This window comes from Chrysemys picta, chromosome 1, assembly GCF_011386835.1.
Source record: "Chrysemys picta bellii isolate R12L10 chromosome 1, ASM1138683v2, whole genome shotgun sequence".
Lineage (NCBI taxonomy): Eukaryota > Metazoa > Chordata > Testudines > Emydidae > Chrysemys > Chrysemys picta.
The window spans coordinates 264,250,800-264,394,978 of NC_088791.1; the positions used below are offsets into that span (position 1 = coordinate 264,250,800).

The 144,179-nt window shown below is 41.8% G+C and overlaps 1 protein-coding gene across 1 annotated transcript; it reads left to right on the forward strand.

Moving 5' to 3' along the window:
* The first annotated feature begins 23,478 nt into the window (after positions 1-23,478).
* LOC135980834 (uncharacterized) lies at positions 23,479-26,033 on the forward strand. The gene is made up of 2 exons (XM_065581065.1): positions 23,479-24,469; positions 25,464-26,033. The coding sequence occupies exons 1-2, from the start codon at positions 23,893-23,895 to the stop codon at positions 25,937-25,939; spliced, it is 1,053 nt and encodes a 350-aa protein (XP_065437137.1). The 5' UTR covers positions 23,479-23,892; the 3' UTR covers positions 25,940-26,033.
* The last annotated feature ends 118,146 nt before the right edge of the window (positions 26,034-144,179 follow it).

Consider the following 144,179-nt stretch of genomic DNA (forward strand, 5'->3'; position numbering starts at 1 on the left):
ATGTATAACAAAAGCTTATAAACAGACCTTGCACAACTAGATGATGCCCATTGAGCATAGATTATTGGGAAGAAATCTTTATATAATATGGAGCAGTGCTATGGTGTCATGACAGGGTTATTCATTGCCACATATTCCAATTAATGAGCCTTGTTATGAGGGATTCTGCACAGTTCCCAGGTTATATAAGGGAGACACTGAGCAGTGTGTTACAGCGAATGCCATCAGTTTCTCAAGTTAACAGCCAGAAAGTTATAAAAATGAACTGAAATAAATTCTCTCTGTTTTTTTTTTTGTAATAATAACATTTTGCTCTGCGATAATTTTTGACAACCCTCTCAAGAAAAATGAACTTTGAGGTAGGAATAATTTGTGATAATGTGTGTGATGTTCCCCTCTGGTGTTATCTGGACTGGTGATCTACTAGGTCACTCCAATCCTTGACTCTGGGAGCCAGCCTTACCCTGATCTGCTGTGAGAACCCCAACTCCTGGGATGTTCATGCACAGCCTCTAGCATGTAAGCTGTTCCTTGGATTGTGCAACTGAATGCACTAGCCAATATCTCTAGTTCCAGACACAATCCTAGGAACCTCCATCTTGAAAGCTCCAGTTATGCCTGCTGGATGCTGAAAGCTTATATGAGTCCGTCAATTTAACAAAGAAATTGATATGTACCAGGCTTGTTATCCCAAGGGGAGTCTCTGACATGCTTCAAACCAAACACACTGCTTCAGGTAGAATAAACAAACACATTTATTAACTACAAAGATAAATTTTAAGTGATTATAAGTCAAAACATAACAAGTCAGATCTGGTCAAATGAAATAAAAGCAAAACACATTCTAAGCTGCTCTTAACCCTTTCAGTGCCCTTACAAACTTAGATGCTTTTTACCACAAGCTGGCTGGTTGCCCTTCAGCCAGGGTCTCCCCTTTGATCAGTGCTTCAGTCGCTTGGTGGTGATGTCTGTAGATTGAGATAGAAGAGAGAGGAAGATCATGGCAAATGCCTCTCCCTTTTATCATGTCCTTTCTTCCCTCTTGATTTTGCCCACCTCCCTTCAAAGTCAGGTGAGCATTACCTCATCCCAGTTCCAGACTGACCAAAGGAAGGGAGATGACTCACTCGAGAGTCAAACATCCTTTTGTTGTTGCCTAGGCCGGTGTCCTTTGTTCCTGTGAGGCTGGGCTGGGTTGTCCCATACATTCCCTGATGCGGTGTGAACTGCCCCTCTGCTTCTGGAGAATTTTTGCCTGGGCTTGCTTTATTCCATGAGGACACATTTTCAGCCTCATAACTATATACATGAAATTACAACCTATAACATTACTATAACAATGATTACTATCACATTACCACAACAACAATCCTCAGTACATCATAAGCTTTCTGAAGACACCCAACATGACAAACTTTGCATTAGATACCTGTAGTGGGGCAGCTGCCTCGCTCCTGCAGAACAGGGATTAAAAGCAGCCCTGGAGAGAGCTGCGGCTGGGAAAAGGAGTGAAAGCAGCTGAGGGAGTGGCTGACCACACGTGTGGCCAGCTCAATCAGGGCCCAGCTGGCCCTGATAGGAGGGCTGGGGGCCAGAAGCTGAAGTAGTCTCTCTCTAGCTGTGGAGAGAGAAGGACCTAGCTGCCTGGGAATAGGGTACCTGGAGAAGAGCAGTGCTGGGGAAGGGCAAGAGGAGCTGGGGAGCTCCAGCCTGGCAACTCCCCAGACTGAGGCCTTGATAAAGGCCTATGTGGGTACTGGGGCTGGGAGGTGCAGCCCAGGGTTAGGCAGAGGCAGCTGGTCCAACCCCCTTGCCAATGATGAGTGGTCATTACAAACTGCAGTCTGCCGCAGTGAGCGGGGGCTAGATGACGACTGGCAGTAGCCACTGAGGCAAAGTGGGTGTAGAGGGTTGGGGTATCCTCTGGGAGGGGAGACCCAGAGTGAGGGGATACTGCTAGGGCAGAACATTGAGGAAAGGGGCACTGGGGTCCGGGAGAGACACGGGACCTGAAACAGGCAAGACACCAACCAGTAGGAGCACTCTGAGTGCTGGAAAAGAGCTTATTTCCAGATGACCAGCAAGAGGTGCTGCGGCGGTGAGTGCTCGACCTTACTACAATACCACACAATCATATTATAAGGATGAACATGAGGGTGCTGGATGTTCCCCTCAGGTACAGAATGTCACAATGTGTACAACACCTAGCACAATGGTTGGGCCTTTGGGCACATCTACAATTGAAAATAAATAAGAATAACAATAACCATAGTCTGTCTCTAGTTTTAATTATGAGATTGCTTTGAATTACAGTGACCCTTTTGAACACTGTATGTAGGCTGTGCTTTTAATTACAATAAATATCACATAACCATTTGGACTTTTGTACTACATGTATATACTTTGGAGTTTAATAGTGTTACTTAAGTAATACATGAGGAAATATTAACAATGTCATTGGCTAAGGAAAACAGATTTTTTTTTAAATTATCCTTACTGTACTAGAACATCTTAACCTAGGGACCGCTTCAACTCTTTAATTTTCTACCTGGAAAAGGGCTCTGCCAGACTAGACAAAAAAAGCACTAAAACACCAAAGAAAGAGCAGCTCCTAAAAAATCTTGAGCCCACTTGTTGCAGTGTGGAGGAGGGAAGAATGGAGAAGTTTTTAGCTAGTCCCCATAAAAATCCCCAAGAATGTGGTTTACTAGGTATTCCTATGGAAGAAAGAGGATTCCTTGCTGGTATCAGTCTAAATGCTTCTCTAGTTTAAATATTTGATTTCAATAATTTGAATAATTCTATGCTATGGTAGATTTTTTTAATATAACAAAGTTCTACTACTTGTTTAAAACTTATAAAGTCTTTCAATAAATCTTAGAAAAGGCAAAATCATTGTGCCAGACAGCACATAAATGAAAATATTGTTCTTAATGAACCTTAGCAGCCCAGATACTGTAGTTCCTTACAGTAATTACCATTTGCATCTCTCACAGGCTTGCTAACACTTTTAGAGGGCTTGAGCCCAGCCTCGCCTGTGACAGATCATTGTCTCACAGTTGATCATGATCGGCCAAGGTTCAGAATCCCCTGTTTAATTAATAAATCCAGATGGGAAGGGATTGTTTCATTAGCAAAGACTGAAGCTGAATGCAGGTTAAGTTGAACAATTGGAACTTTATAAAACTCTGTGCACTGCTTTGTACATATGGCAGAGGTGCTTCCAGCCTAACTCCACTCATTCCCCTGGTGTTGCATCAATTACCAACCTCCAAGTAATATGGGCCATCTGATTCCATTCCCCGATCATAATACAGGGCTCATGAGATGCCAGCAAAGGGCTGTGAGAGCTCAGTTTGCGGAGAGGAGGCAGTTAGATGCTTTGGTAGACTGGTGTTACATGTTCAATTTAGGGCACCACTCAACCACACACAGAATACATATACCAAGCAAATCTCTTATGCTCATCACTCCCAATATACAGACAAATTTCACCCAATGGCCAGTCAGGATTCATTCATCTGGGGGTTCCTGGCGATTCCTCTGCACGTTACAGTTGTGCATAAGGGTCAGAGTTCCAGCAGCTTGATGTTGAACTGCAGTCCGGAAATGGTTCCCAAAAAGCATTATTTTTCATTTACATTATATAGGCAAAACTAGCCCCCTCCTTCAAATTTACTAAACCTATCACATTATCCCACACTCCTAAATAAAAATAAATAAATAAATAACCAATTACACACTGGTGCCTATGTGTCCTTCTTCCTTCAAGGTCTTTACATATTATCTTTCATGCCCACATTGTAACTTAATTGTGACCTCCTCTATTCGTGCAGATGGTCAGCATAAAATGCTTGTCAGAGCTTATTTTACCATTTGTTGAGTCTCTTTCTGTAACCTCCCTAATTTCCCACTGTCTTTACAACTTTGGTAGTTATAACTCTTGTTAGGGACATTCCTGAAGTGGGGGTGCTTTATCAGCAGCAGAACATTCCTTTTTTTCAATTGTAGTGGTGAACTCCCTGAGTTTCACTCAAGGTTGGTTTAATATGAGGTGGGGGCTCATCAGGTCTCAGGCTACACTGGGAAAGGGTAACTCTGAAGCAGATGACCTGGAGAAGAATTGAGGATGGCTGTAGAGGGCTGGCTGACTTGCTGGCTCACTCCTGTGACTATCTCTGGAACAAGTAAGACTCCAAAAGGGGAAAAGCAGCAAGAGTCACCGCTCTGCAGAAAAGCGACAAAAATAATCATTGATAGCTGAGTCCAGGAGGGGCAGAAGACCCTTTTGTTTATGTTGCACTTGGGGCTGTTGTCTAAGGTTGTTACATGTGCTTGGCTAAGTGGTGCTGAGAGAGACTACAGCTAAGGAGAGTTTCCCTCGAGGCAGGGCTAAAGTATGCGAGTAGTGCCACAAATGACCACAAGAGGGTAATGTGGAGGCCAACCCCGCCACTACATATACAATGGAAAATCAAAATTTGTCAGCAAAACTAAATTTTTCTCTTATTTTGAGAAAAGGCTTTTTTTTGTCAGATAATCATTCCCACAAAAAAATCATGATCTGTTTAGGAGACTAGCCCCATTGAATTTCAGTGAGTCATAAACTGTTTTGAGCACAGAGAGACAATGCAGATAACCGAGCACTGATATCATATGCTTATGGAGAAATACTCCACTTATCACAAGGTTTGTGATAATCTGCACCAGCTTCAGTTTTTTGATGGCTTTGAGACGGAGCCACATGTAGAAGTTGCAAAGCCAGGATGACTGCCACAATGCCCATTTCCAAAAGAGCAGTTAAAACCTCCTAGCCATAGGTGAATGATAAAGTTATCTTGGGCATTGCTGCTGCCTGATCTTCTAGTAGCAGCTGGGTCGAACCAGATCCTTACATTGAGAAATTGACCAGACATGGAAGATAAATCTCATGAACTAAAGGAGGCAGATATGGTGTGAATAATATGTTCCCGTTTCCTCTAATCAGGTTATCTCAGTCTCATCTGGATTGTGTGTCAGCCAGTTAGTTCATGTCCAGTCCCATTCTGACTAAACTTCAAGTAATGTTTCATTGAATTCAATGAAGCTAACTCTGACTGTGGTGTAAAAGGGATTGGATTTAATATATCTGATTTAGAAGGGGCTGTATGTGCAATGTTGAATTTTATTTCTCACACTAGAATGTTCACAAATTAATTTAAATAGCCTGTTTTTAAATTTTAGATTGTGAGGAAGAAGCAAATAAATTTCATGCTTCTCTAGGACACAGACAAATTAAAGGAAATAACAAAACTACATTCATAGGACAATAATTTCCTCCTTTTGAAGCATCTGGTAGAAAGAACAAGATGGAGAGAATAAGTAGGTTATGTCTATAAGGAAAAGCATGATAATTAATATATGCCCATAAGGATAAATATATCTCTTCTATTACTACAAAATCAATTGTAAAATAGCATCTGGCAGTTCGAGTAAATGAAAAAAGAGATAGGTATACTTGATAATTTTCTCTTCTAATTAGATTTGTCAATATTAAAAAGCCTTATCAAATGTTCTTATTTTATGATTACATGCTGTGACAGAATGCCTTGAAAAGATGATCAGACTGTAAAATATCTAAGTATATATGGATAATTCATGGATAAGCTCAGTCGTATAGTAACAGCTTGTACATCAGCTCTCTAAGTAAGAAACAGAGCTGCTACTGAATGAGCTATGAGATTATAGTTCTCTGAGACCACCAAAAAAATGTTGTGAGAACCCCTGTCCTAAACCACAGTGTTGTTTACCCCAGGGCATAAAGGTCAGCGTGTACGACTTAAAAACTACTGAACTGAATACAAGTGAACCCAAGGGCCCTGAGTTGTCCTTCTGCACTGGGGTGAAATTCACATCAAGTGAGGAGTTAGCATTAAATAATGCTTTATTCATATGGGCTGAAATATGCCCTATGCAGAAGGCCAACATGAGGTCTATGCAGCAGTCAATTACCACATCAATCTGAAGTTCTAAATGGTAAAGTAAGTGGTGCATAGGGCTTATGCTGGCCCACTTCACATATATGAACATCAGAGCTCTTGCTTAGGTTTAAAAGCAAGGCACTCTGTCACCCTTATAATGAACATGTAAGGGAGAATTTGACGGTTAGTTATTTATTACTCCTCCTCCTCCCAATTTCCTGTTCTTCTCTGTTCTATTCTAATTTTCTGAATCCATAAACAGGTACATATTTTATGGAAAACCTCTTCCAACAGCTCCTGAGGAAGCTCTGGTAGAGAAGATTTAAATAATCAAAATATGTACCATCTAACAAATTTCATTGTCTCACATTGTTAAAGAAATAGGGGTGTCTAAGTCTTTCTTTGTTTCCATCCCTTTCTTTCCTTCTATTACACCTATGGACAGAAGCCTGATTCTCCCCCTTAATGGGGTAAGTTGTGCATTTGTACAAACCTCAACAATGTGTGACATTTCCATAAGCAAGGCCATATTAGACTTGTGCATTGACTCCTACTCTTATTTTATTTCCAAGTGTACCTGTACTTCTTTGTCATTTATTCATTTGTGAGTAGTTAGGTGGGGAAGATTAAACCCAAAGAACTACCAGCTTCATAGTCCTTGAATTCAGTGCACATGAGGGCAGGTGAAGTGATAGTCCCTCCACATTAATGTCAAAGTGCAGAGCTATGTTCTTGTCTTTTTCTTTATAGCTGCCAGAGTGAAACTGGTGCATGTACGTGGCAGGATTGGAGTGGGGGAGAATGCATACTAAATTTCCAACAAGAGAAGCAGAAGGCAGCTTTTTGCAAAGTCCAACTCACCTCATTATGTCACCAGGAACATTCTATCTCCAAGTATGCTCTTCAGGCATAATACTCTGGAAACTACTGGTGTTTTGATGATTCTTTAACACCAACAACAATAGTGTTAGTACATTTCTTCTGTTATGTGCTCTTGTTGCCAAGAAGGCTAACGGCATTTTGGGCTGTATAAGTAGGGGCATTGCCAGCAGATCGAGGAACGTGATCGTTCCCCTTTATTCGACATTGCTGAGGCCTCATCTGGAATACTGTGTCCAGTTTTGGGCCCCACACTACAAGAAGGATGTGGAAAAATTGGAAAGAGTCCAGCGGAGGGCAACAAAAATGATTAGGGGTCTGGAGCATATGACTTATGAGGAGAGGCTGAGAGAACTGGGATTGTTTAGTCTCCAGAAGAGAAGAATGAGGGGGGATTTGATAGCAGCCTTCAACTACCTGAAGGGGGGTTCCAAAGAGGATGGAGCTCGGCTGTTCTCAGTGGTGGCAGATGACAGAACAAGGAGCAATGGTCTCAAGTTGCGGTGGGGGAAGTCCAGGTTGGATATCAGGAAAAACTATTTCACTAGGAGGGTGGTGAAACACTGGAATGCGTTACCTAGGGAGGTGGTGGAGTCTCCTTCCTTGGAGGTTTTTAAGGCCCGGCTTGACAAAGCCCTGGCTGGGATGATTTAGCTGGGAATTGGTCCTGCTTTGAGCAGGGGGTTGGACTAGATGACCTCTTGAGGTCCCTTCCAACTCTGATATTCTATGATTCTATGATTCTATGATAACGGAGGTGGCTGCTTCTGCATGCTACTAATCTTGGTCAGGTACATAGCAGGATCCCAAACTGAAACATTGCAGGAGTACATCTAATATTCTGGAAATGTAGAAGGAGAGGGTGGGCAGCCAGATGTCATATATAAACATCTTTATCATTTTAGATGACTGAAACACAGTGTTTGTCATATTTTTTTCATCAGTTAAGAAATAATCTTTGAAATGTAATATTTTGAAGCATCATTTTGGAACCCCAATAAAGGGAAGGAGAGCAGTTGTTTCTTATGCAGCTCAAAATTTTAACAATCTTGCAATGTTTGGTGAGTGACATCTTTCAAAAAGTTAAAGAGTACACAATAGACATACATTAGACCTGTTTCCAGCTGCATGAATCAATTCCTGACTACTATGCTTAATCACCTATGGAGCATGCCCATATTTCTAACACAAGTGAAAAGTTGGAACATGACCATATTTTCCACATGGAATTTCTGCTCTGGACTTCACATGTGACAATACTGGTTCCTTGGGACAATAGGGACAATAAAATGACATGTTGAAATTATAGGATATTCTACAACATAGGGACACAGGTGGCCTCTGATCAAAAACAACTCATTGAACATGGTCCTGGTCATGATGTTTGTATACAAACCATTTTGCAACACAGATGGAATAGGTATGTGGAAGTACTGTTACCAGCTCTCCCTACTGAGGTAAACAGCATCACGGGTACAGCTACTTCTGTGTGCAAACTGTAACTCAGTAAATCAAAATCATTAACTTTATTTTCTGTATTTAATCATTTCAATTTAACCATTTAACATTTCAACTCATGTTATTACCCCCCAGAGAAAAGATATTCAAGTTGATTTTCTTGACAATGAAACAATTTAAACTTTGTTTATCAGTTTTTCTCTCTAAAATGACGCATCAGACACAATTTGAACTCTTACAATACCTATTTAAAGTGATAGTTGTAAGAATAATTGAATATTCTAAAAGCCTAGCACTTTTTCATTCATAAATCTTCCAATGTAGCCCATAGGAACAGCATGCTCGTTTGCTATATCATATCCTGTCTTTATTCACTGGTTGGATTGATTTAATTATATTTGGCTTATATTTTTTTTATTGAATAACCTCAGTAGACATTACTTCATTATATTTGGCTGTAACAGACGGAATCTACAGGCCTGTATCCTGCATGGTTAACTAAAGCAAATTAGCATGAGTGTTTGTAACCTTTGGCATAGATAAATGGCCTACCGGACATCCTTTGGATTTTAGGGAACTAAATATGTTTAGCAAAATTTTGGGGCCTGCCAGTAACAACAAGGTACACTACAAGAAAACGGAAGTAATGGTTTCTAGCCAAAGGTAATGGGTTTTGAGAATGATAGAACTGGCATTAATATGTATAGACATGCTATTAATATGTATGAATACACTAGTCTGTAGAGTAAGTGTACCCTATGATTAGTGCCCTACCAAATTCATGGTCCATTTTGGTCAATGTCATGGTCATAGGATTTTAAAAATAGTAAATTTCATTAGTTCAGCTATTTAAATCTGAAATTTCACAGTGTTGTAATTGTAGGGGGTCCTGACCCAAAAAGGAGTTGGGCGTGTCGCAAGGTTATTGTAGGGGGTGTGTGGTACTGCTACCCTTACTGCGACAGGCAGCGACACTGCCTTCAGAAGTGGGAAACTGGAGAGCAGCAGCTGATGGCTGGGAGCCCAGCTCTGAAGGCAGAGCTGCCGCCATCAGCAGCACAGAGGTAAGGATGGCATGGTATGGTATTGCCACCCTTACTTGTACACTGCTGCCTGCAGAGCTGGGCCCTCAGTCAGCAGCCACCATTCTCCGACAATACCACTGTCCCTCTCTAAAATAACCTTGCAACCCCCCTGTAACTCCCTTTATGGTCAGGACCCTCAATTTGAGAAACGCTGTTCTCCCCTGTGAAATCGATATAGTATAGTTTAGTGTAAAAGCACACAAAAGACCAGATTTCACAGTTTGTGCACATTTTTCATAGACATGAATTTGGTAGGGACCTAACTATGATTATGTGGGTAAGGAAATTAAATTTGGGGATGGAAGGTTTGGCACTGACATAAATATTCAGGATAGTTCCAAGACCCTATAAGAGGGCAAACCACCATGTGGAGGTAATCTTTAGGTCTTTAGCTCTTTTAGTTCCCTTTTGTTCTTGTTGTTTTAGCTGTTAGCTTAGATTTTCAGTGTCACTAAGCTGCTCAACATTTGACCCTTCTCTCCAACCATCAATCTCAGATATTGAGGAACCTGAATCATTGGACTGGCATGCCAGAAACAAGGCTGGTCCTTTGTCTCTCACCACCAGGTCCCCAAGGCAAGGTATGAATATGCTAGTATAAGTAGCTTTTGTAAGGAATGATACCACAGGTACCCCCCGAACTGCATTATTTCTTTTTGATTCTGTGGTTTGGAGCTTTGGTAACTTTTTCCTTTATTTTAATAAAAATCTCTAAAACTTGGTTTTGTCCTCAGTCTGAGTGTTCTTTACAAAATATTGTAGGCTCCTTACAAAATATTGAACTCTCTACATTTATTCTGTAGCCTAATTTCAGGACAAGAACCTGATTATTTTCTGGTCAATCATTTGCGAGTCTATGATAATATACAACCCTCAAAAATCAGGTTAACACTAGTAGGGTAAATAAATGAGTGTAGAGCACTCACCTCTAGAAGAAATAGATGCAGCAACTTGTGAGTCACACTCAGTGGTGAATACAAAGTTGAACTGTATGTTTTTATTTTTTTAAAGCAAATAAAATATTTAATCTGGCCTTGTTTATTTTGGGAAAAGGAAGGATTTTTTTTACCATATCTACAATATTTATGCCATATTTATAATATCATGCTGCTGTTCTTGGCCACAATTCAAAAAGACTTCCCCCTTCAGATGTATGTAATAGCTTGGAAAGTTTTTTAGAAATTAATTTGAACTTCAGTGACGGCAAACAGACTGTGTCATGGGCTTAAAAAAATGGTTTACTGAGGCATCTCATTCATTCGAGTAAAGGAACTTTTTTACTGTTCATATTTCCACTAGGCATTCTAACAATATTCGTACACCCCTGCAACTATCCCTTAATATCTTAATGTAGTTACAACTCTGAAGATGTTGAATACTAAGAATTCGCTTCTCAAATACAGAAGGCTCAATGGAGAAGAATCTTGGGTTGCAAATATTCACCCCAAATTCTTCCTTAGAACACAACCTCATTGTCCCTATAAACAGTACGGAGGAAGTCTGATGTAAAGGACAGCAAAATTCTGGCACTGTTCATATGAAACATTCCCGCAGGTAATTAGTCTGCTGCAAAAAGTTTAGCTGTGTTTCACTGACTCACTGAAAGTGGTAGCTTATTGCACTTCTCTCAGGACTGCACCGATGGACTAGGCTTATTTTGATATGATTAGAATGTTCTTTTATGAACATAAGAACACAAGAACATCTATACTGGGTCAGACCAATGGTCCATCCAGCCCAGTATCCTGTCTGAGAGGGGCCAATGCCAGGTGCTTCAGAGGAAATGAAAAGAACAGGTGTAAATAAAGAAGTGTTATTTACTCCTTTTCATAACACAAGAACAAAGGGTCACCAAATTAAATTGATAGGCAACAGATTTAAAACAAACAAAAGGAAGTATTTCTTCACACAATCAACCTGTGGAACTCTTTGCCAGAGGATGTTTTGAAGGTCAATACTATAACAGCATTAAAAGAAGAACTACATATTAGTGGATCACAAGCAAAATATGAGTCAACAGTGTAACACTGTTGCAAAAAAAATAAAATAAAGCAAACATCATTCTGGGATGTATTAGCAGGAATATTGCAAGCAAGACATGAGAAGTAATTCTTCTGTTCTACTCCGCTCTGATTAAGCCTCAGCTAGAGTATTGTGTCCAGTTCTGGGTGCCACATTTCAGGAGAGATGTGGACAAGTTGGAGAAAGTCCAGACAAGAGCAACAAAAATGATTAAAGGTCTAGAAAACATGTCCTATGAGGGAGGATTGAAAACAATTGGTTTGTTTAGTCAGGAGGAGAGAAGACTGAGAGGGGACATGATAACAGTTTTCAAGTACATAAAAGGTTGTTACAAGTAGGAGGGAGAAAAATTATTCTTCTTAACCTCTGAGAATAGGACAAGAAGCAATGGGCTTAAATTGCAGCAAGGGTGGTTTAGGTTGGACATTAGGAAAAACTTCCTAACTGTCAGGGTGGTTAAGCACTCGAATAAATTGCCTAAGGAGGTTGTGGACTCTCCATCTTTGGGGATTTTTAAGAGCAGGTTGGACAAACATCTGTCAGGGATTGTGTAGTCCTGCCTTGAGTGCAGGGGACTGGACTAGATGACCTCTTGAGGTCCCTTCCAGTTCTATGATTCTATAAACTCATGGAGGATAGATCGATCAATGGCTATTAGACAGGATGGGTAAGGATGTTGTCCCTAGCCTCTGTTTGCAAGAAGCTAGGAATAGGTGACAGGGGATGGATCACTTGATGATTCTATTCTGTTCATTCCCTCTGAAGAACCTTGCATTGGCCACTGTCGGAAGACAGGATACTGGGCTAGATGGACCTTTGGTCTAGCCCAGTAGGGCCATTCTTATGTTCTTATATTTGTAAGAAATTATGGAGGAAAATGATTTTTTTGTGGGGGGAATGTGTTTTCCTTGTCATGTCCCAAAGTAAAGGGAAAAAGGAACCTTCCTACAGAAATGAATTATAAGGGATCAGTTTTAATGGTTATGCTCATACCAGAGATTCCTCAATGCACTTGTATACTGAGCTGATAATGTTTAACAGGCCTTCATAATTGGTAAATAGATAAGAATTCTAAACAAGTACCAGTACTTGAGAGTAGTTCTGACAAGATAGATCATTTCAGTTATTCATGAATGCATAATCACTGTGGTTTTGCAAATTCTAATATGAGAAATTATGGCTTTTGCAAGGTTAAGCACACACACCCACTTCAATCTTAGACTTTTTTGTTAAAAAGGAGATAAATAATTCTCAAATTTAGTCTCAGTGATTTGTATTGTAGAAAAGGGCATGTTCTCCACTTCTCACTCACATTAATGGCTTCATACACATGCAGCACTCCCATTGAAATTATTCAAGGTATGTGCATAAATCCCACTCAACATAAGGGTTGCAGAATCATCCCAGAAAGTGTATACAAAACATCAATAATTTGCACTTCTTTAAACATTAGGTATAAAAACTCAACTTATTAATAAGACATAGGACCTGTTGCTCTACTTACATTGATGGCAACATTTCACTCCCACTGTGAACTCACCAAGCCAAATTCTCTGTTGCTATAATTTGGTGTTGCTCCATTGACTTCAGGGGAGCTGCTCCACTTTACATCAGCAAAGCATTTGGCCTGTGCCTAAGTAAGTGTAGAAACCTTATTTAGAAACATTTTACACTCAGGATTTGTCTAAACAAACACTTAGTTTGCAGCAAGCTGATGCTGTTGCACGTTAACTGTTCCCTACTGCCCTTTAATCTACTCACATTTTAAAATGGGGAAAATCAAAGCAGAGTGTGTGGAAACAAGGTCCGCGTGGACACCTAGCGCACAGCAGGTTAGTGTGGTGTAGAATTATACCTCAGCTTGCTACAGACTAAATATTCATTTAGACCAGTGCTCCAGTCCTAAAAAATTAGAAGTTCTGGAACACACTTCTGGCACTGCTGGTAAGTTTTAGGAGTGGAAGTACTAGAACACCATTATGCATTCCAAAAAACCCCTCATGGAATGGCATTCTGGAGTGTTCCAGCATGACTCGAGCCCTGGTTTAGACACGCCCTCACTCTGCACAGGTGTCAATTATTACACAAGTTACAAAGCAGGAAATCTCCTGGATGTGAGTATGTACATTCTACTAAATAGACTAATTGATTTAGGTATTTGTGTCTATACATAATTTATGGATATATAATTCAACAATTTCAATTGCAAATTAAAACTATTGATAGTAAGCAGGGAATAAGTTACAAAGTTGTAATAACCATCATATCTGGAAGACGTTTCTATAGAGATTCAACTGTAGTTCTGATTTTTCTAGACTGTCTTTCCTTTGGATAGTCAGAGAGAATTAGATGGTGTTCAAGAGTAGTCTTCAGTTTATATATGGTATTAATTATATTATTTATTTAAATGTCTTCAACCATCATTGGGAAATGCTCCTCATTAAGGAGTTCAGGACTTTATTTATAAATTCAGAATTTTTTTCCCTTAGGGAGACTGATATATAACATTGTGTTTGCTGAGGCAACACATCTGTCCCCATGCACTTCTGTGACATAGCTGTAGAAAGAGGTTCAGGAGAAAAAAAAAACCAAGGACAGTAATGAAACTGATGATCTGCTCATCAACGAACAATATCTTGGCAATAAAAGCAGAACAAAAACTGGTGATAATGACATGAGATGTAATAGCAGGAAATACAACAGAAAGAAAAATCACTCCAGGTGTTCTTGTGGTCACCTGCTTTGGAAGGAAATTGCCCATATTGTAAGGATGGGTAATGGGTCTGCTTTTCCCCGTCACCTGAAGAAGAGGCTGCAGAGTCCAACTCAAACTGGGGCAGAGATTTTTGGAGATCCACAGGAAACCAGAGTCAACCATATGGAGGCTCTGTGACACCACATTGTTTCTGGCAATATCCTTCCATCCCAGCTTCCTGGCTGTATGACTCCATTGGAGCTATGTTATCAGGGCCTCCCCCATGGTAGAATCAGCCCCCAGAGGCCCTGGTATTGGAGACACAACTCTGGCTCACATATGCCCAACCCACCGGTATACTGACTCCAGGCCTTCACTAGGATCAAAGCAGTGAGATGAAATGGTGCTGCAGGGATGTCAGAGCCTCCCTTGCATGCAAAAGGTGGAGCTATGTGTGCATAGTGTCCCTTAGTATATGGCTCTAAGGGCTTGATGTGGCCATTAATAGGGGGGTAGATAGTATGCCAGCTGCTTTTTCTTTTCCTCCCCCAACTAATTGATGGTGTCTGTGAGGAAAAAATATTTTTTGATAGTGGCCTTGCTAGCATAGAGTTCATCGGGTGATACACGCTGAACAAACCTGCCTGTGCCAATGCTGCCCTTCTAAATAGCTATAGGTGTTGTGGTAGGACACTAAAATCAGCTGAGTGAGGCGGTTAACCAATGTGTAGAGGTATACTGAAATTTTCACTGTCCATTTATTATTCACCTGATATGACTCTGAGTGCATTGGGTTGTGTTCCTAACATTTCAGTATATCAGTGTAATATACATAACACTATTTCCATAATATATTCACATCTGCAGATGAGTAATTGATTTTTTTCAAGTTTAAACTATAGGAAATTGGTTTCTGATCATTATGATGGTGTGTATAGCACACAAAGGCCCTGAATAGTTTAATGTGGACCTGAGATGCCAATTATGTTGTCTGAACACACTTGGAAAATGGGCCAGGTATAATGAATGATGAAGCCCAGCTGGCGAAGGAGCTGGAGATTAATATAAAGAAAAGGAGTTGGAGGAGCAGGGGAGGAGGGATGTGAGCAGGGAGAATGCTACAGTCACTCTCTAGAATGACAGTGGCCAGCAAGGTTAGGTTGAAAACCTCGAAAGAGAGTAAGCCCTGGGATCCTCTCCTGACCAAGAGATGAAGTAACTACTGGGAGTAGAGCAGGTGCCAGCAGTGAACCATAGTAGAAGGGAATGATCTGTGCTACAAGGAAGAGAGCCCTGGGAGCTGTTCAGTGGAGGAACAGAAAGGAAAACATAAGAGGTATGAAAGACTAAGTGTGAGGAGGGTGGAAGAGGGTTTATGTTTATATTTTATGGTTTGGAATTTATTAGCTGATTCCAGGAGGAATGCAAAGAGATACATTAGAGTTAAAACAACTATGCTTGTTACCCTTATAAAAATTTGTCTTCACCTGCGGGTGTCTAGTTCCCAGTGAAATGTAAGTCGGTTTTGTTTGCCTGTTGCTACTCTTTGTTAGTTTACTTTCTACCTTTCTGTAGATCACTGGTTATTTTGCTCCTGGAAACCATCACACACTATTGTTTGACAGTTTACGTGTGTCACATTTCTTTCCATTTGCAGAAAAGTCATTCTGTGTTGTGAACCCAGGTCTTAATCTGACAAAGATAATTAACATACAGAAAATAAAATAAAACAAAAACTAACTTTCTTCTTTATAGTTTGCAACATGTAATATAAACTAGAAGATCCAAGAATTATTATTATTTTTTTAAATATTGTTTCACAAGGCATTTTTTATTCCTAGTCCAGTTATTTGATGTAGGTCAGTTCAGTGAACTTGTTCATGTTTAATGGGTCACTTGTGACCATCACAGAAGTTACAATGAACGTTTTAAGCTACCTTAAAAAAATCACTATTTGATTATAGAATAGGCTAAAGAAAAAGAAGGCTAGTGTCTCCAATATTGCAAAACTGTCTTAAAGAGTTGCGGAAATTGTGCACCATTACAAACTGACAGAGATGAAACTGTCACATCTTTCTCAGAGCATATACTGTACCCATCTAAAGGGTTAGAAAAGGATTAAAAGGATACTGTGTGTACCTAGTTCTCTTAGCTTTCACTAAGATCCAAATGCTTCAGTCACCTCTTTTAACCCAAGTGACTGACCAAAATTCAAGGTATTGTGGAATATTTCTGTTAGGTGGAGAAAGAAGAATTAACCTAGAGAGGTTGTTGCGGAGAAAGCCTGAGGAAGACTGGGTAGGAAGAAGTCATGGGAGGCCTCAACAAGGAGTTGGATGGAGCAGACCTTGGCTGCTGGTAATAGGGTTCCTGGGCTGGACTTCAGTGTAGTGGGTGGTCCTGGCTTTCCCTACCAGCCACTGGCAAGGTAGCATACGTCCAGAGAAGGGGACAAGAATTACAGAACAAGGGGTCCCAGATTTGGGGCTGAAGTGCATTGAACTATATTTGTTGGACTGTCTGTTACCAGGGCAGGGGTGGGTTTACATTGTGACTTGGATGGAGGTCTGGGTCATGGGAAGAGACCACCGGAAGACCAAAATTGAGTGTGAACTGGGGATAGAGCTGCTATGGCACACCTGGCCACATGGAGGTGATCTAGTGGGTAGTCAACACATGTTATTGTCATTAAGTTATTTTAATATCCCCTGACTGCTTTGCCAGACAGTTTCCACCAAAGCCGAATATTTTCTGTCTTCAACTGTACTAAATTCTTAAGGACAAAAAGCTTAGTTTAGCATACTATATTTCATGTAAATTGCAGATTAGACACATAGTGCCAAATAATAACACCCTGCCTCACAGTAAGGTGGTCACATACAATAATGATACCTACTCTTACATAGGCTTTCCCCTCATTGGATCTCAAAGGAGGTCACTATTACTTCCATTTTACAGATGGGCAAACTGAGGTACATAACAGAACTGGGAATCGAATATAGGTCACCTGAGTTTGTGCTTTATCTATTTGGCCACACTGCCTCCCCAACAAATTCAAAACCACAACAGACCTTTATTTTGTCAGAGACATGACTTAACTTTCAGACTTTTTTTTTTTTATTAAAAGTTATAGGGCCAGAGTCCCAGAATATGTAAATGGGTAAGTAAAACATATTTTCTGGCACACTGGCCAATCCTTTACTGGCTCAATACGTTTTTACAGATTTGACTATATAATTACTGAATAAATTATAATATAAATAAATGGACATATCCTATCTCCTAGAACTGGAAGGGACCTTGAGAGGTCATCAAGTCCAGCCCCTTGCCTTCACTAACAGGACCAAGTACTGATTTTTGCCCCAGATCCTTAAGTAGCCCCCTCAAGGATTGAACTCACAACCCTGGGTATAGCAGGCTAATGCTCAAACCACTGAGCTATCCTTCCCCCAAATGGAATGTGGGTTTTTACTAGTTTAGGACTGTTGACTAAATATCATTGAATAGTATAATTTTTATTGTATCCGCTTCTTCATTGGAGCTGATGGGTGTAACAGTTATTCTTCATTCAGGATAAATGCAGAAATCAGTTAAGCCTTTTTATGAAATAGATAGCTGAAACAATCCATGAAAGCTTATGCTCAAATAAATTTGTTAGTCTCTAAGGTGCCACAAGTACTCCTGTTCTTTTCACCTGAAATAGAGGCCACATGGAAGGCCTTAGTTGGAGCTGAGTTATTAGGCCCAAAGGATTTCCTGGGGGGGGTTAATAATAAAGGAAGGTTTGTGGGATTCATTATAGTGTGTGTGAGTGTGTGAGTGAGTGAGAGAGAGAGAGGAGGAGGGGAGATGAAAACACACACACCCATACACCTCAGGGACAGCCATAGAAGGACATGTAGCTTGACTATAAGAAAAAGCTAAGAGAACTTTTAGGTAAAATGCTGGCTGGAAAGAGGCTTGGAACTGAGAGTACAAAAAAATAAGGTTCCTGCTGTTTGATTCCTAACATGTTTAGAGAATCAGTACTTCATGTTGCATGCTGTGTTTATCCTTTGTAAATAAACAAGATTTATCAAAATAATACCTGACTTTATCATCAATTTCTCCTCCTAACGGAAATAATTCACAAGACCCTGAATTTTGGTCTGTCTCTTGGGTTAAAAGGTGTAACTGAAGCATTTGGATCTTAGTGAAAGTTAAGAGAACTAGGTACACACAATATCCTTTTAATCCTTTTCTAACCCTTTAGATGGGTACAGTATATGCTCTGAGAAAGATATGACAGTTTCATCTCTGTCAGTTTGTAATGATGTGCAATTTTCTCAACCCTTTAAGATAGGGTTATGCAATAATGGAGACAATAGCCTTCTTTTCCTTTAGCCTATCCTACAATCAAATAGTGATATTTCTAAGATGTAATTCTGTGATAGTCACAAGTGACCCATTAAACATGAACGAGTTCATTGAACTGACCTACATCAAATAACTGGACTAGGAATAAAAAATGCCTTGTGAAACAACATTTTAAAAAGTTTTATTATTTCCTAGATCTTCTAGTTTATGTAACTTGTTGCAAACTGTAAAGAAGAAAGTTAGTTATTGTTTTATTTTATTTTGTGTTAGTTATCTTTGTCAGACTAAGATCTGGGTTCACAACACAGAATGACTTTTCTGCAAATGGAAAGATATGTGACACCTGTAAAGTGTCAAACAACATAAACTGTAATTAAAAGTGTGTAATGGTTTCCAGGAGCAAAATAACCAGTGATATTCAGAAAGGCAGCAAATAAACTAACAAAGAGTAGCAACAGGCAAACAAAACCGACTTACATTTCACTGGGAACTAGACACCCGCAGGGTGAAGGCAAACTTCTATAAAGGTAACAAGCATAGTTGTTTTCACTCTAATTTTTCTTCCTTCTGAAAAGGATTCTTGCCTCTCAGCCATAGCTTAGTTCCAATCTCTTTCCCTGGCTCTCAGTCCCTCACACTGTTTCTCTTCAGTAGATAGAAGTGCTCCTGGTGAGGATGTGCAACTCCAACAGGAGGGTAATGTGGACATCAGCCACTGCATAGCCTAAGGGTGAAGAGATCATTAGGGAAGGTTGTCTTAAACAACTAAGTGAGGGATTGATGCATATAACAGATTTCAAGTATTGCAAGGATGTAAACAATTTTTAAAAAAAGTACACATAGTAGCAACGGACAAATTTGAGAAAATAAATTAAGACGAATATCTGAGTGAGAGTTATCAGAGTATGGAGTAGTCTCCCAAAAGAAGCAATAGAAACCCCATTACTTACAATGCTTATATAGAATACAAATATATTTTGTACGGGTCTCTTTCACAGACAGGAATTGGACAGAAAGATCTAATGTGATTTATCCATCTTTAATATCTATAATTCTATCAAAATTGAACCAGGTAGATGGTTAAGATCATTTTAAGTCTGTTTTGCATCAACACATTTTACATAGCTGACTTAACAGGCCAGTGTATCTATCTATATCTATCTATCTATCTATCTATCTATATATATATATATAAAATTTTTTGTTTGTAATTAATGTTAAAAGAAAATTAAGTTTGCACATTCAAGCACTCATAATTTAAGAAATAGCAGGACCAAGGTTGATCTTGCAACCTTAATTTGCCCCCGTCTGTGCATCCATTATGATACAGTCTGAAATGACATGATCACATACTCTTTTTTCCAAAGGATCCCTCCCTCATTCATTGAGTAGAATAGAGCTCTACTGGGAATGAATCAGGCTTATATAGTGAAGGAGCTGTTGTCTGTAGGACTTCTGCTTCAGTTGTTGCAGAATCTGGAAGGTATGGACCTACATTAGGTACTGTGAAGACTGGGCCTAGGTCCACAAATATCTAATGTCCCACCCCTAAGTTGAGGTGGAGGAGCATCAACTGAGGTGGTATAGGAATTTCAACAGAGATCTTATCAGGAAGACAGGGGGTAAGCCCCTTCTCCCCCTTTGATCCCTCTCCTCCTGGCTTCTTGCTTAGATATGCTAAAGCTGTTGCAGAGGCCTGCTAAAACCTACTAATTTAGCTGCTTTTGGCAATAAGCATGATAATCAATATTCCAATTATTGGTAGTGGTGCAGATTTTCAGTGGTCCACCAAGATCTCCCCATACAGGGTGGTGAGCATCCTCCTGCAGGTCCCACTTGAGGTAAGTGAGAAAAGTGGAGGACAAGACTGCCCTCACCTCCTAGTCCCACCACAGGCAACACGCAGGATGGGCAGCTCCATACAATGGACAAGTACTGCCGGGTGTAGTCCGGGAGGTTTTAGAGTCTGACAACACATCCACGTCCATCCTGTGGTGAACCAAGGGGAACTCCACCGCCCACACATGAAGGCATGGGCTGTGTAGCAGTGGTTCTGCAAGGATATTCTCCCCCTCTGCAGCTTGTATGGACATGGTTGCTGAGAGTAGCTTCCTGATCCTGAGTAGGTTCTGGTGAAAGACCAGAAACTCAGAGAGCTATCAGGGAGACCACTCAGGTGAAGATAAAAGAGCTGCTGATCATATCAGTGACCTCAGAGGTGACAGGAAGGCATGCCTTAGCATGCTTCATGCCAGACTATGAGGACCATACAGAAGTCTCTGCAGGGCCTAAAGGCAGAGTATGTGGACCTGGCTGCACATACAGACCAGGACCTCTCTGCCCTCTCCCTGGGGAAGTTCAGGGCACCCACAGACACCTAGTGCCCCCTGAGCCGGAAAACATAAGAATAAGAATATAAAATGGGCATATTGGTTCAGAGTGTCTGACTCCAGGCAGCAAGTTCCTGTTCATGGATTACTGGCAGAGATAGATGCCTATCTCCAGTCTGCAGGGAGGTGCCTATTTCTGAGAGAGGGGTTGAGATTAGCATACTCCTCTTTCCTCAGAATCTTCCATTGGCTGGCTTAGGCAGCTCCTGCCTAGTGTGGTGGCTTTTGTGATGCACATTCTAAGGTGCCTCTTTCTCCCTGTACAATGAAAAGCCTAGGCAGCTAACTCTGTCTTTGTGAATCACAGTGTTGTTCCTGAGACTTTCTAGGTGCCTTAAAGTTTGGTGTTGCAGCACTGTGTCACAGTGCCTAAATCCTTCTATGGGCTGGGCCATAGTGCTTACTGACAATCAAGCACTTGGAAACAATAATGCCTTTAAGATATTGCAGATAATTCCATTACTAATAAAGAGCTAGGAGAATAACTAAAATAAAGCATTTGCTTTATTTTTAGTTGACTATGAGCGCTGATGAGAATAAGCCTCTGTAATGTAGTCATTTCAACAGCAACAAGTTAAGACTGTTATAATTGTCTGTCACAGGCAAGATACAGAAAGACTCTTCTGATTGTCCTAATGGAGGTAAAGGATATGCTAAGAATGTCCATATTTTTGTGACCTCAATTGTGCTGGGTAGATTCAAAATCTTTTTTACAAAAGAAGTATGGAAAACTCCATTTCAAAAGTTATGCTATGTCTGCAACTCCTTATTTCTAGCCCTTCGGTCTGATTCTCATTTACACTAAGGGCCCTTTGCTTTTTTGTGTCTTTTTGTAAATGAGGCCCAATCATTTTAAATAGGAAAGCAGCATCTTGTGGTTGACAGGGCACCTGTGAATGTGAAATGTGAAATCCATGTGTGTGGTTTTTCCTGTTTATGGCAAAGAACAGTTAATCCATCACCATAACATGACCATATGTGCCATATCCCATATTGAATCCTACTTGGAAGCGGACCAGGATAGCCACTCAGATGATTCAGAGTTGGGCCCTGTGTAAAGGCACCTATATAGATAGGTGCTTTCATACCTTGGCCACTACTTCATTCTCAATGCCTTTATGTAGATATCCCTCAATGTGTTTGACTGAATACTATTATCTCCCTCGTAGCTCCATGACCATAAATCACAGATCTGAGATTCCCTGTAATCAGATTATTTCTTCATTATTAAAGAAAAATATTGGTGTATATATTTAGGTTATCAAGAACATGTTAATAGACTGTCAACCCTAGTTGAGGCAAATGAGGTCACTCTTGAATAGTTCTGCTCTCCTCTTAGGGAAACCCCAGAGGGAGATATCTAACAATTGTTCATCAGCCCAGAGGGCTCTCTTGTTCAGAATTCTGCTGAGATCTGTTCTGTCACTCTTCCTGCTCAACATTTATGTCAGGCCTCTGGGTAAGAGTGAGATGATTTGGGTTGAAATACTATCAGTATGTGCATATCATGCTAATCAAATTTTTTTAAATGTAATAATAACAACCCCCCCCCCCCAATAAAATACAATAGAAGCCTAAAGAAGGATCTCCTCTTAACCATGAACTAGCACATTTAAAAAATGCAGCTACATTTTGTATTTACCTCTTCTTCTACATTCTGTATAAAGTGTAAATAAAACACTGAAGAACACAAATTATGAAATCCTTTATAAAATTCAATGCTTTGCAAGAAGATAGTTACTGAAATCCACTGTACATAGTGTCTAGTTGCACCAGATTGGTGCAAAGCAGCTGCAGCATACGGATGTGTCTGACCCTCTTAGGTGTGTTGTTTGAAGTGGCACAAGGATCTGACTTTAGGGAGACATGATGTCCTTACTGTTCAGTTTTAGATTTACTTAGTTTAGGTCAGACCATTTACTTCCCTTTAACTTTTTAATTTTGGATGGAATTTTTTAAAAGCTAGCTCCTTGGACTGAAGATTTAAAAAAAACTAGAATTCCAAATCTGCAATTTGTTGCTATTTATCCATAAATGACTACTGATGTTTAGAAATGTTTCTGAATGGTTTTCAAATTCTGTATCAAAGAAAAAATATGGAAGGTGCATTTGAATAGTTAAATGTATTTGTATGTTGTCATGTTGATTGATTGAACGGTCATTCTCCAGAAATAACTTCATATGGTTTAAATGAAACTTTGTAGCAGTAACAGACTGTACAAGCCCTTTAGGCAATTTTGAAAATGTTATGTTATTTTGGATTAGAAATTCAGCTGCAATTGATTTCCTATTTATTCAAGACTGAAGGAAGGTGTGTATGGGGAAAAATGGGGAAATTGTGTGGTTATATATATGAATAAAATAATTAATAATTTATGCCAGAAGCAATGCTGTAAGCTTAACAAGCATAAATCAAGTATTAATCATGTTACATCTTTGGGGTCAACTATATAATCAAATAAATGTAAAGGTACTTGAATGTAAAAGTTGGCACTTGAAACATGAACGTTCCAAACAATGGAATCACCTATTTATAATCCTGGCCTCTCTATCTCCTGCTGTGCTAATAGAGAGTAAAAAGGAAAGATGACTGCCTGTGCGGTGGGGGATGAACCAACCCACCAGCTGAAAGAACAAAATAATCTCTCTAAGGCCTGGTCTACACTAGGCGTTTATGTCGAAGTTAGCGCCGTTACATCGAATTAACCCTGCACCCGTCCACACTGCGATGCTATTTAGTTCGACATAGAGGTCTCTTTAATTCGACTTCTGTACTCCTCCCCGACGAGGGGAGTAGCGCCAAATTCGACATGGCCATGTCGAATTAGGCTAGGTGTGGATGGAAATCGACGCTAATAGCTCCGGGAGCTATCCCACAATGCACCACTCTGTTGACGCTCTGGACAGCAGTGCGAGCTCGTATGCTCTGACCAGCCACACAGGAAAAGCCCCGGGAAAATTTGAATTGGAATTCCTTTTCCTGTCTGGCCAGTTTGAATCTCATTTCCTGTCTGGACATCGTGGCGAGCACAGCAGTACTGGCAACGATGCAGAGCTCTCCAGCAGTGATGGCCGTGCAGTCTGTGAATAGAAAGAGGGCCCCAGCATGGACTGATCGGGAAGTCTTGGATCTCATCGCTGTGTGGGGCGATGAGTCCGTGCTTTCCGAGCTGCGATCCAAAAGACGGAATGCAAAGATCTACGAGAAGATCTCTAAAGACATGGCAGAGAGAGGATACAGCCGGGATGCAACGCAGTGCCGCGTGAAAATCAAGGAGCTGAGACAAGGCTACCAGAAGACCAAAGAGGCAAATGGAGGCTCCGGATCTCATCCCCAGACATCCCGTTTCTACGAGGCACTGCATTCCATCCTCGGTGCGTCCGCCACCACTACCCCACCAGTGACCGTGGACTCTGAGGATGGGGTAGTGTCCACGGCCGGTTCCTCAGACATATTAGGGGACGTGGAAGATGAGAAAGGAGATGAGGAGGGCGAGGCAGTCGGCAGCGCTCACAACGCTGATTTCCCCGACAGCCAGGATCTCTTCATCACCCTTACAGAGATCCCCTACGAAGCGTCCCCAGCCGTTACCCCGGACACAGAATCTGGTGAAGGATCAGCCAGTAAGTGTTGTAAACATCTAAACATTTATTTTTAACAAAACAGGAATATTAACAATTAAAAGAATGGGTTGTTCATGATTAGTGTGCCCTAGGCTCTTAACGGTTTAGTCATGGGCAGTGCAAGTTTTGAAAAAAAATCTAGCAATGTCCGGTTTTCAGTGATTGTCCTGCACAAGCCGCTCTACTGTTTATTCCCTGCTACTGCAGCTACAGTAAAATGCGGTCTATATGTCCGGGGATAGAGCAGTAGTCCTCCTGGGATATCTCCACGAAGCTCTCCTGGAGGTAACTTGAAAGCCGTTCCATGAGGTTCCTGGGGAGAGCGGCCTTATTGGGTCCTCCGAAGTACGAGACGTTGCCGCGCCACGAGACTATCACGTACTCGGGAATCATTGCTCTGCATAGCAGGGCGGCATACGGCCCTGGTCTTTGGAGGCTTTCCCGGAGCATTCTCTGTCTGTCGCTCTCAGAGATCCTCATCAGGGTGATGTCGCCCATGGTGACCTGCTTTTAATTAGGTAGGGGAATGTTAGTGTTGGGACTGCTTTCCCGTTCCTTGACAGAACTGTAACCGCTGGTTTTTAGCCACGCGGTGGAGGCGGGAGAGGGGCAGCCAAAAGGGATCGTTCCCGGGGACAGCCGCGAGGGGGTGGGACAGGGGCAGAGTTCCCGCTTGCCGGATTGCTGGCTGCAGGAACTGACATAGCTTTAAATGTGAAACGAGGGCAGTGGTAATCTAAAAGTTTTAAACTGCCACAAGTGTACGGCTTACCATGTCTGCCTGCAACAGAAATTCCGTTGTGCTGCCCCGCTTCTCAAATGTGCTGTGCAAGACCCCAGGCACTGAATGCGAAGGCCGAAAATTCGACCTTGTGCTGAGTGCGCATGTGATAGGTGCTGTGCATGGTCTTGTTCACAGAGAAAGACTATGTTCTTTGTTCACAACTACATTTTTCTTTCTGAGGAATTCACTCCCTTTTTCCCATTTCCACAGCCCCATCTGCGACTGTCTCACAACCTAGCCTGGAATCACACTCCCAGAGGCTAGCGCGGATTAGGCGTAGGAAGAGGAGGACACGGGAGGACATGTTCTCTGAGCTTATGTCCTGTTCCCAAGCCCAGGCAGCACAGCAGACCCAGTGGCGGGAGAACTTGACCCGAATGCACCAAGCCAACATGGATCGGGAGGAGAGGTGGCGGCAGGAAGACCAGCAGGCGACTCAAACGCTGCTTGGACTACTGAGGGAGCAAACGGACACGCTCCGGCGCCTTGTGGATGTTCTGCAGGAACGGAGGCAGGAGGACAGAGCCCCGCTGCAGTCCATCTCTTACCGCCCTCCCCTGCCACCAAGTCCCATACCCACCTCACCCAAAGTGCAAAGAAGGAGAGGCGGCAGAGTCCCTGCTAAGTCTCACTCCACCCCTGCAGAGAGCTCTAGTAGCAGAAGGCTCTCATTTCCCAAAATTTGAAAAGTTCTTTCCTTCCCGCCTGACACAAGCCCCCGTCCAAGTTTCACCTCCCAATGCCATGTGTAGTTGATAATAAAAAATACGTTTCTGTAAACTACTGTTTCAATCATGTTCTTTTGGAGGAGGATGGGAAAGGGGGTTGGTAATTGGACAGGACAGTCACCTTTGGCAGGGTACATAGTCGGGGGCAGGCACAGCAGCAGGGCACATACACAGTGCAGTGATGCAGTGACTAGTTACCCTGGTTAGTCTGGGAGGTTGTTTTCATGTTATGTGGTGGGGGGTGGGTTGCTCTGTGACTTTGTGGCAGGGGAGGGCAGTTACAGATCTTAAGCGGCGGTCCTTAGGCAGGATCACAGAGCCACACAGCAGGGGATCTGTAACCGTCCTCCCCCTGCCACAAAGTCACATAGACCCCCCCATACACACAGTCCCGATCAGGAGGGGTGACAGGCTCCATTGAAACAACCATCCCACCGCAGCGGAGCCTGTCAATCCTTGAGTTTAGAAGCTGCATTCGCGTCACTACACTACACCCGCTCCGCACCACAGTCTGCGTCCCAGTTTTAAAAAAATCCCGCGAAAACAGTATTAAAGAAAACGGTGTGCTTTAACAAAGTTGAACTATTTTTATTTCGCAACGTGTGTTGGAAGGGGGGTGAAGGGGGTATGTAACTGGATAGGATAGTCAACATTACCTGGGTAAAGAAACGGTGGCAGGTTTAGCTTCTCAGTATACAAACTTTAAAGTCACAGGTTACCCTGCTCACTGAGGAACTTTGCTTTCAAAGCCTCCTGGATGCACAGCGCTTCCCGCTGGTCTCGTCTAATCGCCCGGCTGTCTGGCTGTGAGTAATCAGCAGCCAGGCTATTTTCCTCAACCTCCCACCCCGCCATAAAGGTCTCCCCCTTGCTCTCACAGAGATTGTGGAGCACACAGCAAGCTGCTATAACAATGGGGATATTGGTTTCGCTGAGATCACAGCGAGTCAGTAAGCTTCTCCATCTCCCCTTGAGACGGCCAAAAGCACACTCCACCACCATTCTGCACTTGCTCAGCCAGTAGTTGAAGAGTTCTTTTTCAGTGTCCAGGGCGCCAGTATAGGGCTTCATGAGCCAGGGCATTAGCGAGTAGGCTGGGTCCCCGAGGATGACTATAGGCATCTCCACATCCCCAACAGTTATTTTGTGGTCCGGGAAGTAAATACCTTGTTGCAGCCGTCTAAACAGACCAGAGTTCCTGAAAACACGAGCGTCATGAACCTTGCCCGGCCATCCCACGTAGATGTTGGTAAAACGTCCCCTGTGGTCCACCAGTGCTTGCAGCACCATGGAAAAGTAGCCCTTTCGGTTAATGTACTGGGTGGCCTGGTGGTCCGGTGCCAGGATAGGGATGTGAGTTCCATCTATGGCCCCACCGCAGTTTGGGAATCCCATCGCTGCGAAGCCATCTATGATCGCCTCCACGTTTCCCAGGGTCACTACATTTGGCAGCAGTACATCAACGATTGCCTTGGCTACTTGCATCACAACAACCCCCACGGTAGATTTGCCCACCCCAAACTGGTTCGCGACTGACCGGTAGCTGTCTGGCGTTGCAAGCTTCCACAGGGCTATGGCCACTCGCTTCTGTACACTCAGTGCAGCTCGCAACCGGGTGTCACTGCGCTTCAGGGCAGGGGACAGCAACTCACAAAGTTCAAGGAAAGTTCCCTTCCGCATGCGAAAGTTTCGCAGCCACTGGGATTCATCCCAGACCTGCAGCACTATGCGGTCCCACCACTCAGTGCTTGTTTCCCGTGCCCAGAATCGCCGTTCCACGGCATCAACATGACCCATTGCCACCGCGATGTCCTCGGCGCTGGGTCCCCTGCTTTCTGACAGGTCCGTGCTACTCTCAGACTTCAGGACATCACCGCGGTGCCGTAGCCTCCTCTCCTGACTTTTCTGCATCTGCCTCAGAGAAACCTGTATGATAAGCTGCGAGGCGTTGAGAGCGGCCACAACTGCAGCGATGGTCGCAGCGTGCTCCATGCTCGCAGTGCTGTGGCGTCCGCGCTGTCAATGACTGGAAAAGTGCGCGAAATGATTTCCCGCCGGCGCTTTCAGGGAGGGAGGGCAGGAGTGATGGACGGATGACGACAGTTACCCAAAAGCACCCTCGACACATTTTGTTACCCAGAAGGCATTGCCGGCTACACCCAGAATTCCAATGGGCAGAGGGGACTGCGGGAACTGTGGGATAGCTGACCACAGTGCACCGCTTCGAATGTCGACGCTTTCACCATTAGTGTGGACGCACAAAGTCGAATTACTGTCCTTAGTGTGGACACACACGTTCGAATTTGCAATATCGATTACAAAAATTCGATGCAAGTAAAATCGAAATACTCTCGTAGTGTAGACAAGGCCTAAAAATGACTGTCAAATCAGACCCATTATGAGCACCACAATGCTAAAGTGTGAGGATATGTGTAAAGCAAAAGCGGTGTTTGAAAATCTGTTATCATGTGTAACAAGCACAGACAAAGTTCTAAACATGGACCATGTTAATGGAAATCTGTAGTAAACCAGAAATCTCCACCTTAAACTCTTCGAGTCAGTAGAAGATAAAACTAACACCCATGCTTCCAAAAACATTTTGTAATTGATTATACACTGATATACTTGTGTAGAATTACACAAGATGCTTCTGAAACTGGTGTACAAACTGAAGCCCTGATGCTTTGAACCCTAATACATATATAAGGTTAAGCATGTGAGTGTTTGCAAGATTGAGGCAGAAGGCTCAGAGATAGTGTTCTCCTTCCTCTTGTTAACATAATGTGTTGTCTCAGGTATTTATATCTCTTCCACCACTTGTCAAACTTTCTTTTGGGACAAATGGTGTATATTGTCTTTGTGCTTAGCCATTTCCTGCCACCTTCCATTGACTCATTACTAGATCAGGCAGGAGAACTGTGACTATGGTATGTTTAGCTGTGATAAAGTTAAACAGAAGTCCATAGAAGTGAGAAGTGTCAGCATGTGGCTGAAGAGTCTGCCAGAATGTAGCTGGAATGTTGGATCACTCTTTTGTGCCACCTCTTCTCTAAAATCTGTTATGTTAAAGCATACAAACAAATAAATTAGAGTTTGTTTGTTTTTCTGGAAGATTGCAATCTAACATTACTTTGTTTCTTAGAATCCAGAACCATAACACATAAGAACAAAAGAAGAGAGAGAAGGCAGGCTGTTCCCTTAAGGCACAGAAGGACAACTCACCCCACCTTGCTGTAGGCTAGCTGCTGATAGATCGACTGCTGAAAGTCACAAATTGCATGTTTTCCTGCAGAGCCCCAAGCCTGCAAGCAGAACCAGGAAAACCCTTAGGATTTCAAGTGACAACCTGAAATTCTTAGAGTTTCAATATACCACAAAATCATGTTTTAATTTTACTGGAGGCTGTCATATCTTCTTCTTGATGACCACTTTAATTATAGCAGCCTTGACTCATCAGTAGGTCATGCATAGCTGATCTATATTTTGTGGAGCAAACAATTACTAGGAAGCCTGTCAGAACCTATTGCTAGTTGGAATTATATAATGTCTGGTATTATACTTCCATTTTGCCACATCTCTGAATAAGGTCATTAGGCTTCAGATAAGTTCCAAAGGACTAAAATGGTTTTAGTTTGTTTGCTCAGTTTAAGAAAAAGTAAACTATTTTCAGTTTCAACACTACATTTCTCTTTCCCATGTGTACCAGAAACTGCTTTTAATTCATGTTTGGCAAATCTAGAAATGTTCTGCTCTAATGTAAGTTTTTTGCATCTCTGTCACCAAAATTAATAGTACACACAAAAGTGCTAATAAGAGAACTATTTCAAGAATATATGCAAATTTTAAATTATATGTATATTACTCAGTAGACATGAACTTATTTTAATATAAATTGCATTTATTATTGTTTTAGTTTTTCTAGTGCTTTTGCAGATTTTTGACGTCTTCGATTTTAAAATAAGTCACTGCCTTTCACAGCAGTTTTGTGCAATAACATTGGAAATATAATTTTTTTTTGGCAATATCCTTGAAACTTAAAATTGTATTCTCTTGTATTCCAGCCTTAATAGATTTTTAAAATTATTATTGCTGCCCTTATTTTATGTTACCTAATAATCTTTCTGGCCTGCATTTTAAATATCCATCTCTATAACATGGGAACTACTCGTTTATTTTCTTTCACTGTTTCTCTGCTAGATTCTTGACTGCTCAGTGTCTGATTCTGATCTCAGTATAAATCTGAATAACACCCTTCAAGTCAATGAAATTACACCAGTGAAATAAAAGTGTAGAACAGGTTTAGAGAGCCCACATGTTTAATTTTTACTGCAATTAATGTTTCAGATGAGGATCCTGATCCAGCTGCATATTTCATTTGCAGCTCACTAATGGAAGCTAAACTTTATAAATTCAGATTAATCAGAAGCAGAAAGGGGGAAACTGTGGCAGTGATAATTCCTCAGAGCAGCAGATGAGACAAACCATTAAGTGAGATCCTCACTAACAACTGGAATTATTTGCAGAGGGGTGTTACTGAAGAAAGCAAAACTCAGGCGCTCTCATTTTACAAATGAGTTTGGGAGAGCCCGGCAAATTGAACTAATATTTTTAACAAAGCAACAGCTTATATCTTTTAAAAAACTGTTTAGGGAGGAAATCAGATAGCTATCAGTTTTAGAATCATATACCAAAACAAACTAGTGAGACAGATGTTTAAATATCCCTACTTGAAACCAAAACCTTGCATGTGACTTAAGACATATTGATCCAAATTATTGTGGTATCAGAAGAGCTTCATATTAATACTTTAGATGCATGAGCATATGCAAATGACAGTCTAAATTTTTAGTACACCTTCACTGAGTTGTCTTTTTTGGAGATTAGCAAGTTGCATTACAAATAATGGCAGATGCAAAATGGGAGGCCAGCTCTTGAAAGTGTCCCATAATCTCAAAAATCCACAGTGTGAAGTGAAGACCTCTCCAGGTGATGCTTCCAAGAAGACTTGCAGTAACAAGGGAAAAAGTAGGTCCTTTTATCTGTTACCCACTCAGACAACTTTCAGCTTCCTGGAGAAGCTAAATCCTAGCAGCTTTTCCCACTTCCCTACCATATGAATAGGCCAAATGATCAATAGGGCTACTTGTGGAGTAGGATATTTAGTTTGAGTAAATGTATCACAATCTCGCCCTTAGTTGATAAATTCAAACATACTAAAAACAGAACTAGATCTCTCAACTATGCACATGGAGCAAATCCAACCAATTACATAGTTTTGTTTGGTATTCTTTAGTTCTTTTTCCCCAGCCTCACCTCCTTTTTATCTGTTATCACTTTGTCTGAACTCATATGTTAAAGTCTGCAGGACAGAGTCCATCTATTATATCTGTAAAGTGCTTTCTGACACTTTATAAATAATGTACCTAAAATGAATGAACATTAGCTGCTAAAAATTCACATTTGATTAGAGTCTGAAGCATCACAGAGCATCACTACTGAAAAAGGAAGGTCAGCTTACTAAGGGATTATCTATACTGGTGTCTGAGCAGTGAGCACATATTCTTAGTGAACAGACAGCATACCATTTACACCGTACAAGTCACTGCCCAGAGGAAATTCCTCAATAGTCAACACTGCCATTGGCTATTAAGTTCTTGTGGATGCTAAATTAAATTGAAAAGATAAACAGAAAGGTCTCCTACACATCCTGCATTTGCAGCTGAACAAGGAATGTGCGTATAATACTGTCTTTTGATGCAGTGACTTTATGAAAAGGGATGGCTGGTATTGTCCTCATTAACAAGTCATGTGTTCAGGGCCTGCTATTTTGGGGTCTGCATAAGTAAATTGACAAGGTAAACATTTCAAAATTGATAAAATGATTTAGGGGTCTAAACCTCATTGATTTTTTTATGGAGATTAGGCCTTTACATCACTTTGGCATTTGGCATCTAATGGTAAACAGAATGGACTCAAATGCCTATAGTATATGTTAAAGTTACCCAATTACTCAGGCCCAACAGCAATCATCTACTGAAACAAAAAAAATCTGAGCACATCGTGGCCATGATTTTCAATATAATGTTTGAAAATAAGTATTGGAATAACAAAGTTATTAAGTCATTTACACAATTTGAGGGCAAATTTTCAAAGCAACCTCTAATCCTCATCATGGAGTTTTGTGGAGTTCTTAAAAAACCCAAAGCATTATAGTATGCAGTGTAGTTGTAGCTGTGTATTAAAGATACAAGGCGGATGAGGTAATACCTTTTATTGGACCATTTTCTGTTGGTGACACAGACAAGCTTTCGAGGCACACAGAGGCCTGAAGAAGAGCTCTGTGTGGCTGAAAAACTTGTCTCTCTCACCAACAGAAGCTGGTCCAACAAAAGATATTTCCTCACCCATCTTGTATCTTTAATATTTTGGGACTGACACAGCTACAACTACACTGCATACTATAATGTTTTGGGTTTTTTAAGCACTCCACAAAACTCCATGATGAGGATTAGAGGTTGTTTTGAAAATTTGCTCTCAAATTGTGTAAATGACTTAATAACTTTGTTATTCCAATACTTATTTTCAAATTTTATTTGTATATAGCAAATCGCCTGCAAATGGTGGGAGATAGGCAATTGCCTTATGTTAATCCATGTAGCTAATTACCAGTGATGTTTAGGAAATAGTAGGTTACTTCAAAGACACTATTGTTCACCAAAGTCTGCATGCTGTTAAGAGGCTGCTTGGAAAATGTATAAAGGCCTTTTGGAACTTGATCCTTTCATCTCAGATCTGCTTAAGCTTCATCAGGGGGAAGTTTGAGTCACAAGACTGAGGTCTCTATTCTCATCTGGATCTCCCTGATATTGGACATTGGACTGAACCTATGGACTAATTCTGAAAGAACTCTGTGCAACTCTAAAGCCCACCATTTCTACTGACCTAGAAACTGACCTAAGAGTTTATTCAAGTCTGTATGTATAATGATCTTTTAGCCAATACTTTCTCTTTTTTCTTTTTTAATAAATCTTAGTTTAGTTAATAAGAATTGGCTTTAAGCCTGTATTTGGGTAAGATCTGAAATATTCATTGACCCAGGGAGTAATGTGGAATGGTAGAACTTTGTATATGATGAACGAGGTTTCCAATTATCCTCATCATATTTGACTTGGCTGTCTGGGTGAGAGACCAAAGGTTGGGTTGATTTAGGGGATCTGTGTTTTTGGCTTCTGGGCAACCAGTAAGGTATTATAGAAGCTGTTTTGTTGCTAGCTTGGTGGATCTAAGTATTAGAATAACCACCAGTTTGAGGATTATCTGCCACATTCTTTACGGTTTTGCTTAATTGAGTAATCTCAGCATGCCCCCCCTGGACCGCTGGTCACACAAATCATTAAGGAAAGTTGAATCATCTACATTAAGGTTCCTATCCAGATCCTAGTGAAGTCGTCTCATGGGCTTTTTCCACAGCCTCTGTAAACTGAGCTTGGAGGTTTCAAACAAGTTCTTGTTGAACCGGTTTTGCACGATAGCTGAAACTAATTGACACTCTGGTTAGCAGCTCTCAGAAAAGAGAGACCAAAGATTAAATAGGCATGGGAAAATTAGATGATTTCTTATTTATGCTCCAATTCAATGTTGAGACACTTTGACAGACCACTATAGGGACTTCACACCAGTCTCCAAGCTTTTCAATCCTCTCACAGTGTAAGGAGGCTTTGACTTCAGTATCCACAGCTGTCAGTTCAATCCTTTCACAAGTACTTAATTTCATTGTTTTAGACACTAGCGGAACATATTTTCTGAAATGTTTATTTATAATGGTATAGTCATGAACTGAGCTTTGATAGTAAATATAAATAAGACTATCCTAAAGACCAGATAGTTTAAGGCAGGGATTGGCAACGTTTGGCACATGGCTCGCTAGGGTAAGCACCCTGGCAGGCCGGGCCGGTTTGTTTACCTGCCGCATCTGCAGGTTCGGCCAATTGCGGCTCCCACTGGCTGCAGTTCGCTATCCCAGGCCAATGAGGGTGGTGGGAAGCGGCAGCCAGCACATCCCTTGGCCCACGCCGCTTCCCGCCGCCCCCATTGGCCTGGAGCGGCGAACCGCGGCCAGTGGGAGCCGCAATCGGCTGAACCTGCGGATGTGACAGGTAAACAAACCAGCCCAGCCTGCCAGGGTGCTTACCCTAACGGGCTGTGTGCCAAACGTTGCTGATCCCTCGTTTAAGGTAACAAGACATGGCAAAAATAGAAACAGATTATAGGTAGGAAAGGAAGCCAGAGCTAGAGGAATACTAATATTTGGAAGACTTATTTATCTGTAGAGGAGAAATAGTGTTTGTTAACTATGTAGTAAGTTTCTTGTTAGTTTACTGAAACCATGGTTTAATTTATTTAATTGTTGCTGTATTTTTTGCATTTTATACACAAATAATTCACTCGCTTTGATGGCTCATCCTTAAAAGGCATAATAAAGAATTATGTTCTAAGAAGATTATTGAATAAAGACAATTTTGTTGACTAGATTAAGAAATAGAAGGAATATGTAAGAAAGGAAGAAGGCAAAAGACAAGAGTAGGAGAATATGCAGGGAGTGGCTTGGCAGACAGTTCGTGCAAGAAGGGGGGGGGGAGAAGATAGAAATAGAACAGCTATGTCTCCTAGGATCCTTAAATAAATTCCTTGTAAAATAATTGTATTTGCTTTTTTTTCCTTTCTGTTTTAGGGTCAGAAACCTTTTGAGTGTCTTACTACAGTGAAACCATTAAGATTAGGGATACTTTTTAAACAATCCGTTGGAATACCTCAGGATGTAGAACTATGCAATTCTCGTGATAACTGGTAAGTACATATGTAGGGAGGTGTCGCGGGATAGGTACACCCCATCATGGGGACTGGGTCCCATACAGGGTGAAGAAGGGGAAAAGAGCTGAATAGCAGTTTGTCAGGTCCTATATTTGCGACTACAAACGTGGTAGTACCACCTAGTGGCCGGAGTCTGTAAGCAGCTCTTTCACTCAGAGCAGCACAGTCCAATTGCCAGGTCTGTAAGTGTCTGTTTCACTCAGGGCCATGCAGCCCAAAGGCTAGATTTAGTAAGCGGCCATTCCCCTCAGGGTAGCATGGCCTAATGGCTAGAGTCAACAGGTGTGGCCCATTGAGGAAGTGGGGTGCCACTTATGGGGGTGTGGTGCCCAGAGGAGGGGGACTGAGTGTCGTCCCTGCTACTCCAAGTCTCAGCCCAGGGCCCTGGTGGTGGGGGGGGGTGCTCACCACCAAGTCAGCAGGAATCTTCCCAAAACACACTGACTGGTTTCCCCAGGAGCACCGCCAGCTTTTCTGCCGCCCTAGGTGGCGGAAGGTCCCGCCCCAAAATGCCATCCCCCACAGAGGCGGCAGAAGATCCCGCTGCTGAAATACCGCCGCGGTCGCCGCCCCCCAAATTGTAGCGCCCTAGGCAATCGCCTAATGGGTTGCGCCGGCCCTGGGTTTCCCCCTTTCACTCACCAGAGAAGCTTCTAAGTCCTCTGGGCTGCTTCCTCCCCTTTCTTCCTTGGCGAAGCTCCACGTTTCCCCTGAATCTCTGGGGTCCACCGATGGCCTAGCTCCCACTGGCATGGTCTCTTCCCAGGGCTTGTCAATCAGTCTGGAATCCGTCTGGGCCTCTCCATTGCTTGCTTCTGGGGCCGGGGCCTGCAGCCGCTCCCTAGAGAGAACCTGCCGTCTGTATCCTCTCCCTTCATCAACCTGCCTAGACTGAGCTGTGCTGCTTCCTTTTATACTCCATCTCCAGGCTGAGCATGCCCAGCAGAATATGAGGGGTGGGGCTTCCTCAGCCTGCAAAGCACAGTTAATCCTTTGGTACTGGGCAGACAACTCTCAAAGCAGCAGCTGCTGTTGCTCCTGATGCTGGGTCATGTGGAGCTGGTGTTGACTGGTGATCCGCTGCATGAGCTCAGCCTGCTGTTGCTGCTGCTGACTTTCCAGCATCCACTTCAGGAGCTTCTCAGTGTCCATTTCTGACTGGTGTGGGGATCTCACTCTCTAATTCCCTTCTTCTGGACCTCTCAGCAAGTCTCAGTCATTGCCCATATTCTCCACCAGGTTGTCACAGGGTAGGTACACCCCATCACGAGGACTGCCTATATTTAGCTATTGTACAAATTAATAATATAACAATTCATTCTATATAAGCTACATAGAAGGGTCAGCACTGGCTCTAGGTATGAGGCAGTGGGCTGCTTGGTGGCAGCTCTGAAGAGGGGTGCCAGATAGAACAACTGCACCCTGAGAGTGTGCCTAGGGCCCCAAGAGAGTGACCATTAATGTGCTCTGTTTAAACTCCAGAGGCTTAAAATACCCAGGATTAAAAGGCTGGATCCCCTCACAGCAGGTAGGTGAATAGCCAAGAGAGGGTGCTCGACTCCAGCTGCGACAAAGGTATCCTCTTATAATAGTTCCAGGCTCAGATCCTCAAAGATATTTAGGCCCCTAACTCCCAATCGGAGTGCCACGTGTGTTTGCTGGGGCAAGGCCTTGTCACATGAACAGCAGTCTAGATCTCATGCATCTATCATTAATTGAATTATCTTATAGATGGATTGGGGGCTATTTGAGTTAGGCTATATAATGTGCTGCAAACTTTCCCTGAACCATGTAATGCTGATTTGAATTAATGATGAGTCTGGTTGGCCCCTGTAGCTAAGTATGCTAAGTTTATGTTAACATTTATTCTCCTCTTTTTCTAACATGATCAGATCTTTGCTGACTTCGTTCTGTTCTCACTCTCTTTTGCCTAGGCAGTACATGGACACAAATGAGCACAAGTTCTATATGGCTGTTCTAACAAGCAGCACAGTGGCTTAACAGTTGTTGAGGCTGGCTGAAAGAAAGGAGAAGTTAATCACATCTGTATAGGCAAGACACTTGCACAAATAAGTCCCCAACTACAATCCCCATAAATCATCTTATGCATCTCCCTCACCCTATCTCTCCTAGGGAATTGGATGATGCAGGAGTTACCACAATAATCACCATTGGCAGCAGATAAGGTAGGGGGTCTGAATTTTTTCATGGTAATTTGTGAATTGTGTATATGTGAACTCCTTTTTTCTATCCTTCTCCTGTCTTCTCAATTGTTGTGGTTGCAATGTCTTCAGTCCAGTTATATTCTCTGTGTTATCCACTCAGAGCCCCATAACATTATTGCACAGAGTTCTTTCAGAATCAATTTAGTCCTAGAGAAAAAACAAACAAGCCACCCCACTCCCCAAAACAAAAGAAAACAATCTGGAGCAATTAGATGAACTCCATGTCCCTTGCCAGCAGATTATGTCTGTCCCTTTCCTCCTCGTCATGTGTCTTGGCAGAAGCTCATTCAGATGTTGACAACTAACAGATCCATAGCTCTTATGGTGCAGGATGTTCATCCTTGATTCAGCATCAGTGCCAGACATTTCCGTATGACAATAAACGTTTTTGTTCATAAAGAGTTCCAGGCTTGATTGAGACCTTCCCTATCTTACATGGTACAATTTTTAAAACGATGAAAGGCTTTTCCCCTCAGTAATCCCAGTATTTTGTGTATGGCTCTGAAAATCTATGCTGATGGTTATTTTATTGGTTATCTGGCTTATTAGATGAATGGTTGAACAACATTTATCTGAAAACAGTTAAGAAAGCAATCTACCCAAATATTTGGTTACATGAAAGGGGGGGAAAAAAGCCTTAATAAATATTCCCAAACTATTTTACATTGAATTGAATGGCTTCTTCTTAATAATACATATATTCATAAAACTAGTAGCACTTATCTGTATCAAAGTGAGAATGGAGCCCTAAAGTCTTTGGAGTATTTTAGAATGAAAAGCAAAAGCTGATATTTCCATCTTTTACTCTTTGGAAGGTTTTGACCTGACAAATTTGCAGCCACAGGTACTAATTATGAAGGTATTCTGAATCATTTTTAAAACAAAATAACATTTTTACTTTCTTTGCCCCATTCTCTTCCCGTCTGGACCAATAGATCCAGCTGGGGATTAAGTCAGGGCATGCCTGTCACCCACAAAAATCAGTGCAGGCATCACCGGGTGTAAAGTCCCCAAAACTTTCCATTTGTACATAGGAACTGTCACCAAGCTGGAGCCTAGGGGCAACATGAAAGCTGTATAGGGGCAAAAAACAGGGCACACCTGTCTCCACATCAACACTGGACCATTGTCACAGTCTTCCAGCCTCATGACATCACATTAGACACCCTCCTACAGAATATGTATCCCCATCCTGTAAGCATGACCTACATTCTTTGCTCTTAAAGATAACACCCGGCTTTTGGCTGTATTAAAACATGTCTTATTCAAGTAAGCCCAGTTTATCAAGCAATCCTGATCACCTTGTCAAATTGACTTATCCTTATTATTTGCCATTGCTCCAAATTTTGTGTCATCTGCAAACTTTACAAGGAATGATTTTATATTAAACATATTGAGTACCATTGTGCCAAGAACAAGATCTCTGTTGGAACCCACCAGAAATGCTCCCACTGGATGTTTGTTTCCCATTTACAATTACTTTTTGAGTTCTCCAAATCAGATATCCAGTTTTTAATCCATTTAATATGGGATATATTGATTTTGTATGACAATTTTTTTAAATCAGAATATCATGCACTACTACATTAAATGCATTACAAAAGTCAAAGTATATTATATCAACATTTACCTTTGTCAAGCAAACTTTTAATCTCATTGTCAGGACTGAGATCCCCACTTTGAACTTTAGGGTACAAATGTAGGGGCCTGCGTGAAAAACTTCTAAGCTTAACTACCAGCTTAGCTCTGGTTCGGCTGCCACCATCAATGGATTCCCTCCCTGGGAAGCCTTGAAAAACCCTCACCAAATCCCTGGTGAAAACAAATCCAAAACCCCTTGGATCTTAAAACAAGGAGAAATTAACCATTCCCCTCCTTCCTCCCACCAACTCCTGGTGAATCAGTTCCAACCCCCCCTGGGATCTACAACAGGGAGAAATTAACCATCCCCCCTCCTTCCTCCCACCAACTCCTGGTGAATCAAGATCCAAAACCCCTTTGGATCTAAAACAAGGAAAAATCAATCAGGTTCTTAAAAAGAAGGTTTTTAATTAAAGAAAAAGGTAAAAATCATCTCTGTAAAATCAGTATGGAAATTAACCTTACAGGGTAATCAAACTTAAAGAGCTCAGAGGACTCCCCTCTAGTCTCAGGTTCAAAGTACAGCAAACAAAGATAAACACTCTAGTAAAAGGTACATTTACAAGTTGAGAAAAACAAAGGAAAACTAACACGCCTTGCCTGGCTATTTACTTACAAGTTTGAAATAGGAGAGGCTTATTTAGAAAGATGTGGAGAACCTGGATTGATGTCTGGTCCCTCTCATTCCCAGAGAAGGAACACCATCCCAAAACAAAGAACACAAACAAAAGCCTTCCCCCCCCCAAGATTTGAAAGTATCTTGTCCCCTTATTGGTCCTTTAGGTCAGATGCCAGCCAGGTTACCTGAGCTTCTTAACCCTTTACAGGGAAAAGGATTTTGGAGTCTCTGGCCAGGAGGGATTTATAGTACTGTACACAGGACAGCTATTACCCTTCCCTTTATAGTTATGACACTCATCAAAAAACATCAAGTTTTTTGACAAGTTCTATTTTCCATGAAACCATTCTGACCAGCATTATTTATTTTATTACTCTCTGATTTTATAGTGATTGTACATCCTGCCTCAGCCTTTTAATGGTTTGTCTGGAATTGATGTGGCATGAACTAGCCTAAAAATACATAGGCCATCCCATTTATCTTTTTAAATATTGAAACATTAGCTTTTTCCCAGTCCTCAGTTATTTCTCCAGATATGCAAGAATTGCTTAATATCAGTTCTTGTGTGAATGTTTCATAATTATACGTTGAAAGCCTTTAAATACAGGTAGAACTTTGATTGGCACATTTTACATTAATATGATTTATATAAATCATAAAGGTTGATTTCATATTCCCTTTACCCTGGTTTTACGCTGCTTGTTCTAGCAATTTTATATCCCTTGTCTCCACCATGACTCTACTTCAATTTAGTGGTAAACTTTTTTTGAGGATTGTGCTTGGTTTTCCTTATCTCTATATTCTTTAGCCTTTGATTTTCACAGAGTGTCAAGAACTTCCTTTTTATGTAAAGCATGTAGCTTAGGCAAATAAAATCTCATTTCCCTGAACAAAAGAGGCAAGTAATGAACTAAGTAATAACTACGGTATGATGCTAAACATAACAAAGGCAAATAAACAAACAGATACCATACCATAATAAATGTCAAACTAATGAATCCATGAATCCATAACTAACTTTTAAAATGTGCTATCTTCAGGTAAATGTATATCTGTCAAAGAGGCAGACATCTTAAAATATTAAATTAGAAAATTCTGGGGGAAATGGAGCTATTGTAACTCTATATTCATCTGGATTCATCTCCATTCCTTAAAGTCACAGAATATACTCCCCTTCATCTGAATGACTTGCAACCTTTTACAGAAAGAGAGATTGCCTGTGACAGTTTCAGGTAAGTATTAAATGAAGTAATTTATATGTTGTTAAATATTCTCAGCTTTGTGCCTTCTGAATCCTGCTTCAGCTAAAGCATTTCACTGCATAGACTATGGGAGCTGTCTGCATAGACTAGATGCAATAAAAAGCCCTTTAAAGCCAGTTTGGTGCAGTAAATGCATCCTCTAAGTTGTATACTTAGAGAATGTGAAAAGTAATGAAGGCACCAAGGCTTAACGAATAGCCTCAAATAAATCTTTCAAGCTACAACCAGTCTAATTAATTATAAGCCTCAGAGAAAGGAGCATTAGTAGTCTGGAAACCATCCAAAAATGATGTTAACAATTATCCTCATCCTTCCAGTCTCTTCACATGCATTGCATTTCCCAGCAAAAGAATCAGAAAACAAGCAGGAGGATACTATTTGGAATGTCTTGGAGAGGGCTGAAATCATTCCCAGGAAATCAGAGGGGGTTGAAACAGTCAAATAGAAAAAAATATATATTTTGATTTTAAGATATTTTTATTCTTTCAATATTTTAATATTCAACATCTTGATTATTTCAATATCCAATGTCTTGTGAAACAGGTCAGGTAGTCTTTAATGCATACACATAGTCAGAACCTCAGTCTATTTTTCATTTATAAGATAGCACCTCAGACAACATATTGGGGCATTGATTCAATAGTGATGGAGAGTGTGCCACCAACTGAATTATCAACACCATATCCTATATTTGTAGCAGGACTTTCCAATAAACTAAATGCTGTTGATATTATTTAGTTTACAGCTGGGTAGGTGTGAACATTTACACCATTTTGTTATATATTACTGATATTTGTTTTTATTTTCAACGACTATCATGAAAATATCCTCTAATATTTACATTTGCATCTAGAGATACACCCCTACACTTTGTGCAGAAGTATATTTCTTTCATAGTAAAATTCAATACAGGAGATATACAATGCTGGTTTCAACAATGGATGCTGCTGCTCATATTCATGTTATTCCTGTTTGGCATGCTACAAATGCTTCTGTCTCTTTTTTCTTTCTCTCTGGGATTCTATCTTCCTGATATACTAAATGATGAATTATTCTTTCCCTCAATGGCCAGGCCTCTCTCTGCCTTTGCTGGAGGACACTATGCTGAGATCTGGAATAATGACAACCTTAAGAAGCTTAATGTTGAGATTCAGGCCTTGTCTGGTGCTATCGCTTATTGATTACAAGTAGAGCTAGGGCGATCATATTTCCCAAAGGGAAAATGGGACACCATGTGGGGCTGGCCTGAGGTTCCTTCCACCCCCGCAGGGCTGGCCCCAGTGGCTCACCAGAGCCCTGCCTGCCACCTGCATGAACCCTGCACCACCCCACGAGTGTGGCTGGCATCACTAATCTCCCCCATCAATGTTCCTCCACACCACACACCACTTTTTTCACAAAGTGGGCATTTGTCCTGTTTGTTCTTGCCAGTTGATCAAGTTGGCAAGAGCAAACGGGACAAATGCCAATTTTTTGCCAAAGAAGTCAGGATGGCAGGGACAGGGCTTAAAAAAAAGGACTGTCCCAGCCAAAACAGGATGTATGATAACCCTAAGTACAGCTTTTGTTTTGGTTGTTTGTGGAAGTGAGACAAAGGAGTGATATTTTTTCAGCATATGGAATCTTTGGATAAAAAGGCTTATTTTTAGGCAATTTTTACCTCAGACTTTCTGTGATGCACTCACAGTGGTTATTCTTGCATCAAATCTGGCTTAATTCCTTCTTTTCTTTGTTTCTTTATTCTTGTTTCTAATGTTATTTCTTTCTACTTTTTATTTCTATGTAGTTTGTTTTTCATATTTTCTTTAAATTCCCCTTTTCTGTAACTATTTTTTGTATTTGAATGACCTCATCTTGTGTTTCTTGAACTCTCCAATTTCCATTAAATCCAGTCGGAGTTTTGGATGGGCAAAGAATGGGGGATCAATACCAAAATGTAAAGATTAGAGGGGAGAATTTGCAAAAGTGCTCACCAATGGCATAACTTTCTCTCACTGAAGTCAATGGGAGTAGAAGGACGCCAACACCAAGAGCGTTTAGAAATCCTACCTTTAGTGTAAAAGACTTCTAATAGACTGAGCACAGAATGGGAAGCAGTACCTAGGAACTCCTAAATTCTAATCCTTGCTAATATACAGATTTACTGAATGGCAATAGGAAAGTCATTCCTCCTGTCTTTGTCTCAATTTTTCAGATGTAACATGGGAATAATACTATTAAATTACCATACCTACCTCACAAACATATTGTGAGAATTAGTGAGGAACTGATATTTAACCTAGACCTAAACTGAATAGTACTTTACTCCACATATAGTAAAATTTTGTTAGCACAAGAGAAGGAATCAGAGGCCTTGCCTACACTGGTGGTGTCATGTAGGGTACATGTAGCTACATGCCACTGTGAAAAGCAGGCTGTGTCCAAACTGAAGTATGCAGCTACACATGGAAGTGAAAGGCTTTGGAATGCGTGCTTTAGTGGCTTCAAACATGATCATTTGTATTTTATTCCAAAGTTCATTTGGGTTGTTCTGCTCTTTCACCTGTGACAGTGCTCCAAGCCCATTCTGGACAGAAAACATGTAGTTTTCATCTATTCTGGACTGACCCAAACACAGTGGACCTGCATCTCATCTTTTAAGTTTTAATTTGATGTTTGAAGCTATGAGTTACTGGTCTGACCCACAGTCTGCACTCAGGAAAGTCTTGTATGCTTAATCTCCAGCATTGGTGTATCATTGCATTTGGTTCTTTGCCATATTGTTGGGTGACCTCCATCTTATGTAACATTGAATCTGAGATGTGTCTTTTGGGATAAGTCTAATATTACTAAAGAAATAGAGATATTACAAAACCAGGAAAATGACTTAGCAATTTAACATACAGCAATACAGAAAATTACCATATGTAGAAGCAAATTACCAGTATTACCAGCCTGTCTTCTGCTTAAGAATATCATGACAACTGTGAATAATAATATGTAGTAAGCGGATGGATGAAACAGCAAAAAAGGCATGAATACTTCTGATGGATAGTGGTTGCTGTAAACTTACATGACTTTTTAAAAGTAAATTAGGAAACTACTGAACGTGGAGAAGGTCAAAAGATGGTTTCTCGGTAATTAGAATGAGAAATAGAGAAAGATGTTTGACATAATTATTCAGGATTGGGTTTCTACTTTTTTGAACATCAAATTCAATAAGAGTAAAAATTGAATGAACTCAGTGCATTGAATACATTCCTTGTAAAATCTCTCTCTTACTTGTGGGTATCAATGCTTATGGGGACAGGCCTTGTATCTGACATGGATGACATGAGCATATATATATATATATATAATTATATATATATATATATAATTCATTTAACATTGGGTGTCAATATTATTTGGTAACAAATATAACTATAATAAGTCAAAATCATGTCACAAAAGGGTAAACTGATTTTAATTCTCTATTCTAAAAAGGTGATTTTGATTTTGATATTAATTTGAGCTATGGATCCTTAATGAAGATCCTTTTTATTCCTATAGGTCTACATAAGAGCTAGGTGAATAATTGATTTTTTGGTTCGCTGGCCGTTCTGAAAAAATGAAAGAAAAGAAGTTTGGGTTGAATAATATTTAAACATGTGTTTAAAGTTAAGCATCTGCTTAAATATCCTTCCTGAATAGGAATGTTTTCCTTAACTGAATCCTCAGTCACTATAAAAAAAAAAGGCAAATCATTTAAAAATACCATTTAATAATTTATTTGAATAATATAGCTAAATATAGGCAAAATATTAAGAGTACATGCACAAATTTTTCAAAAGCACATTGACAAGAGAACCCAATTCCCATTTTCAGAAGCGACTTAGGCAATTGACAACATAAGTCTCATTGAAATTCAGTGTGATTTTGGTGCTTAAGAGTTAGATTTTCAAGTGTATTTAGATACCTAAATTTGCAAATAGGCATTTAGTAGAATTTTCAAAAGGCCCTAAAAAGTTTAGCTGTCTAATATCCATAGATTTCAATTAATTCAATTGAAAACAATGGGAGTTAGGTACCTAGTCTGTTTAGATTATTTTAAAAATTGCACCAGGTGCCTATCTCCTTCTATAGGTACCTAAATATATTTAAAAATATGGAACTTTAGGCACTTTTGAACATTTTATCCTTAGTCATTATCACTTCATTGAAAACAATTAACATTTTTTATTTGTTATAATTTTCTCTGATGTTCTAGTTTGATCTTTTTTTTTTTTTTTTTTCATTTTCTTGACTTTACTATATACAACACTTGGCAAAATATGAATTTCCCTGTCAAATTCTTTTCCTTTTGGCTGATAATATTGGTTGAAAGGAAACTTATGAAGAGTAGGATCAGAGGCACTTTTAAGAGTAAACAGATTAGATTGCTATATTTTTTAAAGTACCAATCATGTTATGCAAATCTAGCTTGTCCTTTTGTTCCTTTCAAGGAGAATTTCAATTTAACAACAACCTCATTGTTTCAAAAAAGTAAGACTCATGAAAAAGATCCAGTAGTATTTTATAATGACCCAATGGTAATTAATTGATTGCTTCATCAATAAAGTCTGTCTAAATAAACTGTTGTATGTCATGCCCAACCAGAGTTTTTTAGCATTAGCCTGTATAACATATTTGGGCTTTCAAAACTATATAAAATGATTTTCTGAATGGAATTGTTCATAAGCCCTGTTGTTCCATGTTCATCTTGTAAAGGTTACCACCTCATTTTTTTCAAAATATTGGTTATTATTCTTTGTATGAATGCTCCTTTTCCATTCTCATCTCTTTTCTGCACTGCCAGATCTTGTAGGCAATAGCTACAGGTTAATATAACTGATGTATCAGTCTTCAGCTCTAGTACTTCATAACTTCAGACATCTAGTCCTTGGGGTTACATGGTCATATACAGACTTATCTATTATTCTTTCATTTTCTTACTGCCTCAGCTCATCTTAGACTTTTAGAAATGACTGAGATGATGGTTTATAATTCTCTGGGTTTCTGGTTGTTTGCACCATAAATTCTCAGTTCTATTGGAAGACTGGCATTTCACATACGTTTTTGTGGACATTCTTCTAATTCTGCTTTGTGTTATTATAGCTGTACTGGTATTGCTTCAAGTACGTAATGTGTTTCTGTCACTGATATTTATTCTACATATTTGTTGTTCATAGTTCCTGGCACAGAAATTCACTGCACCTAAAAATCACAATGAACTTTTTAAAGATAACAGGAACAACATAATCTAAAGTATTTTTACAAAGCAAGAAATATTATTTAGCAATATGATTCTTAAAATGAAAGAAACCTGAAAAACACAGTAATATAATTCATAATTAAAAGGTTTACATAAAAATATGATTTATTCAAGTGAAATATTTTGTTTAGTCTGATACAAATTTAGCATTTTAAAAGTAAATGTAGTTTTTACTCTTTTAGGAAACTTCATATTTTATGATTTAATTAGGCCACAGATGAGTAGTATATTACTTTGCAAATAGCACCATTGACTTCAATGTAACTAATCAAGGAGAAAGGAAAAGTTCAACATAAGTAGCAGTATCATAACCTGGACAAACTATTGCTAAATAGGCCTAAAGCTCCCAACATTTCTCACAGTTATGTCACGGGAAACTAAAGAGGTATATTTGGCTTTGAGCATGACCCATTTTCATAACCTATTTTAACAGCTGCTTCAGGTTGTTTTAACAGCATATGTTCTTGTGAATGGCTAGCTACTTGAATAACAAGTTAGGAAGTGGTAACCAAAAGCGCAAGAAAAGAAATAAGTGGGAGGTGTACAGGGAACAAAATCTGTCTCCCAGGTGCATAGGAACAGTTGACCACAAATGTGACATTAACATCTGATTATATAATATAAACACAAACATTAACCAACCACAAAGGGCAATATGAAATGATTGGTTGAGAAGTGTTATGCAGCTAACCACATACCCTAGTATTGACTCTGTTATTAAATAAGGCCAAATTGTTATGTTGTTTTGTAAATATGTCAGGTTGGAAACTTTGAATGTATTGGAACCTATGACTTAATATGTAGCCGACTAGACCATTGACCACAAAGCTGACATTTGATAGTGATTGGACAGTTCTAGGTTTGTATCTAATGCCAACTGTAGAAAGAAGTAAATGAGTGAGGTATAAAAACTCATTATGGCCACTTTGCACCAGTGTGAGCTGCATGCCTTGACTCCAGATTGGTAAATGTTGCCTTTCTATGTTTGTGCTGATCTATCTTTTGTTAGACCAATCTGACTAAATAAAAACAGATGGGTTTGGCTATTTGATGTCTCACTAATTAATAATCTTAACTGAATTCATTCTAATGACTCTTTATTAAGTTATTTAAGTTCTAATTCGACAAGGTTCCAAAAAAGTTGACAAAAGGATGAATATTTTGTTGGTTTTGTATAGAATGCAGCCATTTGATTAGCACTTGTACTTCATTTAATGCTTTTCACTCCCTATTTATTATAATCATCTGATTGTTAACCTGGCTCATTTTCAGTGACATGGCAATATGATTGTTAATGAGCACCTTAACACCAAAGTATTAGGCAGCTGGCAAATGGATGAGCATGGCAATTTGGAAATAAAAGTTTAAATAAATCCAGTCCTGATTCAGGATAGCAAGATAGTCTATAAGTATGTGCTTTAATGCTGCCTTGAATATGAAGTGAATTCAGTGATTTCCTGAATCAGGGCCAGAATGTTTGATGGGAGACCATAATTCAGATTATTTGTGTGAAGGCTGTGAGTGTGGGGCTGGGAGAAAAAGGAATGTAGCCAGGTTGGGATAACTTTATTGTGAAAGATTTGTTTTACAAAAGCTCAGTGCATGTTTTCTACATAAATATTTCATTGTGTTTATATATTACAATTTATTATTTGACTAGTGCTTTAATGTTCATGGCTCTTTACAAATAAACACAGATGACTCCTTCCTAAAAAAGTTAAATTTAAACTGATCCACATAGACAGGGGCCTAGCTCTGTCAGGGAGCCCCACTGAAATCAATGAGGTTAAATACAGGTGTCTGATGGAGCAGATCAGCTGACTGCATAGCAAGAGGCAACAAAATGGTGTGGGGGGGGGGAAGGAGGGGACAATGAAAACAGTATGGTTATATAGTTTCTTCCTAGAGATCATTTTTAAACAGGAGTGGGGTGGGGTTTAGTATTAATGAGGCCCTATTATGACGGTCACAATGAGCCCTGTGTGATTCATACACATAAAGTGGACCCATTCAAAAGACATTAACATGTTATTCTTTTGCAAAAATCTGCCTCTCCTGCAGTCTACAGTGCACAGGTGATGTTAGGGAGCAGGGGATGTCTGAAACTAGTGCATCTGTGACAAACCAGATCCACCAATCAGCCCTCTCCATCATGTAGGGAGGTGCAGCAGTGACTGGGCCTACTGCAACCTTGAAGCTTTCCAATAATTAGCAATTTGGGAAGAGGATTCCATCCCCTGTAATCCAATAGTGCCTCTCATTTACTTGCGCTAAGTGACAGGTTCAGGATTTGGCATTTATTATATTCACTGTAAATGTCCATTGAAATCGTTGTGAGATAGATGATTAATATTTTGCTTTGCAAAGTAGTTTCTCAAAACACTGAGGCCTTTAATTTTACTATTGCTTTATACTGAGTGTGAAATAGTCTTTTCTGATTGTGCCATTTTACCTTAAAAAATATAACCAAACACAGTATGTTACATAATATTTGACATTGTCAGCAACCACTATAAGTTGTTGTAGGTTTACTACATCTTCAATCCTATCGTTAACTGTTGAATGACTTATTCTTTTATTTTTTATATTAGAGAATCTGATTAAAATAAATGTATTTATTGTTATAGCTGTTAATAATAGCAGTTGTGTTCATTTTGTTAACATTATCTAGTATTGTGCATTTATTTTTTGAGTTTTGTTAAGTAATAAGTATTTGGATGTTTGCAGCTAGCAGTTGGCAAAGGGTGAAACTCACTTCACCTGCTTGGGTTCTGAAGCAGACAATCCACTCTGGCTCCACTAATATTACAGTTCAGTAGTGAGACTATGTAGCCATCAGAGATATACATTCTTACCAATGGCAGCAAATAGGATCCTATGCCTCAATTTTTCTTTGATTAGTAAGCCTCATTTCCCTGTTTTCTGTTTCATCTCTATGAAGTTCAACATCCCCACAGAAGGGCTGATAGTGTCTGCTGCTTTCCATTGTACTGCTCTCAGCAAACACCAAGCTTACAATATTTCACTTCTATTGAGGACCCAGGAAACACCACAAATTGATTTCAATGGGACTACTCACATAGTAAGTGTTGAATCAGGTCCTTAGCAAGCTATGATCTCAGGCAGTCATAACCTCTGAAGACATGAGTTAAAGGAGGTTGGAGGTAAAGAGTATTTCCATCCATAAAATCTTTACCAGCTAAGAGTGTCCTCACTTTGTTATTTAACACATCAGTGTTGTTTTTCCCCATGGCAAATTCATGTGGTTCAAACTGTAAGTTAAACTTTTCTATAATTCTCCAGGTACCTTTAACAATTTTCCCTCAGAAGATGTGAAGTTCACAGCAGTGTCAAGATACGTTCTTTTGTGCTCTTTTTGCACTTAATTTTTCTTTAAATATTTGGTTGGAAAAAGTTTCACTCCCCAAAATTTGCAGAAAAATTGTAGTATAATGTAGTAATATTGTTTTGGGATGTACCTCCATTAGGCTCCTTTTATTTAGATCACTCTAGGGAACTGCAGTTTTTCAATACATGTTTATATTTTTTTTCCAAAAAATTGGCTTGGTGTAGTTTTCCTCACTTCGTGTAATTCTCATGTTACCTTTCTTATTTTAGCAACACTCAAAGAAGGACGGGACATGTAAATGGTTAACAACATCCAGAGTTATACTGATGCTAACAAATTTTGGAAGGGATACAAAACTAGAGCTGGTCAGTTCCAAGAAATTGGAGGAGGGAAATTGAGTCAGATTGAACTGAAAAAGTCCATTTTGGATTGAACAAAATGTATAATTTGAGCTGAAACTTTTTTGTTTCTGAGAACTTTTAAAGGGTTAGATTCACAAAACAGCAGCAGAAGATTGCCAACCTTATAACCTTTGGACCAGCAGTTAGGGGACTCATCCGGTAGGTGGGAAACTCAGGTTTAAATTCCTGCTCTTGAACAGAGACTTATACCTAGCTCTCCCCTTCTCTCAGGTACTTGCCCTACCCATGAGATTATAGGTTGTTCTGAGGTAGGGTTATTTCCTCTTCCAATATAACCCCCTAGTCAAAAATATTTAGTGAATTTTTTGTCAAATTCACAAATAGTTTCAGGTCAGGCAAAACTACTTTTTTTTGTTTGTCTTTTTTGGTGAAAAAACAAGCCATCTAAAAAAAAAATCCATGCTGCTCTATATGAAACCTCATGCTTAAGGGTTTAAACCAGTCTCTAAATATTAAGGATTATGACAAGACCTTTTAGGAGATCAGACTGTTGCACATCTAGCTGCTGTGGGGTTTCTTGCCCTTTCCTCTGAAGCATGTAGTGCTGGCCACTGTCAGCCTAATGGACTAAATGGACTATAGATCTTAACTAGCCTGGCAAATCCTATGTTCCTATTCTGAAAATTACACCTGTTTCCTGAATGGCTGAAAATTGGTACATACTTCTACTAATAGTTTTTATAGTAATTTATATTTGCACAGTTTAATTCAAGTTTATGTTCTAGCCTGCACTTTATATTCTGTAGCTTTTTTGATAGGAATCATCTTTGTTGTCCTAAACACTATAGCAATTTCTTTACAGCAATAACATCTTTTCAGTGAAAAAAATGCCCAGAACTGAATGTAATATTTCAGATAAAGTCTATTTGGTGCTTTGTATAATACTACTTTATTTGATTTGTACTCTGTTTTTTTATTGAGGCATCCTAGTGTTCTGTTAGCCATTTTTACTGCAACAATATATTGACTTCAAGGGCTTTTCTGCTATAACCCCTAGTCCCTTTGCTGGTCAATATGCTTCATGACTCTTCCATTTAATATGTACTCTTCTATTATGTGTTGGAACATCAACACTTTAAAGAACATATGCCAGTACAGAAACTGCAGCAGAAACTAGTAGCAGTACAGTTAACCATTGAAGCCATATGATAGATGTTTCAAAAATTAGAACATCTCTGATCTTGTGAATGTACTATATGTTGCATGGTCTTTACATTCTTGTCAGTTGAAGAATAAGTAATGGAAATAGACTTGGTCCCTGAGAAGCTTACAATACATGTAACATTCATGGGGGTAACTATATTTTCTGTTTGCTTGCACAGTCTTTCCAATGATCCAAAGTTTCCTTTATCTGCTTTAATTGATCCTATAAAAATAAATATTTAATTTTATATTGTCAGCAAGCTATCGTATCATAAACTGAAAGTCTCATTCAAATCACACACATATACACACACACACACACATGTGGAGGGGTTTTGAAACCAACTACCGTAACTCCTCACTTAACGCTGTCCTGGTTAACGTTTTGTTGTTACGTTGCTGATCAGTAAGGGAACATCCTTGTTTAAAGTTGTGCAATGCTCCCTTATAACGTTGTTTGGAAGCTGCCTGCTTTGTCCACTGCTTGTGGGATTCTCTGGAAGAGCAGCCCCTCCTTGTGGGGATTAGAAGCGGGGGGGGGGGGGGGGGGGCAGCAGGCACCCCCCATCAGCTCCCCTAAATTCCCTGTAAGGTATATGGCTCAGCAGCTGCCCAGCAGCAGTTCAGCTATCCTTCCCACCACTGCCCTGCTGCTCCTGCCCTGCCCTCTGCCTTGGAGCTGCTCCCAGGAGCTCCCTGCTTTCTGGGGGAGAAGGGGAGAGAGGTGCCAACGTCAGGATGTCCCCCTGTTCCTACCCCCTCCCCACCGCTCCGTACCCCATCTCCACAAAGTGGAGGAGGGGACAGGCACAGGGCTCAGGGACAGAAGTGGTGGGGGCGGAGCTTGAAGGGAAGCTGTTGCTTCCGGTCTGAACTGGCTGATCTGCTTAAAAGGGCAACGTACTTGAAGTGCGGTCAGCGTACTTAAAGGGGCAATGCATGTCTCTCTCTCACTCATGCACACACCCCCCCAGCACTTTGGAAAGTCAGCACCTGTGCAGCCATGCATGTGCTGTCAGGAGGAGGGATAGCATGGGTTCATCATCATGTTCAGTTTTTGCAGGGAAGTGTTTGCAGCTACTGCCCTGCATCTATTGTGTTTCCTCCCTCCTGCCTCAGTCCATGCTGCCTTGTAGAGTGTGAGGCTACATTAACAACAGTGTATTAACCCTTGAGGCTCAGCCGAGTGCTAGTTCATCATTTAGCAGAAAAGCATTCCCTGGGAAATATTCTACCCTCTTACTCCACCACCTCAACCAATCTTTACAATCATTCATTGCTGTGTACAATATTAAACTGTTTGTTTAAAATTGTTTAAAACGTATACTGTATATGTATATAATGTCTTTTGTCTGGCAAAAAAATTTCCCTGGAACCTAACCCCCACATTTACATTAATTCTTATGGGGAAATAACATCGTTTCGCATAAAGTTGCATTTTTTAGGAACATAACTACAACGTTAAGTGAGGAGTTACTGTAGCTTGAAATTTTCCTAGGGGGGTTGAAATTATATATATATATACATATAGTCGGAGGGGTTTTGAATACATATATATATATGATGTATTCAAACCTTTCAACTAGATAAATGATCACATATAGCCCCTTGGATTTTTTCCTCTGTTTGAATGCATCTGGTAGACTATTTGTGAATTAATTAGGACTGTCTGAATAATATTTTTGCTGTTTCTCCTTGTCATTTAGCATATGAGTTATTTACAAAGATATGCCTTTACAATTTAGTAGTGCCCAAAAGTATGGTAGTTACTTCACAAAAGGCAGAAATTATCTGCCCGAGAGCGCACAATAAAATTTAGATGCGCCATAATGAGGGATGAAGGATGAGAGTTACAGCAACATGTTTACACAATAACTCAGCTTAGGCATGTGCACATCTTGGCAGTTATAAATATAATAGGCTGTGGAGTTAGAGGTGGAGGAGACATCCATGCCATGTCCCAGCACAGCAACTGGCACCAAATTTGGCCTGCTTGCCACACTGTCATGATGGAGGGGTGGCTGTGCTAAACCTGAATGGTGCTGTGACCCTGCATGTCTGGTCACAACACCAGTTATTCAGATTTGGTGGGGGTAGGTGTACAGGCTCATGGCCAAAGGAGATGAGGCAGTTACAGGAATGGAGCACATGAGAAGAAAAGATCATGTGGGAGTGAGGCATAGATATGCCCTCCTAATCCATGGCATCTCTATATATTATAGGTAGGGCTGATGTTATGGCCTATTATTAAGGTTGCCTGACACTTCACATTATAAGGGCCTGTTTTCTGTTGCTTATAACTTTGCCTAACCTTAACCATTCAGGCTGAAATTTCCCATGTTGGAAGTTTGCCTCTGGCTGAATTATTATGGAATACTGCAACCCAAATTGATCAACCATTTCCTATAAGGAGGCTAGGAATCCTAGTGATGTAACAAGACCATATTGTGCTAGGTACTGTACAAACACAGAGCAAAAAGGTCATCCCTGCCCCCAGGAGCTTACAATCTAAGTTCAAATATAATAATGTTCATTGAACATATCTTTTTTGTGTTAAGTGCAAAATTTGGCTCAATCTTATTTCTGGAACTGCACCTGGCATCTCAGTAATACACTTAAGGAAGAAAGTGATTATTAACTGATGTTAAAGTAGCAGAAGATAGCGGTTTCATATTCCAGAGTAGGGAATGCAAGACATCATGAAATTTAAAAGGTGCACAAATACTTTGGGACAATCACAAGTGTGGCATCAAGATTGGCAACAGTGCAAAGGAGACTGAACAAGGTGATGCTCAAATACAGTATGTCATTTTTTTTTCTTGTCACACAACAGGCACTTTATTTGTGAATGCATTTTCATCATTCAACCTGCACTAGAATTAATATATATCTGGGCATCTAGAGCTGGCAGCTGTTAGCAATATAACCTGTCATCAGACCACTGCAAAAAATATTATTTCCATCTTAATTTCTCTTGGCCTTAATTCTTTTGAATTATAAGAATGCAAGTTATCTGGAAATGGCCCTGTCCTTTTCAGTGATGTTTAGGCCACATACTGTGCACCCAAACTCTCTGTAACATTGCTGGGAAATATTTGTAAAGGTTGAGATACACCACAGTGGCTCCTAAATCACCCAGAGCTGCCAGCCACTAGTGTAGGAGGTATGGCCAGAGAACTGTGGATTTGAATGGGCATCTCTGAATATGGCTGTTCTGCTCCAGGAACAATACATTGGGGCTTTGGAGGCTGTCATAGATTCGTCTTAATGTTGCTTTGCTTTACACTATGGGACACAGGCATGTAAGGGCTACTTAAAGCCACTTTTGCACCCATCCACTCTAAATTTGTACTCAGCCATCCTTAAATGGTCTGAATAATCTGACTTTAGAGTCTAAATTAAACAAACAAACAAAAACCTATAAAACGTGTTCTATGCAAGCTTTAGATAATAGAGAGGAAAACATATTAAACGGGGTTAGTAGTGAAGTAAATGTGACTCTGGAGCAGCACAGGGTCCATACTTAGGGATCTTTATACAATGGGATTAAGCCACAGGCAGTACAATGAAAGGAACAGTCATTTATATATCATGGCATCTACAGAAGGGTTTTGTTTTGTTTTGTTTTGTTTTTTGACTCTTGTTATTCTTTCTCAGTCTATGAGCCAGTTCTGCACTAGTGATACATTGTGAAGCTTCTGAAATCTATTCATGTATTAGTGGAAACTTTTCTGATTTCCATTGCTCTGTAATACATAATATTGCACATACACACACACAAAGAAAATATGCAGACATGTCTCTCTATGTGAAGAAACAGATTACCAAGAGAAATACCACTGAAGACATAATGTTCTGTTCTAACAAGTCACTATTTATTGTATATTCCCTCAGTATTTTTATTGCTTTAAACATTTTCATAGTATATATATTAAGTCAATGTTTTCTACATTACTGCCCCAACATTTGTATAACATCCATAAAAGGTTTTGGAGTCTAATGAAATCATGAATCAAGAAATAACATTTGTACTTTAAATTTTGTAATTATTGCTCTATTTCTATGTTATATCTAAAATTTCTCCCCTTTTTCTGGTGTTATGAGCATCCTCATGTATTCCCCATAGATTTTTTCCTCTGTGATCTTTTTGACCCTAAGCCCATCTCTTTCGAGTCCAAAATACTGCTGCCAAAATAAGCTCTCTCTAACCCATCACTTTGACCAGTACATCCCCTTTTTGAAATATTTCACTAGATTTTCATTATGCTATGTATCAAGTTCAAACTTCTTATCTTTGCTTAAAAGATTCTACACCCCAGTTTTCTAGTTTCCCCCCATTCTTGTTTCTGTACAAATGCCTCTAGCCTCTGTACTTTCTCATTTCCTTCTGTCACAAATGGCTTTCTGCTTTCTTCCTTGTTGTCCCTCATGCTTGGAAAAACCCCTATTCAAACCCATTTCCAGGCCACCTTCTTTGCATAGTCCATATTTTGCTTACAAGCTCACTTCTTCCCTGGTTGCCACTTTACCCATGAGAAGTGAGCAGGAGGAAAGGTGACATAAAACAACAAATAAGCCCTGCATCCATTAAGACAAGTACAAACTTTACACAGTATTCATGTCATCTTCAATTATTCCCTCCCTCCTTCCTTTTAATACAATTATGAGCCTCACTTATAGTGTCATGTCAGATGTGGAAGATGTTGTGGGCCTCTACCAATATTAAGAGGCCAACACTAAAGACCTAATTGTGCTGTCAGAACACAGTGAAAACTGCATTCAGAGTTGAACAGGGCATTAGGAGACATCATTGTTTTTTATAACCTTTGCTCCACTTCTAGCTTGATCCAGGAAGTTTCAGGTGAGTTTTCATTGTAACAGAACCAGTCCACTTCTCCCTAGTTATAAATTTTCTTCGAAAAAATTAGGCTGTATATAGGTTTGTTTTTTGTTTACTTTTTATTGCTGTGTTTTGAATATTTCAAATCTTATGTTTCTGTGATCATTAGAACATAGATTTCCCCTATTTGGCTCGCTGGCGTAATTTAGAACAAACACTCCATGTTCTGAAGAGTGAGCTGAAGGATGAGACAGGATCTAAAGTCAAGGCCTCCCCAAACCCTGTAATAATAAAGGATAAAAAAATAATTATGATGAATCATTAAGTGTTAAAATGTTCCACACAATGACTCCTTCATACAGTATGAATAAAACAATTAGCATGTTTAGATCCATAAAGGTTCTGCTATGTCACTGAATGCGCTTTTTTGTAAGAAAAAAAATCAACGTTAAAAACTGAAAATAATACAGAAAATATTCTTGTTAATTGGGGAAGTTTTTTGAAGAAAGTTGATGAAGAAGTTTTTTTATTTTTTTTTAAATTATCCTTGAATGGTTTTTCCTGCCTGTACTGACCAGCTTCTGTTGAATAAGTAGCTTCCAGCAAAGATTAAAAAAGAAGCCGTTCCTGTTTGGGAATAATTATCATTGAAGATAAATCTTGGATGGCTATTTTAGGGAAGACCCAAAAGTATTATCCCGGATTACAAAATGCTATATCATTCCCCTGAAGTCTTTAAAATACAGATGCATCAAGGAGGATACGTATTCTGGCCAGGTGAGTGTCATATTTTAACTGTGTATTAATCTCCGCAACATTACCATTCACTTCTCCAGCAATGGAATGTTACTGTGGACGTCACTTTCAATTATGCAGACTTCTAGCCAGGATATGTTGTTGTCTTTTTCCTAGGGAAAGAAGAAAATTAGATGCCAAAAGCAAAAGAAAACAACCCCTTCATTGCTCTCCATCCATATGCATCAATTTACCATGATAGGCAATGGTCTATGGACCTGGTCCAAAGCTCAGATATGGTTGGCAGGTGAACAGGATATTGTATGTGTGTGTCTGCGGGTGGGCTAGTAAAATGGTCAATAGTAAAAATTACATCAAAATAGGAATTAAAAACTCACCCTTCTTTGCTGCTCCCTTTCCTATTGGATGGTGAAATGAGGACACTTCAAACATGAAAATCTAAAGTAGGAGAAGGAGGAGATGGTATCTTGCTAGGGAGTTTATGGGTCATCAAGCCTTCCTGCCTGTAGCCAACACAGTACTGATGGGAAAGAAAGAAAGAAATGTCCAAATCTATCTTCACCTACTTCCTTTATTTTACAGAAGACCTGTCCCCTTCCTGGTTCCCCTTTCCCTCCAGAGACACAATTGTTAGGGCCTGCCACCTCCAGCTCTCCCTTCCTTTCACCTATTACTTCAGCCTTTAAGGTTACAACATCTGGGACATTGGGGAAGGTTACAAACATGTGAGAGTAATTGAAATTCATAAAGGCTAAGAGGAAAGTCATGTGTGATTGTTTGTGCAGAAGATAGCCAAAGAGTTCACATCTACTGAAGTATGAGGTGAAGAGGTTCAGTAAAAAAAAAACATTCAGATCATCAGAATTTACACTATTCTGCCTCTTTTAAAAACAGATTTGTGTGTGCACCCATGAGGTTTCAAGGCAGTCAGGGGGCTGAATGTAATGGGATTTGAAATCTATCATATCTAGGTCTCAGTCTTGAATCCTGCCCAGGTGATTAGTGAATTTAATTATGCCTGTGCAAACTGAGTTGGTTGGCTCCATCCAGTTTCTACTGAGCATACCCCCCCGTTTCCCACCCCCCATATATATATGCAGCTGACAGTCATAAAAGACAACAGATAAATTATCATAGAGTGCATTGTCCTCTCATTGCTTCAAATTATCCCTCCTGATGCACAATGATAAAGCCATGTGCAAGGCTTGCACTGGTATCGCCCGTGCCCTGTACAGTCTTGAAAAAGGACTCCTCTCTCCAGTCATTGTGAGCACTAAAAAACTGAAGCTGTTTCCAAAACCAAGTCTAGTTGCCATCTTAGCTTGACATGGAATGAGAGAATGATTAAATTGCACTACACGATGGGACAATCAATGCTCAGCATCTGGTTCAAGCCTCATCTTCGGCTATTTGCTTAGCAATGTTGTGGGGGTTTATTTTTTAAATTCAGCTTTTTCTCTATTTTTGTATAGGACTGTTGTAGTAATGATTGTATTGAAACAGGTTTTGTGATTTCCTCACGTTTCTTGGTCCCATATCCAGCTCTCTCCACTCCCCTTTTCCACTGCAAACCACTTTTCCACAATGTTAAACAGAAAAATCACTAATTTAATTATACACATGCCCATTAAAATCAAAATGAATTATACATTAAAATATGTAGTATGTTAAGTATTAATGTTATATAACCACTGGACATTCTCAGCTATTCTGAAAACTCAATTTTCTGACTTGAAGTAAAATCCAATCCAATCTATGCCTCCAGCCCACTATGACTCTGCCAATGCCAGGGGTTGTTATGGTATTGGCGTCCCACACAACTGTCTGCTAGCATGGTGAGAGTGCGGGGAGAGGTCTTAGCTCAAAACCTGGGCAGAGGATCCTGTGTATGTGGGTTGTCCAATTCTGCTCACCCTAGGAGATCACCCCCTTCACCTCAGGGCACTGTGTGTGTACACTGCTGTAGGAAATATCAGCGAAATCTTCCTGAGGACTCCCACTCTCCTGGTTAAGTTGAGGAGGAAATAGTGATACTCTCCAAACTACCATCCATTTGTGATACCACCCTGAGATATCAGTCACCGCAACAAGAGTTCCGCTACAATGGTGCAGTTGCACCTGGGCCCAAGAGTTTATGGGGGCCAATCCAGCAGGCTGCTCTACCTTAGGCACTATTGTAGTTACACCAGTCTACCTAGGTAGATGGGGCTCTGAGCTGGGGAAGCGTTCCTGCACCCTCTCCAAGGAGAAAGCAACTGAGGCCTAACCCAGCCAGTCATGCTTTTGGGGAAGTGCTCCCAACCCCTCTTCAGCTGCTCCCTGCCCCCAACTTAATATTATGACTGGGGGCTTCTTAGATGCTGAGCTGCTCAGCGCTGCTTCTGATAGTGCCCAGCCCTCATCTGCCACTCTGGGGGCTGGGCATGGATGCAGGCTGGGATAGGATGGAGGTGTGGGGGTGTCCAGGTCCTGTTGTGGTTGAGCTGAGCACATCCAAGGAAAGGATTAGAGGAGGGAGAATGGGGAGCAGGTGGCCAGCCCCAGGGGTGTGGAGGATGAAGAGGCTGGGGAAAGTTGTGGAGGTGGATGGGGAGCAGGTGGCCAGCCCTGGTGGGAGCTGGAAAAGGCTGGGAGGGGTTTGGTGTGGGGAGATGGGGATACAGTCCCCAAACTTGTGGATACAGCCCCAGGGGTGTGGAAGATGAGGAGACCGGGGAAGGTTGCAAGGGGTTGATGGAGAGTGGGTGCCAGGATAGGGGACAGGTGCAGGAGGCAAGGGAAGGGTTAAGAGGGGTGGGAGCAGTTACTGATGAAAACTACTCTCTTTTTACTGTGTTAGAAAGTGTTTCTCCTAGCTAAGGTAGATTTACTGGTACACACTAGCTCCTATGCAACATTTTGACAACAGAAAAACAATGTCACCCTCATCTGATCAGACAGTTCAATGGGGTTATGGAGTAACCCAAAAAGTAGCTGTAGTATTCCATGTGGGATAGGATCAAATTGTACCCAGATAGTAGGTATACCTTAGAGGTACTTAGAAGATGTTATATATGTTGGTTATGACTTTTTTTTAAGGTCAGGTGATATTTCTGTTATATGGAAGCAAACATATCATAAATATCTGACAGGTGGTAATGTAAAATGGACCAGGCATCATGATCTTTGCAAAATGCTGTGGATGTATTTATTTTAATAGGGTTTTGTTATTTTTTATTTTATTTTTTATTGAATTATGGGTATCGAGCCTTGTGTTTGGTTTCTGTGACACCAAGACCATGTTTTCAAGAGTCGTCTGTATATTTTTTAAAACATGTGTTTGCATTTGGTGCCCAGCCACATGACTGATGAATGAAAAGCAAATGCTGTTTATGCTCAAATTGTAAGTATTTCCTTGTGGAAAATTGTGGGTTCAGGTATAAAGATGTGGGGCTTGATTCCTCACTGTATTACTCCTCTTTTACAGTACTATGACTCCATCCATCCCAGTAGATTTGCAGCAACTTGAAAATGGAGTAGCACAACAGTGACTCAAGCCCTTGGGCTTTTTGACTAACTACACATGCCTTGCTACTTAGTTTAAAGTTTGGATATAAAAGCTGAGTTATGTGCATTTTATGTTGTTATAATATGTGCCTTTATTACTATTGTGTGAAGTATCATAATTGCTGTTGTGCAGATTATCAGTTAGCTAAAATTTACCAGTAAAATGTTCATTATGTTTTGAACATGGGTGCTTTAGCTTACGATGACATCACACACAAGTTAGATAATTGGAGACTATCTAATATGTGACAGAATTGCCAACTTGAGATCATTTCTGCAGGGCCCCTGCACTATTTTAGTACTCCATCACTGCCACTGAGCATTTTGTATAAATGTATGAACAGAACTTTTCTGTGTAGGTATCCTGCAAAAAAGGTATAGACATAACCTACATATTTTTGTGTTTGTATTTATGGATAAGATGGATGTGTTCTGATTTTCCAAGAAAAAAAAGATAAGCAAAATTTTAGATTTTAGAATTAAAAAGTGTGTGTGTAGGGCACGGGGGGGGGGGGGGAGGAGGGGGGAGAAGAAGGCAGAGAAAGGCATGGTGTAATCATTTCTTATGCCAGGGTCTTCTAAGGCCTTGCTATAGCCCTGCACAGTAAGTTATGAAGAGCTTCATAATGTGATTGTCCCTCATATACTTCTGTCAGCAGTGAAATATTTAACAGTGACATTTTTATCAAGATCATTGGACATCTGTATTAAGAACAAACTAATGAGATGCATGGGGTAGTTCACATCTCTCTGAGCTATTGTTACAAGCTGTCTGTATACTCAGGCCAATAATTCAGTTGGTTCATGTTTTCAAGATGATCTTTACAACCACAAAAGGGCTAGAAACTCATTTGTTTTAAACGAATGCCTAGAATCTAGAGTACAATAAACAGGAGATCTAGGCATGGGTCTGTTATGCTTAATTGCTCATCTGGCTCTACCTACACTTTCAAGTATAAAAGGCATTTACACAAGTTCCAAGCAGCAGAAGTAGAAAAATTTACATTTGCAGGAAACTTTTAACAGGGAATTAATTATAAAATGTAGCAAACATTCAGTGGGCACAGATCAAGGATTTGAGATAATCCCTCTCCTTCACTTCAATTAAATGTGATAGATCTGGTTGATAGAAGATCATATAATGCATCCTACAGTAAATTAAAACATACAACAAATGATATCAGTACAGAAGATTGTAAAGCTGAATGCCATAATGATTGTTCCCATCTGTAATGCTCTTGGTGGTGCAATGCCAGTGCAGCTTCTCTGTGGCTCTGGCTTTTTTATGAGTACTAATCTTCCACTAGATTGGCAGCACTGCAAGGAGGATGTACTGTTTGTATATGGTAGTATAGGGCACCATTGGGATTTTTTTCCAACATACCTATTCAATAAGAAACAGTGAAGTCCTTAAAATGTAAGGTAAATATCACCCCTACTCTGGAACTCAAAAGCATATCAAGTTCACCCCAATGATTTTTAAACCACAGTATCTGGTAAATGCAACTGAATCTGAGGCTACTACCTTTCTGGTTGCAGGGAATTTTCATGAAATGACTGTTTTGAGTAAGCTGACAGATACAGAAATTGATCAATATACTTAGTTTAACTCTGTCAGCAACAAGTAACTTACACATAAAAGACCTCATTCTCGTGTTACAACAGTTTTATGTCAGTGTTATTTCATTGAGTTCAGTAGAGATTCTACAGTGTAAAGCCACCAATTTAGCAAGATACTTAAGTATGTGCCTATCTTTAAGCATGTTAGTGGTCTCATTGAAGTCTATAGGACTATTTGTGTTTAAAGTTAGGCTATGTGTGCTATAGCCTAACTGAACTGGGTTCTAAAACTGGAATAACAAAGAGTCAATCAGTTCCACATTGAATATCTGCCTCATATGCACGATGTTCCTATCAAATGAGACAACCGGGAAGTGTGTGCCTGAGCTCTACCAGCACTAATAGCACATTTGTTGTACATTATTATAACAGTGTTTTAAAATCCAGATTACTTCTCACCTTTATTCTGTTTCTACTTGCATTTAGGCTATGTGTTAACTTTTTGCATTTCAGCCAGGGCAGTGAAACTAGAATGGTCTGATTTAACTGGTTGGCTTCCAGTCAGTTTCACTTTCTAGTTCTTATGCACCACTGCCTTAAAGTATCTATTGTAGGGTATATCTACAAGGCGAGGGCGGAGGGGAGAAGAACAGCAGCAGTGAGTCTCAGAGTCTCATGGAGCTCAGGCTGTGGAGCTAAAAATAGAAAAAAAGTAGATGTTCAAGCTGAGGCTGGAGCCCAGGCTCTGAAACCTTGCAAGCAGGGAGCATCTCAGAGCCCAGACTACAGCCTGAGCATCTACACTTATTTTCAGTCCTGCAATGCAAGTTCTCTGAGCCCAGGTCACTTGACCTGGCCTCTAACACTTGCTGCCATTTTTTTAGGCTGTGTCAATGTACCCTTTGGTACTTATATTGCTCCCATTACCAAAAAATCCGAACACCTCACCATCTTTAGTGTATTTATCCTTGCAATACCCCTGGGAGATAGAGAAGTGCTATTTTACAGATGGGGACCCTAAAGAACAGAGAGGCTAAGTGATTTTCCCGAGTTCAAACCAGGAAGTGTGTGGCAGAGCAGGAACTTGAACCTGGATTTTCCAAGTCCTATGCTAGTGCCTCTAGACCATACTTCCTGTCTCTCTTTACTTTGGTTGCATATATTGTAGACAATGTTGAAATTGAAAAGAAAGGGTCTGTACTAGGATTTTTTAATTTTATTAAACTAAATTTGAGGGCTAAGTCCCAGAGGGTGAGCTTTTGGTTTAAAAGTTTAAGCAGCTTCAGGGATGTCTCTCTTTTCCACACATGGTAATACCACATTTTTTCTATTGGTACTTTGGTGTGTACCGTTGTGACTGTCAAAGTCAGTGGTATTGAACATTTGTCCAAATAAAGATTACTCTTGTTACCAAAGGCAGCAGGATCAAGCCCTAGGAAAGGCGTACTAAAATAGATAAATACAATACATTCTGCAGAAGAATGAAAGTGTGACAGTGTTAGGACCTAGTCCAGCAATTCTTAGTATATTCTACAGCCAAAATGCTTCTGAAATAAATGTAGACAAACTTTACTAATTCTGGGTAACTGAGAACGAAAATGATGCTTAAAATTGTTGATTGGCTCTAGTTTTCAAGATATGCTATTGGGTCAGTATATATGACCCTTGACTTGGGAATGGCGGAGGATAAGTGAGTTATAAAGGGAAGGGATCTCAATTTAAACCAGAAATGACTAAAATACATCTTTGACTGGATCTATGACTGGGTTTGGACAGTACTTGCTGTTTAGGCAAAACAATGAATGATGCAATCTGAAGCTGGTATTGTATCATACATGATATGAATTGCATCATGTTATTCCTAGAAGTCATGGATGATGCAATCATAACGAAGCTTGCATCACTCTGCTGAACAAATTGCCCTACATCAGCTCTAGAAATCATACAGTGTCGTGCTATCTTATTTGTCAGTGTTTGATTTTGCAAAGGGACACATTTCTGTTTAGCCAAAGTGAGCAGAGATGCCTCGTACTCGTGTGAACAGTGCAGATAACTTCTGCTATGTTTGTGGTAAAGTGACTTTTGCATCACAAAAGCACAGTATAACCACTATGGTTAAGAAAGCCTATCACCTTTATTTTGGCTGCAAAATTGGAGATCAGGACAAGAGGTGGGCCCCACACATATGCTGCAACACTTGTGCAACAAATCTTCGCCAGTGGTTGAACAGGAAAAGGAAATCTATGCCTTTTGCAGTGCCAATGATTTGGAGAGAGCCAACAGATCATACCAGCAATTGTTACTTCTGCATGGTGCCTCCAGTTGGGAAAGGTGTGTCAAAGAAGAAAAAGTGGACTGTGCATTATCCAAACATTCCATCAGCTATATGCCCAGTACCCCACGGAGAAGGACTGCCGGTTCCTGATGCACCAGAATCATTCTCACTTGAGTCAGATGGGGAAGAGGAAGAGGATGAAACTTCTGGTCCTGAACCTCCAATGTCACAGGACCCACATTTTCTCCCATCCTCCTCCTCTGAACCACACCTCATAACACAAGGTAAACTGAATGACCTTGTCAGGGATTTGGAACTACCCAAGAGTAAGGCAGAGCTGTTGGGCTCCAGACTACAGCAGTGGAATCTCCTGGCAGGTGATGTTAGGGTTTCCATGTTCCGTGACCGTCAAAAGGATCTTGTCCCATTCTTCTTTATGGAAGGTGATCTTGTAGCCTGCAACAACGTCGATGGTGTGATGGCAGCCCTCAACATAGTTCACGATCCAGATGAGTGGAGACTGTTCATTGATTCATCGAAGATGAGTCTTAAAGCTGTTTTACTGCATAATGGCAATGTTTTGCCATCAATTCCAGTTGGTTATGCAGTCCATCCATATGAAGGAAACCTATGACAACATGAAACAACTTTGGAGGTGCATAAACTATGACCAACATCAGTGGCAGCTTTGTGGCAATTTGAAGGTTGTTGCTCTCTTGCTTGGTCTGCAGACTGGATACACAAAGTACTGCTGTTTTCTCTGCAAATGGTATGGTCGTGCAAGAGATTCCCACTACATCAAGAAAGACTGGCCACTCCGACAGTCATTGGAGCCTGGGAGGAAAAGTGTTCAGCATCCACCACTTGTTGAATCAAGGAAGATTTTGTTACCACCCTTACACATCAAGCTGGGTCTGATGAAGAACTTTGTCAAGGCCATTGACAAAACACAAGCAGCTTTCAAGTACCTCCGTGGAAAATTTCCAAGGTTAAGTGAAGCTAAGATAAAGGAAGGTGTCTTTGTTGGTCCTCAGATTTGTGAACTTCTTTGAGATGATGCATTTGACCATGCACTGCGTGGCAAGGAAAAGACGGCATGGAAAGCCTTCCAGTTACTGGCAATAAATTTTCTCGGCAACAACAAGGCAGACAACTACAGCTTGTTGGTGGAAAACCTCCTCAAGGCATACAAAAGCCTTGGTTGCAACATGTCACTAAAGATACATTTTTTGCACTCTCATCTAGATTTTTTTCCACCGAACTGCGGAGCAGTGAGCAACGAGCACGGCGAGCGATTTCACCAGGACATTGCAACATTGGAGAAATGCTATCAGGGAAAATGGAGCCCATCAATGCTTGCAGACAGTGACAAGAGATGCTCCATGTAATGAATACAAGAGACAAGCCAAGAAGCGCCGAGTAGACACTGAATAGGACTAAACTATGTATGTAATAGTTTTTTGCCTTTTGTTTCATTATAAATTTTGTTTATATAACCCTTTTGCTGATTTTTAAAGTGTTACATAAACAGGACAGGTGAAATATTATCATGTAAAGCAACCATAAACACATGAAAAGACCTAGGTTTACAATTTATGATTAAAACTCTACTATCTACACAATATACATAGACATAAAATGTAAAAACTTAAATATCTTAGAAACAGTAGCCAATCAGTTGTTTTAATTGTCATATTTGAATTCAGCACATCAAAATACATAATAAATAGCACATTTTATCTCTGGAGCAGACGACTTCTCAAAAATTGTAGACCAGTGTTATGTATTTATTATGCATGTATATAGCCCTATTAATTTCAATTGGCCTATTCATATGAATTAGTTTTACACAAGGTGAGGCTCATAATGCTCAAAAAAAATTTTATTCATGGATCATAAGGCCAGAAGGGACTAATAGCCTAACCTCCTATATCTCACAGGTCATTAAATTTCACCTACTTACCCCTCTATTAAGCCCAATAACTTGCATTTGACTAAAGTGGAACTTGTTCTTAGCTAAAGTGTATCTTTTAGAAAGTACATGACAATATTTTTAACACCATGCTAGAAGATGCAAAGGGAGGTCAAATGCATGTGTGTATTTCTATATATTTGACAAGATAGGATAAAATAAGGCTTTCAAAATTCAGATTAAGGTAGCATGTATACCGTAAGAATGCTCTTTAACTGACAGGTAAATATTAGCAAAGTGCTAAAGACTCTTCCACAATATTTATACAATAGCTATTTTTGAATGTTTCCTTAATACCAGCAGCCCCACCCTAGTACCACTCCCACCACACGGAGCACTCAATCCTGCAATATACTCAACAGTCTCAGCTCCCTTTGAAATTAGTGGGAGCTGAGGGCACTCAGCAACTTGCAGGAGATGCTGAGAAACTCATAAGAGGATTAAGGCCACAAATCCTTTGTGCATTCATGTTGTAATAACACATCTAATCAAGCAATGAGTATCTATATATGTTGGAAGACAATAGCTTGCAGAAAGTAAATGAACTTTTGGTCTCTTGATTTAAAAATCCCATTGGGGATCAAATAGAGAGACTGATTATTGGGGCTGCACATCTGCTTGCTTCAGCTTTGATCACTCAGGGTTGTACATGTGAAATATGGTGTGGGTAATTAAAACAGGAAACAATTTGCCTAATGGCACTAGTAACTTTAGAACATAATGTAAAGACCCCTGGAACTGAAGGCAAGCAGCTGTTCACAGTAGATGTCCAAGTTGCTAACTGCTGTCAGGCAATGGCAAACTAAGACTGCTGCAGGGTGGACATTAATAGTGCTGAATGAAAAGCCAGCCTGTTTTAAATGTAGTAAGTAGTTGAGGATCTTTAGTATCAAGACCGGGGCTGGGTTCAAGCCACACTGGACTGCCAATATCAAGAATCTCTTCTATTTAGATGAATATATTCTCCTGGAAGATGATTTCCTGCTCTGTGTCAGGATTTTCTGGATCTGTAGGCAGCAGTTCCTGTCCGTATTACTTAACCACCCAGCAGCCATGCCATGAGGTGCTATAACTTCTTCATCCTTCTAATTCTGAGTCAAAATGTATCATTTCGACGATGCATGAATCCACTGCTCGGTCTTGAGACTGTGAATTGCAAACCTACACTGAAAGCTATTTGGGGAATTTCTTTTAGATTTCTTCATCCTATAGCCTTTCCCATTGTTCCATATGTTTTATGCAATGTCTATACCAGGGATCGGTAACCTTTGTCATGCAGCAGGCCAGGGTAAGCACCCTGGCGGGCCGGGCCGGATTGTTTACTTGCCACGTCTGCAAGTTCGGCCAATCGCGGCTCCCACTGGCCACGGTTCGCCACTCCAGGCCAATGGGGCCTGTGGAAAGCGGCATGGGCCAAGGGATGTGCTGGCCGCCACATCCTGCAGCCCCCATTGGCTTGGAGTGGTGAACCACAGCCAGTGGGAGCCACAATCAGCCGAATATGCAGATGCGGCATGTAAACAAACTGGCCTGGCCCGCCAGGGTGCTTACCCTGGTGGGCCGCGTGCCAAAGGTTGCCGATCCCTGGTCTATACTAACCCAACATATTATCACAGGCGGCAGTAGATTTAAAGGTTGACTTGTCATTGCACTATACAGAAGACAAATCTTGAAAAAAAAAAATCCCATTGACATAAATGACTGGATCATGGCCTTCAAGATGCAGCCCTAAGACAAAAGTGAGTTAAGTCTTATGAATTAAAAATAACGGATGAAAAGGCAAATATAGTATCTATCTATAAAAAGGGAAGTAAAGACAACCTAGGGAATTATAGACCAGTGTGCTTAATTTCAGTACCTAGAAAGATAACAGAGAAAATAATCAAACAATCAATTTGTAAGCATGTAGAAGATAGAAAGATGATAAATACCATTCAACATGGATTTATCAAGAACAAATAGTGTCAAACCAACCTAATATCCTTCTTTGACAGGGTAACAAGCCTTGTGGATAGGGGGAAGCTGTAGATGTGATATATCTCAAATTTAGTAAGGCTTTTGATACTGTCTCATGTGACCTTTTCATAAGCAGACTACGGAAATATAGCTTAGATGAACCTACTGTAATGTGGGTGCACAACTGGTTGGAAAACCATACTCAGAAAGTATTTATGAATGGTTCATAATCAAGCTGGAAGGTCATATTGAGTGGGGTCCTACAGGGATCGGTCCTAGGACCAGCTCTATTTGATATATTCATAAATGATTTGGATAATGGCATAGAGAGAACACTTACAACATTTGCAGATGATACCAAGCTGCGTGGGGTTGCAAGCTCTTTGGAGGATAGGCTTAGAATTCAAAATGATCTTGACAAACTGGAAAAATGGTCTAAAATAAATAGGGTGAAATTCAATAAAGACAAATGCAAAGTGCCACACTTAGGAAGGAATAATCAATTGCACAAATACAAAATGGGAAATTACTGCCTAGTAAGGAATACTGCAGAAAAGGATCTGGGGGTTACACTGGATCACAAACAAAATAGGAGTCAACAATGTAATACTGTTGCAAAAATACTGTTGCTAGGGGTGGGGTCATGTGGAGGGTGGTCACAGGGGTTACTCCCCTGACCCCCAGCTTCTCCCCCCCCCCAAAATATACTTGCCGCGTCCACAGGTTCGGCCAATTTCAGCTCCCACTGGCCACGGTTTGCTGCTCCAGGCCAATGGGGGCTGCGGAAAGCGGCATGGGCCGAGGGATGTGCTGGCTGCCCTTCCCTCAGCCCCCATTGGCCTGGAGCGGTGAACCACAGCCAGTGAGAGCCACGATCGGCCGAACCTATGGACGCAGCAGGTAAACAAACCGGCCCATCCCACCAGGGTGCTTAGCCTAGCGGGCCACGTGACAAAGGTTTCCAATCCCTGAGTTAGACAAACAACTGTCAGGGATGGTTGAGATAATACTTAATCCTGCCTCAGTGCAGGAGACGGGACTAAATAACTTATCAAGGTTGCTTCCATTTCTATGTTTCTATGAAAGGGCCACAAAAGACCACGTTGGCCACTGCATTTTACAGGAATGCTTGCTGTACTATTCCCATTGGCCTCCTTATTTAACCAATTTGTTACACCTGTGCTTATGGTGTCCCAACTATTGCCCCATTCATATATTCTATTCTCTAATTCAGTGGCGGGCTGCAGGCGGGCTGTGGGCCTCAGGTTGCCCACCACTGCTCTAGGGGGTTCTACCCAGGGTATTACAAGTGTAATGGATACTAGAGTCTTCTGACACTATTTCCCAGCATGCTTAGAGTCACAGGTGGGGACTAGAATAGACTAGAGATTCCTGCTGAGACTAACAGAAAGGCTTTTGCATCAGGTGATATTGATAAGCAATTTGTTGGTCCAATGATGAGTCAGGGCTGCTCAAACAGTCTGTGGGAGGGTACAGCCTGACTGAGAGACAAATAAACTAGTTTTAATTTCAGTGCAGAGTTTGGGTCCAGGAGCTGAGAGAGGAGCAGAACAGCTCAGGGAGTCTCTAATTAACTCCCCCCTCACCAAAAAAGGAGTCTTTGACCTGCTGTGGGATCAAGTGCATGAGTCAGGCAGTTCCAGCCCTACAGAGACCACCCTGTGATTGTTGTTGAGAGCCAGATAAGACATCCACAGGACTCGAGGCCAAGAGAGGACTCTGCCTGATGCAGGAGTGAAAACACAATAAGGCTTTTCTTTAAGCCAGCCAAGCTTCACAGCACTGCAGCACATATCTCTGGATTCATCTTCAGGATACCATATGCCTGTGAAGGTGCCAGGGATGGAGCTGCAGGTTGGGAAGAGTTGTGAGTGTTTGGAAGTGGTAAATTTATTAATTTGTGAACAATTAGTATTTATTAGTTAACACTTTCCTTCCCTAAATCCTGTTTTCCTGTTCCATATAAAGTCCGCCATTTTTATACTGTTATTTTGGGGTGTGTCATGCCTTTGCTGGGGTTTGTTCTGATGTACTTTATTGTTTAATGTGTACTGGGTTTTATACTTCTTGCCCTTTAGTAGCATTGTTCATTTTCCCAAGGGACAGCACTGTGTCTCGAGCAAAGTGAGGAGTTTTCTTGGCTGGAGGCATCAGGCATCACAAAAAAGAGCCCAGGACCCAACCTGTGTGAGGAGAGGGGAGAAGCCATTCCAACTAGCACTAACGTGGGAGGAGGCTTGAGCCCCACCAAGAATCTTTGAGCAGTTTGCAAAGTAGGCTCTTTTTAAAAAACACACTTACTAGTGTCAATGACAAACTTTTGTTGTTTTTTCTGGTTTTGTTGTGTCCCATGGCCTCCCCCTGCCCCGTTGTAAGGAGAAAGGATGCTAATGCTGTTAAGGCACAACACTGGGAGACGGGTGACCTGAGTTTTATTTCCCTACTCTGTCACATTATGACCTGGAGCAAGTCATTTAGGGCCATTTCAGAAGTGGCATTAATAATGGTGTAAATTTCATGTCAGTAAGATGCTCTAATCAAATGTAATTTCTGATAGAATTTGTGTAAAATATTTTATTACATTGAAATAAAGGAGAAAAAGGCAAAGCTTTGTTTGGTTTTGGACAATGTTCCATCATCTACCATTAAAAGTCAATTGCATTTTCAACATTATTGGGTATTGAACAGTTTTTGGATTTGTTTTAATGCAGAATGCATCTCAGGTAAACATTTTCTACTAGGTTTCAGAAATGGATTGTGATGGGGGAAATCTGACCCTATGTCAAATTTGCTTCTGCGAGAGACCCAATTTCCCAGTTTCTTGCTAAGGACTAGATCAGAGGTCGGCAACCTCTGGCACATGGCTCACCAGGGTAAGCACCCTGGCGGGCTAGGCCGGTTTGTTTACCTGCCGTGTTAGCAAGTTCGGCCGATCACGGCTCCCACCGGACGCAGTTCGCCATACCAGGCCAATGGGGGCTGTGGGAAGCAGTGCGGCCGAGGGATGTGCTGGCCGCCGCTTCCCGCCATCCCCATTGGCCTGGAACGGCAAATCATGGCCAGTGGAAGCCGCGATCGGCTGAAACTACGGATGCGGCAGGTAAACAAACTGGCCCATCCTGTCAGGGTGCTTACCCTGGCGAGCTGCATGCCAGAGGTTGCCGACCCCTGGACTAGATTGTGACTTTGGACACAACACTGAACAAAGGGTGTTATGTAAACTGCCCCAAACCAAGTGAGGCCATGGCTCTGCCCATTCCCCAACCCCCCCACCCACTTGCTTCACTTGAGCCAATGTCCTAGTAGTATACATAGTGGTGTAAGAGGTGAGGATGAGACTCTTACTCCCTTGCCCAGATGCCTAATCTGATTTGCAATCTGGCCCTACTTGAGGTATGAAGATATTCCTTCCGTAATCATCTCTAAGGTTATTAGAGAAAGATTTCAAAATGCTTAGAAAAGGAGAGTCCATATCCTGAATGCCAGGGAAATGTTCAGCCATGTTGTGTATGAGATCATTTCCTTGAAGGGAGATTATTCTTGAATGTAATGGGCTGAATATTTGTCCATGTGCACAAACAGCTAATCAGCATAGATTTATGTGGAAGGCTGCAAAATGGGCAATGGTCTGAAGTACATCCACTTGGATCAGTACTCAGGAACATAATTATCTCATTTTTCACATAAACCCATTCCCATAGAAAAATTGACCTCACACGCAGATTCTGAATTGAGCCTAATCCCCACATTGCCCTTATTATGCTCCATGCTGCCCGGGTCTATGCTTCAGCTAGACATCAATCAGACCTTAAAGAGAGCCCAAACAGAGCTGGGAAAGAAAAAAACTGCTCTTAAATTTCCTGCTGATTTTCCTGGGGGCATTTCCCAACCTAAATAGAGAGAAAAGATTCACAAAGCAAATGGGCATTTAATATTTTTCTCAGGTTAGAAATTATTTTTGAATGAAGACAAAATCTTTAATTCAACAAAAGAAAATTGATCTAGATTGTTGTTTTGGTAGCTGCAATAAAGCACTTGCATACATACTAATAAGCTACTTCACAGAGAGGATGCTTTTATAGTAAATGGAAGGGACCTTAGTTTTGTTAGCAACAAAAAGCTTTCTTAACATGCACTTCAGCAACAGTGGTTTCATTGGAGTCTCAAAAAAAAAAAAAAGGCTATTTGTTTGAAGAATAGTCAAAAGATTACATCCAAAATAATAGGACACTCCAAGATAGCAAACTGTATATCAGAAAATAGAAAAAATCAATATTTGTTAAAACATGAATACAAGATTTTTCTCAAACAAATGTGGGTCCTTCACTGTAAAGTCAAATCCCAAAATACAGTGAGCCAGATTCTCCTCTTGTGAAAATCAACATAGTTTTATTGACACCAATGCTCCTGCACAAGAATCTGACCCTGTATATTCTGTAGCTCTAAACAAGTGGAATAAAGTTAAACAATTTAAAATAAATGAATGAAATAAATACAGACTTTTATATTCATGTTTTATTATATTCAGAAATTTTAATTTGATCTGTGCAGGTCAGTAAAGAAGACAGGCTGAAAAGAGAAAACAACATGTTTCTTTTCCCTTTGTTGAGAATCTTTCTGCCCAAATGTCATCCTTTTTTATTTACTTTCTTTCTATTCCAAGTGAAATACATTATAATATCATGCCATTATAATGAAAAAGTCACTTTTTGCTCATTGAGTTAATTTATTTTTGTTCTTTGGAATTTAGTTCTATTTCTCTGTAACCAAAAGTAAATATTTGCTTCATTACTGCACTGGTGCTTTTCTGAATTATGGACATTGAAAATTAAACTGAAAGTTTAGCTTGACTTTTGAGTATTAATGCCTTTGTGTATTCCATTAGGATTCCATTTTTTGTAAGTATGTTGTCATGAAAGATTTAGAATTAACTATTTCTTGGCAATAAAATTGGAAACCTTGAGTACTCTCTGCATTTCTTTTTTTCAGAGTAGCAGCTGTGTTAGTCTGTATCCGCAAAAAGAACAGGAGTACTTGTGGCACCTTAGAGACTAACAAATTTATTAGAGCATCAGCTTTCGTGGACTACAGCCCACTTCTTCAGATGTCCACGAAAGCTGATGCTCTAATAAATTTGTTAGTCTAAGGTACCACAAGTACTCCTGTTCTTTTTGCGCATTTCTTGTGTTTCTTTTTTGGGGGGGAGGGTAGGAGGATATAAGGGGGGCTGCCAAACTTTGAGAGCTCTGGGCTCAGCTATGATTTTAGATTATTGTTAATGAGTTTTGAGTACCCCCAAAAGTGCTGGGCACTTCACAAGTAAGCACAAGGCCTCTGCATCAAAAAATATATATAATCTTGATTTCACATGAAACTAAGGGAAAGAATCACAAACAGTAAAGATGGGGAAAAGGTAAATATGTGTGACCAAGTTATGATACTAAGGTTCTTACTCAGGCTTGGAAACATTCTGGATGTTTGGGTTTCATATACAACAGTGAAGGTAATTAACCATTAAAACAATTTAGTTAAGGATGTGGTGGCTTCTCCATAATTTAAAATAATCTTTAATTCAAGGTTGGGTGTCTTTCTAAAGAATATGCTCTAGCTTGACCAGAAATTAGGTGTCTGATGATGGAATTACTGGGTAAGATTCCATGGTTTGTATTATGTGGGAGATCAAACTAGATCAGTGGTGGGCAACCTGCAGCCCATGAGCCGCACATGGCCCATTAGGGTAATTCGCTGGTGGGCTGCCAGACCATTTGTTTACATTTGCACAGCCACCCACAGCTCCCAGTGGCTGTGGTTCGCCCCTCTTGGTGAATGGCAGCTTCGGGAAGCAGAAAGAAAGTGCCTATGAATTGCTGATGGTGGGGGTTTTCTGTAAAGACTGAGTTCCTGAAAAAGGGAAAGTAATGAGAGAACCAAGTATTCTCTTTAAATTCTCCCCCAACCATGTTTACCTCTTGTGAATATCCTAAGAAGTTAAATCCATACCAGTCTAATGAACAAGAGTCACTTGCCTTTGAAAAATCTATCATCCTACAGTGATAGGAACTAAAGAATCATCATCATGGAGTTCTCAGATAAAGGTTCTTGGCAATGAAATCTATTGCTACTGAAAAGTAACAGAGCAATAAGATTTTAAATACAAGGAAACCCATACTGAATTCCTACAAACATTGTCTGGTAACATTTCCAGCAAGTTAAATACTGTTTACACACAAAATTAAAACTAGTAATATTAGTTTTTTCTTAGCCATTGCTTTCAAAACATATTCTTAGTATTTTATGTAATTTATTAAGTAAATTATTCCAGATGGAATTCTCTGCCAAAAAATTAAATATTCTGCACCAAACATTTAAAAATTCTGCAAAATTCTGCTGATTTTATTTGTCAACATTACACAATATAATCTGACCGTTTTCAGTTATTTGCTTACAAGTAATTTGAAATAAATTACCAAAAATAATTGAAAATGGTCTGATTATATTGTTATTGTGTTTCTGTGTTATTTTGACAATTAAAATATGCAGAACTTTTCAGATTTTTTTTGGTGCGGAATTCCCTCAAGAGCAATCTGAGTGTGGGCAGCTTGGTGGGTAGTCTGGGTGCAGGAGGGAATCTGGATATCTCACTGCACCACACCCCCACACCTAGACCCACCTGTCAAGAACTCCCTCCCATGGTGTAGAACTTCCTGCAGCCAGGGGAAGTTTCTGGGGCTTGATCTGACTGAGCCCTGGCTGCTCCATGCAGGGAAAGGGAGCGGGAACTCCATCTCTGTCCTCCTTCCCTCCCCCACCCTGCCCAGCTGGGACTAAGGTCCCTGGGCAGCAGAGGCATCCCCAGAGCCCATACCCCCATAGTGATTTACCTCTGAGCTGCCAAGCTGATGGGGAGGTGTAAGTAAATACTGGTGCAGCTATTCTTTGCTTCCCCACAGGAACCATTTTCTGCAAGGAAGCAAAGAAAATCTGCAGGATGGGGCAGGGGAGGGACATTTTTCTGCTGTGCAGCAGTGGTGCAGAATTTCCCCAGGAGTAGTAAATTATTGTTGTCTGTAAGTCATAAATCACCAAGATCTATGATATTTAAGTGGACATCATTAGTCGTAAGGGATTCAAGATGTCTTAGATGCTTTAAAAATCTTCCCCTTTTTTTTGCAAAAATGTATTTATATGCTTAATACAGAGAACCAGTTTCTTAGCTAGTGTACATGGGCATAGCTCTGACTTTGGTGGAACTCCTCCATTTTAAACCATCTTAAGATCTGGCCCTGAAGTGTTTCCAGGACCAAATGTTTCAGCATAAAACAAAATTGATTTAATTTCTGGGATGAAATATCATGTTTCTAGGTAACTAGCAATGCCATCATCATAGAGAACAATAGTTTGGCAAGTATGCTATCTATATCTATGTTTTCAGTTGTCACTTCAAATTAGAACTATTTTCTATATTATATGCAAGAATTGCTGTTGGGATGTCAAATCTAGCACATATCAAAACTATTCTTGACTATTTCAACAATGTGAAACAATTCTAAGCCATTATATTTTAAGTATAATATTAGATGTATTAGATTCTATGGAAACAGTGACTGTTTTACAAGAGATGAAATAATAAGTATTTATGGAAACTGAATTGGAATAAAATGAACTTCCTGACTTGACACATACAAAAAGGGCAGATTCAGCAAAGAAAGGCAGGTATGAACTTTTATATTTGAAACAACAGACATCATACTTTAGATAGGTGAGACAGTAGACCAAAAAAAGCAAAAGTGTAATGATAAGTACTGGATAACTCAAGCTTGGAGAGTTAGACTGAGCAGAGCAGAACTGGTTTGTTCCTGGCTAAACTGCAACTGCTTTGCAAATTCCTTTGAGCAGACAAAAAGATGACTTATTTAATCATGATGCATTAAAGACATTTTGAGAAGACCATTCAAATTATAAAGAGAGAGCAGAGTTGATAGATTATCTGGTTTTAATACAAATCAGAATTTATGTAGTCAAGAGTTGTAACTGTAAGTCTGCTCTGTTTCTCATATTATAATGAAATGCTGATACTCTTACTCATATTCAGTAGTATTTTACTCTGGCCTCAGTCCAGCAAAGCACTTAAGCCCATGCTTAAATTTAAGTACATGAGCAGTTCCTTGACTTCAATTAGACTAATAATGTTCTTAAACTTGTGCTTAAGTGCTTTGTTGTACTAGGCACTGTGTGTGTGTGTGTGTACCAAATATGTACTACTGAACATGAGTAAGGGAATTAAAATCTGCTTCTTAGCAAATGGAAAGTAGCAATTTATAATATCTGTCTTCTCTCGATTTTTGAACTTCTCGCCCAACACACTTTTTCTTGCAAGTTATTTTGAGACATCTCTATTTCTTTTTTATACTGAACTGAAATGAATAATTTGAATAGTATAATCTTTGTTTCTTTGCCTGAAAGAGTGTATTTTTTGGAGCCCAAGTTCAGTTATCTTAATGTGATATCTATAAATAAATAATAATGCTTTGCCCAATACCCAGAAATGTACAGGAAAAAAAAAAGAATGAGGTCTAGCCCCCGTTACTAGTCATTTTTTGCCCAGTTATGGAAATGTATATGTTGTTTACTGTAAAATTCCCTGCTGATATTAAGATCCTTTACTATATTTTTGGGTCAGACCATGCAATCTTTAGATAGGTCCTTACTGCTCAGGCCAAACTCCCGTTATGATCAAAATGGAGATAGTATTCCCCCACTTCACAGGAGTGTTGGGAGGCTTGATTAATTAGATCACAGTTTTCAAAAGTGGGTGCTTTAAGTTAGCCTCCAAAATCCATGTTTTGAAACCTACCTAGAATCATAGAACATCAGGGTTGGAAGGGACCTCAGGAGGTCATCTAGTCCAACCCCCTGCTCAAAGCAGGACCAATCCCCAATTAAATCATTCCAGACAGGGCTTCGTCAAGCCTGACCTTAAAAACCTCTAAGAAAGGAGATTCCACCACCTCCCTAGGAAACCCATTGCACTGCTTCACCATCCTCCTATTGAAAAAGTTTTTCCTAATATCCAACCTAAACCTCCCCCACTGCAACATGAGGCCATTACTCCTTTTACACACAAGTGCCTTATTCTTCAGAAGTGCTGGACACTTAATAGGCCCCATTGGCTTCAGCAGCAGCTGCTGGGTACTGAGCCCTTTTGAATAATAGCCACTTCCTTAGGTGCCTGTGTATGGACTTTGGAAGGTAACTTTAGGCACCCATTTATGAAAATTTTGGCCTTAATTTGTAAGGTGATTGAATGAGAGGCACAATAGGAATAATTATAGGGATCAAAGTGCTTTACAGTAAACAAACAACTATCACATACAATAGTTATGTGAAGCAAAAAGCATTGCACTGTGTTTAAAGCTACCCAAAGTGTCTGCTGCAATCATGATACAGGGCAAGTATTTCAACCTAACAGGTACAAAGGGGTAAAGACTACTCCACAACTCTGCTAGCGGGGGAAGGCATAGCTGCGTGGAAACAGTGTCATTCTGCTCTGCAAAAGAACAGGATTTGGCTGTTTGTGCAACAGGGCCACACTCTCTGAACACCACGGAGCATTCTTTCATATGGACTCCTAGCATGCAGCTGCAGAGGGAGTTTTGGAGGACAAGGCGGGGCTGGTGGATCCATTAGCTATGTCCCATATGGGTTAATAGATTGTAACTGAAGGGGCAGCTTTTATCACAGCAGCCAGGAAGAAGAGGGGAAGCTTTAAGATTGCTGTTAGCAGAGAAATGTCTGTGTTCTTGTTCCATCTCCCCCACACTCACTTATTTTATACCCTGGAAGGGACATACTGGACCCAGGGATTACTGTAGCTAAAGGATAGCTCTACTGCTTCTCTAAAGCCAGAAAGGGAGGATGATGCACTCTTTTCCTCCCCCCAAGCTCCAGTGTATAGCTCAGCTACTGCTGGGAAGAGAGAGAAAGATTGGTATTCAGATACTATGGTAATTTTTGGGAGTGGAGAGAGTATATAATTAGCTAAGATTTGGTTCTAAATGTTCAAAAATACAGGTCTCATGCTGTCATCTAGGGAACTGTAGTGTATAGGAATAAGGTGGTATTCCCTTAAATGGTTTGTGAGTCCCTTAGCGGAGCTCACTGTGTTCTATGTTTCAGAAGCTACCAGAAAACAGCCAAAGCTTCATAATGCATGTGATTAAGTTTGCCATGTTGTGTATGTTTAGCAAATGTGGCTATTTGTGCCCACGTGGTTCCTTCACATTGTTTTGGTTGTGTAAAAGGCAAAAAAGTCACAAAAGGGGTGACATCGGCTACAATAGGATACAATTTTAAAAGAAAATGGCAATGTCAAGTGAGAATTTCGTTGCCTTTGTAATTAAAAGATATTTGTGAAATAAATCAAAACAAGAGAAGCAGTGTCAGAATGCCTTAGATAAACATGTTTAAAAGGGACACTGATAGCATTAACAATTAGAAAATTTCCTTCCACAGAACCCCCTTTCCTATGATTATTGTCCCTCCAATATACAGTTAAGGTGACATCATCCATAGCACCCATCATGATTCAATATGGGGCAAACAGATTATCTGTGGGGATAATATAGCAAATACTATTTTTCTTCACCGCTCCACTCTTTTCTAATGGCTAGCTCCTCCACATCCTCTGGTCTACCTCCATGGATCCCACTTCCTCTCTTCCATTTCCTCCTGCACCTTGCAGCTCATGTTCCCCAGTCATCCTGAAGTGGTGCCAGCCTAGCTCCTGCTTCAAACATGAAACATCCATATATGTTTTAAAATAGGGACTTTGTTAGAAATAGGGAAAAAATAAAAGCCTCATGTGAGAGTTTTATTCAGAAGGATTCCTATATCCTGTAAGATCAGGTTGTCTGAAAGATAGTGACACAAGATTGCCTAGTAATCAATTATTTTAAAAGTTTAACTTAAAAGTTTATTCCTTTCATATTCACTTGGTTATGGTTATGCAACTCTACTGAGTTCCATCTCTGGTCCTTTTTTGGTTTGCGCTTTTTAGATTTCAGTAGTTGAAAATACTGTGGGGTCTGGGATTTAAATATCACTACTTTGTAAAGTATGCAGTGGTTAATTGTTCTGTTCATATATTTGTGACTGAGACATTCAAAGTGATTTCAACCCTTTTCTTGTTTGTTTGCCTGAGATCCCGCAGTGATATATAGGTAAATAAGATGGCTCTTGTGTTTCAACAAACATGAAAACTCCATAGCTTGGATTGTTATCAGCCCTTCATAAATGTGATCATATAGAAATAACAGTATCTAGCACATATAAATAATTACGTTAAAAACATACCCTGGAATGAAAGAATTGTTGTGAAATTAAACACTCAAAAGTTAGGAAATGTAGAATAAAAGTTGCCTGGGAAACCTTAATTTGACCCCTTTATGCATATACATCTCCCTGTCGTGGAGCTCTACAGAATGATCAGAAATACATCTGGTAAGGATATCATTCTCTATTAAATTATCTAGGTTTAGTGTGTGTGTATGTATATGTGGAATTGGGGCATGGAACTTGTAACAGTCACAAAGATTATGATGGTGGAGATACCGCAAAAGACAGATGATAGGATGCCAAAGGAAATAATGCAAATACAACCAAGGTCAGTCTGACCTAGAGGCCAATCACTGGCTAACTGACAGGACAACATTTGCAGGAGAGTGACATGGCAGGCTGGGCTCAATTGAGGAACATGCCATGGACAGCAAAGGATGGCAATGCTGTACTGCTCCCATGTCTGCAACGATGCTTTGGGATGAAAGATAGATAGCTGCAACTCCATGTTGCATGTATGTGTATAGATCATATCTATCATTCCATTTTGTATCTCTATCTAACTACAGCGAGAGAAAGAGATGCAGAGAATGATTTTATATATATGTGTATGTAAGTAAATGGAACCCAGATTGAAAATCCAAATGCTAAGCAGTACAACATCTTTTGACATTGGGTATTAAATGTGATTAGTTCCAATATGTTGGGCCACTTGCACGCCTATGTGAGAAAATTAAGTGTAGAAACTTGGAAGTGTGATGCGTTTACACTCGCTGAATTTCCTCCTACTTGTTCCATAGTGCTGACTTGGCTGCTTTCCCTCCACAGGGAACAGGCAGTTGTTCAATGCGTCTTAGCCACTGATGTTCTGAGATCTAGGCATATTTCAGAATATGTTCAGAAGGCAGTAGTTGCTGTGTTGTGGCCCAATGCTTTCATATAATTTCCTTCTTCCCCAAGATTCTTTAAGACCCATCCTACCATGCTATCACTACCAGTGGCAGGACTGAAACCCTCCCTCCGTGGTGTCTGGAGGTATAGAAGCAATACTACCAGTAATAAGTAGTAATTTGTATGTTGATTTTTCAGTCTGAAATCCACCCAGGTCTAAGAGAAACTTGCTCTTTAGAGCATGTACTCCCTACCTCCTCTGCAGTCCAACTCCTGCCTCTGGCCTTCATGGTCAGAGAGATCCTACTGCTCAGAGGGCTTCTGTAGTGTCTAAGGGTGAAGCATGACAATTCTGTGGGGTGGCTGCTGCTATTGCCCCACTGTGAGCTTGGCCCCCTAGCCTACTACATCTTGCTACTCTCTGCACAATATAGCAGGGGTCAACAAATGACTCAATGTTCCTCCTATCTGGAGCTGGTCAGGAATTTTTCAACAAAAGCTTTTTTCTTTGGAAAATGTTGATTTGTTGAAACCAAAAAGGCAGGAAAGGGCTGGTTTTGGAAAAAAATAATGGAAAAAAAAAACCTTTTGAAATTCACATAATGCTCCATTTAGACATTTTTTAAACTAAAAATTCTGTTTGTTTTTTCCAATTCAAAATAATTTTGTTTAGAAATTAGAGCTATGACAGTGTAAGCATTCAGTGTAGACCAGCCCTTAGGGGAAAAGATAGTATTCTAATGAATATTCACAATAGTAACACATCCACAATTGGGGAACAGTTTTACACATTGTACTTTGCCAAAAAAATAAAATCCTCACAATGTTTACCTCTTTTAACTGTTAACTTTTCTTGACACTGGACTGTTTATATCCCAGAAAATAAAGAAAGCTTATTTCAGGAGTGTAAATGAATGGCTTACTTCCTGGCCTCAGGGAGCCCTACAAGTGGCCCCTTGCCTCAGTTTCCCTTTTGGGTCCCCACTTACTCTAGATGAGTTCCTCTTCAAGTGTATCAACATGGTTTAACAAAAACATAGTGTCAAAACTCCATAACCAAAAGCATCAAAACATAGTCCCCATCCCCAGTAAATATAGTCTTTAAAACCTGGCTTCATTCTCATGTTGCACATCTGAGTTAATGATTCTCCAGACCAGGGATCGGCAACCTTTGGCATGTGGCCCACCAGGTTCGGCCGATCACAGTTCCCACTGGCCACGGTTCACCGTTCCAGGCCAATGGGGGCTGCAGGAAGCGGCATGGGCCGAGGGATGTGCTGGCTACCGCTTCCTGCAGCCCTCATTTGCCTGGAATGGCAAACCGCAGCCAGTGGGAGCTGCGATCGGCCAAACCTGAGGATGCTGCAGGTAAACAAGCCATCCCAACCCGCCAGCAGATTTCCCTGATGGTCCGCGTGCCAAAGGTTGCAGATCCCTGTTCTAGACTGGGAAAAGAAGAGGCTCAATTGAAATTATTTAATCTAACATGATTAATCGGAGATTAGTATAGCACCTTACAGAATACAGAAATAAATAGATACATTACCACCTATTGTTGTCTGACTAAGAGCTGGATATGTGTCTGTCCTGCATCTGGAAGGGACACAGTTTTCATTCCCCCAACCTAAATTTTTATATCACTATCATTATATAAGGTCACAGACAAAGGAAACCTAGTTGCCAAGAATATTCTCGCACAAACATATGTTATGATGTCATTTCTATACAGTGTCAGTTTACCTGACTCATGTGAGAAGGCATGATTATTTACAACTGAGAGGACTAACAATCTTAAAGTTAATATCTCTCAGTGAGGCTCTTACCGCACACTCATTCTTTCATGTTGATTTCCACCAACAGAAAACATCTGCTATAACAATAATCTCTTATTAGTTTATATATGCTTATGTTAGCATTTTATATATGTTAAGAAGATGGTTTCCAAGAATATCTAGAGTTTTACAGACATGAAGGTGCCCTAGAGTTATTAAATACAGCATAATGAATAAATTCCTGAAAAGGGTTACACATTGGTCAAGACCAGTGTTCTGGGCCTTAGACTTCAGACATACTCTTTGATGAAGATAAAGACTTTAAATGAATAGTTAATACATATAAATGAATCAAATATACAAAAAGAAAGAACTAAAGATATTACTATTTGCTAACAGGTACTAACACTCACCATTCCTGGACTCTTTGTCAGTCCTCTGTCTCTCTGCCAGGACAACCACCCTAGTCCTTCCTTCTAGAGTGCAGCCCTGTTCTTCCCAGCAGGAACTCCCACAGCCTCTCTGATGGCAGTATCCTCATGGTTCCTTTCATGCCCCATTCTCTAGTAAGGAGATGTCAGCAGGTCAGCCCCTCTGCTCCACCCCCTCCTTCAGCCCTCTCTCATTGATTCTTTGGCTTGAGGATGCTAGCCAGCAACCCCCTTGATACTGTCTTCAGGTCTCTCCCAGGAACAACCTCCTGTCTCTGGCAGCTCCACCTCCTGCTCTTCCTCCTGATGAACCAGTGTGCTCTGTTCCTTCTTTTTCTCATAAGGCCTCTTCTAGTTCCCCAGGTGCTGCCACACCCTTTTAATTGGCCCAGCTGGGAGCACCTTGACTGGAACAGGAGAGCTGAGCCCAGTTACTTTTAATGGGCCAGCTCTCCTGTTATAAACAGCAATAGCTCAGAATGTATTATAAACAAAGCCATACATTTTCATTCCAGATTTTATGCTTTCTAATATTTGTTCTTGCAGACATAAAATATTTGGACATAAATATATGAACAAGGTAAACAGTATCACGTAGGAGTAGAATTGATTAAAAATATCCAATTTAAATTATTTCAGGAAAACTATTTTGTACCATGGATATGACCTCTATCTAATTCATGAAGTATAAACATTCTTTTATGGGACTGTATATTACTAGCATGTGGTGATAGTGCTTATGTTTATCATCAAAGTGTGTAGTAAGATTATGCTAGCTGGTTGTCTAAATTAATGCTGGTCTCCTTTGCGCTGTGTTGGTATTGTGACCTCAGATGTAATGTACTCCTCTCCTCTTTATTCATTTTCTCTATCCTCCTGATTTCTTTAGCTCAGCAACAACAAAATATGAGTGTTAGCTCTGAGGGTCTGTAGAAGAGCAGACTCACCCCTGATGTGTCTCCTGCTGGTGACTTCCAGGAATTAGCTTGTTCCAGCTCCAGAGCGCCCTCTGCAGGCCAGTGATCCACCTGTCCTCTGGGGGCCATGTCCCTCCCTGGACCCCGGTGCCCTTGTACCTGGGGTGCTGCCCCCTAGCAGTAACCCCTCAGTCTTAGGGTCTCCCCTCCCCAGGGAACCCCCACCCACTATTCCCACCTCGCCTCAGTATAAGGCTACTGACAGTCATCATCTAGCCCCACGCCCTGGGGCAGACTGCAGTATCAGCCTACTCATCACTAGCAAGGTTGGGTTTGGACCTGCTGCCTTGGTCTACCCCTGGGCTGCCCTCTGCAACCCCCAGTACCCCTTGGCCTTCTGCTAGGCCTCAGCCTGGGGCTTTCCAGGCTGGAGCTCCTCAGCCTTTCCCCAGCCCTGCTCCACTCAGGTACTCTGTCTCTAGTTCCCTGCAGCCAGGCCCTTCTCTCTCTGAATGCAGAGAGAGACTGAGTCCTTGCTCCTGGCTCCCAGCCTTTATAGGGCAAGCTGGGCCCTGATTGGGGCATGGCCCAGCTGCTGCTGCTTCCCCAATCAGCCCAGCATTCAGAGCTGCAGCCCTCTCCAGGGCTGCTTTTACCCCTGCAGCTATCTTTAAGGGCTGATTTCAAGCCCTTCTAGGCAGGAGCGGGTGACCACCCCGCTACAGGGTACCATCCGGCTCCTGTTCATGTTAACGGCAAACTTCAGCAAGAACAAGACTGGGCTCTAAAACTTTACATGAGCTTATCAGTTAAAATGACATCACAAGCAAGACCCTATAGATTCTGAAATCAGCTAATCCACATAGGGAGATGTAGGGTGTACAAAGGAACAACTCAGGGGCTTTCAGAACCTGATCTTGAATATTTGAATATTACATCATGGAAGACTAGTGATGGACAAATAACTTGTAACATTAATTTACTAGGAAAATGCTGCCTCTTTTTCCATATGCAAGAAGATTGGGATTTTTTAAAATTTATTTTGCTACCTATAGTTGTTTACCAAGGGGAAAACACTGGTCCTACTGCATCAACAACAAAAAATCCATTGATTTCAATATTCCCCAACTATTTTATGCAAACATTTCTTGGTCTGTATTTTGTTCATGGTACTTGTGAATATATAATAGTCAAGCTGTGCTGGTTGGTTTTGATGGGATATATAGATCACATGATGTATTTCTATTCTCTGATTTGGTGAGTGTAGATGACAAATGTAAGTAAGGGGTCCCAGGACTTATTGAGTGATGAATATCCGGGAAGAGATAGGCCCACTAAATCAGTTTGTTCAAGTGGGGGCCCTGAATTTATTCCCTATATGAATTTCCTTTTCTTCATCTGAGTTGTTGCACAATGTATTGCTCTTCAAAACCAGGCTTAGTTTCATCAAGTTCATAGTGTAAAAATAAACATTTCATGCAGATCTGCTCTTTAGCTCTGGTGTACGAGACTAGGACCCAAACTGTGGTTTGCAATGAGATGAAGCTGCAAAATCAAATTGTTATTTGTATGTGTGGCACTTTATACTTCAAAGCAACACCCTGGAATCCCCATATTCACCCCATCATATAATTAATATATTTTATACAAAGCATGCCATGTAAGCTATCACATGGAAGGTAATGATGAGCTGAAACCCATTGTTCTGTCCAAATATGTATATTGTTAGTGTGCATGAAGATATGCAATTTTGCTATATGGTTGTTACTGAAATGTGCTGTAAATTTGAGAGTCTCTACTGCTCCATGGTGATCCACTCCCAGGAGAGGATTAAGCGACCATTAATCAGCCGGGGAGTTTTAAACAAGGGATTTACAATACTGTAAGAGGGCTGCACAAACATCACACAATGGGGGATTGCTCAACTCTGTGACTCAGCAAAGCCTACCAGGATATGTCTGGGCTACTGTTTTCTAGGCATATGGACTGATGATATAAAATAGGAGACAGTGATATCATGCTTTGGCATCTCTCCTCAACCTATGCTGGAAGCAACAAGAAAGCTGAGACGACAATGACTTGAACTGAGGAGCCTGTGTATTAAGAACTATAACAGGGATCGGCAACCTTTGGCATATGGCTCTCCAGGGTAAGCACCCTGGCGGGCTGGGCTGGTTTGTTTACCTGCCGCATCTCTCCTCAACCTATGCTGGAAGCAACAAGAAAGCTGAGACGACAATGTCTTGAACTGAGGAGCCTGTGTATTAAGAACTATAACAGGGATCGGCAACCTTTGGCATATGGCTCTCCAGGGTAAGCACCCTGGCGGGCTGGGCTGGTTTGTTTACCTGCCGCGTCTGCAGGTTCGGCCAATCGCAGCTCCCACTGGCCGCGGTTCGCTGCTCCAGGCCAATGGGGGCTGTGGGAAGTGGCGGCCAGCACATCCCTCAGCCCACACCACTTCCCGTACCCTTTCTGCATGATCTGGAAAGTGAAGAACTAGGGTGCTTGAAAGCTAGCAAATAAAGTAATATAGGTAAAGAGAAAGCCACACAATGCCAGTTTTGTATGGCATCTTGTCTTCCTGAAATAGAGGTTATAGATTTCCAGGTCACTAAGAGGAATATAGATAGTATGAATAAACTCCCAATCAGGAATTTCAGGAATGACCTCCAAAGCATAAGCATTCAGTTCACACCCTCCTGAGAAAAAGCTATTATGTTTCCAGCAATCATCACTACATGCATGCTATTATGAATCACTACTCAGTAACACTGTCTTCTACTAGATAATGTCAATGCTTCTCAACTATAGCGTTGTCTTGACACAAAATTTGTACCACTCTTACAGGTAGAATTACAGCAGTACAACTCCCCCCACTCCCAGTGTGAACACAGGTATAGTGAGATAAAGGTAATTATACTTGCATAACTATTCCCATATGGCAACGTTTCCCAAAGCGTGGTACGTGTACCCCTGGTAGTACATGAAAGAGTTTCAAGGGGTACATGGCCTGTTCACCCTAGCTGGCAAGGGGCCGTCATCAGGCTGAGCGGGACCAGAGGTGGGGACCCCAGACTTGCGGTGGGCTGAGCCACTCAGCCTACTGCGGGTTTGGGGTTCCGTCCGCCGGCTCCTGCCAGCCGGGATCCCGGCCACCGGCCCCGCTCAGCCTGCTGCCGGCCAGGAGTCCCATTCACCCAGGCCGGCAGTGGGCTGAGCCAGACCGGCGGCTGGGACCCCGGGTGGCAAGGGGCCGGCAGCGGGCTGAGCGGGGCCGGCGGACAGAACCCTAGACCCGCGGCAGGCTGAGTGGCTCAGCCTGCTGCCGGCCCGGGATTCCACCCACCAGCTCCTGCCAGCTGGGGTCCCAGCCACCGGTCCCGCTCAGCCCGCTGCCGGCCAGGGGTCCTGTTCACCCAGGCCGGCAGCGGGCTGAGCCGGGCCAGCAGACGGGACCCCGGCTGGCAGCAGCATGCCAGTAAAAATCAGCTGGCTTGCCGACGCAAACTACACGTGCGGTGTTACCACGGCTCAGGCAATACACGTTCCTTTATGGCATGCGCAGAAGTCATACTGACAGATAAAAGATAAAAGTGAATAACTACTCCTGGCAAGTACATACTTGGTGTGTATTACTATAAAAAATTTCACTTTTTGTTTTTGTTAAACCCATTTACAATGGATCGCTTGCTAAAAACGGGAAGTTTGAAATGTACAAAAGAAAATTATGAAGGAAATATGAATGTTAGTGATAATTATGCTGAAAAATGCAGTGATATGGCTACATCAGACAATTTTGACGGCAAAATTAGTGAACCGTGTGAACCAGCTGTAGGTTTATTCAATGTATCAGCTGCAAAGAAAATGAAAATGCCCGCAAATATTTTGAAGAATATCTTAAACCAGGATTTTTGTGGACTGGCAATGAGGTGGAGCCTGTTCCACTATGTGTGATTTGTTACGAGACTCTCACAAATGAAAGTATGAAACCATCCAACCTAAAACGCCATTTTGAGAGCAAACATAAAGAATACGAGGGAAAACCTGTAGAATTCTTCAAAAATAGGTGCAAAGATCCCCCAAAGTCCCAGAAAACAATTCATAATGTGATGGGAGGTGAAAATATGAAAGCTTTGGAAGCTTCATATAGTGTGGCATACTTAATTGCAAAATCCGGAGCTGCTAAAGTGATTGGCGAGACATTAGTAAAACCTGCAGCCAAAGTAATGGTGCAAGTGATGACTGGAGACAAGGCTAGCAAAGCTATAGATCGTGTTCCCCTCTCAAATAACACCTTTCATCGTAGAATCACAGATATGGCTGAAAATGTAAAGCAGCAATTATTGTCAAGAGTACAAAAGAGTCGCTACTATGCACTGCAAGGGGATGAATCCACTGATTTTGTGAATTTATCTAATCTTTTGTTTTCTGTCAGATACAAGCTGAATAATGAAGTCCACGATGATATTCTGTTCTGCCAACCTATGCCAATACATACAACTGGAGAAGCTATTTTTAAAGTTATTAATGACTTTATCAAAAACAGTGACTTGGATTGGAGTCGTTCTGTTGGAATAAGCACAGCTCGCGCCAGAGCCATGATTGGTTCGAAGAAAGGAGTTGTTGCACGTATTCAAGCTGTTGCGTCAGAAGCAAAATCGACTTACTGTTGCATTCACAGGGGAGCACTCGCCACCCAGAACATGCAGGCAGATCTAAAGCAAGTACTGGATGAAGCTGTGAAAATAATCAATTTTGTGAAAGGCCACCCTCTGAACGCCCGTCTGTTTTCTCAGCTTTGTGATGACATGGGCAGTGATTACACACAACTCCTATTTCACACTGAAGTGCGTTGGATTTCATGTGGAAAAGTTCTAAATCACCTGTTTGAGCTGTGAGAAGAACTGCACGTTTTTTTAGAAGAAACCTTTAACCTGCGAGACCGTATACACGACTGGAAATGGCTATGCAAACTAGCATATGTTGCAGATACCTTTGCTCATTTAAACAACCTCAATCTATCCTTGCAAGGGAAACTCATATCCATATTCCATGTTCAAGACAAAGTGAGCGCCATGGTCACAAAATTGAAACAGTGGCATAAAAGTCTTAGTCGTTGTGAACTGGATTCTTTTCCATCTCTTCATGACTTAGTAATAAACTCGACGAACGAACTTGATAGTGATGTGTTGCAAACCATGAAGCAGCATTTGGAAAGCTTTCAGAAAGATCTTTGTAAGTATTTCCCTGAACCGGATAGCACCTTTGAATGGATAAGGAACCCTTTTATCATCAATGTTCAAATATTGCCAAATAACCTCTCTGCTTCAGAAGAAAAACAGCTCTTGGAGCTGCTTCAGATAGCTTCCTGAAAACAAAATTTGAGCAAAATACACTGACGTCATTTTGGTTGGGGGTTAGCTCTGAATATCCAGCTCTATCGGAAAAAGCTGTCAAGTATCTTCTGCCTTTTCCCATCTCGTATTTGTGCGAGATCAGATTCTCTGAGCTGGTTGGCATCGAAACAAAAAAACAAAATTGTTTTATTGACGTGGAGCCCCATCTTCGTCTTAAGATCACAAACATTGAGCCAGATATCCCTGCGATAGTGTCTGGTCAAAAGCAGTTCCATCCCTCGCACTGAATAGTTTGGTTTGTACTGAAATTTTTTCAATACCAAAATAGTAAATATTAAAACTAGTGCTTTCTTCACTAACCTAACCAACCCAGTATATTTTAATTTCAGAATGATACGAATTCACCATATATATATATACACTGTTTTTCCGGACTATTGATTCGCTTCTATTATTTTAATTATTTCTAGTACTATTTCTATCTGTAACTATTATTTCTATTAAGAGTTTTGTTCCATGTAATATAATTTTGTATTTATTTCTAATAAACATTTAATCCAGAATGAAAGGAATTAGGAGTGTGTTATAAAAATGTGGTTACCACCCTCCCCCCCCCCCCCAAATTATCTTCATCGGAGAAGAGGTACGCCGGTAAGACAAATGTCTCAAAAAGGGTACACAAGTGTTGTAAGTTTGGGAAACACTGATCTAATATGATCAAGTTTTATGGATTTTGGACAGAGGCCTGCATATTGTGAATTTTGTAAGGTCTAAGACAGGGGTGGTCCAACTTTTTGGCCCGAGGGCCACATCTGGGTATGGAAATTGTATGTCTGGCCTTGAATGCTCACAAAATTGGGGGTTGGGGTGCAGGAGGGGTTGAGAGCTCTGGCTGGGGGTGTGGGTTCTGGGATCAGGCCAAAAATGAGGAGTTCAGGGTGTGTGAGGGGTCTCTGGTCTGAGGCAGGGAGTTGGGGTGCAGGGGGGTGAGGGCTACTGCTGGGAGTACGAGCTCCAGGGTAGGGCTAGAGATGAGGGGTTGGGGATGCAGGAGGTTGCTCCGAGCTGGGACCAAGGGGGTTGGAGGGCGGGAGGGGGATGAGGGCTGGGGCAGGGGGTTGTGGCACAGGAGGAGGTCGGGGTGCAGGCTCCAGGCGGCGCTTACCTCAGGCAGCTCCCAGAAGCAGTGGCATGTCCCCCCCTCCAGCTCCTACGCGGAGGCGCAGCCAGGCGTCTCAGTGCACTGCCCCAGCCGCAGGTGCCGCCCCGCAGCTCCCATTGGCTCTGGTTCCAATGGGAGCTGCAGGGGCAGCACTTGGGCTGGGGGCAGTGTGCAGAGTCCCTTGGCTGCCCCTACATGTAGGAGCCAGAGGGGGGACATGCTGCTGCTTCCGGGAGCTGTGCGGAGCCACAGCATGCACAGAGCGGGGCAAGACCCGGACTCCGCTCCCTGGCAGGAGCTCAAGGGCCAGATTAAAATATCTGAAGGGCCGGATGTGGCCCCCAGACTGTAGTTTGCCCACCCCTGGTCTAAGACAATGCATTAAAACATTCAGGGACTTGAATTTTTTGTATATGGAGATTATGATAATATTTGGCTAAGATTAGTGTATACCGAGGGAAGATGATAGATCAGTCAAAAATATTATTTTGGCTAGATTTTCTTTTGTTTTTGTTTTTTTATAGAGGGGAGTAAGATGTCATATTTTATAGAATCAATGGCTTAGACCAGTGCTTAGGGAATAAGAGGTAGATCAGAAAGCACTTAGTTGAATTTTCCATCCATTTGTCTCAGAGAAGGAAGCTTTTATCTCTAAATTGAAGAAGTCCGTGTGTTATTTTAGCTGTTATTTGTTAGTCATGATAGAAATTATTTTCATTTTTTGTTTTCTTGGAGCAGAGCATTTTTTTTTGTTAGTGTTCCTCTTTATAGCCAGTCACTTTTCCTTCTGGCATTTCACAATATTCTTCCTGTCCAATGCTCAATAAGGGTCAAACACTGTCCCTCTCATTATGGCCACAGAGGGACCTAACAGAAAGAGAGCTATTATGTGGAAAGGTGAGCGGAGCTGATATCCCATACCACAGGGTCAGCACTGTTACAGGATTGCTCTCTCTAAATATATGTACATAGTTATTTAAAAGACAAGCTGCCAGTAGATGGTACTGAAGAATTTTTACTATAGATCCTTGATTTTGAAGGACCAATAGAATTTGTTGTGCACTGCAGCTGGTTTCCTCTGGCTCTTAATAAACACAACTGACATTTTATACAGAGGCAATCTATTTCCTGGCAATTAAGTGGGCTTTTAGGGGTAGGGTGGAGGCAATTAGAAGGAGGAATGGGGCTGGGAGCCACAGATGTGCCATTACACTGATTAAATAGCCACTTTCCTTAGTGGAACTGGCTTTTTGGATTTATGGGGCCTTTGTAGGCCCCTAAGCTACTCTATAGGCTGTGATTCCCCAATATCACTACATCTCCACAAGGCACCATGCCCAGGGACTTCCATGATGCATCACAGTGACTCTGTGAGAGGTGAACACAGGTATGAAAGAGAAAACCCAGTCAGAGAGCCTGTTCTATACAGGAAAATGGGGGCATGAGGCATCTAAACTACAATGCCCATGAGGCACAACTGTGGTATTTCCAGATTGTGCCATTTTTTTTCTGTTTTGGACAAAATCTTTTGGCTTTCAATATCTCACCAAAAAGTCAAAAATTGTGTGGAAAAAGAAAGCATTTTCTAAACAGTTCTAATGTTTTTGTATGTTTATTTCTGGGTCTAGAGACTGTCGTGAAGGCTATATTACCAAGAAAATGGATAAATTAATATTGTTAATATGATAGTTCCATAATCTATACAATAGTAATGTATCTAAATATTTATAATGAGCTCATCATCACAGATGCTGATCATATAAACTGATCAAATTCAAGTAATGATGAGCTGCATATCTTCTAATCTAATCTCCTTCTTCTACCGAGACTGACCTTGATGTCTAAGAAACTCAGATTCCAGGTCAACATACCAGAATATACATGGAATGTGAAAGGGTGCATGCATTAAAGAATAGTGGTAAAATTATGTGTTTCACAAATTATTAACATGAATTTAGCCCTTTATTCTTTTTGAATATTTTTCATGGACTGACCCAGTTACTGTGAAAGTATGTTACTATGAAAGTATATTGCTCATAAGTATTTATGCAAAGAAATGTCAGTCAGTAGATTGATCACAATCTGTTCGCTTCCACTATTTTCTACTTTGCTATTCACTATTTTAGTTGTTTCATGAGATGGTGTTGTTACATTGTCCGGCCTGAACCTTTTAAAGCAGGAAAATAATGAATGTCAAATAATTAATAATAAACAAAGATGAAGGAAAAAAAGCATACCTTGTACAACATTTGGGATGAATAACCATTTTCCTAAACATGGTGGATTCATGAACATTTTCATGAATACCCAACAGACATCCAAATACTAGCAAACAATAAATAATATAATCCCATGAAGAACAGTGACTAAACTCATTGATCCTAATCGTTAAAATTCTTGTGAATCCCATTTTGTATTTGGTCACTGTTACACTCCCAGACCATTGTGCCATTTTAAAGTGGAGCATTTTATTATAACGTTTGCCATAATCCAAACACACACACACGGTATGTCCACACTTTGAGTTGGAGGTGGAAATTCCAGCTTGAGGAGACATATCTGCACTAGCTCCCATTGAGCTAGCTCGCTATAAACAGAGTGCAACTGCAGCAGTGTGACTGCTAGAATTGCCTAGCTGCCCTGAGTACATACCCAGATGATATGGTAGGCATGCCCCCGGGTCAGCTAGCCCTTCCCACCACTTAAGCTGCCACAGCTACCCTCTATTTGTAGTGTACTATCTAGATCAGAGCTAGTGGGAATAGGTCTCCTTACGTTAGAAATTACACCTCCAGCTTCAAGTATAGATTCAACCATATATACACATGTCCAAACAGCTTGTTGGAATCAAATGCTGGGTAGTTTTCCATGGGCACCAAACTCTGCATATTCTGTGTACCAGAATAGTGGCCCTCTGACCCCTTCAGCACAGTACCACCCCTTAAAGGGACAGTGAGTTGGAAGATTTTGTTGTTGTATTCAGGTATCTGGTGTGTTCGTCTTCCCATTGTTATTGTAGCTGATGCTCAGGGCAGTACCTAGCCTATCAAAAGTGGGGAAGCTGAGGAAGACAAAAGAACAAAACAAAGAAAGGATGTGACATTGATAAAAATGGGAGATAAGGGAAGTCCAACAGCTGGATTTTTCTATGAATACAGTACAGTGAAATGGTACACAGTTTTATCACAAATAGTTACAGAACTTTAGAAAGAAAAGCAATACAATTGCAATTCTCCTGTATCTTACACTCATGAATTTAATGATATTGCAGAGAAATAAAATTTCTGCACCACATGTTCAGGCAAAACTTGCTAAAAACAATCACTACAACAGAATGAACACACCTACAGTTTGTTTCTCTCTCTTCTTATTGTTACATTAAGTGCATGTATTGACTTTGTGTGATCACTACAGAAAGCTGTGAATTATGTAGGAAATAAAAGTTCCCTGGCTTGTGCAAAGAGAATACAAACAGATCTAGACACACACTGTTCAGATCAACATGAGGTGCAGCAAGAAAAAACTCAATATAATTAGAACACCACAAAAATATTGTGGGAGAAATTTACTCTCTTCTGTGTGAAAAATCATAGAGGGAGCAACAGGAAAAATCCTCACAGTTCCTCTTACAAATATTCCATGAGGAAGGAGCAGTTTGCTGTTCATGAAACCTATATCTCCCACATTATCTACAAATTAAAAAGTGCAGAAGGTGTGCATAGAGCTTGGAGCTCAGTGGAGGGACACAACTTATTTTCTCAACTGCCTTCACCACTCTGGAATTCTAGGAAGAAACATGGAAATCTTAGCTATTTAATATCCCAGTATGCTAGCTAGGGAAGGTAAGTGGCAGCACCTTTAACTTGCTGGAGTGATGTCAAGGCACATCCCCAACCCTGATCTTTGCTGAGAGGATGCCTAGACACAGATATATGTGAGGATTCTGGCTCAGCACCCCTAGCCTATTTGTCTGATGTGAAATCACAGCTCTCTGGAGTTTATAGGCTAAGCAGAAGAAGTTAAGGTAAATCAAAATAAGAAGGGTAAGTTCATCAGTTCTGGTGGTTGCCATGAGTGTTGAAGTCATGTGGTGAAGCGACATTACATAAACTTTTGTGATATGACAAGGCATGTGGAAGAGAATGAGGACAAGGGAATAAAGGACAAACAATATAACTGTGTAACAGAACAGCCCTAGAACTCGAAGTTACCCTCCGCTATAATACAATCCACTATGGAAAGCCAGTGGGGTAGAGGGAACTTACAGGGCCATTCTCTTTCCCCTTGATCCTCATTATGGAAGAGGAATTTGGTGCCAGGTTTTTTTAATGGTGAAGAGGAGAGAGGACTAGAGGATGCATGTCCTGCCTTTTTCCTTCCATAGAGGGGCAGACAGAATCAGCAAGGGAAGAGACTGACCTTTCAATTGAAGAATAGGGCTGGACTCTGTGACACAGTGTCTCCTAGGCAAAGAGTCCCGTCTTCTTTGCAAACAACTCTCAACTCAGACCTGACAAACTCACTACCCCCGAACATATGTCTTACAGGATATATATCCATGAAGAATAACATGTAAGATATCTACAAAAAGCTTACAACTTGTCAAGATTCATAATCATTGTGAGATGGATGTATAGATAATATCTAAGGAATAAAGTATTTGTATTAAAAGTACACTTTATGTGCTTGGAGTAAAAATTAGTCACCGGGGATAATATTTGTCAGTAGTGGCCTGTTCAGACAGAAGGGAGTTGTCACTCTGCCATGTTTAGCGTGTGATACAATGTAAGGCTCCATTATTTGGTCTTGCTCAATCTCAGTACTTTCAATGGAAAAAAATCAGAGAAAACTGCAAACAAACCAAACCTCTTGAAGGTAAAAAATAGGAACATTACCACAAGACAGAGGTTCGCCCTGTCTATGAATAGAAATAAAATACACCTCTACCTCGATATAACGCTGTCCAAGGGAGCCAAAAAATCTTACCGCGTTATAGGTGAAAACGCGTTATATTGAACTTGCTTTGATTCACTGGAGTGCGCAGCTCTCCTCCCCCGCTCCCCCCCCTTCCCCCGGAGCACTGCTTTACCTCATTATATCCGAATTCGTGTTATATCGGATCGCGTTATATCGAGGTAGCGGTGTACTGTTTTAGTATAACACAGATGAGGGAGAGGAACTCTGAATCCTTTTCTTGAGGAAATAGTTTGAGGAGTGAGGTATTCTCATGAAAAATTGGATCCTGGTTCCTGTGAAGCCAATGAGCTCTGCTACAGGCTGAACTTTTGGGTAGGCGCAACCTACTTTATCAATAGGAAAGGTAACTATTAAAAAGTGTAGAACCAGGTTCACATTTGATTACTTTGTTTTCTAATGTAACTATTTCTTTCCACCACTCTCTTTGTTTCTAGTTAAATCTTTTCTCTTTCTTAAATAAACCTACTTTTGCTTTATTATAAGTGCTCACAAGTGCTGTATGGTTTACAGGGGTGGTAGTTTAAAGTAAAACTAGTAAATGGGAACACTATTCCTTCAGGGGCAGAGGATCTGGTATTGCTGTGAGGAGCTAGTGTCATGGGCTGAATGCCAAAGGTCAACAATGCAATGGGACTTGGGCACTGGGGTGCACTATTGTTACCTGAAAGGTAAGGACAGGACTGGCATAGCTCAGAGGAGAGTGTTTGAGTGGGTGAAAACTGGTGGTGTTAGGGAGCTGCTACCCAGCCAAGACACCCTCACATGGGAGGTAGGGGATAATAAAGATATTCACAGTCCTGCATACCCAAGCACCATCACTGACTCCCAGCATGGACAATTTTTCTCCTATGAGATGCCAGTGTTGCTCTATCTATTCTGAGGAAGTCTTAGAATGCCCATACACTTCCTAACCAGGCACCATATCCTCCGGTTGCTCCCAATTCCGATTCTCAGGCCTGCTACTTCCTAATTTTAGCAGCTAGCAAAGAGGCAGGAGGAAGTGGCACTGAGTTTCCCCCCAGCCAATGATAATTTGTGAAAGGAAGCCACTGCTCTACTTTTAGCAGAAGAGAAGCAGTTGCCTTGTCCTGTACTTTAGCCTAATGTGCAAATAAAATTTCTTAGCTCTAACCAAAGTCTTCACATTCTCTATAGCAATAGGATAGTAAATATCTACTTTCAAATGTAGCATATCACTATCGAACACTTGTATCTATGTGGTTGTTTTTGTTGTTGTTTTTTTTGTTTTGTTTTTTGTAAAAGAGAGAGAGAGAGAGATTGAGTGAATGAGTGAGTGAGTGCGCTCCGCAGGTGATAATTGCAGAAGACTTTCCTATGGTAGAGGTTCAGTACATCTTGAAAATTCATTTTCATGGCACAGAATGTAGTCTAGAATTTTAATATCTGAGTTATTCTTTAAATTATGTAAGTGTAAATGTTAATTTTTTTGCAGTGTTCCCTAGTTTGATTAATGGACTATCCATCCAGAGACATGCAATACTTCTCTTTCAAAAGCTATAAAAAGGGACACAACAAAATCAATATTTAAATTGATACCTTGCTGCCAAAAATTTCAGGATTTCAAATCCATGTATTCCTACATATATGTATTTTTTAATTTAAAAGGAATGACTTTAGAAATAAATAGGAAGTTCCGCTGTCCTCAGAGCAACAGTCATAATCCCTTGTAATTGATGTAGGTTTTATGCACCTATTTATTGTGCTTTCATGATATCAACATTGGTAATGTTGTGACTACTCTATGGAATACAAATATTTCCTTGAAGCTATAAAACATGTTCCTGAAGCACTTTCTGCAACACTAATATTATCATGCACTCTGTGTGACCTTTTGAAACCAAGATATTGATGGGATATATGTGTGGCATGAGGAAAATATGTCAGTTCAATGGCAAGATTTAAACAATGTGGGTTTTTGTTTTTGTTTTTTACATTTTGCTTTTGTTTATCATGTAAAGCTTAAAGTAAATATTGATCAATGATCATTAATCTAAATAAAAATGAGCTAACCATAAAAGAGGAAGGTAGTAGATAGAAAGGGTAAACTCCTGACTCCATTAAAGTCAAAGTCAAAATTCCCTTTAACTTCTGTAGGGCCTTGATTTTACACAGGGGGCTTGGGAGATAAGAAGCATCAGTGTACACAGAGCATAAGACTTGTCAAATTTTAGTTGCTAAACTTGCGATAGGACAAGGACACAATAAGGCAGTATAATTATTTTTATTCTATATTCTGTTCTAAATTGTAGTAATGGCACAGACCAGTAGGTACTTTTTACTTGTTCTGAAATTAACTATGGCACTCTGGATATTTAGGTATTTTTAAAATTAATTATATTATAGTAATTATATTGTTAATTATGTATGTATATTATTCTTATAATTCATAATATTATATAGCACATATGCTGCTGTTTTGGTATTAAATGGATGTTATATATATGACTAGGGCTGTTAAGCGATAAAAATTAATTCTGATTAATCACACTGTTAAACAATAATAGAATCATAGAATCATAGAATATTAGGGTTTGAAGAGACCTCAAGAGGTCATCTAGTCCAACACCCTGCTCAAAGCAGGACCAACAGCAACTAAATCATCCCAGCCAGGGCTTTTCAAGACGCGCCTTAAAAGCCTCTAGGGATGGAGATTCTACCACCTCCCTAGGTAACCCATCCCAGTGCTTCACCACCATCCTAGTGAAATAGTTACTCCTAATATCCAACCTAGACCTCCCCCAAACTGCAACTTGAGACCATTTCTCCTTGTTCTGTCATCTGTCACCACTGAGAACAGCCTAGCTCCATCCTCTTTGGACCCCCTCCCCATTCAGGTAGTTGAAGGCTGCTATTAAATCCCCCCTTATTCTTCTCTTCTGCAGACTAAATAAGCCCAGTTCCCTCAGCCTCTCTTCGAAAGTCACGTGCCCCAGCACCCTGATCATTATCGTTGCCTTCCACTGGACTCTTTCCAATTTGTCCACATCCCTTCTTAAGTGGGGGGCCCAAAAGTGGATGCAATATTCCAGATGTGGCCTCAACAGTGCCGAATAGAGGGGAATAATCACATCCCTCGATCTGCTGGCAATGCTCCTACTAATGCAGCCCAATATACCATTAGTCTTCTTGGCAACAAGGGCACATCGCTGAGTCATATCCAGCTTCTCATCCACTGTAATTCCTAGGTCCATTTCTGCAGAACTGCTGCTTAGCCAGTCGGTCCCTAGCCTGGGATTCTTCCGTCCTAAGTGCAGGACTCTGCACTTGTCCTTGTTGAACCTCATCAGATTTCTTTTGGCCCAATTCTCCAATTTGTCTAAGTCATTCTGGACCGTATCCCTACCCTCCAGCGTATCTACCTCTTCCCGCCAGCTTACTGTCATCTGCAAACTTGCTGAGGCTGCAATCCATCCCATCATCCAGATCATTAATAAAGATGTTGAACAGAACTGGTCACAAGACCGACCCGTGGGGCATGCCACTTGATACCGGCTGCCAACTAGACATCGAGACATTGATCACTATCCGTTGAGCCCGACAATCTAGCCAGATTTCTATCCACCTGATAGTCCATTCATCCATCCCATACTTTTTTAACTTGCTGTCAAGAATACTGTGGGAGACCATATCAAAAGCTTTGATAAAGTCAAGGTATCACGTCCACCGCTTTCCCCATATCCACAGAGCCAGTTATCTCATTATAGAAAGCAATCAGGTTGGTCAGGCATGACTTGCCCTTGGTGAATCCATGTTGACTGTTCCTGATCACCTTCCTCTTCTCCAAGTGCTTGAAAATGGTTTCTTTAAGGACCTGCTCCATGATTTTTTGGGGGACAGGTGAGGTGAGGCTGACCGGTCTGTAGTCCCCAAGTTTTCTTTCTTCCCTTTTTAAAAAATGGGCACTATATTGCCTTTTTCCAATCATCCAGGACCTCCCCCAATCACCATGAGTTTTCAAAGATAATGGCCAATAGCTTTGAAATCACATCAGCCAATTCCATCAACACCCTCAGATGCATTAGATCTGGACCCATGGACTTGTGCATGTCCAGCTTTTCTAAATAGTCCTTAACCTGTTCTTTCACCACTGAGGGCTGCTCACCTCCTCCCCATACTGTGTTGCCCAGGACAGCACAGTGGGAGCTGACCCTGTCTGTAAAGACTGAGGCAAAAAAAGCATTGAGTACTTCAGCTTTTCCCATATCATCTGTCCCTAGATTGCCTCCCCCATTCAGTAAGGGACCCACACTCTCCCTGACCTTTTTTTGTTGGTAACATACCTGTAAAAACCCTTCTTGCTACCCTTCACATCCCTTGCTAGCTGCAACTCCAGTTGTATTTTGGCGTTCCTGATTACACCCATGCATGCTTGAGCAATATTTTTATACTCCTCCTTAGTCATCTGACCAAGTTTCCACTTCTTGTAAACTTCCTTCTTGTATTTAAGCTCACCAAAGATTTCACTGTTAAGCCAAGCTGGTCACCTGCCATATTTGCTATTCTTTCTGCACATCGGGATGGTTTGTTCCTGCACCCTCAATAAGGCTTCTTTAAAATACAGCCAGATTTCCTGGACTCTCTTCCCCCTCATATTAGCCGCCCAGGGGATCCTGCCCTTCACTTTCCTGAGGGAGTCAAAGTCTGATTTTCTGAAGTCCCGGGTCCGTATTTACTACTCTCCTTTCTTCCTTTATTGAGGATCCGGAACTCAACTGTCTCATGGTCACTGCTGCCCAGGTTGTCACCCACTTCCACTTCCCCTACCAATTCTTCCCTGTTTATAAGCAGCAGAGCAAGAGGAGAATGGCCCTTGGTTGGTTCCTCCAGTAGTTGCACCAGGACATTGTCCCCGACACGCTCCAAAAACTTCCTTGGTTGTCCGTGTACTGCTGTATTGATCTCCCAACAGATGTCAGGGTGATTGAAGTCCCACATTAGAACCAGGGCCTGTGTTCTGGAAATTTCAGTTAATTGTCCAAAGAAAGCCTTGTCTACCTCATCCTCCTGGTCTGGTGGTCTATAGCACACGCCCACAACAACATCACCCTTGTTACTCTCAGTTCTAAACTTAACCCAAAGTCTCTCAAAAGTCTTTTCTCCAGTTTCATACTGAAGCGCTAAGCAATCATTCCTCTCTCTTACATACAGTGCAACTCCTCCACCTTTCCTCCCCTGCCTGTCCTTCCTGAACACTCTATACCCATCCACGACAGTGCTCCAGTCATGTGAGCTGCCCCACCCAAGTCTCTGTGCCAGGACTTCCAATTCTTTCTGCTTGTTTCCCTGGCTTCTTGCATTCATGTACATGCACGTAAGATAACTATGCAATTGCCCTGCTTTCTCACTATGAATCAGGCGGCACCCCCGTTGCACCCTCCTCCTTGTGTTTCCTCCTGGTATCCCAGTTCCCCACTTGCCTCAGGGCTTAGGTCACCGTACCCTGGCAAACCTAGTTTAAAGCCCTCCTCACTAGGTTAGCAAGCCTGCCTGCAAAGATACTCTTCCCTCTCTTTGTTAGGTGGATCCCATCTCTTCCTAGGAATCCTTCTTCCCGGAACAACATCCCATGATCAAGGAATCCAAAGCCCTTTTGCCGACATCACCTGCGTAACCACGCATTTACTTTCACAATTTGATGGTCCCTACCTGAGCCTTTTCCTTCAATGCCATTCATTTAAATGCCATTTATTTACATATTTTTGGATATTTTCTACATTTTCCAATATGTTGATTTCAATTTAAACACAGGATACAAATTGTACAATGCTCACTTTATATTTGTTTTTGATTACAAATATTTGCTCTGTAAAAAACAAAATAAATAGTATTTTTCAATTCTTCTAATACAAATACTGTAATGCAATCTCTTTATCATTAAAGTTGAACTTACAAATGTAGAATTATGTACAAAAATCCCCTGCATTCAAAAATTAAACAATGTAAAACTTTAGCACCTTCAAGTCCAATCAGTCCTACTTCTTGTTCAGCCAATCGCTCAGTAAACGCTTGTTTACATTTGCAGAAAATAATGCTGCCTGCTTCTGGTTGACAATGTCACCTGAAACTGAGAACAGGCATTTGCTGGAGTCGCAAGATATTTACATGCCAGATGCGCTAAAGATTCATGTCCCTTGATGCTTCAACCACCATTCGAGAGGACATGCCTCCATGCTGCTGATGAGTTCTGCTTGATAACGCACATTCATTTTCATCATCTGAGTCAGATGCCACCAGCAGAAGGTTGATTTTCTTTTTTGGTGGTTTGGGTTCTGTAGGTTCTGCATCAGAGTGTTGCTCTTTTAAGACTTCTGAAAGCATGTTTCACACCTCATCCTTCTCAGATTTTGGAAGGCACTTCAGATTCTTTAATCTTGAGTCAGGTGGTGTAGCTATCTTTAGAAATTTTACATTAGCATCTTCTTTGCATTTTATCAAATTTGCAGAGAAAGTGTTCTTCAAATTAACAACATGTGTTGGGTCATCATCCGACACTGCTGTAACATGAAATATATGGCAGAATGCGGGTAAAACAGAGAAGAAGACATACAATTCTCCTGCAAGGAGTTCAGTCACATATTTAATTAATGCATTATTTTTTTAATGAGCGTCATCAGCATGGAAGCATGTCCTCTGGAACGATGGCCGAAGCATGAAGAGGCATATGAATCTTTAGCGCATCTGGCACATATGTGACGCCAGCTACAACAGTGCCATGCAAACACCTGTTCTCACTTTCAGGTGCTGTAATTAAAAAGTGGGCAACATTATCTCCAGTAAATGTAAACAAACTTGTTTCTTTTAACAATTGGCTGCACAAGAACTAGGACTGAGTAGACTTGTAGGCTCTAGAGTTTTACATTGTTTTGTTTTTGAGTGCAGTCATGTAACAAAAAAACTATCTTTTTAAGTTGCACTTTCATGATAGAGATTGTAGCACTTGTATGAAATGAACTGAAAAATACTATTTTTTTATTAACATTTTTACAGTGCAAATATTTTAATGAAAAGTAATATAAAATGTACATTTTGTATTCTGTGTTGCAATTGAAATTGATATATTTGAAAATGTAGAAAAACATCAAAAATATTTAATAAATCTCAATTGGTATTCTATTGTGTAACAGTGTGATTAATCATGGTTAATTTTTATAATCACAATTAATATTTTGAGTTAATCATATGAGTTAACTGTGATTAATCGGCAGCCCTATATATGACGTATAATCACAATGTCTTTTTGACAATACCTTAACTGATCATCCAAATTTTAACTACAGCATTATGCTTTATAAACAAGAAGTGCTGTATACTAAATCATCTCCCAGAACTAGCTCAGGTCCAGAATTTGCATGCCTGCAGACAGAGCTGGCAGCAAAGGTAGAGCGCTAAAATGTCCTAATTCTAGTTGGGACTCAAGTGATGCACAAGCTTTGTGCTGCACCAGGATTAATTTTGAGTACATCTACATAGCAGCTGGGAGGTAGATATATTCTAGCTAGCACCTAAAATTAGCAGTGTGGCCACATTAACTGCCCCAATACAATCCCACCCAACACCCTGGGGACCATTTGTGACACACAGCTAGTAGCAGAAGCATTTCTGTTGACAATGCTTAATTTTCACTCCCCCCCCCACCTCTCCCTCCCCATGAGTGATTTTATGTTCAATGTACATTTTTATGTAGTCACTCACTAACACTTGGAGGCAGAAATTACTTTTTGAGAGCTTAGAGAGACAAGATGGGTGGGATTATATCTTTTATTGTATCTGCTTTTGTTGGTGACAGTGATGAGTAATCTATGCTGCCTCTAGACCCACACCACACACCAGGTGCAGACCCTTGAAAATGTTTTCTCTTTCTGAGGAACACATTGTGGATTTCCTTGTATTTTAATGTTAACTGCTGTCCTGAAGTGGGATTGAAGTGCTTTCCTGAATTAGGACCTTAGAGAGATAACAAGTAATGGGTCCTCAATAGAATTTGCCCCTAAGACCTTCAGCACCAAAGAACAAACATTCGCTTCTTGAACTAAAGCAGTAAGTAGCTTCATTAAGTGGCAGCAGGGGGTGCAACACACACTTTACAAGCACAACACACTCTTAAGCGTACAATGACTGGACAAATTACCTTTGTGTCCAAAGAGAATCTTTAGAACGAAATATAACAATATGTTGAGCATAGTTCTAAAACACCAATATAAATAACACCAGATCAATACACTTCAGTATTGAGAATATGACCTCATTCCATCAGGGCCATGTAGCAGCTGCACAAGTCCAGAAAAAGCTTTTACTCAGCTCAGTGTGTGTTTGAATAAATGGAAGGTCAGCCGGGATCTGTTGCCTATCAGTCTGCATTTTCTGTTAGAATATTGCTATTTCTTAAACTTAGTTGCTGGTTAATGGATTTTTCAACTTTTAGAATGCAACCTCCACAAAACAAATTAAGTCACTAAGTACATTTTGTTTCTTCTGATGTTATCAACTGAAATAAGAGGTTGTAATTTTTTTTGTCTTTCTTGTTTTTCTAAAGCATTTTTATGTTGCCTAAACAGATGAAAACCATTTTATATACAGGATCATTACAATGATATATGAGGCACTCTGCAAACATGCTATATGATGTTGTGAGTGAGGAAATACCATATTTGTACCTGATATAGGTAAAATCTTACAGTTTGCAGGTCTCCTGACAGGAAAAGTTTCCTAAAGTTAAGATCACATTGTAATGGGGTCTACAAACCCCATACAGAGCATAGACCAAGATAGGAGCAGAGTCTCTCCTGTTTACATGCAAGCAGCTTGATCACACCCCCACGCAGCTGCCAGATCTGCTAGTCATGGAGGCAGGCACTTACAGCTGCAACCTGCTATAAATGGGAGAGCATAGAGGATGAAAGGGAGGCAGGAAGACTAAAAATAATAAAGGGGTGACAGCCCTGCACATCTAAGGAGACTGCACGCCCTAAAATTGAATTGTTGATAGAGTTAACTGGAGATGAGTGTGAAGGAACTGACCTGATTGAGAAAAAGCTAAGGAGGATCAGTCAGGAGAAACTGAGAACCATAGAAAGACCACACTGAGGGGTTGTGACACTTACTGAACATTTAATTTTGTGTAACAGCAAACTGAATGGTGGTAGTTGATTTTATTCTTACTGTCTAAATAAAAGCTACAGCAAATTAATCCCAGTTTCTACCATGCATGAGTAGTACCCTACTCTGCAAAAAACTCCATTAGTGTTAGTTATATTGAAGTCCATCTCAATACATGTGTCATACTGCACTAGTTTCTGTGATTAAGGGTGGCAGTCTCTGGCTTCAGTGTTTAATTAGAACAAAAATATAAGGCCGTATTATTGAGCCAACCGTGGGACTCCCCACTGAGATGAATGAGGAGTTCAACTTAAACATTGGTGGCATACTATATTTTCAAGTTCATGCCTGTAATGAAATACTGGACTTGAGAACTTTAAATGTAATAGAATAATAGAAACTAAGATAGTAGTTCCTGCAACTGCAGTGCTCCATGGATGGACATCGCTATTGACTTCCATGAATGGGACACTATTGAATCATTGCTATCACTCCATAATTTGAAATTGGACAATGTCTGGTTGAGAGGTTTTGATTACATGTTGGCTGGATCAGGAAAATGAAAAGAAAAAACAAATTTCCAAATTCAAAGGACAATGTTCAATTTTATGACAGTTGATGTGGTGATGGGGAATGTTACGAAGAGAAATGATTAAGCCTTTGAACCTATTGTGTCATAGAGGCCAATTGGTGCCACCAGGAAAAAAGGTTCTTCACAAACAGATTCTGTTTCACATCTGACAAATTCTCTACACTTAACATAACACCTTCATGGTATTTATCAATGAAGGGCAGCTAGTGATGTCTCTTCTGAAAGCTTGTAACTTATCAATAGTCATGATCACTGCCAGATGAGCGTATTGATAATATTTAAGGAATAATGTAACTATTTTGAAAATTATGCACTTATGGTCTTGAAGTAAAAGTTAGTTACCAGGGAATCATATGTCTCAGTGGTGACTCATTCAAGTGGGAGGAAGTTTTCACCCCTCTGTCTGGCTAGTTGATTTGTAAGGTATTGTTCAGTTGCCTACTCTTGCCCCATCCCAGAGCAGTCAATGGAAAACCATCAGAGACAACTGAAAACACTTGGAGGTAAAAATAATTGTTACAAGACAGGAAATTGCCCTGTCTGTGAATAAAGACAAGACTCATTTTAGTATACAATAGGGCAGAGAAAGACCCTGTGCATCCATACATTGAGGAGATAACTTCTTAAGCATGGTATGCAGCTGGTGTGTTTTTCTTGGGAGGCCAGCCAACTTGGTAACAGATTGAACTTTACAGAAAGTTGGATTTACTTTATTAGATAGGAAAGGTAACTATTGATAAGTGTAGGCCCTACTTTGGGTTTTGCGGTTTTGTTTTATATGTAACCATTTGTTTCCAAAACTCTCTCTTGTTTCTATGGAACCTCTATCATATCTTAAACGAAACAAATCTTCTTTCATTGTATTGCAAGCATTCACAAGTGCTGTGTGATTTATTAGAGTGGTGATTTAGAATAAAACTGGTAAACTGGGGTACACTGTTCCTTTGGGAGCAGAGTTTCTGAGATGTTTGTGAGCAGCCAGTGTCTGAATATCACAGTGGAATGTTTCATGGAGACTACGGGACTGGGATATACCTCTTGTTAACCTGCAAGGAAAAGAAAGAGCTGGCATAGACCAGAGGAGAGTTCTTGAGTGGCTAAGAGGCTGGTGGTGTAAGAGAGCTGCCACCAGCCAGACACAGACAAGACTCCTTCTCCCTGAAGGTGGGAGTAACAAAATGACTTATAACCTTGGGTACCCTAAGAGCAGTCAAACCTCCTATATGTGTATTTAGTTAGAAAGTACATTTAATAGCAGCATTGAACTGGGTGGAAGCACAGACCTGCAGTACTACAGGGGTAACATTGAGAGGCATTCTCCTCTGTTACAATGGAAGATTCTCACCTCTCCCACTCCCCTTTTCCAGTGAGTTGCTTCTCTATGGGAAGCACTTTGTAGCAGCCTCTGAATACTCACTTAAACACATGCAGAATTTTGCTCACATGAGTAGTCCCATTTATTCCACTCTATATGCATCCGAAGAAGTGGGCTGTAGTCCACGAAAGCTTATGCTCTAATAAATTTGTTAGTCTCTAAGGTGCCACAAGTACTCCTGTTCTTTTTGCAGATACAGACTAACATGGCTGCTACTCTGAAACCTGTCATTGAAGCATATGTAACACCAATCTATTAGAATTCTTAGAGGCTGTCAACCAGCACTTCGACTTTCATAAAGTCTTTGACAAGGACCCTCGCCAAAGGGTGAAGCAAATTAAATACTCATGGCATAAAAGGGAAGGTCCTCTCATGGTTCAGTAACCAGTTAAAATATATGAAACAAAGGATAGGAACAAATGGTCAGTTTTCAGAATGGAGACAGGTAAATAATGATGTCCCACAAGGATCTGCACTGGCACCAGTGCTGTTCATTATATTCACAAACAGTCTAGGAAAAGGGGTGAACAGTGAGGTGGGAAAGTTTGCAGATGATACAAAATTACTCAAGATAGTGAAGTCCAAAGCATACTGAGAAGAGTTACAAAGGGATCACACAAAAGGGTGATTGGGCAACAGAATGGCAGATGAAATTCAGTGCTGATAAATGCAAAGTAATGCACATCGAAAAACATAATCCCAACTATACATAGAAAATGATGTGGTCTAAATTAACTGTTACCAATCTAAAAAGAGATCTTGGAATCATTATGAGTAGTTCACTGAAATCATCTCTTCAGTGTGCAGCAGCAAGCCCCAAAACTAACAGAATATTTCATAGATTCATAGATTTTAGGACTGGAAGGGACCTCGAGAGGTCATCGAGTCCAGTCCCCTGCCCGCATGTTAGAAACCAATAGGAAAAAGAGAGAAAATAAGAAAGAAAATATCATCATGTCTCTATCTAAATCCATGGGACACCAACACCTTGCATACTGTGTGCAGTTCTGGTCACTGTATATCAAAAAAGATATATTAGAGGTGGAAAAAGTACAAAGAGTAACACAAATTATTAGAGGTATAGAACAGCTTCCACATGAGGAGAGATTAAAAGGACTTTGACTCTTCATCTTAGAAAAAAGATGACTAAGTGTGATATGATAAAGATCTTTAAAATCATGAATTGTGGGGAGTAAGTGAATAAAGAAGTGTTATTTACCCCTTTATGTAACACACGGACCAGGCATCATCCAATGAAATTAATAGGCAATTGTTACAAAAGAAACATGGAAATACTTCTTCACACAACAAACAGTCCATCTGCGGAACTCGTTGGTACGGGATGTTGTGAAGGCCAAAAATATAACTGGGTTCAAAAAAGAATTAGAAGTGCAGTAATGATGGTCAAGGAGACAATCCCACACTTTGGGTGTCCCTAAACTTCTGATTGCCAACAGCTGGGACTGGAGGAGAGGGGATATATCCCTCCATAATTGCTCTGTATTATCCATTCCCTCTGAAGCATCTGGCACCGGCAACTGTTGGAAAACAGGCTACTGGGCTATATTAACCCTTGGTCTGACCCAGTATGGCTAGTCATGTTCTTATGTTCCTAACTGTTTATGGAGTAAAGTTACAGACAAGCTTAATTGTTTGCATGATCAGAGCCTTAATTTTGTTTAGCTGATTCATTTTTTTCAATTCAGCATGTGCGCTTGTGTGTTTTCTTTTGCCATCATATAGTAAATATTTGGGGAAATAATTTTGAAATAGTTGTATGATGTATACTAAGCACTAATATCTTCATAACAATTATTTTAAAGAATTCCCTTAATACTCTTCTACTTTGAGAAGTATTGTGTTTGGACAGAGCTACTGCAGTATGAGGTCATAATGTGCTTCTATAATACACAGCTTGAGAGCTTACAGCAGATCAAGTTTATGTTGATTAAAATGGGCCATAAAGTAATGAGATCATTGAATAAAGTAACAGTCATGGCTACTATACGTTCATGTTCAACATATTAAATGCTATTGACTCAGTGTTTCTTTTAAATTATATCAAAGAACTGCTATGATACAGGTTTCAGAGTGGTAGCCGTGTTAGTCTCTATCAGCAAAAACAACAAGGAGTCCTTGTGGCACCTTAGAGACTAACAAATTTATTTGGGCATAAGCTTTCATGGGCATAAGCTAGAACCCATTTCATTAGATGCATGCAGGGAAAAATACAGGAGCAGGTATAAATACATAAAAGGATGGGCCCTCAACTAAAACCTCTCCAGCGCATCATCAAGGATATACAACCTGGCCTGAAGGACGATCCCTCACTCTCACAGACCTTGGGAGACAGGCCAGTCCTCACCTACAGACAGCCCCCCGACCTGAAGCAAATACTCACCAGCAACTACACACCATACAACAAAAACACGAACCCAGGAACCAAACTCTGCTACAAACTCCGGTGCCAACTCTGTCCACATATCTATTCAAGGGACACCATCATAGGACCTAACCACATCACCCACACCATCCAGGGCTCATTCACCTGCACATCTACCAATGTGATATATGCCATCATGTGCCAGCAATGCCCCTCTGACATGTACATTGACCAAACCGGACAGTCTCTACACAAAAGAATAAATGGACACAAATCTGACATCAAGAATCATAACATTCAAAAAGCAGTAGAAGAACTCTTCAATCTCTCTGGTCACTCAATAACAGACCTAAAAGAGACAATTCTTCAACAAAAAAACTTCAAAAACAAACTCCAACATGAAGCTGCAGAACTGGAATTAATTTGCAAACTGGATACCATCAGATTAGGCCTGAATAAAGACTGTGAGTGGTTGGGTCATTACAAAACCTACATTTAATTTTCCCATATTAATTTCTCCATACTGTTACTCAAGCCTTCTTGTTAACTGTCTGTAATGGGCCACTCTCTTACCACTTCAAAAGTTATTTTTCCTCATTTGGTATCCTGCTGTTAATTGATTTGTCTCGTTAGACTGACCTCACGCTCGGTAAAGCAACCCCCATCCCCCACACAATGAGGAGGCTTGCTCTCCCACCTTGTTGGAAGTCCATGTGTTTCCCACTGTGGTGGGGCGACTACCCCACACCCAGAGAGACGGGGCTGCGGCAGGCCTAGGCGCCTGCGTAGACGCGCGGCCAATCAGAAGAGGGCTTACTGGGAGCCAATCAGAAGGCAGATTGTAGCCAGCCAATCAGGGCCCGGCTTAGCCATATAAAAGGCTGCCCAGAGCAGGAGCAGTCAGTCTGTCCCAGGCCTTCAGAGGGGAAGGTCTGTCTCCAGAGCTGGGAGGCCAGCACCACGGACAGCGCAGTGCAGGCCAGCCTGAGAGAGTGGGAGAAGGCCCTACTCCACAGCCTGCTAGGCGGCAGGCCTGGGAGGAGGAGGCCTAGCGTAGCGAAGGGCTTTGGGGAAGCGGTCCAGAGGGATAGTCAGAGGAGGAAGGAGAAGGAAGACAGTGAGACTGTCCCCCGAGGGCCTCTGGACCGGGACTCAGAGTAGTGGGCGGGCCTGAGTTCCCCCCCCTTTTCTCCCCTTTGTTTGCTGTGCTGCCCCACGCACAGCCACGGGCCGCAGGGAGGGGCCGGTCAGAACCACACCAGGTCCTGGACTGTGAGGATCAGACTCAAGGGTGTGGGGCTGTTGTGTAAGCACCCCCCCCCCCCGGAAGGGGGTGTGAATGGATCAGGGAACACTGTCGGAGGACAGTGCTCCGGAAGAGGACGCCGTACATGGAGAGGAGCGCAAACCCGCGCACCCAACGAAGGCGAGACGACAGGCGGGACACCACCCAAAGAGGGCGCTCTACTGGCTAAGACTAATTCTCCGAGATGACCAGGAGGAGGCGCCGCAGCGGTGAGCTACCGACCCTGTCACACGTGGTGGAGAATGCGGGCATAGCGGTCTGCCCCTGATACGAGGGGCCAGCGCCAAGACTGCGGACTATTGCCCAGAGCAATGTCTTGCACAGACAGACGGTCGACCCAGATTGTGGGTACAGACCCGGACCCACCAAAGGGGTCCAGAGTGTGGGGGTTGAATCGGGAGTGACCCGCTGAACTCCAACATGGAGGCTGAGAAGTTATTAAAATGGCTGCTAGAGAAGCAGCAGGAGCAGTCGGCCCAGCAGCACCAGCAGCAGGTGCAAATGCTGCAGCAAATGACCACTCAGAAGCAGCTGCTGATGACTCAGCACCAAGAGAATCAGCAGCAGCTCCTCCGAGAGTTGGCCACCCAGCAGCGGGTTCAGCAGGAACATTTGGTGCAACAGATGGCCGCGTTATTATGCCCGGCGGGAGGCACCCCTGCCGCCCCCTTGGGGACCGGACTGGGGGATAACCCAGGAACACTACCGGTACGCCTCACCAAGATGGGGCCCGAGGACGACCCAGAGGCCTATCTGGTGACGTTTGAACGGGTGGCGACGGCCGCCCGGTGGCCTTCAGAACATTGGGCCACGTTACTAGCCCCTTATTTGACGGGGCAGGCTCAGGCCGCATATCGGAGCCTCGACCCCCGGGAAGCGCTCGAGTACGCCCGAGTCAAGGCGGCCATCCTAGACCATACCGGCATTAGCCCAGAGACCTAACGACAGCGTCTCCGTAAGGAACAATATCCTCCGGGGGCCCAACCCCGCGCTGTGGCCCAACGCATCCGAGACCACTGCTGGAGGTGGTTGAACCCAGAGGGCCTGACGGGACCCCAGGTGGCGGAGATGGTAGCCTTAGAGCAGTTCACCCAGATCTTACCCCCGGGAGGGAGGGCCTGGGTATGACGGCATCGCCCGGCCACCCTCTCCGCAGCAGTGGCCTTAATGGAGGATTACTTGTCGGCAGAGGGGGCGGAGGCGCCACCCCGAGTGGCCGGAAGCCTTGGTCGCAAGGGCGGCGCAGAGAAGGTAAACTCTCCTGGGGCGGGAGCCTCCGAACCACTGGCAGGCCACAGCCATGGGCGTCCGAGGCCTCCCAACCCTGAACCCCGACCCAAGTTACTACCGGGGACGACTCGGAGGGAGCGACAGCCCCCAGAGCGAACAGGCCCCCCCGGAGGAGGCACAAGCCCGGCCGAGACCCGAGAGAGGTGCTGGGACTGCGGTCAAGAAGGACATTTCCGGCGAGATTTCCCTTTTATGGACTGCAGGTACGGGTAGGCCTGGATGGCTGGACAACGGGCACGGAAGAGAGGGGCAGGAAAGTTGATAGTCCCGGTCCGTGTTGAAGGGAACCCCACCAATGCCCTCGTAGATTCGGGGTGTAGTCAGACCCTCATACGAGAGGGGCTGGTCCCAAATCTCAATCTTTCGGGGCCCCCGATCTACCTACAGTGTGTGCATGGGGACATCCGCCAGTATCCCACAGCCTGGGTCAAGATGGGAGTAGGCTGCCGAGAGGAGGGTCTCTGTGTAGGAGTGGCCCCCAGGCTGGCCTACCCGGTGGTGTTGGGACGAGATTGGCCCAGCTTCGGAGAGGTCCTCCTGAGATATCAGCCACCCAAGCCCCGACCAGACAGAAATATAGCACCGGGAACGGGGCTGCTTGGGCGCAGGCTAAGGGATGACACCGGCGAGGGGACCTCCTCGACGGCGGAGACCCCTGCGAGTTGTCCTGGAGACAGTCCCCGTTCGGTGGAGGACGCCTGGGTAGAGAGAGAGCGCGACGGGGACTTCTTATGGGAGCAACGAGAAGACCCAACCCTAAGCCGTGCCTGGGAACAAGCCACCAACCCTGCTATTGAGGGTGACGGGACGTCACGGACTCCACAGGGCCCCCGTTTCGAGGTACGGCAGGACCGCCTGTACCGAATAGCGCAGGAACCCCAGACCCGGGAGACGTTCTGCCAGCTGTTGGTACCCCAGAGACTGCGAGCCGGCCTCCTCCACTTAGCCCATGCAAACCCTTGGGCCGGACACCTGGGACATGAGAAGACCCTACAGAGGGTGGCCCGCCAGTTTTTCTGGCCAGGCATCCACCGGGAAGTGGCAGACTTTTGTGCCTCGTGCCCAGAATGCCAGCGAGTCGGACCGAAAGGGGTAGCCCCTGCACCCCTGGTACCCATGCCAGTCGTGGGGGAACCCTTTGAACGGATCGGGATGGACCTCGTCGGCCCCCTTGAGCGAAGTAAGACAGGGAACCGCTTTATATTAGTAGTCGTGGACTACGCAACACACTATCCTGAAGCCGTTCCCCTAAAGACAGCGACGGCACCGACCATTGCGGGGGAATTGGTAAAGATTTTCGCCCGGGTCGGGATACCCGGGGAAATATTGACGGACCAGGGCACCAACGTGTCCTCCAAGTTAATAGCCGAGCTATGTCGCCTCCTCCATATCTGGACCCTCCGGACATCGGTGTACCACCCGCAGACCGATGGTTTGGTAGAGCGGTTCAATGGTACGCTAAAAGCCATGTTGAGGAAGTTTGTGGAGGAGGACCCCTCGCATTGGGACACCTTGTTGCCGGCCCTGTTGTTTGCAATAAGAGAGGTACCACAGGCCTCGACGGGGCTCTCGCCTTTCGAACTCCTATATGGCAGGCAGCCCAGAGGAATACTGGACCTAATGAAAGAGGAATGGGAAACACAGGAAACACGGGTCCTTGGGTCCACACAATATGTGCTACAACTTTGGGAGCGACTCCGAACGTTAGGGGCCTTCGCCCGTGAAAACCTGGAACGGGCCCAGGCATGCCAGGAGCGCCTCTATAATCGAGGGGCTAGAGGGAGGAAGTTCGCCCCAGGCGATCGGGTGCTGCTTTTACTGCCCTCTGCCGAGTCAAAACTCCTAGCCAAATGGCAGGGTCCCTATGAAGTGATCCGACGAGTGGGGCCAGTCGATTATGAGGTCAGACTACCTGGTCGACAGAAAGAGACACGCATTTATCACATTAACCTTCTAAAGGCCTGGAAAACCCGGGAAGCCATGTTCATTGGCCCGTCCACCCCAGATTCGGAACTTGGACCCCTAGCAGGGGACCTTCCCGACCCCGGACCGGCCACGCTGGGGTCCGGCCTCAGCCCCAGACAAAGGGGGCAACTACAACGGGTGGTAGAGAAGTTTCCGGACGTTTTATCGGCCCGCCCGGGCCGGACAACTTTAATGAGTCATCATATCGCCACCGACCCCAGGAAGAGGGTGACGGATAACCACCGGCCGTTGCCCAAGAAAATGTGGGATACAGTGCAACGGGAGGTAGAGACGATGTTAGAGATGGGAGTGGTAGAGGAGTCGACGAGCGAGTGGCGAAGCCCTATCGTCCTAGTTCCGAAACCAGACGGGACGACCCGGTTTTGCATAGATTTTAGAAAGGTCAACGCTATCTCCCGTTTTGATGCCTATCCAATGCCGAGAGTGGATGAACTGTAAGAGCGCCTCGGGGGAGCCAAGTATCTGTCAACCTTAGATTTGACTAAAGGATATTGGCAGATCCCACTGACGCCAAACTCCCGAGCGAAGACGGCCTTCCCTACGCCTTTCGGCCTCTTCCAGTTTGTAACCATGCTGTTCGGGTTACATGGAGCGGCAGCCACGTTTCAACGCTTGATGAACAAGGTCCTCCAACCCCACGACCAATACGCGGCGGCGTACATAGATGATATCGTGGTTTACAGCCTCGACTGGGAGAGCCATTTACACCACCTGGCAGCAGTGGTACAAGCCCTCGGAGCGGCCGGCCTAACAGCTAACCCGGCGAAATGTCACTTAGGCCAAGAAGAAGTGACCTACCTGGGATACACGGTAGGAGGGGGGAAACTAACACCCCTGATTAGCAAGGTACAAGCCCTCAGAGATGTACCCGCCCCCACGACGAAGAAATAAGTGCGTCAGTTCTTGGGATTAGCTGGGTACTATCGTCGTTTTGTGCCAGACTTCGCATCTATAGCCGCCCCCCTGTCAGACCTAAGGAAGAACTCCCAACCTCGACAGGTACAGTGGACTACGCAATGCGAGCGAGCCTTTAACACACTCAAGGAACGGCTCACTCAAGAACCAGTACTGTGACACCCCGACTTCACAAAGGAGTTTATACTACAAACAGACGCTTCGGAAGTTGGCCTAGGCGCAGTACTCTCTCAGGAAGTAGACGGGGAGGAACACCCAGTACTGTATTTAAGTCGGAAGCTGTTCCCCCGAGAAAGACACTTCTCAACGATAGAGAAACAGGCCCTGGCGGTACGGTGGGCTGTCGACGCCCTCCGTTACTATCTGCTAGGGAATAGTTTTAAATTAATCACAGATCACGCCCCTTTGCGATGGATCCACAGCATGAAAGACACGAACGCTAGAATTATGCGGTGGTACCTCGCCCTCCAGCCTTACGACTTCCAGGTGCTCCACCGACCGGGTAAGGCCCATACTAACGCCGATTTCTTCTCCAGGCTAGGGGAGGAGGGCGAAGAATCGGATCAAGGAGGGGGATCCTTAGCGCAGGGGGTGGTCTGCGAGGGGGCAGTCAAGCCCCCATCCAACTGCCGAGGCCCTAGACAGTTAGCCCTGACGGCAGAGGATCCGTCACGCTCGTACGGGGTGTGTCCCAAATGCACAGAGAGTGCGAGAGGAGGGAGCATACCCCAGCCTAGGCAGACGGACGTGGGAGGAGAACCCTTGCGGGAAGCCCCGGTGGAGGACCAGCCCACACTCCTGGAACCGCCGAGGACTGTGACTTCTCCAGGTCGAGAGGGAGCCTCACTGTGGGAGGGACCAGCCGAGGCGGTGGACCACGAGACCCGTGGAGAAGCAGGAGACCCGTGGGACACTCCAGCAGCGGAACGGATAGGAGGCAGTTTAAGGGAAGCGACGGACTGGTACGTCGGACCCGGTAAGCCTCAGCGTGTTTCGGTGGGACCCCCCCGCTGAGACGGTGGATAAGCCGGGTTGCCCGGTGGCAAAGACTAATTTCCGGGACTTTGGGGCCAGTAGGCCATAGGGCCCAGTGACAAGGGCTAAGTTCCTAGACTTTGAGCCGGTAAGCCGAGCCACTGTGGGACAAAGGCTGCTTTCCGAGCTCTAGGCCATTAGGCCGGTTAGGATACCCCCCCCCCCCCGGGAGGGTTCTTAAGGGGGAGGGTGTGTGGTGGGGCGACTACCCCACACCCAGAGAGACGGGGCTGCGGCAGGCCTAGGCGCCTGCGTAGACGCGCGGCCAATCAGGAGAGGGCTTACTGGGAGCCAATCAGAAGGCAGATTGTAGCCAGCCAATCAGGGCCCGTTTTAGCCATATAAAAGGCTGCCCAGAGCAGGAGCAGTCAGTCTGTTCCAGGCCTTCAGAGGGGAAGGTCTGTCTCCAAAGCTGGAAGGCCAGCACCACGGACAGCGCAGTGCAGGCCAGCCTGAGAGAGTGGGAGAAGGCCCTACTCCATAGCCTGCTAGGCAGCAGGCCTGGGAGGAGGAGGCCTAGCGTAGCGAAGGGCTTTGGGGAAGCGGTCCAGAGGGATAGTCAGAGGAGGAAGGAGAAGGAAGACAGTGAGACTGTGCCCCGAGGGCCTCTGGACCGGGACTCAGAGTAGTGGGCGGGCCTGAGTTCCCCCCCCCCTTTTTCCCCCTTTGTTTGCTGTGCTGCCCCACGCACAGCCACGGGCCGCAGGGAGGGGCCGGTCAGAACCACACCAGGTCCTGGACTGTGAGGATCGGACTCAAGGGTGTGGGGCTGTTGTGTAAGCACCCCGCCCCCGGAAGGGGGTGTGAATGGATCAGGGAACACTGTTGCAGGGCAGTGCTCAGGAAGAGGACGCCGTACGTGGAGAGCAGCACAAACCCGCGCACCCAACGAAGGCGAGACGACAGGCGGGACGCCACCCAAAGAGGGCGCTCTACTGGCTAAGACTAATTCCCCGAGACGACCAGGAGGAGGCGCCGCAGCGGTGAGCTACCGACCCTGTCACACCCACACACAAGAGAAAGTTAATCACATCCCTCTTGATGGAACTGAGAGAGGGGGATGAACAAGGATCTAACATTTGTAGATATCAGAGCTTCATATATTGGAAGTATTTGCTTCTTTCGCCTGTGTATGACATCAGAAATCATTGCATCAATTATTTGTTAAAATTCAGATGTGGAACTAGATTCTGTGGCTAACACCTTTCTTCGTGAGTGGCCCTTTTGAAATCAGTGGACTAGATTGTGGCTTTGTCACATGTCCTGTTTAAGAAGTGACACATAAGTACTAAGCATACACAGAGAAGAAACTATAAAAAGCAGCAAAGTGTCCTGTGGCACCTTATAGACTAACAGATGTATTGGAGCATAAGCTTTCATGGGTGAAAGTGTACATGCGTCTGATGAAGTGGGTATTCACCCACAAAAGCTTATGCTCCAATACATATGTTAGTCTATAAGGTGCCATAGAACTCTTTGTTGTTTTTTACAGATCCAGACTAACACGGCTACCCCTCAGAGAGAAGAAACTGCTTCTAAGGAACAACTGCCTTCCTGCTTACTTCTTTTTTCAGATGGGGTTATAATAGAATCATAGAATCATAGGACAGGAAGGGACTTTGAGAGGTCATCTAGTCCAGGTCCTGCACTCATGGCAGGACTAATAATTCTCTAGATCATCCCTGACAGGTGGTTGTCTAACGAGATCTTTAAAATCTCCAATTCCACAACCTCCCTGGGCAATTTATTCCAGTACTTAATCACCCTAACAGTTAGGATGTTTTCCCTAATGTCCAACATCAATTTCCCTTGCTGCAATTTAAGCCCTTTGCTTCTTCTCCTCTTCTCAGAGATTAAGGAGAACACTTTTTCTTCTTTCTCCCGTAAAAACCTTTTATGTATTTGAAACCTGTAATCATGTCCGCTCTCAGTCTTCTCTTCTCTAGACAAAACAAATCCAATCCAATTTTATTTCAATCTTCCCTCATAGATCATGTTTTCTACACCTTTTATCATTTTCATTGCTCTTCTCTGGACTTTCTCCAATTTGTCCACATCTTTCCTGAAATGTGGCACCCAGACCTGGACATAATACTCCAGCTGAAGTCTAATCAGCATGGAATAGAGCTCAAGAATTACTTCTTGTATCTTGCTTACAACACTCCTGCTAATACATCATAGTGTTACACTGTTGACTCATATTTAGCTTGTGAGCCAGTATGACTGCCAGATCTCTTTCCGCAGTACTCCTTCCCAGGCAGTCATTTCCCATTTTGCATGTGTGCATCTTTCTGTTCCTTCCTAGGTGGAGTACTTTTCATTTGTTCTTATTGAATTTCATCTTATTTACTTCAGACCATTTCTCCAGTTTGTTCACATTATTGTAATTTTAATCCTATCCTCAAAAGCACTTGCCATCCCTCCCAGCGTGGTATTGTCTGCGAACTTTATAAGTGTCCTCTGTATGCCATTATCTAAATCACTGATGAAGATTTTGAACAGAACTGGACCCAGAACTGATCCCTGAGGGACCCCACTCGATATGCCCTTCCAGCTTGACTGTGAACCACTGATAACTACTCTCTGGGAACTGTTTTCCAATCATTTATGCACCCAGCTTATAGTAGCTTCATCTACTTTGTATTTCCCTAGTTTGTTCATGAAAAGGTCATGAAAGAGAGTATCAGAAGCCTTACTAAAGTCAAGATATACTACATCTACTGCTTCCCCCTTATCCATATGGCTTGTTACCCTGGCAAAGAAAGCTATTAGGTTGATTTTACGTGATTAGATCTTGATAAATGCATGATGACTATTGCTTATCACTTTATTATCTTTTACATGTTTGTCAATTGATTGATTAATTTGCTCTATTATCTTTCTGGGTACTGAAGTTAAGCTGGCAGCTCTGTAATTCCCTGAGTCATCTTTATTTCCCTTTTTATAGACAGGCACTATATTTGCACATTTTGTGTCCTGTGGAATCTCTCCCAGCTTCCATGACTTTTCAAAGGTAATCGCTAGTTGCTCAGATATCTCCTCAGTCAACTCCTTACATATTCTAAGATATATTTCATCAGGTCCTGATGATTTGAAGACATGTAACTTGCCTAAATAATTTTTAACTTGTTCTTTCCCTATTTTAATAGGGAAATAATAATAGGATAATAATTGGTTCTTGGTTTATTTCAGAGCAAATTGCAACACCACTTATGCTGGCGGGCATGTTATTGTGGGTCAAGCTAAAGTTTTGCCCATTCCCTGTTCATTTTCAACCCCCATGCTTAGAACTCAAAGTGAGCAGTAGTCCTGTGTGTCTGTGCCCTGTGTCACAGTTTGGTGAAAGTGTTTTTTTAAGTGTGTTATGGTGTGTATCACAGACTTTTTCCTCTAAGCATATTCTTTTGTGTTTCACTGTCTGGCCATAGATAAAAAATTTCTAGATGTGCCTGGGGTAGTTACTGGATCTTTGAATGTAAGTGTGGTGATCTGTATGTTTTTATTTATAGCTGTCTGTAGGTTTCCATTGTTGAAGATGATTGTGGTGTCCAGGAAGTTGATGCTGGTGTGGGCGTGTTCTAGAGAGAGTATGATGGATGAGTGGTGGTTGTTGAAGTGCAAGTGTAATCAAACAGTTACAATGCATGCTTGATTGGGGCCACATCCTGAAAAAAAATCTTTCCCCAACCACCTTTTCTGGCCTTCAAACAACCCCAAACCTCTCCATTGCTTCCTCATTATTAGAAGCAAGTTCCCCACAGCCCAAGACACACCAACTCAAAGCAACCTGACCCTACTAGAACAAAAAATTCAAAACCTGCATACATATCTCCACTGCTATGATGATAAATTCCCTCTACAACACATCATTCGAGCTACATGGACTTATACATGCCTTTCAGAATATGTAGTGTACCTCATCCACTGCATGAAATGTCTCAACAACAACTAGGTGGGTGAAACTAAAGAAATCACTATGCTTTTGAATGAACGTGCACACAAAAATGATTAAAACACTCTATTATCCATGGGCAAACACTTTTCACAAAATGATTACTCCTTATCTGATCTATCAGTCCTTGGCCTCAAAGAACACTTGTACCAGACCTTCAAAAGACAAGCTTGGAAACTTAAATTCATAACTGTACTAGACACTACAATCATTTTCTCAACAGAGACACTGGTTTTATGTCTCATTAAAACCATTTGTAACCAACTAATCCTCCCTAGTCATACAACTGCAGAGATATTAATTGCCTACTTTATTTTAAGAGGTTTCTTGCTACAAGTGTTAACGCTTTATGCTTAACAATCTGTCCCCTCTTGTATTTATCTGTGAAATTCTGGTTACCTTTTCCATAGCTGAAGAAGAGCTCTGTGACTCTTGAAAGCTTGTCTCTTCCATCAAATAAAGTTGTTCCAATAAAAGATATTACCTTACCATCTTATGTCTCTCGAAACTCTCCATTGTTTGGTTCATTTATCCAAACAAGGTTGTGTGAAAATGCCTGCTGTTCAGAAATAGCAAGTTGAGAACTATTAAAAATGTGCAGCAAGCAAACAATCAATTGAAGATAGTTATTTTATTTAGGAATCCATTGCTTTTCTGTCCTTGATAGCAAGAAAGCTATTTCAGTTTATCTGTAGCTATAGGGGAGATGACTTTACAAGGTGACATGGACACAAAGGAGGGCAGAATTATCTTGAGGGCTAAATTCCAAATGAATTCCTCAATCCTTATCAGTATTGTTGTTGATTTTGACTTACAAAATCCCAAATAGTTTGGTATCTGCCTGTGTGGGAGATTGCCTTTCTGCCTGGAACTGAAGTTAAAACTCACTCAGTTTAAAAGACATGGAGGCTGGGACCCAGTCTGTATTGGGTCCTCAGCTTTGGAATTCACTCTCCTTGGGTTGAATTAGCCTGAATCAGTTGACATTTAGGGCATACTGCAAAGGCCATCTCTTTTCATAGCCTTCTGGGAAAGGGAACATGTAGTGACAATTATTGAAGTTTAGTAGAGTGGTTGGAGGTAACAATTGGTGCTATCGGCAGTGGGGGGCATCAGTGATAATATCTTTTGAGTCATATGGGGGAAAGTTAGGCTAGTGGATTATAACTTTAGTTTTCTAATTTTTATTAGTGGTTGGAATCACAAAGAACCCAGGACAGGTGTTACTTTGTTTCATATTGTAATTGTCCAAGTCACAATTAAGAAATAAAGTGGATAAATTATGGTTTTAGAGCCATAAATGAACTGATCAGTCAAAATGTGAGGAATAGTAGCACCTCAGCAGCAACATCTAAAAAAAAAAAAATTCAGTGTGTATTCCTCTACCTAGTGATCTATCCAGGTATCAATGTGGTACTCATCACTATATTATCTGGGCATCTGCAGTTGTTAGCAGGTTTCCAGAAGGGGCAGGGTTTTGTTCATGGTACAAAATCACCAGGTCCTGTACCTTGGAAGTTGAGCTGCACATCCAGTAGTGCTGAGTTTCCTTTGTACTCAGGAAGCATTGTATATAGTATAGTAAGTTAGCCCTGCAAGAGAGTGCTGGGGCAGAAACGGATCCCCCGGCCTCCCTTTCATTTTTTTCTAGGTGGGAGGTTACTTGGGCATTTTGTGGTATGTTAGAATTCTTTGGGCCAATTTATGTCTGTGCCTATTAAATCAAATGGAGTTACGACAGATATACAGATGATTTTTACTTTCTACAGTAATTTTGCCATACCAGAATCCAATCCTACAAACTTCTGAGAGCTTCTGTTCATAGATTCATAGATTTTTATGGCCAGCTGAGACCATTAAATCATCTAATCTGACCTTCTGTATATCACAAGTCCTTAAATTTCACCCTTTTACCCCATTATTAAGCCCAATAACACACATCTGAGAAAAACCTATCTTCCAGAAAGGCATCCAGGCTTGATTAATAGATTCATAGATTCTAGACTGGAAGGGACCTCGAGAGGTCATGGAGTCCAGTCCCCTGCCCGCATGGCAGGACCAAATACTGTCTAGACCATCCCTGATAGACATTTATCTAACCTACTCTTAAATATCTCCAGAGATGGAGATTCCACAACCTCCCTAGGCAATTTATTCCAGTGTTTAACCACCCTGACAGTTAGGAACTTTTTCCTAATGTCCAACGTAGACCTCCCTTGCTGCAGTTTAAGCCCATTGCTTCTTGTTCTATCCTTAGAAGCTAAGGTGAACAAGTTTTCTCCCTCCTCCTTATGACACCCTTTTACTCACTCACTCATGCCCATCACCCCAATCGGGGTATGGGCCACCAACCACAGATCTCCAGAGTCCTCTATCCTGGGCCATTTGCTCTAGCTGGTTCCAGGTATAACCCATTTTTATGCTATCAGCCTGAAGGTCGCATCGCCAGGTGTTTCTTGGATGGCCTCTTTTCCGCTTGCCTTGGGGGTTCCACCGCAATGCCTGTCTAGTGATGATGGTTGGCTGCTTGCGTAGTGTGTGTCCTATCCAGCCCCACCTTCTCCTTCTAATTTCTTCCTCTGCTGGAAGTTGACGGGTCCTCTCCAAGAGGTAGATGTTGCTGATGGTGTCTGGCCAGCGGATCTGGAGAATACTTCTAAGGCAACTATTTATGAAGGTCTGGATCTTCCTGGTGGTTGTTTTAGTTGTTTCAGCTCCATACAATAAGACTGATTTCATGTTGGAGTTGAACAGTCTAATCTTTGTTGCCAAAGACAGCTCTCTGGAGCTCCAGATGTTCTTGAGCTGTAAGAAAGCTGCTCTTGCCTTACCGATCCTTGCTTTGATGTCTGCATCCATGCCACCCTGTTGGTCGATGATGCTGCCTAGGTAGGTAAAGGACTGCACTTCTTCCAGAGGGCTTCCATTCAGTGTGACTGAGTCATTACTGATGGAGTTAATCTTGAGGATCTTGGTCTTGTCCTTGTGGATTTTGAGGCCAACCTGTGATGACGTGGCTGCCACTACGTTAGTCTTCTCTTGAATTTGCTGTTTGCTATGCAAAAGGAATGCAAGGTCATCAGCAAAATCCAGGTCATCAAGCTGGGTCCACAACGTCCACTGGATTCCGTTCCTGCGCTCATAAGTGGATGTCTTCATAATCCAATCAATGACAAGGAGAAAGAGAAATGGTGACAACAAACATCCTTGTCTGACTCCGGTTCGCACCTAGAAGCTGTTTGTAAGCTGCCCTCCATGGATCACTCTACAGTGTATGCCGTCATATAAGTTCTTAATCAAGTTAACCACCTTTGCTGGGATGCCATAGTGCTGAAGGAGCTTCCAGAGAGTCTCTCGATCCACGCTATCGAATGCTTTCTCATAGTCAACAAAGTTGATGTACAACGAGGAGTTCCATTCCATAGAGTGCTCGACTATGATGCGGAGCGTTGCTATCTGGTCCGTGCATGATCTATTTTGCTGGAAACCTGCCTGCTCATCTCGTAGCTGTGGATCGACGGCATCCTTCATTCTCTCTAAGAGAACTCGGTTGAAGACCTTCCGTGACACTGACAGAAGTGTGATTCCTCTGTAGTTGGCACAATTGCTGAGGTCTCCTTTCTTGGGGATTTTAATAAGGTATCCCTCTTTCCAGTCTGCCGGAATCACTTCTTCTTCCCATATCTTCTCAAAAAGGGGGTACAGCATTTCCACTGAAGCATCCAGATCTACTTTCAGGGCCTCTGCTGGAATATCGTCAGGTCCAGCCGCCTTCCTGTTCTTCATCATAGTGATGGTTTTTCTGATCTCATCTCTGGTAGGTCTATCACAATTGATTGGAAGGTCTTTGTTGGCTGGGTCAATGTCTGGTGGATTTAGTGGTGCTTGGTCTATTTAGGAGTTCCTTAAAGTGCTCCACCCATCTATTCATCTGTTGTTCTATTTCTGTTATAGACTTTCCCTGCTTGTCTTTGACGGGGCATTCTGGCTTGCTGAACTTTCCAGACAGTCGCTTGGTGATGTCATACAGCTGTTTCATATTACCATTGTATGTTGCCTGTTCTGCTTCTGCTGCCAGTCCATCCACATAATCTCTCTTATCCTTCCTAATATTCCTCTTCACTACTTTATGGGCTTCAGCATACTTTTCTTGCGCTTTAGCCTTTGCTGCTCTAGTCCTGCTGTTATTAACTACTGCCTTCTTCTTCTTTCTATCTTCTATCTTAGTCAAGATCTCTGCTGTGATCCACTCTTTCTGCTGGTATTTCTTGATTCCAAGCACTTCCTGGCATGCTGACCTAAGTGTCTCTCTCACTTTCTGCCATCTGTTGGGTACACTGCCTTCCTCTTCCTCAGACCGATCCTGTAGTACTGAAAACTTATTCTTCAGCGTCAATCCAAAATCTTCCTTGATCTTATGATCCTTCAAAAGGCTGACATTGTACTTCACTCTTCTATCTGACACGTCTATCCAGTTCTTCTTCATCTTCAGCTTCAATCTGGCAACCACTAAGTGATGGTCGGACGCTACATCTGCTCCTCTTCTAACTCTAACATCCTGCAAAGATCTTCTGAACTTCTTACTAATACAGACATGATTGATCTGTTTTTTTATCGTGCCTGCTGGCAATACCCAGGTACTCTTGTGGATCCGCTTGTGAGGAAAGATGCTACCTCCTATGACCAGGTTGTTAAGTGCACACAAATCCACAAATCTCTCTCCATTCTCACTCATCTCTCCCAGAGCGTGGGTCCCCATGACTTGTTTATATCCTGTGTTGTCAGGTCCAATTTTGGCATTAAAGTCTCCCATAAGGACGGTAATGTCTTTGTCTGGGAGAGTCTCTAATATTTTCTGAAGTCTGTTGTAAAAATAGTCTTTGTCCCCCTCTTCACTGTCATTGGTTGGAGCATAGCACTGTACAACATTCATCTTAATCCTCTTCATTTTAGTTCTGAAGGATGCTGTGATGATCCTGGAACCATGTGCCTCCCAACCAATCAGTGCTCTCTGTCCCTGCTTGGACAACATGAAGCTTACTCCCTGTGTGTGGGGTGCGTCGCTCTCTTCATGTCCGGAATACAGCAACAGCTCTCCTGTCAACAATCGTCTCTGTCCAGCTTGCGTCCATCTTGTCTCGCTAATGCCTAGTAGGGTCAGGTTGTTGCTCCTCATCTCTGCTGCGACCTGCGCCATCTTTCTTGACTCGTACATGGTCCTCACGTTCCATGTACCGATGGTAATCCTCCTAGTTGCAAGAAGGGTGATCGGCTTAGTGGCTTCCTCATGACTTTTACCACCCAGCGTCATGCGTCTTCGAGTTGAAGGCCCTTCTTTTTCCAGGCTAAAAGTCTCTGTTATCTCTATTGTTGGCGTTTCTGTAGCAAACTAATTTTTTTACGGGGTGGAGTTGCTAGCCCCACGCCCAACCCTCCTCCTTTATCCTGACTTGGGACAGGCAGATGGCCCCAAAGGACCTCTCTGGTGGAGTTATGACACCCTTTTAGATACCTGAAAACTGCTATTATGTCCCCTCTCAGTCTTCTCTTTAACAAACTAAACAAACCCAATTCTTTCAGCCTTCCTTCATAGGTCATGTTCTCAAGACCTTTAATCATTCTTGTTGCTCTTCTCTGGACCCTCTCCAATTTCTCCACATCTTTCTTGAAATGCGGTGCCCAGAACTGGACACAATACTGCAGCTGAGGCCTAACCAGAGTAGAGCAGAAGAATGACTTCTCGTGTCTTGCTCAAAACACACCTGTTAATACATCCCAGAATCATGTTTGCTTTTTTTGCAACAGCATCACAATGTTGACTTATATTTAGCTTGTGGTCCACTATAACTCTAGATCCCTTTCTTGATTCGAAGATATCAAAAGATGAAGAATCCACCACTTACTTAGTTGATTTCCCCCCCAGCTCCGGTCGTTAATCACCATTTTAAAAAAAGCATGTGTTTTATTCTAATTTGAATGTGTCTGGCTTCAGCTTCCAGTCAGTGATTCTTACTATGTCTTTCAGTGCTAGATTAAACAGCCCTTAAAGTCTATAGGAATTGAGGGCACTCAACACTTGCAGAAAGTGTTCAACAATTTGTAGGATCAGACTCTTAATTATTTACTTAAACTTAGCTGCATCCTTCAAATCTTTTATAGAAACAATACTCTATGTTGTGATTTACCAATATCTCCTAATCATTGATTATTTCTTTTTTTTCCTTCTAATACCACTGGGTAATTCTTAGTGGGTAATACCTCATGATGATACATATCTATCACGTAGCAGGAGTGGAGCAATGAGTAAGCTCAAGGCAGATGGTATTTCATTAGTGATAGGAATACCATAGCAGTGGATTTTATATTCATTCAGGGCCCGATCAAAGCCCATTGAGAGTCACTCTAATGAATTCAAAATGCTTTGGATCAGGTACTTAATCAATACTAAACATTTACTATAAAGTAGCTTTTACCCTTTCGTAGTAGTGAAAACAAATTGCTATTTTATGGCCTTTAAATAAATCTTTATTCTCATTAGTTAACACTGGCACACTGCAATGTCAGCATCAGACTAGAAAGCCAGAAAAAAAAAAGCGGTGATGGGAAGGGGACAAATCATTTCTTCATTTAACTTCAGAAGATTAGAGAGCAGATGCAGTTCCCAGGACATATTTTATATGAGACTCAACTGCAACACTATAACACACTCACCTGAAAACTTGTGAGAACTTTCATTATAGACCTATTTTTGAAGGGTATATGTCTTGCTTAGTAACTGATCAGGCCATGAGTATTTTCTCTCTCTCTCCCTCTCTCTCATTCTTGCTCTCTCTCCCCCGACCCCTTTTAACAGAATCTCATAAAAATCAGATTCCTATTTTAAATCAAATAGGTTGAAATACTCTAATTTAACAAATACACTTATGTCCAGAAAAGTCTACCAGTTCAAAGATGATAAATTTGCAACATTAAAGACATAACAGCAAACTATCCTGATGCAACGGAAAGATAGGAAGAATAGTAAGAGGCCAATATGGCTCCATCAGAAGCTCTTTAACAACCTGAAAATTAAAAAGGAATTCTACAAAAAGGGGAAACATGGACAACTTGCTAAGGATGAGTACAAAAGAATAGCACAAGCATTCAGGGACAACATCAGAAAGGATAAAGCATAAATTGAGTTACAACTACCAAGGGATATAAAAGGCAGTAAGAAGAAGTTCTATAAAAACATTAAAAGCACAAGAAAGGTGGAGGAAGTTGTCAGGGAATGACAGCTCCTGGAGGACATGTGAGGTCTCAGAGGACTGGAGAAGGGTAAACATAGTATCTTATTTACTAAAAAATGGAAAAAGAAGGACCTGTAATACTGCTGAAAAGGATCTGGGCATTATAGGCGATTACAACTTTAATATGAATCAACAATATAATGCAATTGCAAAAAAGGCCAATATTCTGGAGTGTATCAAGAGGAATGTCTAAAGTAAGGCATGAGAGGTAATTGTTCTGTTCTACTCTGCACTGGCAAGTCCTCAGCTGGAGTACTGAATCCAATTTTTGGTGCCACACTTTAGGAAATATGTGGACAAATTGGAGAAAGTCCAGAGGAGAGCAATAAAAAGTATAAAAGGTTTAGAAAACCTGATCTATGAGGAAAGATTAAAAAAACAACAACCTGGGCATGTTTAGTCTTAAGAAAAGAAGACTGAGGAGGGACCTGATAACAGTCTTCAAATATGTTATGGGTTGTTATAAAGAGGAGGTAATCAACTGCTCTCTATGTCCACTGTAAGTAGGACAACACATGATCAGCTTAATTGCAACAAGGGATATTTAGAATAGATATCAGGAAAAAATGGTATAATTATCAGAATAGTTAAGCCCTGGAATAGATTTCACAGGGAGGGTGTGCAATCTTCAACACTGTAGGTTTTTAAGAACAGGTTAAATAAACACATATCAAGGATGATCTAAGTATACTTGGTCCTGCCTCGGTACAGGAAGCTGGACTCGATCACCTCTTGAGGTTCATTCCTACATTTCTAAGTTTTACACAGATACATGTAAGGAAAAGTTTCAGTTAATAACAGTTACATTTGACACAAGACTTTTAGTTGCATCCTTTTAAATGTTGATATTTTGAAAAGCTATTAAGTCACCTGAGACAGTAATCCTTGAAATGTGGTAAATGAATATGTACAGTAACTGGATTTTTTTCCCATGCACTAAAACATACACTTACAAGTTTTAAGACTTTGGTGAAACACTGAAGAATAAAATAAATAAATAAAAAAGACAATATACAGTGGTAGGGAGGAAAAGAGTGTGGATAGGATGGTGATAGCAAGCAAAAATGGTACCAGGTGAAAGACTTACACAGCAGTAGGGCAGAAACGTTGGGAGACCTCTAGTGACCTTAAATACTGGGAAAGTTCTGAATTATCAAATGTTATCTACAGGCATTACAACTTTAGCCAAGAACATTTTGATATCCATTAGATACATGAACCTGCTAATGCATTCTGAGACACAGACAAAACATTCCAGGAAATCAAAATGATTCAGTAGCAATGGAGCAATTACAAGATGAAAATCCACAACATTTACTGCCAACCATTGCTTTTTATTCTCAAAACTTCTTAGGTATGAAATCTGACACATCTGTTTATAACACATCTTTATTCAAAATCTACAATTACTTCACTGAAATATATGATGTTTAATGATGCCAAGGTTCTAGGATTGGCTAAATCAAATTATGAGAGGGATCCCTTAACAACGGGTGGGGCTATTCAGGGAGAACAGAGATTTAAGAAGTGAACTCCTAAGCTACTGAAAGAGCTAGTGAACAGGAGCAGCAAACAGGGGAGCTTTGTGAGGGAGTTAGTGAGAGTGTGAGCCAGACACACCTAACATTCTCTAAATGTAGTCCAATAAACACCCACTCCCCACATCCCAATAAGGAACAAAAACTAACACACACCAAAAAAATGAAAACAAACAAATAAACAAAGCTGCAAGAGTAAACAATGCAGGGAGAAGTCCAGAAGGAGTGGGAACTATCCAGTTTATTGCACTGAGTGCAGCATGTATGATTACCTGCCTTGTGGACAGGGAGCGTATGTGTCGACTCGCTGCAAGCAGTTCTTGGCCCTCAAAGACTGAGTACAGGCTCTTGAGAACAGAGAGGCTGAACTGCAGGAGTTAAGGGAGACAGATAGCTACATAAATTAGATGCCCCAGGACATAGTAGAGTGGTCCTATCCTCAGTCTGACAGCCTCTGTGCTGTTGAGGAGGATGGAAGCCTTGGAAGGAGAACATCAAACTGGAGTGGAGGGAAATGATTCCATAGGTGGGATCCTCCTTCCAGATCATGTCATGGTATCCTCTCCACCACAGATACCCTGCCAGGGGAGTGAACCCCCATTATTTGGAAGAGACAGGTAATAGTAATGGGGGATTCAATTAGTAGTAACTTAAATAGTTGGGTTTGTGATAACCAGGAGAACTGTATGGTAAATTGCCTACCAGGTGTAAAAGTTTCTCTCTCGGGATCTACACAGATTTCTGTATGTACTTGGGGCGGGGGGGGGAGGGGGGGAGAGACAGTGGTCATGGTGCATGTAGGTATCAATAACATAAGGAAAGGTAAGAGAGAGGTTCTGGAGGCCAAATATAGACTACTAATAAAGTATAGGACCTCCATGGTAACATTCTTTGAAATGTTTCCAGTTCCACAGGCAGTGCCAGTTGGAAAGGCAGAATTGCAGGGTCTCAATGTGTGGATGAGCCGATGGTGTAGGGATGAGGGTTTTAGGTGTATTAGGAACTGGGGAATTTTTTTGGGTGGGGGGGGGGGGGGGAAGGAAGGGCCTTTATACAAAGAATGGGCTTGACCTAAACTAAAATGGAACCAAGTTACTGGCATATAAAATTAAAAAGATTGAAGAGGAGTTTTTAAATGAAGGGCTGGGAGAAATGTGACGTGTTTAGGAGCACACGTTTTAGAGACATCACTTGGGGAGGATGTTTTAATAGTGGTTCTCTATATCCTAATAAGCAGAAAAGGATAGACGGTGATAGGAACTGAAGAGAAACAGTCAAATGAAAAAAGAGTCCCATTCAATTACATTACATGAAGGTGGATAACTAAATATTAACAAATTTTATAAGTGCTTATATACAAATAATAGAAGTCTAATAGTAAGATGGTTGAAACTGAGTACCTGGTATTAAATGAGGATATTGATATAAACACACATCATAGAAACTTGGTGTAATGATGATCAATGGGGCACGGTAATGCCACGGTATAAAATATATAGGAATGAGAAGTAAGTCATGCTGGTGGCAGAATGGCACAGTACGTGAAACAAAGCATTGAGTCAAATATAGTACAAATCGTAAATAAATCTATGGATAAAAATTCCATGCTTGAATAATAAGGAGTATAGCAGTAGGAATACATTACCGACCAACTGACCAGGATAGTGATGATGACCATGAAATGCTCAGGGAGATTAAAGAGGCTATAAAAATAAACAAAAAAATCAACAATAATGAGGGATTTCAGCTATCCCCTATTGACTGGGTACATGTCAGAGGCTAAGCGACCAAGGGGAGCTAGCGAACAGGGGACTGCAAATGGGCGGGGGGGTTAGAGAGGATGAAGGAGATCCCCTTGCTGAACGAATAAGGTGTGAGAACTAACCTTGGGGTGAGTGAGTTTGTTTGGCTGTTTGTGTTTTTCTTTTTCTTTCAGGTTATGTCAGTTACAGGGTCAATTGGGATTGTGTGTTTGGGGACAGTTTGAACCTTTGTTCCCTTGATCAGCCTCAATCAGCATTGTGATGATTAATGATGGGGGTAGGGCTGACTTAGGAGGGAAGGCCTTAAAAGCCAGAGGCTATGTGACCAAGGGGAGCTAGCAGGGGAATTTGAGAGAGGGAGTTGTAATAAAATCACTATGGTTAGGAAGGGCCACATTGCCAGTGCCAACACTGCTCCTGTCTCCTCCACCTGTTCCTGTATCCAGACAGAGAACCTAACCATGGATGCCTCTACCCAGATCCTGGTCTGGATTTGCAGGGACTATGGCCTGCATTTCCCACTCACAGAAAGCCAGGGTGGGGGGACCATCCAGTGTGAGAGGTGCCTCCTGGTGGAATCTCTCAGGAAGAAGGTGGGACAGCTACAGGAGGAGGTAGCTAGGCTGAGGAGCATACGTGCACATGAGGAATTCCTCGAGAATATTCATATGGAGACTTCCGAGGCTGAGGACACTATCCAGCTAGAGAGGACTGCTGTCATGCCACCGGGGTCGGAGGATAGGGGTCTGGTACAGGGAGGATATTGGCTGCTGGTTACTTCTGACAGCAGGCAGTGCTCCACCCCTACTCCCAACCAACCCACCATGGTAATGGAGAATCGTTATGCTGCCCTGTCAATGACTGATGACGAACCACCCCCAAAGGTTGAAGAGGAGAAGCCATGTAGTCCCAAGACTGGGAGGATCACAGCCACCAGTCCCAGGAGGAAACATAGGGTAGTGGTGGTTGGAGACTCTTTTCTGAGGGGAACGGAGGCACCCATCTGTTACCCTGACATGACATTCCGGGAGGTATGCTGCCTGCCAGAGGCCCTTTTCTGAGATGTTAAGGAGGGATTGTCGAGGATCATCCAGCCCTCTGACTACCACCCCATGCTACTCATCCATGTGGGCACTAATGATACTGCGAGGTATGACCCTCAGCAGATCAGAAGTGACTACAGGGCTCTGGGAGCACTGGTAGTGTTCTCTTCAGTCCTTCCAGTCAAGGGTGGGGGACAAATGCATCCTCAAGGTGAATGCCTGGCTGCGAGGATGGTGTCACCAGGAGGGCTTTGGCTTCCTTGACCATGGCATGCTGTTCCAGGAAGCAGGACAGCTAAACAGAGATACGGTCCACCTATCGAGGAAGGGGGAGAGCATATTTGGCTACAGACTGGCTAATCTAGTGAGGAGGGCTTTAAACTTGGTCTCAACGGGGGCAGGTGACCAAAGCCCACAGGTAAGTCAAAAACATGGTGACATGGGAGAAGGGTCAGACTCTGGAGGGAGCATGGGTTGTTATAGGAGAAATAAGGGGGAGACAAGACAGAACTGGAGGGTAATCAAATCAGTATCTTAGATGTCTGTATACTAATGTGAGAAGTATGGGGAATAAGGAGGAAGAACTCAAAATGCTAGTAAATAAACACAGCTATGGCATTGTTGGCATCACAGAAACCTGGTGGGATAGTACATATGACTGGAATATTGGTATAGAAGGATACAGCTTGTCCAGGAAGGACAGGCAGGGAAAAAAGGAAATAGGTATTGCCTTATATATTAAAAATGTATACATTTAGACTGAGGTTGAGATAGAAATACGAGACAGACTTGTTGCAAGTCTCTGGGTAAGGATAAAAGGGGTAAAAACCAAGGGTGATGTCATGGTATGTGGTCTACTACAGACCACCAAACCAGGAAGAAGAGGTGGATGAGGCTTTTTTTAAACAACTAACAAAATCATTCAAAGCACAGGACTTGGTGGTGATGGGGGACTTCTGCTACCCAGACATTTGTTGGGAAAATAATACAGTAGGGCACAGATTATCCAAGTTCTTGGAATGTATTGGAGACATTTTTTTTTTTATTTCAAAAGGTGGAGAAAGCTACTAGGGGGGAGGCTGTTCTAGATATGATTTTGACAAATAGGGAGGAACTGGTTGAAAATTTGAAAGTGGAAGGTGATCATGAAATGGTGGTAGAGTTCACGATTCTAAGGAATGGTAGGAGGGAGAACAGTATAATAAAGGCAATGGATTTCAAGAAGGCAGACTTTAGCAAACTCCCATGTACGTAAAATCCCATGGGAAGCAAGTCTAAGGGGAAAAACAATTGAAGACAGCTGGCAGTTTTTCAAAGAGACATTATTAAGGGCACAAGAGCAAACAATCCCACTGCATAGGAAAGATAGGAAGTATGGCAAGAGACCACCTGGCTTAACCAGGAGATCTTTAATGATCTAAAACTCAAAAAAGAGTCCTACAAAAAGTGGAAACTCGGTCAAATTACAAAGGATGAATATAAACAAATAACACAAGTATGTATGGACAAAATTAGAAAAGCCAAGGCACAAAACAAGGTCAAACTAGCTAGTGACATAAAAGGAAACAAGAAAACATTCTACAAATGCATTATGTCATCAGACGCTACCGGTGTGGTGCTATGCTCTGTTCAATGATGATAACAGTCGGCTGCGTGTGTGTGTTCCCTCTGTGTGCTGTCCCGGCTCTGTGCAGATCGCTGACACACCAGACCCCGAGAGAACCCCCAATGGCCACAGACTCTAATAAGGTACAAAGGCACCTGGCCAGGTTTATTGTCAAATGAAGCACAGTAATAGTTTCCCGCAGACTCTACAGGACATACTATGAATATGTGTCCCCTGACAATGGACCGGCTCAGTCAGTGGTGGGATTCTCCACTGCCTCCTAGGCCAGACAAAGACGTCCACTCAGGGATGCATTTTTATACACAGGCACAAACAGGTTTTGCATCATTGAACGCACTGAGGTACAGCCCCTCTATGCATTACGGTGTTGCCTTTCTCATGGTGCAGATTGGTTTGAACAAATAAGTCTATCCATCATACTGTCTATTCATCGTATTGTCTTTTCATATTGTCTATTCATCATCTATCCATTGTATTGTTCTTTCATATTGTCTATCCATCATATTGTCTATCCATCGTAGTGTCCTTTTATCCTATCTTTAGGCTGGGTCTGCCTGCTCCTTGTTCTCTATGTGGGTGGCGTCCTGGCATATTTATTAGTGCTTACATGCTTTTGCCAACTTCTGTGAGCAGGGCCTGCCTCTGGCTCACAGCCTAACTTTGCTTTATGTTAGAAATGTCTTGACCATTCCTTCAGTTCAGGCCTCAGGCCTCATACCAGGCCTCTGATACCAAGGGTTTATGTCTCAGGGCCTCATCTTACTACACATTAGAGGCAAGAGGAAGATCAAGGCTAGAGTAGGCCCATTACTCAATTAGGAGGGAAAGACAGTAACAGAAAATGTGGAAATGGCAGAGGTGCTTAATGACTTCCTTGTTTCGGTTTACTCCAAGAAGGTTGGTGGCAATGGGATGTCTAAAATAGTGAATGCCAGTGAAAATGAGGTAGGATCAGAGCCTAAAATAGGCAAAAAACAAGATAAAAATTACTTAGACAAGTCAGATGTCTTCAAATCACCAGGGCCTGATGAAATGCATTCTAGAATACTCAAGGAGCTGACTTGGGAGATATCTGAGCCATTAGCAATGATCTTTGAAAAGTCATGGAAGATGGGAGAGAAGACTGGAAAAGCACAAATATAGTGCCCATCTATAAAAAGGGATATAAGAACAGCCAGGGAATTACAGACCAGTCATCTTATCATCTGTACCCAGAAAGATAATGGAGCAAATAATGAAGCAATCAATTTGCAAACACCTAGAAGACAATGAGGTGATAAATAACAGTCAGCATGGATTTGTCAAGAACAAATACTGTTAAACCAACCAGATAGCTTTCTTTGACAGGTTAACAAGCCGTGGATAGGGGGGAGCGGTAGATGTGGTATATCTTGACTTTAGTAAGACTTTTGATACTGTCTCACATGACCTTCTCATAAACAAACTAGGAAAATATAGCCTAGATAGAGCTACTATAAGGTGGGTGCATAACTGGTTGGAAAATCATTCCCAGAGAGTAGTTATCAGTGATTCACAGTTATGCTGGAAGGGCATAAAAATTGGGGTCCCACAGGGATTGGTTCTGGGTCCGGTTCTGTTCAGTATCTTCATCAATGATTTAGATAATGGCATAGAGAGTACACTTATAAAGATTTTGGAGGATAGCAAGCTGGGAGGCATTGCAAGTGCTTTGGAGAACAGGATTAAAATTCAAAGTGATCTGGACAAACTGGAGAAATGGTATGAAGTAAATAGGATAAAATTCAATAAGGAAAAATGCAAAGCGCTCCACTTAGGAAGGAACAATCAGTTGCACATATACAAAATGGGAAATGACTGCCTAGGAAGGAGTACTGTGGAAAGGGATCTGGGGGTCATAGCTAAATATGAGTCAGCAGTGTAACACTGTTGCAAAAAAAGCAAACATCATTAAAGCCAATCTTTAAAAACCACAACACTCTGTGTGACTAGATCCCCCCCGCCGTGCAGTCTGGGAATGTGGTGGGCCCGCTGTGGACCCCGACTCCCCACCTTGCCCCTGCTTGTTCCTGCTTGCTCAGAGCCGATCAAAAAAAAAAAAAAAAAAAAAAAAGCAGCAGCAAGCTACAATAAGCAACAAGCTACAAGCCAAACACTAGGCAACAAGCAACTCACAAGCCAATTAAACCAAAAACAAGCCCAATTTCTGCTTTTTTTTTTTTTTTTGGCAGGTTTGGCATCTCTGGTTAGCAGAGAAAATATGAACATTTACATTACTTCTCATATCTAATACAAACAAAACAGTTTTACAGGATTAGATGTAAACATACCCATGTGGAAAAGTGTTGATTTGTTATCATGTCAAAAGTTACACAAATGAAAAGCTACATTCCAAACAAAGTCAGAAGGGTTGGAATTATTCAGTGGAGCTGGAAGTGTTGTGTTTCCTTTTTAGATGCCATGAGTCAGACTGGTTAATTAAAAGTGAGTAGCAATAAGTGTAATAACCTCAAATCCACTGAAAAGCTTAACTGTTAAATTTTCAATATTGTCAGTGCAATTCATTCAAAAATAAAACAGTTTACATAGCACAGTGATTTATTCTAAAAATACACCAAGTGATATTGAAGGAGGATTTGTCCATGTAAAATGTTGTTAAGTGGAAATTTTTGGTACACTATGGTAAAATTAAAGGTAGCTTAACAAGAATTTATGCAAGAATGGTTAATTAATTACATTAATTTAAAAGAAGCAAAGGCACTTGGTGACAAAAGTTACCACATTATGCGGATTCATGAATTACAAGTAACAAAGCATTACTTGAGAAACTGGAAAGGGTCCTTAACTTATTGAGATCTTTATTAATTAATTAGAAGTCACTGTGAATGAATTACTGAAACAGCAGGGGAAATTTTTTTTTTTTCTAAAAGTAAGGTATCTGGAAGCAGACACAAGGAAACACACATTCACTTTGTGAATTCCTGGAAAAGAGAGAGAAGCAAAGGATTGCCTGAACAAGTCCATTGTCATGCACTTATAATATATGCTGATGAGATATAAAACTGATATCCTGACCATATGGGGTAATTAAAATCCCACAGCATTCATTTTTGTTCATGGGTGTTATCCTCAGTGTTCTGGCAAAATTCCACCTGGATAATTGCATTGTTTAACTAAAATGTCTTTGCTATTTCAGTTATCTGAAGTATTTTTCACTTTCTATGTCCACTATTGTTTAGTGTTGATATACACTGTTTAAGGGCTGCCTTTTTCTATTCCAGCAGTGGTTGCATTTCAGTGCTTGATGAACTATTTCCTTTCCATACAAAGGGCTAGATCCATTTTTGCCAGCACAACCCAGGCTGTGAGTGCCTGGTGACAGGAAGTCCTCCTGAAAAAAGGTTCAGTGCAGAGCCAACCAATACAGCCCCCAAAAGGGCATAGTTGGCCCTGAAATGAGTGAGGCCAGACTAGCTGTTAGATGTGTAGTTTCACCACTTCTCCTATGCAGCCTTTACCAGAAGAATTCCCAGGACACCCCCATCTGGAACATAAAGCTGCTCTTCTTTAGTCGAACAACCCCTGTGCCCTCCCCTCAGCAAAAAAAACCCAATCACAATATGTGTCCATTTGACTGCACATGTGCAGTTGGAGTGTGCCCTTACCCCATCTGTGGGGGACTTGCATACTATTTGGTGTATGTTGCAACCAGAAATCCATTTAGAGATTCTCTGAGAAGATATTACTTGTGCTTTCTGCTAGAGCAAGAAATATGTGTTGGTGATTTTTTGATTAGTTTGGTCCTTAGCAGGTAGAATGCCAGGGCACATCTGACATGCAGGGAATGAAGTCTCTTCTCTTCAATGGGAGCATGGGGTTTCAGAAAGTGGACAGGTTGGTTGACATGGGATTCAGCCTTTACTTTAGGGAGGAATTTAGGAAGAAGGTGGAGGGAGACTTTCTTCTTGTGAAAAATGGCAGATGGTACATCAGCCCTGAGTGCTCCCACCCTTCTGGCTGAAATAATAGCAACTGGAAAGGTGGGACATAGAGAATGTTACTAAAGATTCAAATGGTGATCTGGTGGGTATTGACAGGATGAGACTGAGGTCCCATTGTGGTGCAGGCAACAACTGGTATGACGGTCTTGACTAAACCCTTCAGGAATTAACTATTGTTGTGTGAGTAAAAATGTAACACCCATCTTCTGAAGGAAGAAGGCACTGACCATGCTGCGATAGACCTGCAACAAGCTAAGAAAAAGACCTGTGTTCTTCAATGACAGGAGATAATCTAAAACGACTGAGATATCTGCAGAATCTGAGGAAGACTGATGGTGCTATATCTAGGTAGAAAAACATCTCCATTTAGCTAGATAGCAGATCCAAGTTGAATCTTACTCTGAGCAAGAATGGCTTCAATGGCTTCTGAACATGATAATTCTAGATCTGATGTCCATCCAAAAACCTGTGAGGTGAAGTGGGTATGGATTGGAGTGATTTTTGCCATCTTCCTTAGTTAGAAATTCTGGGAAGGGATGGATCCTGATAGGAGAACGGGTTGACATTCTGGGTCAGTTGGTTGCTGTGAGAATGACTCTGGACTTTTCTCGAGTGTTGTGACAGCAGGGGGATATATGAGGCAAAAGGCATATATGAGTTGGTTTGACCATGATAACAGGAGAGTGTTGCCCTGAGAGACATGGCCCATAGCTGCTCTAGAGCAGTACAAGAAAAGCTTCCTATTCATCAGGGACACAAAGAGATCCCATTTGGGTGTCCCATTTGGGTGTCTCTCAGGACAGAGTTGTATATTTCCCACTCATGTCCGGAGAGATACTGGCTTAAGCTGTCCATGAGAGAATTCTGAACACGTGGTAGGTATGTGGTTTGGATAGAAATGTGGTTTATGATCCACCAACTCCAAGACCTACTAGATTCCAGGCAGAGGGGAAGGGATTTTGCTCTACCCTGCTTGTTTATATAAGAGACATCGGTGATGTTCTCTGATGTTATACGGATATGGAGTGAATGTGCGAGTAGGAGAAAGGCCCAGGAGGCCAGGTAGACTGCTCTCGGTTCCAGCAGGTTGATGTGCAGCCCAGACTCCCATGGTGTCCAAGTGCCTTGCATGGTGTGGTCGTTCAGGGGAGCACCCTACCCCAGAAGGGATGAGTCTGTTATGATGATGGCACTGCAGGTGGGGCTGTTGAAGGGGACTCCCACTTACACTCATTCCAGGTTCGCTACCAGCTAAGAGAAGCAATGACCCTGGTGGGAACAGTCACTCTGGTGTTCATGTGACCCTTTTTTGGTGAGTACACAAACCAGAGCCTGGCTTGTAAGCATCATAGATGAAGTTTGGCAAATGGTGTCATATAAGTACAAGAGGTTATGTGGCCAAGCAGGAAAAGGCATACTTTGATCATTTTGTTTGTTTCCAAGTAATCTGTTTTATCAGATTGCTCATCGATTTGAAATATTTCTTTGGGGAGGAAAGCTTTTGCTGAAACTGAGTCCAGTGTCACTCTGAATAAATTTATCATCCATGTGTGGCTCAAGATGGACTTATTGTTCACACAGACAACCAGCACTTCTAGAAGATGGATAAGAAACAAACTCACCCACCTGATCTTTTGGTTGAAGAGACCTGTTAGGAGCCAGTTGTACAATTATGGGAAGATTGTATAGCTGTGAAATCTCATTTGGGCTGCCACAACAGAGAAAACGTTGTGAATACCCTTTGTGAATGTGGGTGCCATTGCCAATCTAAAGGGAAGGACTCTGACCTACCAGGAACCAAAAATACTTTCTGTGGGACAGATGAATATCTATATGGAAATAGGTGCTCTTCATGTCAAGAGTTGCTAACCAGATTTCCTCCCATAGATTGGGGATAATTGATTATAGTGAAACCATCCTAAATTTTCAAATAAAGATGTTTAGTTGTCAAAGGACCAGAATGGGTTTCCCCCTCTGTCTTTTCTGGGGACTAAGAAGTATGGAGAATAGAATCCTCTATCCTGTTACTGAGGTGGCACTAATTCTATTGTCCCTCTTTGGAAAAGAGAATCCACCTCCTGGTGAAAAATCACCTCATAAAAGTGATCCCTGAAGAGGAACTGGAAAGGCTGTTGTGGGGGGAAAGGAATTGAAATTTGATGTAATAACTATGGTGGATGATTTCTAGAAATCACTTGTCATCATGATAGAGTTCCAAATGTGAGCAAAAGGTGAGAGATGGCTCCCAAAGAATGAGGGGAGGTAGAAGTGCTTGGCATCAGTAAAGGAAGGCAGTCAAACGTAGCCCTTAGCAGGTGGATGGGAATGGGTAGAGCTTGTGCAAATAGAGGGGTTTGAAAAATCAAGGCCTCTGAACTCTATCACTTGAACAGAAGTTTGGCTGGATGCTGGTGGTAGAATGTTTATGGAGAGGGTGGTCTTGCCCTATATACCTATCTGTGGTATTTTCTTTTCAGGGCCGAGGTGTAAATTCCCAGGGAGTGGAGTGCTGATCTAGATTCTTTCAAGGAATTTTTCATCAATTTTCTCACTGAACAAGTTTGACTAGTCAAATGCTAAATCCTCCATGGTATTCTGCACTTCCCTGGGGAACCCCAAAGAATTAAGCCAACTCCCACCTCTTAACTATACCAGTGGCTAGCCCTCTAAATGCCATGTCAACTGCATCCACTGAAGCTTGTAAGGATGTTTTTGCCATTATCCTGCCTTCCTCAATGAAGGATTGAAATTGGGCTCTGTCCTCAAGGTGATGTTTGTCCTTAAATTCTGCCAATCTAGAGTTGTTGTTCTAATTGTATTTTGCTAACAAAGCCTGATAGTTAGTGATATGAAATTGGAGGCTCCTAAAGGAAAATACCTTTATTCCCAAAAGGTCCAAAGTCTTCCAGCCCATGTCAGTTGGGGTGGTTGTGGGATGTTGTGACCTTGCACTTTTTGCGGCTGCCTGCTCCACAAGTGAGTTGGTTGCTGGTTGGGTGAAAAGGAACTCAGGTCCTTTGGCCAGGACAAAATAATGCCTATGACATCTTTTATGTATTGGGGCACAGCATGCTGGGATATGCCAACGTACTCTGGCTGGTTCCATGATGACCTCATTTGCCAGGAACATCACCTTTCTTGGACCCCTAAGTTGCAGATTGTAAAGGAGCCAATGATGGGAATCCTGGACCTCCTCTAGTGGGATCTGAAGGTCATTTACTTTCCTGTGCAGTGGCTCCTGATACTGCATATAGTCATTTGGCAGAGAAGGTGAAGGGAGAGTAATTGCTTTCTATGGAGATGAGGATAAGCTCACCATAGGTATCTGCAGACCTGGCTCCATTTCCTCCACTTGGATCCAGCAGATGCCATGTGGGAGAGTTGTGGTAGGACACATGGATGCAACCTGGACACCTGCCTTATGGGGCACATGGTCCACAGTAGGGCTAATACAAAGTGTCAACCAGTTGAGAGGGACTCCAAAGTATCAGGTACCAGTGGTCCCTAGGAAAGTCATAGCTGGGAGGAGGTGAAAAGATCTCCTCAACTCCCTGTCAGGTCTCATCTCTCTGCAAGAAGATGAATAACTAGCTGGAGCATCTAAATCAGAGGCCTGCTCTTGCTCCACTGGTGGGGCTGTCAATACTCCAAGATAAGCACTTCTTCCTGAGGATTGGAGCAGAGAGAGAGCCTATGTTACCAAAGTAGATTCATCTTGCGATGTGGCAATGTCTCTCCAGAGGACATACCAGGATGATTAAACACTTCCGCATTTATCACTCTGTCTTGTTATATTATTCAAAGACTTTTACACAAACATCTGATATGAAAACTGTTTAGTCTTTTGATATGTTTGCCATACGTTGTCTGTGTTTCTGAGCCATATAGAAGAGTGAATAAAAGAGATGTCTCATAAATATGGAATTTCACTTTAATTGACAATTTGTTATTGTTCCAGGCTCTGTCTTGCAAAAGACCAAATTCATCAAGTCCAGCACTCTTCAATGGAGCTTGGGAATGACAGTCTTTATGTTTCAAGAGCCAGAACAATTAATGTGACAGATGGATTATTTTTTCCCCCTGCCTGAGGGTCTTAAGTGGTCCTGAACCCTTAACAGGCATGCACAAAGGCTCACCCAACCTGGACAGGGTCAGGCAGAGATCTTTCCTTTTAGGAACTGACCTGGATGGGGATCATTAGAGCAACCCTTACTCTCATGTGAAACCCTAGCTAATGAGTCCTAGGATCCACACCCAAGCTTGTGCTCACAGGGTCTATAGCCCACAGAGCTAGCTTTAGTATTCATTTTATTCTGCAGTAATGCAAGGAACCTACAGGCCTTTATCCTGTAAGACTTGGGCTTCAGCAGTTAGCATAAGGCTTGAGGCACATGAACTGTGGCACAGATAAATGGCCTAATAGCCATCCCTAAGTTTTGGGATAACTGGGACTAGAGCAGGGAAGCAGCACGGGCTGAAGGATGTGCTGGCTGCGGCTTCTCGCAGCCCCCATTGGCCTGGGACGCGGCCAGTGGGGGCCTCGATCTGCCAAAGCTGTGGACGCCGCAAGTAAACAAACCGGCCCGTTCCGAAGATTGCCGATCCCTGGACTAAGTGTTTAAGGGGGAAGTTTGTATATAATGACACCAGCCTACCACAGGCACTTGATCTAACACCAGCTTTTGGATATTTTAGGAGGGGAATATCTGTAGACGTCTAACTACAAGAGTGTCATGGCAATTAATTAACATATATAATAATAAGTTAAGATAATTAATATACCAACCTATAGGAGAAGGGCACCCCAATGTTAATAGGGTGAGGAAATACAAACAAGGAAGAGTGGAGAAACCCCTATTGAATATGCATTAGATAAAATGGCACCATCATAACATATTAAAAACGTATCCCATCCTGTGGGCAGTGGGAGAGAGAGATGTAGCCCTTGGGAGATACTAGGATGATGGCCACTGGTGACAATGAGGAAGGTGATGGCGATGAGGAAAATAATGGCTAACATTTAAAATTGTTCTGCAAGGGATGATGTGAGTATATGGATGTTCAGATGTATTTTCTGTATTATCTCTATTTATGTTGCTTGGTTTGAGTGTTTGTAACTTTGATAAAAGTATTAATAAACTATTACAAATACAGAAGGGTTCCTAAAGTGTGAGGGTGTTGCAATTGTGCACATCAGAGTTCCCAATTAAACAGGAATTTTTACAATACTGGGCCTGATCTTGGGACAAGAGCCTGTCAAACCTCAGAGAGATACGTGTGAATTTTTAAATAATCAATGTAATTAATAAATGATTCATAGATCAGTCTACAGGTCTCTGCTTGTCAGTTAGGCTGATGTACTGCGGGTGGGGTCTCCCTGGCCCAGATCAGAGTGAAGTCACATGGCCTTCTCCATAAGTGTTTCCTCAAGCTAATCTCATGAGCTTTGTGTGTTTTGCGGGTGAAATGAGAAGCAGATGGTGCACTTTTGCAGAGATAAATGTCTCCCCCAAAGAGAAGAGGCAGCATGGGTGGTCATTGCTCATGGAGAAGGAGCAAGGGCAGGAGACATAATTCTTGAACCCCATGATTCTGGGCATAGTAATAGACCTCAGGAAGAGACACCCCAACAAGGGGAAAACAAAGCTATACAAACTGTATTATATAAAACTCTAACTATGCTAATAAAAAATACTATTTTCAATATCTCGTTACAGGCTACAAGAAAGAAAATGAACAAATCTGTGGACATAGAGGATTCCAACTCAGGTCATGTGGCAGTAAAAAGGAACTGGAGAACCGTCACTGAAGATCGCCTCTTATGCCCTTGGTCTAGACTGAAGCATGAGAGCAACTGTGCATAAGTGTGGGCCAACGGATGCTAGTTATAAAGACTTGGATGCATGACAGGTGTGAGTACTGACATGTGAAATACGCATAGGGACCAGCACTCAAAGAAGAACTCATTCTTCTTGCCTTTGTATTGTACAAAAGATTTTTAAAAAGCATATTTTCAGATGCTATCAAAGATACCTTCTATTCTAAAGACAGGGCAAAACTATGGTAATTTCAGACAGCCCTGTGTGGTAACTGTTTTCAAATGGTGATCACTGGAATAAAAATGACATATATGGGACTCTTGTTAAAACATTGTAAACCTTGCCAAGATCACATGACTAGGGCCAGGAAATAACATACTAAGGTCCATAATCTTGTCATATGACAGGGCCAGTTTCCACTGACTCCAGTGGTTAGGGTTGCAACCACTATCACTCCTCATGTTATTTTTGCTACCTTATGTGGAATCTCAAGAGCCAGTGGCCCCTTTTCATTCTTTTTATCCTTTCTGAACTGTCACTTTTAAACTTCTAGAGGAAAAATAAATTCTTGTTATTTTCTACTTTTTTTTTAAATCTGATGGTTTGAAACTGTAATGTAATTTGTAGCCATTTCTTTATCCTTTGGAGGAGCCATAAGCTTTCTGTAGGGTAGGAATGAAGTTAAGTTTGAGACCCAATAACAGACATCAGTCCATTGGCACTCACTTCATCCCTGATAAAACTTGATTTGGTCACTAGTGTAGACAGGGTCTCTAAGTGTGTATAATATTTGGTGCACTAAACATAATTGGCCTAATCATGCTGTCTTCATTGGGGCGATGCTGAACACCATGTTTGCCTTGTCTGTTATGGTCAAATTGTGTTCATTTATGTTTGAAGGACAGCCAGAGAGAGACCTATATGTGACAGCAGGTGCCAACCATGGTTCATTTTCTATTGTAGTAAAGGTCCTAGAGAGCAGCTGCTCGTTGATTCTAAGAAGGAGGAACTAACTGTGACTAACTGCCACTTACTAACTGATTGAGATTCACACTGTCTCATCAGGAACCTTAATTCTATGTGGCCAGAAGGATAAGATTTCTAGGAGCCCTGACAACTGAGTAAAGAGGGCTCTTCTAAAAGAGACTTGCCCCATTAAGCTGGTATTGCAAAGTAGGTCCAGAAGGGCTTTTAGCAGATGTGTAATGTCATGCTGGGGAATTACACTAGTGCTTCTCAAGCAAGTTGTTCTGTTGCCTTTGGGGTTAGAAAGCTGCAGCATTGAACTTTGGAAATGTTCCAGGCTTAGTAAATGCAAAAATAGCCAGTTTGGTTGATTTGCTTCTAACAAACCAGACAGTTAATTGTGATACCTTGCAATGCAAGCTAGGTCCAAGACATCCAGGACATTGCTCTACAATAGTTGCAACTATTGCATATATTATACCCATTGTAATGGATTAAACCTTGTAATTCTGCTGAGAAAGCAGTTAAGGAAAGTCCCACTCAACCTAAAGTCTTCTAATTAGGTTCCCACAGGCATAGTGTTACAAGGCAATACAGAATACTTGACTATTTTTCAGAAGTGTGTGTGACCCATACCTTGTAGCATGCAAGGCACTTTTTTTTCTGCTTTTGATCTGTATGTCACTCTTTCCAACATAATTGTGTCTCTAGAGAAACCTAAAAAATATCAAGAGGCAGTAAAACATAATAATGATATGATGATACTGATAAAGAGAATATTGTCATTACAGCTATATTTTAGACAGCAGATTTGTGTTGTTTCATAATTGAACATTTTTTATGATTTAGTCCCATTATGTTAGCCCCACTCTGTCGATTTCTAGTAACACTCATAAACCAAATTCTTCACACATAACACAGAGTAATGACTATGTAACAGCAGTGATGTGGGGAGTACATACAGAGCTCCGGCAATCTCTCCTTTGCTGAGGCCCTGCAGACCAGCTAGAGCAAAGCAGCGTTATTTAAAATGAAACTCATCTACAGACCTGGAGGTAGAGTCTGATACCTTTAACCATACTGAATACCACCTTAATCTATGAGTAGTCTGAATAAAATGAATTGGACCAACAGAAGAGAAATGATGCCATAATAAACTTTTTACAGAATAACAACACACTCCACCTAGAGAATGGTAAATTCCATTGCTCACCAATAAAGACTCTGATTTCTCAATATGCAACTTTAATAGTAATAGAAGTGCCCTCCACTCTCCTTTACTTCTTGTCTGTATCCTACCCCCCTTATGTTTTGAGGGGTTAAGCAAGGATCTCACATACAGTTGATATCTCTCCAGAGAGTTTTCCCAAAACAAGGCATAACCCCTTGTTACTTCTCTTTCCAACCAGAACAGAACCACTCCAAAGAGGACCAGTAACTTCTTTGTCTGTCTCACCACCAACCCACCCACCCATAGGTCCTGCACGACTAACTTGGGGTATAAATAAAAGTACAGAGTAGAATTTCAGATCTAATATAGGTGACTGTTAGATAAGACTGACCCTGTGAATTCTGGTAAAAATCCTAACCAGTGACATAATAACACGACTACTTTGCTAATGATTTCTCTTCAGTTGTGTTTTGTACA

Excerpts from the sequence above, each read along its gene's own strand:
- LOC135980834 (XM_065581065.1), top strand. The coding sequence starts at position 23,893 with ATGCAGAGCTCTCCAGCAGTGATGGCCGTGCAGTCTGTGAATAGAAAG. Across the intron at positions 24,470-25,463 it reads ATCTGGTGAAGGATCAGCCA|CCCCATCTGCGACTGTCTCA; the intron begins GTAAGTGTTGTA and ends CCATTTCCACAG.